Genomic DNA, 124,307 nt, shown 5'->3' on the forward strand with positions numbered 1-124,307 from the left:
ACTTCTTTGTAGACTCTGTGGGAAAGTATTGATTCTTAGATCCCCAGTTGCCTTTTCATTATCTCATTAATCTAATTATGGAATAGAGAGTGTAGCAGGTGCCTACATCTTCAGGTCTGTTCTCCACAGATTGGCCTGCATGAACCACACTAACAATACCTCTGGTCCCTGGCTTCCCTTTGGGTTTGCTCACCAGGGATTCCCCCCAGGAAATCAGTGAGAGGGAAGACAGTAAGGTCCTCTGATTCCCTAGTTAGAGTTTGTCTGCCTCTAATTCCCTCCCTGCAAGATTGTTTCTAGCTGCTTTGTCCCTCCACCTGAGGTCTCTTACTGAATCTGAATCTACGTGGCTCTGTCCTCATTTTCTGGTAACTGTTTCCTCCCTTTGTTAAGTTATGCTACATAAGTCCTCTTTAAATTATGCTATTACGAGTGCGCCATCTGTTCCTTTTTGGGATCCAGACTGATAGAGTAATTGGTACCAGAAGTGGCCCTGGGAAACAGACTCTTAAAATTAGATTCTGGGATTGGGTTGGTCATACTTGAAGAGCTCAATCACCACCTTAAGGGAGGTGGTGGAGGAGAGGCCGGGAGTGGGATGTGAGTGATCCATGGCATGGCATGATGTCACAATTCAAATTTTTACTGGTAGTACCATGGGATGAAGTGAGGTAAAGGGCAAGGCACGGGCCGGGCGCGGTGGCTCAAGCCTGTAATCCCAGCACTTTGGGAGGCCGAGACGGGCGGATCACGAGGTCAGGAGATCGAGACCATCCTGGCTAACACGGTGAAACCCCGTCTCTACTAAAAAATACAAAAAACTAGCCAGGCGAGGTGGCGGGCGCCTGTAGTCCCAGCTACTCGGGAGGCTGAGGCAGGAGAATGGCGTAAACCTGGGAGGCGGAGCTTGCAGTGAGCTGAGATCCAGCCACTGCACTCCAGCCTGGGCGACAGAGCGAGACTCCATCTCAAAAAAAAAAAAAAAAAAAGGGCAAGGCATGAGGAAAGGAACCTGTGACAGTTATAGCAACAATAGGCCCTCGAGTGCATACAGAAGAATAAGAGAAATAAAAATTAGGGACATGCCAGCTGGGTGTGGTGGCCCACGCCTGTAATCCACCTCCCTCCTTTTGGGAGGCCGAGGCAGGTGGATCACCTGAGGTCAGGAGTTCAAGAGCAACCTGGCCAACATGGTGAAACCCCTGTCTCTACTAAAAAGACAAAAATTAGCTGGGTGTGGTGATGGGTGCCTGTAATCCCAGCTACTCTGGAGGCTGAGGCAGGAGAATTGCCTGAACCCAGGAGATGGAGGTTACAGTAAGCCAAAATCGCACCATTGCACTCTAGCCTGGGCAACAAGAGCAAGACTCTGTCATAAAAAAATAATAAAATTTTTAAAAAAAGAACATGCAATTAACATTCAAAGAGAAAGAGAAGGCCTCCTTGGAAGTTTTGGTGAAAGGCCCTTATCTGTAGATATTTTTGGTGTTAGCTAATTGATTCCAGTGTCCCTAGAACTGAAATAGATGGCAGCCTTTGAAAGTTTTACTTGATTTGTATAAACAGAAAAGCTCTAGATCTGGTGAACAGAATTCTGACTTGAGCTAGTCTGTTGAACTCCCCTCAATAAGGCTTGAGCCAGTTCCTTGACACAGAGCTCCTTGAATAAAAGGGAATCTGAATCTGGGTCCCCCTTTTAGCCTTTCTTTTTTTAGACGGAGTCTTGCTCTGTCGCCAGGCTGGAGTGCAATGGTGCCATCTGGGCTCACTGCAATCTCCGCCTCCTGGGTTCAAGGGATTCTCCTGCCTCAGACTCCCAAGTAGCTGGGACCACAGGCGCGTGCCACCACGCCCGGCTCATTTTTTGTATTTTCAGTAGAGACGGGGTTTCACCACTTTGGCCAGGATGGTCTCGAACTCCAGACCTCGTGATCCACCCTCCTCGGCCTCTCAAAGTGCTGGGATTACAGCCACCGCGCCCGGCCTTCTAGCCTTTCTCAAAAGGGCTTGTGACTATTTACCAGGGTGACAAGGGAAGAGGAAATAAATACACGTTTGAGGACTACTGTAGACCCAAAATAATATGACTCAGAGTAAAGACTATGCTGGTCAAGTGATCCATGGAGTTTTGGCTTGGGTCCATCTCACGGTTGGCCTAGTGGGTCCCTGAACCCAGGTCCACACAGCATTGTGGGAATTGACAGCCTCAGCAACTAACAGAATCCCCAATTATTTCCCTGACCCATGAAATAAGGAATACTATGATAGAAAAGGTTAAATGGAAGACAGCAGAACTGCCTCTATCAAAATAGTAAACCAAAAACAATACCGCGTTCCTGAAAAGACTGAAGCGCTTAGTACCATCAACAAAGACTTAGAAAGTGCCGGATGGTGGTTCCTACCATTGCTCCATTCAACGCACATATTTTGTTTGTTCAGAAGATAAAGGGATCATCGAGAATGACAGTGGATTATTGTAAACTTAATCATGTGGTGACTTCAATGCAATCTGCTGTCCCAGATATTGTGTTTTGTTTGTCTTTTTACTGAAGCAAATCAACACCCCCTGCCACCTGGTATGTAGCTATCGATGTAGTGAACATGCTTTTTTTTTTTTTCCGGACCTGATAGTAAACACTGCCAAAAGCCATTGTCCTTCAGCTAGCAGGACCAGCAATACAACTTCGTTGTCCTATGTCGGGGCTCTATTATCCCTCTACGTAGTGTGCAGAGACCTTCATCACCTCTAAATTCTATGGGGTATCATGCTGATCCACAATATCATGGGCGTGGTGAGCAGGACGCAGCATCTACCCTGAATACTTTAGTGAAACTCAAGCCTGCCAGAGGATAGAAAATAAATCCAACAAAAAATCGTGGACCTGCCTCCTCAGTGAAATCTCTGGCGATCCAATGGGCTGGGTCATGTTGCAATAATTCCTTTCTAGGTAAAGGACAAATTGTTGAATTGGCCCCTCCTGCCACTCAGAAAGAGGCACAATGCTTAGTAGGCCCCTTTGGATTCTGGAGGCAATATGTACTTTATTTGGCTGTGGTACTTCAACCTATCTGTTGAGAAATCTGAATTGCTGCCATTTTTAAGGGTGGCCCAGAACAAGAGAAGGCTCTGAAACAGGTCCAGGCTGCATTACAGGGGGCTCTGCCACTTGTGTCTTATGGTCTGGCCGAAGTGTCTATGGATGATAGAAATGCTTATATGGAGCCTTTGAAAGGCTTTTTTAGATGCATGGTAGCACAGACCTTTAGGAATTTAAAGAAAAGCTATGCCACCTTCTACAGGTAACATTCTCCTTTTTTTCCCCCCTTTTAAATATATAATTATTCTTTAACAGTGATGGGGGCTTGCTATGTTGCTCAGGTTGGTCTTGAACTCCTGGGCTCAAGCGATCCTCCCGTCTCAGCCTCCCAAAGTGCTGGGATTACAGGCATGGGCCACTGCACCCAGCCTTTTGAGAAGCAACTTCTGGTTGGCTATCAGGCCTTATTAGAGCCTGGACTCTTGACTGAGAGTTACCAAGTTACCATATAACTGGAGCTGCCTATCATGAACTGGATGTTGCTTGGCCCATCAGGTTATAGGGCAACTTTGGGTTCTGCTGATCCAGAGGTCTGAGCTCCTAAAGGAGGAATACCTTTGTCAGGGAACTCAACAGTGGTTCCATTACACTGAAAATTGAGACAGCCATGTGCCTATTTTGGGCTTTTGATGCTAATGAACCAACAAACAAAGCACTGTTGTGATGATTGATGCTGATTTGGAAGGTGAAATTGTGTCATGACCACATAAAGAAAATAAGGAAGAATATATCTGGAATGCAGTAGATCCCTCAGGGCTACCATAAATGTGATAAATGTTGATGGAAAATGACAACAACTAGGTAGGCTGTACTACTAACAGATCCTTCAGGAATGAAGTTTCGGATCTTATCACCAGGCAAGGAATCAGGACTAGCCAAGATATTTGCAGAAAGCAAAGGAAATGCAGAATGAGTGGTGGAAGAAGGCAGTTATAAATACCATTTATGGCCACATGACCACTTGCAGAAATGAGGATTATTATACTTATGAGTATTTCTTCCTTATTTTATTATAAATCTTGTAAGTATATATGAACCAATTCTTTCCTTTACCTCCCCTCCAATTCTCCTACTATCTAAGATAAGATGTATTAGCAAAGTTTAACTGCGGCCAGGCACAGTGGCTCACACCTGAAATCCCAGCACTTTGGGAGGCCAAGGCGGGTGCATCACTTGAGGTCAGGAGTTCGAGACCAGCCTGGCCAACATGACAAAACCCCATCTCTACTAAAAATACAAAAATTAGGCAGGTGTAGTGGCGTGCACCTGCAGTCCCAGCTATTTGGGAGGCTGAGGCAGGAGAATTGCTTGAACCTGGAAGGTGGAGGTTGCAGTGAGCCAAGATTGCACCACTGCACTCCAGCCTGGGTGACAGAGTAAGACTCTGTCTCAAAAAAAAAAAAAAAAAAAGAAAAAGAAAAAGGATTATCTTAAGCTGGAGGCAAATGGGAATGAACAGGGGCAGGAAAAAAAAAGCCTTCCCCTGGAGCTTCCCTCTTCAACTTAAAGCAGAAACTTCTGGGAAACTCCCTCGCCCACGGAAGTTTCATAATCATGAAGAAGAGGGAAAGTCAGTTGAGTTGGACCTGTATAAATAATCCTTATCTTCCATTAGTTTCCCCCATACATTTATCTTCCCATAGTTTTCTGCCCGTTCAAGCCTAAAGCCCTTTTTCTTTGTCTTAACTCTTATCTATAAATGTATTGTTCTTTGCTAAGATGTGATACAAGTCCAAGTTCTAACCATCCCTTTGGGTTGTTCACCACTGAGTTTTCTGCCTTGCGACGTGCGCTGCATGCATTGACAAACTGTTTTTCTCTTGTTAATCTGTTTTTGTCAGTCTAATTTGCTACACCCTAGCCAATAAACCTAAGACAGGTAAAGGAAAAAGAAGATTTTGTCTCCCCTACGAAGTGAAGCAGCAGGCACCACAATCTGAAGCTCATCATCGTTAGTGGTGATGAGCGACAGATGTAGATGAGGCAGAAGGTTCTGGTTTCTCCTTGCTCTTTTCCCTGCTCCATGTCCTCATACTTGCCTTGTGTCCAGCTCTTGCCCCTTTTTGCAACACCAGACCTACTGCCAGACATTTGGCTGTGAATTCACAGAGACTGTAGATATAAAGAGATAAGCTCTCATGGTCTTCTGCCCCAGTACCCTGTGTGATCCCAACACAGCAGCTGGATGTGTCCCACTTGCAGATTTCCCTGAAAGCATTAACTTGTGCACCCAAGCCACTGTTTCACGAGAGCCAGTTCGTGATTTTCCCTTGGCTTCCTAGCATCCTCATTGGGCCATGACTTCTCCAGGCTGTCTTCCATTAGTTATTTCATTTTGGCAGGAAGTGGAAGGCAGAAGTCTTTCTCTCCACTTCCCCCTACAACTGGATATTCTTTTTTTTTTTTTTGAGAGACGGAGTCTTTCTCTGTCACCCAGGCTGGAGTGCAGTAGTGCAATCTTGGCTCACTGCAACTTCTACCTCCTGGGTTCAAGGGATGCTCCTGCCTCAGCTTCCCAAGTAGCCAGGACTACAGGCGTGTGCCACAATGCCCAGCTAATCTTTGTATTTTTTTAGTAGAGACGGGGTTTCACTATGTGTTGGCCAGGCTTGTCTCGAACTCCTGATTGTAGGTGATCCACCTGCCTCAGCCTCCTAAAGTGCTGGGACTAACTACAGACGTGAGCTACCTTGCCCAGCCTTTACGGGTATTTTGTTTTGTTTTGTTTGAGACAGGGTTCTCGCTCTGTCACTCAGGCCAGAGTACAGTGGTAAGATCTCAACCCACTGCAACCTCCACCTCCCAGGTTCAAATGATTCTCTTGCCTCAGCCTCCCAAGTAGCTGGGACTACAGGTGCGCACCACCACGCCTGGCTAATTTCTCTATTTTTAGTAGAGATGAGGTTTCACCATGTTGGCCAGGCTGGTCTAGAGCTCCTGACCTCAGGTGATCTGCCCACCTCAGCCTCCCAAAGTGCTGGGATTACAGGCATGAGCCACTGCAACCTGCCTCAACTCAATGCTTTTTTTTTTTTCTTTTTGAGATGGAGTCTCACTCTGTCACCAGGTGGGAGTACAGTGGTTCTACCTTGGCTCACTGCAACCTCCACCTCCCAGGTTCAAGCAATTCTCCTGCCTCAGCCTCCCGAGTAGCTGGGATTACAGGTGTGCACCACCACGCCCAGCTAATTTTTGCATTTTTAGTAGAGATGGAGTTTCACCATGTTGCCCAGGATGGTCTCGATCCTCACTGCACCCAGCCTAACTGAATGCTTTTAAGAGCACACATGTCACCTCTTCAACACTCTGCTGCTTAGAAATTTCTTCCACCAGATACCCTAAATCATCTCTCTCAAGTTCAAAGTTCCACAGATGTCTAGGGCAGGGACAGAATGCCATCAGTCTCTTTGCTAAAGGAAAGTAAGAGTCACCTTTATTCTACTTCCCAACAAGTTCCTCATCTCCATCTGAGACCATCTCAGCCTGGACTTCATTGTCCACATCACTATTAGCATTTTGGTCAAAGCCATTCAACAAGTCTCTAGGAAGTTCCAAACTTTCCCACATCTTCCTGCCTTCTTCTGACCCCTCCAAACTGTTCCAACCTCTGCCTGATACCCAGTTCCAAAGTTGCTTCCATATTTTTGGGTATCTTTATAGCAGCACCCACTCCCAGTACCAATTTATTGTATTAGTCTGTTCTCATGCTGCTTTGAAGAATTACCTGAGACTGGGTAATTTATAAAGAAAAGAGGTTTAATTGACTCACAGTTCCACATGGCTGGGGAGGCCTTAGGAAACCTACAATCATGGCAGAAGACACCTCTTCACAGGGCAGCAGGAGAGAGAATAAGTGCCAAGTGAACGGGAAAGCCCCTTATAAAACTATCAGACCTCTTGAGAACTCACTCACTGTTACGAGAACAGCATGAGGGAAACCAGCCCATGATTCAATTATCTCCACCTGGTCTCGCCCCTGACACGTGGGGATTATTACAATTCAAGTTGAGATTTGGATGGGAACACAGAGCCAAACCATATCACCAATCAAGCAAGAAGAGCGCTAAGTGAAATATTCAATGTGTTCAGAGAGAAAAAGCACCAAACTAGAATTCTGTACCTTGTGCAATTATCCTTCAAAAGTAGACTTTTTCAGACAAAGAGAACTTGAGGGAATTTATTGCCAATAGACCTGCCTTGAAAGAAGTGTTTTAAAAAGTTCTTTAGAGAGAAGGAAAATAATATAGGTCAAAAATTTGTATCTACATAAAGAAATGGGCTGGGCGTGCTGGTTCACGCTTGTAATCCCAGCACTTTGGGAGGCCGAGGTGGGCAGATCACTAGGTCAGAAGTTCAAGACCAGCCTGAGCAACATGGTAAAACCCCGTCTCTACTAAAAATACAAAAATTAGCTGGGTGTGGTGGTGTGCGCCTGTAATCCCAGCTACTCGGGAGGCTGAGGCAGGAGAATTGCTCGAAACCAGGAGGCAGAGTCTGCAGCGGGCCAAGACTGTGCCACTGTACTCCAGCCCAGGTGACAGAGCAAGACTCAGTCTCAAAAAAAAAAAAAAAAAAAAAAAGGCCGGGCGCGGTGGCTCAACCCTGTAATCCCAGCACTTTGGGAGGCCGAGGCGGGTGGATCACGAGGTCAGGAGATCGAGACCATCCTGGCTAACATGGTGAAACCCCGTCTCTACTAAAAATACAAAAAACTAGCCGGACGTGGTGGCGGGCGCCTGTAGTCCCAGCTACTCGGAGGCTGAGGCAGGAGAATGGCGTAAACCCGGGAGGTGGAGCTTGCAGTGAGCCGAGATCGTGCCACTGCACTCCAGCCTGGGTGACACAGGGAGACCCCGTCTCAAAAAAAAAAAAAAAAAAAAAGGAAGAGTATTGAAGAAGGAATAAGTGAAGGTAAATTTTATTTTATTTTTTAATTAATTAATTAATTTTTTTAGATGGAGTCACTCTGTCACCCAGGCTGGAGTGCAATGGTGTGATCTCGGCTCACTGCAACCTCCGCCTCCCGGGTTCAAGCGATTCTCCTGCCTCAGCCTCCTGAGTAGCTACCATTACAGGCATGCACCACCACACCTGGCTAATTTTGTATTTTCAGGTGATGTTATGCACACTAAAGTTTGAGAACCAGTGGCCTACAATTGACACAGTCGAAATGCCAGATCCGGCTGGGCACAGTGGCTCACGCCTGTGATCCCATTACTTTGGGAGGCCGAATCGGACAGATCTCCTGAGGCCAGGAGTTTGAGACCAGCCTGAGCAACATGGCGAAACCCCATCTCTACTAAAAATACAAAAATCAGGCCTGACACGGTGGCTCACGCCTGTAATCCCAACACTTTGGGAGGCATCATGGGGTCATGATGGGAGGGGTCATTTGGGAGGATCATTGAGGGGTCATTTGGGAGGATCATTGAGGGGTCATTTGAGGGGTCATTTGGGAGGATCATTGAGGGGTCATTTGGGAGGATCATGAGGTCAGGAGATCGAGACCATCCTGGCTAACATAGGGAAACCCTGTCTCTACTAAAAATACAAAAAATTAGCTGAGCCTGGTGGCAGGTACCTGTAATCCCAGCTACTCAGGAGGCTGAAGCCGGAGAATCCCTTGAACCCAGGAGGTAGAGGTTGGAGTAAGGCAAGATTGAACCAGTGCACTCCAGCGTGGGTGAAAGAGTAAGACTCCATCTTAAAATAATAATAATATAATAACATAAAATAAAAAGAGATCAGCCTCGGGTGCTTCAGTCAAAACATTAAATTCTGGCCAGGCACGGTGGCTCACACCTGTAATCCCAGCACTTTGGGAGGCTGAGGCAGGTGGATCACCTGAGGTCAGGAGTTCAAGACCAGCTGGCCAACACAGTGAAACCCTGTCTCTACTAAAAATACAAAAGTTAGCCAGGTGTGGTGGTGGGCGCCTGTAATCCCAGCTACTCGTGAGGCTGAGGCAGGAGAATCACTTAAACCCAGGAGGCAGAGGTTGCAGTGAGCCCTGATGACACCATTGCACTCCAGCCTGGATGACAAAGTGAAGCGCGTATAACGCCAACCGCTTAACAACAAAAACAAGCAAAAAACAAAACATTAAATTCTGAATTGCAGGCGACTGCACTCATGTTATTGAATTTGGCCCCATCAAGTCTTATATTCCATCGCTCATCTAACACTGAATTCACTCCCACATGTTTCTTTTTTTTTTTTTTTTTTTTTTTTTTTGAGGCCAGATCGCTCATTGCCCAACTGGGTGCGATGGCGATCTCAGGCTCACCGCCAGCTCCATGCCTCCCAGGTTGCCATTCTCACCTCAGCCTCTGAGCGGCTGGGACTGACCCGTACTAATGCCAATAATTTTTGTATTTTTAATGAAACGAGGGTTTCACGTCAGTCTCGATCTCTGACAGCGCGATCCGTAGCCTGCGACCCGTCGCCGAGGTCACTGGATTACAGTGAACGCAGTGCCGGCACTCCCATGTTTCACTCCCAGATTGTGGCCTCTTTGCTGTATAAACCATACAAAAAGAAGAAAGAAGAAAAAAGGGTCGAACCTGGTTCCGCATATGAAATCCCAGCGTTGGGGAGGCCAAGGTGGGTGGATCACTAGGTCAGGAGTTCGAGACCAGCCTGGCCAACATGCTGAAAACCCGTCTCTACTAAAAATACAAAAATTAGCCAGGCCTAGTGGTGTGTGCCTGGGCTACTCAGGAGGCTGAGGGAAGAGAATTGCTTGAACCTAGGAGGCGGAGGTTGCATTGAGTCGAGATTGCGTCACTGCACTCCGGCCTAGGTGACAGAGCAAGACTTCATCTCAAAATAAAAGGCCAGGCATGGTGGCTCACGCCTGTAATCCCAGCACTTTGGGAGGGCGAGGTGGGTGGATCATGAGGTCAAGAGATCGAGACCATACTGCCCAACATGGTGAAACCGTGTCTCTACTGAAAACACAAAAACTTAGCCAGGCGTGGTGGCAGGCACCTGTAGTCCCAGCTACTCGGGAGGCTGAGGCAGGAGAATCACTTGAAACCTGGGAGATGGAGGGAGGTTTTGGTGAGCCGCGATTTTTTTTTCAAAAAAAAAAAAAAAAGAATTAACTGGGCATGGTGGTGCATGCCTGTAGTCCTAGCTACTCAGGAGGCTGAGGTGAGACGATTGCTTGAGCCTGGACGTCAAGACTACAGTGAGCCATGATTGCGCCACTGTACTCCAGCCTGGGTGACAGAGCAAAAGCCTGGCTCAAAAAGAAATGCCAGATCTTCCCTGGTATAAGATTGTCAGGAAAGGATTCCTAAGGCCCCAGAAAATGGGTTTGGTAAGATGGCTTCATTATACTCTACCTGCTGTTACTGGAAAGGGGTCCCAATCCAGGCCCCAAGAGAAGGTCCTCTGATTTTGCACAAGAAAGAATTAAAGGTTTTCCGGGCGCAGTGGCTCGCACTTGCAATCCCAGCACTCTGGGAGGCCGAGGCAGGCGGATCACAAGGTCAGGAGTTCGAGACTAGCCTGGCCAATATGGTGAAACCCCGTCCCTACTAAAAATACAAAAAAATTAGCCGGGCGTGGTGGCACACGCTTGTAATCCCAGCTACTCAGGAGGCTGAGGCAGGAGAATTGCTTCAACCTGCGAGGCGGAGGTTGTGGTGAGCCGAGATCGTGGCACTGCGCCTCCAGCCTGGGTGACACAGCGAGACTCCATCTCAAAAAAAAAAAAAAAGAAAGAAAAGAATTCAAGATGAATTCATAAAGTGAAAGTAAGTTTATTAAGAAAGTAAAGGAATAAATGAATAGCTATGCCACAGGCAGATCAGTGGCATGGGCTGCTCAGCTCTTTATACTTATTGTTACTTCTTCATTATATGCTAAACAAGGAGTCCATTATTCATGACTTTTCTGGGAAAGGGGTGGGCAATTCCCAAAACTGAGGATTTTTCCCCTTTTAGACCATATAGGGTAACTTCCTGATGTTGCCATGGCGTTTGTAAACTGTCAAGGTGCTAGTGAGAGTGTCTTTTAGAACACTAATTATAATGCTAATGCATTATAATTAGCATATAATTAGCAGTGAGGACGACCAGAGGTCACGTTCATCACCTTCTTGGTTTGGGTGGGTTTTGGCCAGCTTCTTTACTGAAACCTGTTTCTGATGGCGAAGCTCCTGGCCTTTGCCACTCAGCATCTCCATGATTCCTGCTGAAATTAGAGAACCCAGTCCCAACTTCCCTGTTGTCATCTCCAACGGCTACCCTGGCTATCACAGATCTCTTTTAGGATGCTGGTGCTGGCCTCACCAGTGGCTTCTTAGTGCCTCAGGGAAGGGTTTTTCATTTTTATTTTTTTTAGCCCTCCAGAAAGTACAGGTGTCAGAGGCATTTGAACCAGAGTGACCCCATCTTGAATGGGTCTGGGTAAAATGAGGCTGAGACCTACTGGGCTGCATTCCCAGGAAGTTCAGGCATTGTAAATCACAGGATGGGATGGGAGGTGGGCACAAGATGCAGTTCACAAAGACCTTGCTGATAAAACAGGTTGCAGTAAAGAAGGATTACAGGCGTAAGCCACCATACCCAGCCCATCTTTTTTCTGATACACATCTTGCAAATGTGTTTTTTGTTTGTTTGTTTTTTGTTCTTTTTTGTTTGTTTGTTTTTGTTTTTTTTGCTTTGAGACAGAATCTTGCTCTGTTGCCTAGGCTGGAGTGCAGTGGTGCGATCTCGGCTCACTGCAACCTCTGCCTCCCATGTTCAAGCAATTCTCTTGCCTCAGCCTCCCAAGTAGCTGGGACTACAGGTGCACATCACCACGCCCGAAATTCCCAGGAATGCAGCCCAGTAGGTCTCAGCCTCATTTTACCCAGAGTAAACAAGGTGAATGCAATGATCACAACAAGCACAGTGCTTCAGTTTTCAGTGTTTTGAACCACATGGATCTATGATTGAGGCAGTTGATCATGTTCTTGAACCAAACTGTGTTCTGCTCACCCACAGTAGCGGAGCCAAACAGTGGCATTGGGATAACAGTGAGAGAAAGTGAGGCATTTGTTGCAGGGCACCAAGCAAGGAGAATTCGGCAGCTCATGCTAAAGATCCAAACTCCTGGATGGCTTACAGGTAAGGGTTTTTGTTTGTTTGTTTGTTTGTTTTTGAGATAGAGTATTGCTCTTGTTGCCCAGGCTGGAGTGCAGTGGCATGGTCTCAGCTCCCTGCAACCTCTGCCTCCCGGGTTCAAGCGATTCTCCTGCCTCAGCCTCCCTAGTAGCTGAGATTATAGGTATGTACCACCATGCCTGGCTAATTTTGTATGTTTAGTAGAGACGGGGTTTCTCCATGTTGGTCAGGCTGGTCTCGAACTCCCGACCTCAGGTGATCCACCCGCCTTGGCCTCCCAAACTGCTGGAATTACAGGCCCGAACCATCACGCACGGCCCAGGCAAGGGTTTTCAAAGACAGAGAGGCAGAGGTTGCAGGCAAAGCCATAAACCAATATATGACGGCTATACATTGGTGTTCATTGTGAGACCCCATCTCTACAAAAAAAAAAAAAAATTAATTAGTAGGGTATGGTGGCTTGTGCCTGTGGTTCCAGCTACTTGGGAGCCTGAGGTAGGAAGATCACCTGAGCCTAAAAGGTCGAGCCTGCAGTGAGCTGAGATTGTGCCACTGTACTCCAGCCTGGGCTACAGAGCAAGACTCTGTCTCAAAAAAAAAAAAAAATAGGAAAGTTAGCCCTGGCATGTGGGAATGACCTCCTCCAGGCCCCTCAGGAAGAAATGTAGAACGAAGAACTGTGGTCAGAGTTCAGCCTCAGTTTCCCCTTATATGAGGCTTACAAGCCAGTGGGATCTGCTTGGTGGGTTTCTGTTTGGTCCGGGTTTCTAAAAAACAACTCAGGGACGTACGTTAAGATATTATATTTAGTTTCTGTAGGGAACAAAACATTTCCTGACCATAATTTCCTTAGCTATTATTTTAAGTTACTATTACTTTTATAAAACCAAAGAAAATGGTCCAGGCGCAGTGGCTCATGCCTACAGTCCCAGCACTTCGGGAGGCCGAGGCGGGCAGATCACCTGAGGTTGGGAGTTCAAGACCAACCTGACAAATATGGAGAAACTCCGTCTCTGTTAAAAACACAAAATTAGCCAGGTGTGGTGGCGCATGCCTGTAATCCCTGCTACTCGGGAGGCTGAGGCAGGAGAATAGTTTGAACCAGAGAGGCAGAGGTTGTGGTGAGCTGAGATCATGCACTCCAGCCTGGGCAACAAGAACAAAACTCCGTCTCAAAAAAAACAAAAACAAAAAAACAAACAAACAAAGAAAATGACTGAGGCAATTCTCAATCAATTTAGAGGTTTCTTTTGCCAAGGTTGAGGATGCACGTGGGAAAAAAAGACACAAGCCACAGTAGAATCTGTGGCCCATACTTTTTCCAGACAGAACTTTGAGGGCTTTAGTATTTAAAGCGGAAAAAGCAGCCAGGCACAGTGACTCGGGCCTGTAATCCCAGCACTTTGGGAGGCCAAGGCAGGTGGATCACAAGGTCAGGAGTTTGAGACCAGCCTGACCAACATGGTGAAACTCCATCTCTATTAAAAATACGAAAATTAGCTGGGTGTGGTGGTGGGCACCTGTAATCCCAGCTACTCAGGAGGCTGAGGCAGGCAAATTACTTGAACCTGGGAGGCAGAGGTTGCAGTGAGCTGAGATCACACTATTGCATTCCAGCCTGGGCAACATAGCAAGACTCCATATCAAAAAATAAAAATAAAAAATAAAGGGGAAAAAGCAGGCAGGAGGGGAAAGGGAAAACTTGAAAAAAAAAAGAGGGAGGATATGGTCACTTTCTTTTGCGGCTTTGATTAGGCTCACTGAATCCACATGTTGCGCAGGATAAAAAGGGGGTAGAAGGCGGGCCGTGGTGGCTCATGCCTGTAATACTAGCACTTTGGAAGGCCGAGGCAGAAGGATCACCTGAGATCAGGAGTTTGAGACCAGCCTGGCCAACAAGGCGAAACCCCATCTATACTAAAAATACAAAAATTATCTGGGCGTGGTGATGAATGCCTGTAATCCCAGCTACTGGGGAGGCTAAGGCAGTAGAATTGCTTGAACTCGGGAGGCAGAGGTTGCAGTGAGCCAAGATCGTACCACTGCACCCCAGCCTGGGTGACAGAGCAAGACTCTGTCTCAAAAAAAAAAAAAAAAAGGGGGTGGGTGGGTAGAAGGAACAGTCAATTCTGTATTCATCTCATGTGGTAAATTGGCACTTTACATAAGACAAAATAAACAGAGTACAGGAAACAGTCAAGTATGCATTTACCTTGGAGTGGGTGGGGACGATGACTTCTAGTCTCCTCTTGTCCCTTACCCACCCTCATCCCCCACCTGCAAAGACAAGCAGTTAATTTACATTGTCAGGGTGAGGGAGGCCACCTGTGGCCTTCTAGCTGCAGCTATCAGTTTAGAAACAAGAAGAAAAGCACTTGTTCCCGCCCCCTCCCGTGACTCAGCTTCCAAACTTAACTTTTCCCTTTTGGCATAGTGAATTTGGGCGCCCAAGATTTTATTTTTCCTTTCACACTTTCTTGCTTATCAAGTTGCTCATTTACTTCTCAAGGTCAGCTAAGTGCCTGGAATTTCCCTTGAAGGAAGGAACTCAAGGCTTTTTTAAATTTCCATGCTGGGGTGGTCGGGGGAGCGGCCACAGGCCTCTGAGGAGAAATTCTTCTCTGTCTCAACCACAGGGTCTCTGCTAAGATAATGCAGCCTTCTAACATGCTGCTAGACATAGGCAGGATGAAATACTCCAGTCTGATGCAACAAAACCTAAATCAAGCGTGTCCAACCCACAGCCCGCAGGGCGCATGTGGCCCGAGAAGGCCTTGAATGCGGCCCACCACAAATTCTCAAACTTTCTTAACACATTATGAGATTTTTTTGAGATTTCTTTTTTTTTTTTAGCTCATCAGCTATCATTAGTGTTTCACGTGTCCGTGTGAAGAGACCACCAAACAGGCTTTGTGTGAGCAACAAGGCTGTTTATTTCACCTGGGTGCAGGCGGGCTAAGTCCGAAAAGAGAGTCAGCAAAGGGTGGTGGATTATCATTAGTTCTTACAGATTTTGGGATAGGCGGTGGAGTTAAGAGCAATGTTTTGGGGGCAGGGGGTGGATCTCACAAAGTACATTCTCAAGGCTGGGGAGAATAAAGAACCTTCTTTAGGGTGGGGGAGATGACAAAATGCGTTGATCAGTTAGGATGGGGCAGAAACAAATCACAATGGTGGAATGGCATCAGTTAAGGCTGTTTTCACTTCTGTGATCGTCAGTGCTTCAGGCCGTCTGGATGTGTCCCTGCAGGTCACTGGGGATATGACTGCTTAGCTTGGGCTCAGAGGCCTGGCAATGAGTGTTAGTGTATTTTATGTGTAGCCCAAGACAATTCTTCTTCCAATGCAGCCCAGGGAAGCGAAAAGATTGGGCAACTCTGAAAATCAAGTCACTGCAGTGGGTTTCACATCCTTTTACGCAGGCCTCGGAGCTAAACCAGTGCAGGGCCCAGGGCCTGTGGCCTGAGACAGGCCAGGCCCTTAGGGAAGGACCCTGCAATGTGCCACAGGTAACCTGTGACTCTTCCCCACGCCCTCACCCCCCCGCCCCATGTGCACAGAGGGATCTGCAGCCATTCCCCAGGGTGACGGGGACAGTCACTGTGTGCAGGGGAAGATGCGGGTTTGGGGGCTGTAAATAAAAAATAAAATTCTGCTGGGTGCGGTGGCTCAAGCCTGTAATCCCAGCACTTTGGGAGGCCGAGACGGGCGGATCACGAGGTCAGGAGATCGAGACCATCCTGGCTAACACGGTGAAACCCCGTCTCTACTAAAAAATACAAAAAACTAGCCAGGCGTGGTGGCGGGCGCCTGTAGTCCCAGCTACTGGGGAGGCTGAGGCAGGAGAATGGCGGGAACCCGGGAGGCGGAGCTTGCAGTGAGCTGAGATCCGGCCACTGCACTCCAGTCTGGGCGACAGAGCGAGACTCCGTCTCAAAAACAAAAAAACAAACAAACAAAAAAAGAAGCCAGCCAAAACCCACCAAAACCAAGATGGCGATGGAACTGACCTTTGGTCATCCTCATGCTCATTATATGCTGATTATATTAGCATGCCAAAAGACACTCCCACCAGCGCCATGGCAGTTTACAAACGCCATAGCAATGTGAGGAATTTACCCTATATGGTTTAAAAAGAGGGAGGAACCCTCAGTTCTGGGAATTGCCCACCCCTTTCCCAGAAAACTCATGAATAATCCATTCCTTGTCTAGCATATAATCAAGAAGTAATAAGTTCATGCTGCTTGCTGCTCTGCCTATGGAATAGTCGTTTTTTATTCCTTTACTTTCTTAATAAACTTGCTCTCAATTTACTCTATGGATTTACCTTGAATTCTTTCTTGCTCTTGATCCAAGGACCCTCTCTTGGGGTCTGGATCAGGACCCCTTTTTGGTAACAGGATCACTTGAGCCTGGGAGTTGGAAGTTGCAGTGAGCCGAGATCACACCACTACATTCTAGCCTGGGAAACAGAGAGAGACCCTGTCTCAAAAAAAAAAAAAAAAGAAAGAAAGAAAGAAAAATTTCTGGGCTTAGTGGCTCACTTTGGGTGGCTGAGGCAGGAAGATTGCTCAGGAGTTGGAGACCAGCCTGAGCAACATTGTGAAACCCCATCTCTATTGGCTGGGTGTGGTGGTGTACACCTGCTGGGGAGGCTGAGGTGGGAGGATCCCTTGAGCCAGGGAGGGCTAGGCTGCAGTGAGGTGTAATTGCACCATTGCACTCCATCCTGGGTGACAGAGTGAGGCCTTGTTTCAAAAAAATTTTTTTTATTAAAAAAAATTGCTGTTGTTTTAAACTTACAGTTTAAAAAATTTCAGCTTCTAACACATTATTGGAAAAGTGCAATTTTAGGGTTGTTGTCAATGTTGGGGAAATCTTGACCAGGTTTTTTTCACATATGAGCTGTAAGATTTTTGTTTTGTTTTGTTTTAATTTTTAAATTTATTTATTTATTTAATTAGAGATGGAGTTTCGCTCTTATTGCCCAGGCTGGAGTGCAACGGTGCAATCTTGGCTCACAGCAACCTCTGCCTCCTGGGTTCAAGTGATTCTCCTGCCTCAGCCTCCCAAGTAGCTGGGATTACAGGCATACAGCACCATGCCTGGCTAATTGTGTATTTTTAGTAGAGACAAGGTTTCTCCATGCTGGTCAGGCTGGTCTCAAACTCCTGACCTCAGGCGATCCACCCGCCTTGACCTCCCAAAGTGCTGGGATTATGGGCATAAGCCACCATGCCCAGCTTTAAATGTATTTTTTTAATATAGAGACAGGTTCTTGCCATGTTGCTCAAGCTGGTCTTGAACCCTGGGCTCAAGTGATCCTCCTGTCTCAGCCTCCCAAAGTGCTGGGATTACAGGTGTGAACCCCATAATATTTGGAAGCATCTTCTATAGTTTAATTTATGGCTCCATACGTTTCAAAGCTTGATTCCTTTCCATTACCTGTACTTCCAGTGCCGGGACTGTAAGCCAGGTTCACATTTGAAGACTACTTAAAACCTGCATTCATGCTGCAGTACTGGATGAGAGGCACAGTAGATGGTAGAGTATTTTTGGAAGCCATTTCTATACCAGAATTGTTACCAATTACTTAACTACACACAGCAGTGACTGTGAACTTCATACAAATATCTACATAAAAATATCTCGGCCGGGTGCAGTGGCTCAAGCCTGTAATCCTAGCACTTTGGGAGGCTGAGGTGGGCGAATTGCCTGAGGTCAGAGTTCGAGACAAGCCTAGGCAACATGGTGAAACCCGTCTCTACTGAAATACAAAAAATGTACTACATGGGAGACTGAGGCAGGAGAATTGCTTGAATCCAGGAGGCAGACGTTGCAGTGAGCCGAGATCGCACCATTGCACTCCAGCCTGGGCGATTCCATCTCCAAACAAAGAAACAAACAAACAAAACTCAATAAACCCAAACAGATGTATCTCCACCTCAATTTTCCTTTAGATGGTCCCCCAAAACAACTACAACCATTCTAGTGCCTTAAGGGAAGATGAGAGAGAAGGTAATAGAGAGTGGAAAGAGGCAGGGATTGCCATTAATATACCTCAATCTTGTGCAATTTATTTTGTGTAACATTATATTTAAATAAAGTCCAACTAACCCAGCATAGTAGTTCATGCCTATGATCCCAGCAACATGGGAGGCTGAAGCAGAAGGATCACTTGAGGCCAGGAGTTGGAGACCAGCCTGCCTGAGCAACATAGTGAGACTCTGTTGCTAATAAAAAAGATTTCTTTTTAATTAGCAGGATATGGTGGTGTGCATCTGTAGCCCCAGCTACTCAGGAGGCTGAGATGAAAGAATCATGTGAGCCCAGGAAGTCGAGGCCGCAGTGAACTACGATCATGCCACTGCATTCTAGCCTGGACAACAAGGTGAGATACCATCTCTAAAAAAAAAAAAAAATTGAAAAATAAAGTCTGGTCAGACGCTGTGTCTCACGCCTATAATCCCAGCACTTTGGGAGGCTGAGACAGGTGGATCACTTGAGGCCAGGAGTTTCAGGCCAACCTAGCCAACACAGGGAAACCCTGTCTCTGCCAAAAAATACAAAAAAATTAGCCCGGCATGGTAGTCCCAGCTACTGGGGAGGCTGAGGCAGAAGAATTGCTTGAAATGGGAGGTGGAGGTTGTAGTGAGCCAAGATCACACCACTGCACTCCAGCCTGGGCTACAGAGTGAGACCCTGTCTCAAAAATAAATAAAGTCGGGGGGCTGGGTCGGGTAGTTTACACCTGTAATCCCAGCACTTTGGGAGGCCGAGGTGGGCAGATCACCTGAGGTTAGGAGTCCAAGACCAGCCTGACCAACACGGAGAAACCCCATCTCTACTAAAAATACAAAATTAGCCAGGCATGGTGGTGCATGCCTCTAATCTCAGCTACTTGGGAGGCTGAGGCAGGAGAATCACTTGAACCCAGGAGGCAGAGGTTGTAGTGAGCCAAGATCACGCCACTGCATTCCAGCCTGGGCAACGAGAGCAAAACTCCATCTTGAAAAATAAAAAAATAAAAAAGTCCAACTAAAAAAATATATCTTGCCGGGCGCGGTGGCTCAAGCCTGTAATCCCAGCACTTTGGGAGGCCGAGGCGGGTGGATCACGAGGTCAGGAGATCGAGACCATCCTGGCTAACATGGTGAAACCCCGTCTCTACTAAAAATACAAAAAACTAGCCGGGCGTGGTGGCGGGCGCCTGTAGTCCCAGCTACTCGGAGGCTGAGGCAGGAGAATGGCGTGAACCTGGGAGGCGGAGCTTGCAGTGAGCCGAGATCGCGCCACTGCACTCCAGCCTGGGTGACACAGCGTGAGACTCCGTCTCAAAAAAAAAAAAAAAATATATATATCTTATGTTTGCGAATTTTATAAAAGCATATAACCATGTTAACACCAGGACCTTAGTAAATGAGCAGCCTTGAAGGTTAAGCATCATTAGCTTTATGGTAAATATGCTTCTGACCCTGAGGAAATAGAAATATTCATACCTTCCAGGAGTTATTCAATCTTGCTCTAAGCTTGACTGATCCTCAGAGACCTAAACTACCCACAAGGTTCCCAGTCAGAGCAGGGACATGTGGAGGTCAGGCAATGGATGGAGTTTTGGCTATAGGATGTCTACCACTGGGACTGGAGAGACATCTTGTACATTAAACCAGTGGCCAATATATATATGGTTCTGTCTTCCCCACAGGCAAGATGTGTGGGTCCAAGCAGAAAAGCCTGGAGAATAGAAGTATGCTTTTCACTATTATTCCTAATAACCCACTAAAAAAGTTTGCTTCATCGTAAGAGTTAAAGAAAGAGGGAAGAAACACGAACTGTGGCTCAACTTAATGACAGATTTTAGAGAAAATAAGCCTGAGAGGGGCTTCTGGCCAATTTTGGTAAGGAGCACTTTCTCTTACAGACTAAGAGTACATATTGGTTTTAGGAGAGGGGGCTTATTACAAGCTCGGAATGTTTCTGTGTCAGGGAGAAGTTTATGGCAGGGTTGGGATGTCTCTGGTCGGAGGGGAGGTTATCTCGGGGCTGGCATCTTTCCGGCTGGTGGGGAAGTTAACTCTGGGCTGGCATGTCTCTCGTCGGGGAGAGGTTTGGAATGTTCCTGGTCAGAGATGTTATTTGTGGTTTATGGTCATGCTGACCTTAACCATCAGGCTAATGCCCTTTGGGTTTAGACAGTTTTTGATCAAGGGGAACTTGAGGATGACAGCGCTTGTCCAAGATGGCGATGCTCCGGCTCTGTCACCCATCATCCCACAACATTGACACTGGAGGTCCTGGGGCTTAGAAAAGAAATGCTGTTACAGGAAACAGTCATGTTTCTGATGAATCGGAAGTTGAAGCTACTCCCTGCTCATTTGGGGTTCTGCATGCCATAGACCAAGAAGCAAAGGAGGGGTTATGGTAGTGGGTAGAAGATGGATCCTGATCACAGGATGAAACTGGATTGCTGCTGTTGAAAAGGTGCAAGAAAGACAGTGTCTGAAATCAGAGACATCACTGGAGCACTCCTAGTCCAACAATCCTAGTCAATGGAAAACTGTGGTGACCCCCAAACACAATGCACCTGTCTTAGTCTATTTCCCATTGCTATAACAAAACACCTGTCTTAGTCTAACTGGGTAAATTATAAAGGAAAGAGGCTTATTTAGCCCATGGTTCTGGAGGCTGAGAAGTCCAAAATGGATGGTCACATTTGGTGAGGGCCTTGTGCTGCTTCAACCATGGCAGAAAAGAGGAAGGAGAAGAGGGCACGAGGCCAGAGGCAGCCTTGCTTTGTAACAACTGGCGCCTGCAGTAATTAATCAAGTCCCACAAGAAGAACTCCCATACTCTTGCGCTAATCCCTTCATGAAGCTGGATCCCTTACGATTCAAACACCCCTTAAATGTCCTACCACCTCTCAACATTACACTGGGGACCAAGCCTCAAGATGAGTTTCGGTGGGGACAAACAATGTTCAAACAATTGCAGCAGCCGAGGACTCAGAGCCTGCAGGAATGAAGATTTGGGTCACCTTGCCAGGTAGAGGACCCTGTCCAAAAAGGTGCCATCAGAGCTAAGGTGAGCACAGAATGGAAGTTATGATTAGCTGCTTAGGTTTGGGGGCCAGCTAAGGAGGTGGGGACTGTAGCAGCTACTTTTCATGAACTTGGGGCTTTTTTTCTTTCCCATCTCAATTGATTCCCCATCTTAATCCATTTGGGCTGCTGTAACAGAATACTATAGACTGGGTGTAGTATAAATCACAGAGATTTATTTCCCACAGATCTGGAGGCTGGGAAGCCTCAGGTCGAGGGGCCAGCGGATTTGGTGTCTGGTGAAGGCTTGCTTCGTGGCTTATAAACAGCATCTTCTTCATGTGACCTCATACGGCAGAAGGGGCAAGGGACTCCTCTGGGGCCTCTTTTATAAGAACTTAATCCCACTCATGAGGGCCCCATCCTTGTGCCCTAATCACCTACCAAAGGTCCCATCTCACAACATCCCCTTGAGGGTCAGGATTTCAACGCAGGGATTGCGAGGAGACGTAAACATTCACTCTGTTGGGCCGGGCACAGTGGCTCACACTTGTAATCCCAATACTTTCAGAGGCCAAGGTGGGCAGATCACTTGAGATCAGGAGTTCAAGACTAGCCTGGCCAACATGGCAAAACACCGTCTCTGCTAAAAATACAAACATTAGCCAGGTGTGGTGGTGTGTACCTGTAATCACAGATACTTGGGAGGCTGAGGCAGGAGAGTCACTTGAGCTTGAGAGGCAGAGGTTGCAGTGAGCAGAGATCATGCCAATGCACTCCAGCCTAGGGGACAAAGCAAGACTCCATCTCAAAAAAATAAAAAAGAAAAAAAAAGAAAAAAAGAAAAAAAACTCACTCTGTTTCACTCCCTTTTACTCATTACCTTAACTGAGGAATACAGGCAATTTCAGCTGGGAGTATGACCAGTTGACATCAGTCCACAATGATATGGTAGTTACTATGACTTACAGATCCCCTGTGTTAGGCGAACAAGCTCTTCACCTGGAAAAAAGTCTAGAGTGGGTGCTGAGGGGCCAAAGGCCTGGGCTGGGCTATTTACCTTTTCTTTGCCCCTCTGTATGCACCCCCTCGCCGTCTCCACCCCGCCCTCTGAGGCTGACCTGTGTGGTCCACATCCACAAACTCCCGTGGGAGGTGGCCACAGGGAGAGAAGAGACGGAGGTCAGGGTGTTTATTTCCCTGGCTGGCTGTATCCCTCAAGGGACAATGACATCTTCTCTTCCTGGGGCCTCGCAGCTCAACTCTCTCCCTGTGGATGCCAGGAACTGTTCTCCCCTTTCTCCCTTCAAGCTTCGTGGGGGCACCACCTGGCTGCTGCTAAACTCTGGGTTACTGCACCATCCTTTGTGGTTCCCCGACACCCACACTTTGCAAATAAACTCTCCTCCAATGATCCTATTTTGAATGTGCCATCTGGTTCCTGCTGGGAGACCAACTAATACAGTGGGTTTTACGCCAAAATGACTCTGCTAACAGTTTCGTATTTGAACTGCAACTTGTGTCCTGGCATTTCCTCTTAAAATCAGAGCTGTTTTGAGGAGAGCCTGGGAGTGCCTGCCCGTAACACTGACAAAAGGCAAAAGGGCTAAGGAACACAATGTAATCATCTAACATGGTGCCTGGGGCAGATTCAACGGCTAGACTATTCCTTCCAACTCCCCACTTCCCTGTTACCCCGTTTAGGGCCCCAGGCTCCGTACTGCAAAGGAAGCTGCTGGAGGGAGTCGGCATCCTTTGTGTGCCTATAATGTAAGTTTGGGTTTTGAAGTAGGGAGGGGTTAGAGTAATTTTGGCCAAAAAAAAAAGAGAGAGAGAGAGAGACAAGCTATGTTATTGAAGGCCTGCTCAATTCTTAAATGTTAATACACTTGCAAAAGGAAAGAAGAAAAGACATCTAATTTAGTAAGTTTGGAAACAAACAAAACCAGACTCCAAGCAGGACAAACCCAGTCCACTGGCAAGCAGGCACAGACTGACTGCGAAGTTAATGAAGCTGAAGTCCCAGGCACTGCACTTGCCTGAGGCCCTTCAAACACTCTCATCCTAATTTTGTATTCATAATTTGATTCTTTTTCTTAAAGAGGCCCCGGCAAATTATTTAAGCTTCAGGCCCCACAAAACGAAGCTCCGCCCTCTGGCAAGTGATTATTTTGCCTCCTCTCCAAGACACAATGAGATTCTGTTTGGGAGACATCAGCGACCTTTTTGTCTGCCAACTTACCCCATCAGAATTTACATGCATTCTGGATTAATACAAACAAAATAACGGCTGGGAGGAGATGTGTGCTGTGCTCCGTGACAGCGGCAAGGCTGCAGCCTTGGCCACAAGGAGAGCTCTCACTCTCTGGGCTTCCCCTGTAATGAGGACACGTGAATGGGTGGGACGATAGACAGGAAACACTTCCCCAGCTTCCACCGGGGCAGGGTGTGCAACCACAGCAACCACAGGGCACTTGGCGATCATTTGACTTCCAAATCCAAATTAGAACATCACAACTGGCTGGGCATGGTGGCTCACGCCTGTAATCCCAGCACTTTGGGAGGCCAAGGCAGGTGGATCACCTGAGGTCAGGAGTTCGAGACAAGTCTGGCCAACATGGTGAAACCTCGTCTCTACTAAAAATACAAAAATTAGCCAGGCGTGGTGGCGGGCGCCTGTCCCAGCTACTCGGGAGGCTGAGGCAGGAGAATTGCTTGAACCTGGGAGGCGGAGGTTGCGGTGAGCCAAGGTTGTGCCACTGTACTCCCAGCCTGGGTGACAGAGACTCCGTCTCAAAAACAAAAACCAAAAGAATCACAACCACCATTAACCACTACCTCGAAACCCTGTGGCTTCACATCGTGGAGTGGCAGTTGTCCTCAGCTCCTTATGCCAGGGGTAAAGACTCTTAATTAGTCAAAAAAAAGGTGCCATCTGATTTGCATCAGAAGTCCAACATTTTGCGAATCCTTTGACCCTGTCGTTCCATGTCTAGGAGTCTGTTGTAAGGAAATAATACTACAGTGCATAAAGACGTGAGTACTCAGGTGTTTATTCCCCCCAGTACTGTTTGTAAGAAAAAAAGGAATAAACTGAAATATTTATGTTTATTCAGTGTTTAGTGATAAATAATTAAATAAATGTTGGCACATCCACATAGTAGAATGTTGTGAGGCCATTAACATTAGAAGGTGGTAGAAAACATAATGATGGCTGCGCACAGTGGCTCGTGCCTGTAATCCCAGCACTTTGGGAGGCCTAGGTGGGCGGATCACCTGAGGTCAGGAGTTCAAGACCAGCCTAGCCAACGTGGCGAAACTCCATCTCTATTAAAAATACAAAAAGTAGCCAGGTGTGGTGGCACGTGCCTGTAGTCCCAGCTACTCAGGAGGCTGAGGTAGGAAAATCACTTCAACCTGGGAGGCAGAGGTTGCAGTGAGCCAAGGTCAGGCCACGGCACTCCAGCCTGGCCAGCAGAGCGAGACTCCATCTGAAAAAAAAAGAAAGAAAAGAAAAGATAATGACATGGAAAGATAAACATGGTATGAACAGACCTGGGGCTGGGCCCTGTGGTCTCACTCCCTGGTGTTCACACCCAGTGTAACTTCCTCCCCTGGAGTGCCGGTAGGACCTGCAACTTCCTTCCAGCTAATAGACTGAAAAAGGTGAGGGAGTTTGCCAGACTTAATTAAGGTCCTAAGTCAGTTGATTTTGAAGTCAAGGGGGCATTTTCATGGGTGGGCCTGACTAAATCAGGTGGAAGTCTTTGAAAGAGTATCTGGGCCCTCTCAGAGGGTCTCTCAGAGACTCTCCGTCTATTGCTGGCTTTGAAGAAGGAAGCTTCTATGTGGTGACAGGGTCACTTGGCAAGGAACTACTGTAGTCTCTAGTTGCTAAGGACTATCCCTGGCTGACAGCCAACAAGAAAACAGGAACCACAGTTCTAGTCCTACAACAACGAGGGGAAGAATTCTGCCAACAGTCTGAGGAGCTTGCGGGCCAATGTTAAGCCTTAGATGAGACCAGTTGAGCCTCCGATGAGACCACAGACCCAGCCGACACCTGGACAGCAGCCTGGTAAAGCTCTGAAGCAGAGAACCTAGGTGAGCTGGGCCCAAATTTCTGCCCTCAGAAAAAGATATGTGTTGTTTTAAGTTCCTTATTTTGTGGGGGGGGGGGGGAAGGCAGGTTATGAAATAATGTGCAGGCCGGGCACGGTGGCTCAAGCCTGTAATCCCAGCACTTTGGGAGGCCGAGATGGGCGGATCACGAGGTCAGGAGATCGAGACCATCCTGGCTAACCCGGTGAAACCCTGTCTCTACTAAAAAATACAAAAAAAAACTAGCCGGGCGAGGTGGCGGGCGCCTGTAGTCCCAGCTACTCGGGAGACTGAGGTAGAAGAATGGTGTAAACCCAGGAGGCGGAGCTTGCAGTGAGCTGAGATCCGGCCACTGCACTCCAGCCTGGGCCACAGAGCGAGACTCTGCCTCAAAAAAAAAGAAAAAAAGAAAAAAAAAAGAAAAAAGAAATAATGTGTAGCACAATCCCATTTTTGACTTAGAAAATGGGGTCTTGACACAAACTTAGAAAAAAACCTGAAACAAGTGCTAAAACACAGATGTTATATAAGGACTACAAAGGTATTATAAAATAGATATGATTAAAATGTCTAGATGCATGTCAGGAATTAAAAGCATAAGAAAAGAATAAAACACTATGACTGGGTACCATGGTTTGAATGTTGTCCCCTCTGCAATTTATGTTGAAACTTCATTCCCACTGTGTGAGTATTAAGATGTGAGGCCTGGCTGGGCACAGTGGGTTCACGCCTGTAATCCCAGCACTTTGGGAGGCTGAGGTGGGTGGATCACGAGGTCAAGAGATCGAGACCAACCTGGCCAACATGGTGAAACCACAACCACATCTCTACTAAAAATACAAAAATTAGCTGAGGGTGGTGGTGGGCACCTGTAGTCCCAGCTATTCGGGAGGCTGATGCAGGAGAATCACTTGAACCCAGGAGGTGGGGATTGCAGTGAGTTGAGATTGTGCCACTGCACTCCAACCTGGTGACAGAGTGAGACTCCGTCTCAATAAAATAAAATTAAATTAAAAGGTGGGGGGTCCTTTAAGAGGGGATTGGGTCATTGGGTCATGAGGGCTCTTCCCTCATGAATGGATCAATCAGTTCATGGATTAATGGGTTATCATGGGAATGAGTTAGTTATCATCAGAGTGATTCTCTTATAAGAAGCCAGTTTGGCTGGGTGTGGTGGCTCACACCTGTAATCCCAGCACTCTGGGAGGCTGAGGAATGAGGATCACTTGTGCCCATGAGTTTGAGACCAATCTGGACAACACAGGGAAACTCTGTTTCTACAAATAATCAAAAGAAATTAGCTGGGCATGGTGGCACACACCTCTGGTCCAGCTACCCAAGAGGCTGAGGTGGGAGGATCAATTGAGCCTGGGAGGTCGAGGCTGTGGTGAGCTGTGGTTGTGCCACTGCACTCTAGCCTGGGCGACAGAGGGAGACCTTGTCTCAAAAAAAAAGAAGCCAGTTTGGCCATCTCTCATAAATTCCTCTCCATGTGATGCCCTTGCTGCCTTGGGACTCTGTAGAGAGTCCCCACCCACAATATGACATCATCAGATGTGGGGTCTAGCCCTTAAGACTTCCCAGACTTGGCCGGGCGTGGTGGCTCACACCTGTAATCCTAGCACTCTGGGAGGCTGAGGCAGGCAGATCATGAGTTCAGGAGATCAAGACCATCCTGGCTAACATGGTGAAACCCCGTCTCTACTAAAAATACAAAAAATTAGCCAGGCGTGGTGGCGGGCGCCTGTAGTCTCAGCAACTCCGGAGGCTGAGGCAGGAGAATGGTAAGAACCCAGGAGGCGGAGCTTGCAGTGAGCCGAGGTGGCACCACTGAACTCTAGCCTGGGTGACAGAGTGAGATTCTGGCTCAGGAAAAAAAAAAAAAGAGGTGCCGGGCGCGGTAGCTCACGCCTCTAATCCCAGCACTTTGGGAGGCCAAGGCGGGTGGATCGCGAGGTCAGGAGCTCAAGACCATCCTGGCTAACACGGTGAAACCCTGTCTCTACTAAAAATACAAAAAATTAGCCAGGCGTGGTGGTGGACGCCTGTAGTTCCAGCTATTCGGTAGGCTGAGGCAGGAGAATGGCATGAACCCAGGAGGCGGAGCTTGCAGTGAGCTGAGATGATGTCACTGCACTCCAGCCTGGGCTACGGAGCAAGACTCTGTCTTTAAAAAAAAAGAAATAAAAGAAAGAGACATGTTGAGACTTTTTCAGAATTAATTTCTGCCGCCTTGGCCTCCCAAAGGGCTGGGATTACAGGTGTGAGCCACCACGCCCGGCCAAGTGAACGTTCTTAATGTCCCTGAAATGTACACTTAAAAGTGGTTAAGATCGAAAATTTTATGCCATGTATATTTTACCTCAACAAAAAACATGCCAAGCAACCCTAGCAGATCCACGCATGAACAGCAGAGGTATAAAAGCATGCAGGGGACTGATACACCATACATGACAGGAGAGCAGTCATGCCTGGGTGGGTGAGGAACCCAGGTAGGAAAGAGAACACAAAACACAGGATGCTTTTGGTGGATCTGTTTTGCTTCCATTCTAAAAACAGAATCTAACACCCTTACATTTCTTACCATTATATTCTAAACTTTTCTTTTTTCTTTTTCTTTTCTTTTTCTTTTTTTTTTGAGATGGAGTTTCGCTCTTGTTCCCCAGGCTGGAGTGCAATGGCGCAACCTCTGCTCACCGCAAGCTCCACCTCCTGGGTTCAAGCAATTCTCCTGCCTTAGCCTCCCGAGTAGCTGGGATTACAGGCATGCGCCACCACGCCCAGCTAATTTTGTATTTTTAGTAGAGACAGGATTTCTCCATGTTGGTCAGGCTGGTCTTGAACTCCCGACCTCAGATGATCTGCCCGCCTTGGCCTCCCAAAGTGCTGGGATTACAGGCGTGAGCCATGGTGCCTGGCTCTTTTTTCTTTTCTTTCTTTCTTTCTTTTTTTTTTTTTTTTGAGACGGAGTTTCACTCTCATTGCCCAGGCTGGAGTGCAGTGGCACCATATCGGGTCACTGCAACCTCCACCTCCTGGATTCAAGTGATTCTCCTGCCCAGAGTAGCTGGGATTACAGGCACCTGCCACTATGCCCAGCTAATTTTTTGTATTTTTAGTAGGGATGGGATTTCTCCATGTTGGGCAGGCTGGTCTCAAACTCCTGACCTTAGGTGATTTGCCCACCTCAGCCTCCCAAAGTGCTGGGATTACAGGCGTGAGCCACTGTACCTGGCCGGCTGACCCCCTCTTTATCCTGGGAACAAACTCCTCTGTTCCCTGGGTCCCTGCAGCCGCCTCGGCGTATTTGGCATCATCCTTGCCAAGTCTGGAGCAGGGGCTCGTGTGTGGTGTTGTCTCCCCTGGTAGTCTCCAAGTCAGAAGATCCTTCCTGACCCACCCTCTCCAGGTCGACCCACCACATCGTCATTGCAAGAATCCCAGCAGTGGAGGGTGGAGAAACTGCCTGGGGAATCTGAGCTATTAAACAAGCTGTCATCCACAGGGGCTGCAGCAGCGAAGGCTGCCTTTTCTGGGGAAACCTGGAAGGGTCTTTTTGAGTCAACAGCAGGTGCCCTGCTGGCCTTGCTGCACTTGCTGGAAGTTGTCTGCAGAGGTCTGGGTGTCTGGAATTCACTTCCAAGACTGTGAGGAAGGTGGTCGGCATTCCAGCACAGCGTCACCTGCCACAGCCTCCTCCTTCCCCAGCAGGTGACCCCTTCCCCCTTGAACCTGAGATGAAGGTGTTTGCTATGATCTCACCTCCATGTTACTGACAAGGTCTCCATTCCCCTGGCTGTGCTGAGCCTCTGTGGCCATGGGTGTCCTCTGAGCTCTCATGCAAATGGTGAAGCCAAGCCTGGACTGCACGTGGACCATGGTAAGGCCCCAGAGGACACAGTCCTATTTGCTGCTTTGAGGCTGATCTTTGCTTATTTGACCACCAGGGTTACCCTGAGGCTGCAAGTGTGGAAGTAATGTCCAGGTGGGTCCCTGCCACCCTCCCTCCAGCCACAGACTTGTGTTACGTGAGGCTCAGAGTGAGAAGGGTCCTGAAGGAGCAGCTTTGTGGTGATTGGCTGACAATACTCTCAACATGCCTCCTCTGAGCCTTCTGGAATATTTGCCAGCAACATGACTGAGGCCTACACAGTGTGGCGGAGGGCACGGTCCTCTGGGCCCCTCAGCTGCTGAAATGGAGTCAACTGTGGTGTTTCTACCCATAAGCGAAACAGGTGCATGGCTGACTATCTGCGCGGCTAAAATACATCATTTCCAACTTTTTTTTTTTTTTTTGAGATGGAGTTTCCCTCTTATTCCCCAGGCTGGAGTGCAATGGCACAGTCTCAGCTCACTACAACCTCTGCCTCCCAGGTCCAAGCAATTCTCCTGCCTCAGCCTCCCAAATAGCTGGGATTACAAGCATGCACCACCACGCCCAGCTAATTTTGTATTTTTAGTAGAGACGGGGTTTCACCGTGCTGGTCAGGCTGGTCTCGAAACTCCTGAGGTCAGGTGATCCACCCGCCTCAGCCTCCCAAACTGCTGGGATTACAGGTATTAGGCACCCCACCCGGCTTATCATTTCCAACTCTTACAATGGCTTTTGAAGAGAGCTGTTATTATCCCCACTTTGCCAAGGAAGAAACTGAGGCTCAGAGAAGTCATATGACTTGCCTGCATGCAAGCTAAATGTGGTTTCAGAAGTCAAAGGCAGGTGGTCCTAGGGGGTGGGGGTGGGCAGGCCTGAGCTCTGTGCTAGGGCAGGTGCTCTTTTGGCCCCAAGTTCTTGCCGTTGCAGGCAGCACTGATTGAGGAAAGTGAGTGGGAGGTAATAGACCATAGTAGTTTCACAGCAGCAAATGACTGTCACGGTAAGGAAAAGCTTGTTCCTTGCCTGCTTATTTATTTATTTATTTAACTACCACTCACCACAACAGAAACTGGTTATCTGCAGGTGCACAGCTATTCTAAGAGAGTGAACGGGTGTGCAGCTTCCTATTAGAGCTCCGAGGATCAGTCAGAGCCCTCCCGGCCTGGCCCGCCCTGCCCTGCCCTGCCAGCTTTGCTACCCCATGAGGCCACCTCACGTGCCGGCTGCTTCACTGCTGGCCTGACCCCAAGGCCAACCTACGGCCTTCCAGGGCCCTTTCCCTTCCTGTCCAAATGGGGCCAAACCAAGCAGGTGGTGCACTTTTTTTTTTTTTTTTTAAAAGACAGAGTCTCACTCTGTTGCCTCAACCTCCCCAGTAGCTGAGACTACAGGCACCCACCACCACACCCGGCTAATTTTCGTATTTTTAGTAGAGATGGGGTTTCACCATGTTGGCCAAGCTGGTCTCAAACTCCTGACCTCAGATGATCCACCCACCTGGGCCTCCCAAAGTGCTGAGATTAAAGGTATGAGCCATCGAGCCCGGCTCTGATAGACTCTTTTTTAAAATTCTCAAAAATGTCTGGGCATGGTGGCTCACACCCGTAATCCCAGCACTTTGGGAGGCTGAGGTGGGTGAATCACCTGTGGTCAGGAGTTCAAGACCAGCCAGGCCAACATGGTGAAACCCCGTCTTTACTAAAAATACAGAAATTTGCTGGGTGTCATGGCACATGCCTATAGTCCCAGCTACTTGGGAGGCTGAGGCAGGAGAATCGCTTGAACCAGGGAGGCAGAGGTTGCAGTGAGCCGAGATCACACCACTGCACTCTAGCCTGGGCAACAGGGGAAGACTCTGCTTCAAAAAACAACAAAAAAAATTATCAAATGATTTTATTATCAGCTGTAGCACAACCCAGGAAGGGGCATACAACACATATGGCAGTTTAACAGATCACTGTGAAGCAGACACCTGGAAATCGAGTGGTGACAGGGCCTTGCCAACATCCCAGAAGCCGGAAGTGTGCAGTTCCACACCATCCCGGCCTCGCTGCCCACCACTGAGGATGTCAGGAAGCATTTGCCCCAGAGCTCAGGTGAGAGGTCTGGGGATCCAGAGCTGGTGTCTACAAGACAAGGCAGGTGTGAGAAGCTGTGGGTGCACATGCTCAGTGTCACCTGATATTTGGGTCCATATATATGGATATTAGTCCTTGGTTCCTTATGCATTAACTGACACCCTTCCTTCACCCTCTTCCTACAGTGAGGTCTATCTCTCACATCCAGAGGGAGGTTGAAGTTAGGCCAGGCAGAGGCGTGCTACAATATACCTTGTAAGGACATTAGAACCTGGATGGAAATGTAATGGGAATGAAGGAAAGTGTGTGACCGGAAGGCCCTTGGAGAAGAGAGCAGATGCTCAGAGGAAGGATCTGCTTGAGTTTCCCTTCAGCTGTGACAGAAATCTGAAAACCAGTGCCTTCAACAACTAAGAGGGTTGTTTTTTCATGTCACAGAAGTCTACGCCTGTTGTGACTCAAAGTTGCCATCGAGAACCCAGTCTCTTTCTGCCTTCCTGGGCTGCTGTCTGAAGCAGGTGGCTGTCGGCCGAGGTTTACTGCCTTGTGGATGCAAGGTGGTTGCTGCAGTGCCAGCCTTTCATCTGCATCAAGGCAGGAAGAGGGAGGGCAAAGGACTCAATGCAGAGCCGGTTGGGTTGAGTCTCTCCCCTTTTAGGAGCCTGCCTCGGATCCTCTTGCAGTGATGTCCACTTACGTGTCATTTGCCAGAACTGGGTCCCTGGCCACCCTGCACTGTAGGGGAGCCTGGAAAATCACCTTAAACAAAGCTGGTCACACCAATACCCTGAGAACAGACATTGAGAAGGAAACTAGTAGCTTTTCCTCAAAGAAATAATTTGCAGTGGGGACAATGAGACATCCCTCCCCCAAGCTGCTTTCTAAGGATGGTGGGCCCAGGAGGGTTCAGAGCCCTTACTGCATGGGGTGAAACTTGGGGTCAGAGCTGAGTTGCTGAGGACTAAGAAGAGGCTGAGCTGCGTCTCCTGTGGTGCCCTTCCCAGCCCTTCACACAGCTTGCAGCTTCTCCTTGAAATCAAAGCTGAACCCATATTTTAAAGTGTTCTGTTTTTCCCATCAATGATGTATCTGCTTGTAAATATGTTAAGAAAAGCTGGGCAGACAAGCTAAGTGGTGAGATGTTGGTGGGGACTCAGGTGCACACAACCCTGAGGGCAGCCCAGAGCTGTGTCCTTATGGGCTAGGGCTTCATCGTATTGGTCAGGCTGGTCTTAAATTGCTGACCTCAGGTGATCCGCCTGCCTCGGCCTCCCAAAGTGCTGGGATTGCAGGCGTGAGCCACTGCGCCTAGCCCTATCTTCCTTTTAGACTTTTAAGAGATCTCTACATATTACAGATATCAATATGTACCTAATATAGCAACTGAAAGGGGCACCAAATGATTGTGTCAACATTCCAGGTTGAGGTTTCATTCAGGGGTGGGGTCCTGTGCTCTGCAGGAGGACGAAGTCCCAGCCCAAAAGCCCCTCTGGTGGAGGTCAGACTCCTCCTAACCACACACACATAGGAATCACTCTTAGATTTACAGTCAGAATTAGAGATGTTGAGACATTTTAAAAACAGGAGCGTGTGAGTTGAAATATAAATTTCCACCTTCCTTCAACAAATCAGGATCCCCCAGTACCACAGCAGCTGCCCTCTGCAGCAACGGCCTCCCTTACACAGGAATACGCTTCCAGTTCAGCCCAGTTCCCATCACCCCAAGACTAGGTCCCCAACACTCACTTCCCCCTTGCACTGTTGGCTCTCTTATCCCCAACATATTTTGCACGTTCCTGTTCCTGGAATTTGAGTTTGCAACACTGATCTAGAGCAAAGCCTTCCATTTATATACCGGCAACGGGGAATGGTAGAGGTTCTTGCCCAAGGGCACACAGCCTATGATGGTACAGCCAGGCCTTTAGTGGGTCTCCTCGGACCTAGTCTCTCCTGGAGATGAACTAACACTGCAGATCCCAGGGACTGCAGAGCCTGGGGGAGAAAGGGGACGTAACTTGAGTTGGGGTCACTTGGTTGCATCTGAATTTGCTGGTATTGGGCTGTAGCAGTGGAACTCCTGGCCTGGCAGGGAGATGCCTAGTTGTCTCGGCATGGTGGCCCCCTCACCCCATGCCCTGTTCCCACGGGGAGAGAGGAAGCCACAGTGGTTGAGGTGAAAACCAGAGGTTGTGCAGCCCTGGCAGACAGAAGCAACCACGGGCAGCTGCAGCAGGCTGGTGCCTGGCCCACAGGCACCCTCCACACCCTTTCTGCAAACATTGCTGCCATGTGCAGAATTTCGGAAACGTGCAAAGCCTGAGAGTGGGTGCTCAGGAGCCCTCCCTAGTGTGTGCAGGCGGCCCTCGGCGACCCAACCCAAACCCCAACCATGGACATCAGGCAGCTGAGGGTTAAAAAAAAAAAGTTATTGATGCACAGATGGCTGTGGTTTGAGTAGAGGAGTAGGAGGAGGGAAATGGAGCCTTCCTTGTCTTGCTCCAGGCTTTGGTTGAGACATAGGCCCTGCCCTGGGAGGAAGGGGCGGCAATGAGGCACACAGGCTGGTGGCCAGGCTGCAAAGCAGCAAGCCTGCCCCTTGGTGGTCTGCCTGCTGCCCTACCTGTGTCCTCCCCGCCGGCTCCTCCTCTCCTCTTGTTTCAGGGAGTTCTCTCCTCCTCTGTCTCCCCTCACTGCAGGCTCATGTCCTATTTACCCTGTGGGATCTCTCCTGTCCAGGGATGACCAAGAGATGGGTCTGGAATGTCAGGAGAGCCAGAATGCAAACAGAGACGAGTTCAGACCTGCCCCCACGATCAACCCACCAACGTTGGGCAAATCTCCCCTGCAACCATCATGTGGTTCTCCGTAGAATGAGGGGCTTGGCCTAAATGAACTTGAGGCCCCTCATCCAGGCATAATAGGCCCCATAATAGGCACTGGACCTGCAGGCCTGATACTAGATGCGGCTGCCTGAGCCTGGCCTGAGGTCTAAGAGCCTTCTGGCCAGAGCCCACCTCCCTCCGTCTCCTCTTCTAAGCTGCCCCTTGAACTATGCAGACTTCTTCCCAGGATAGTTCTAGCAAACTTTCTGCTCCAGCTTCCTAGCCTGGGTGTGAGAGGCGGCCTAAGGGCCTGACCACAGCACCCGGGCTCAAGGGCTGACCCTAATACTCTCTTTGTGACCCAGGCCAGGTCAAGGCTCTTTCCTGACCCTGAGTTTCCATCACCAGGGACAGAGATGAGCGACCCTGTCCTGCCTCCTGGACTCAGGCAATATCCACCCTTCATTCCTCATGGATTTATGGAGCAGTGGCCACATCAGCCACTTTACCAGCTCCTGCAAGAACAATAATAATAGAAGCAAAACAGTAACAGAAGCACAGTTTGAAGTAGAGTGAAGTTAGGACCCGCTGCTGTGGGTGAGCGGAGGGTGTGTTAGAGAGGACGGGGAGGAAAGGTGTCTCTGAGGAGGTGATGTGTGAGCAGAACTGTGGCAGGAACCATTGCTGAGCTGACCTGGGAGAGGACAGTCCAGGCACGAAAAGGACCGTGCAGAGGCCCTGAGGCACTGTTCAGGGATTGGGAAGAAGGCCTGTGTGATTAGGGCAAAGTGGGAACAGGTCCAGGGAGAGCGGGGCTCCAAGCAAGAGGGTCTGGGCTTGGGCTCCAGTGGTAGGACTAGGGACGGGATAAAACCCCAAACCCTTTCCCCAGGTGAGGGGATGTGGATGAACAAAGTGGCTCAGGACGGAGCTGAGCAAGCAGTAGCACTGATTCCTCCTGAGACGGAGGCCTGGCTCAGGAGCTCAGGGAAAGAGAGAGCCCAGCAGGCAGTGAACATCTACCCGATGGTGCCAGAGGTAGTGCTGGCAGCCCAGAGGAGACAGGACAGGCTGGAGTTTCCTGGGGAGGCTGGGGAGCCTTCCTGGAGGAGGCCAGGCGTTAGAAGTAGATGCTGCCCTTCTGACCTCAGAAGTTCTTTCTAGAGGGCTCCCTCCGGTAGGGCCCAAAGGCAGCACTGCCCCAGGGAACGACTCCCAGGCCACGAAGTACAGAATCCTGCAGGCACAGCGCTTGGCCGCCCTGAACGCAGTCCTGTGGGATGAGACCGGTGCCTGGTTTGACTACAACCTTGAGAACAAGAAGAACTGGGACTTTTACCCATCCAACCTCACTCCACTCTGGGCCGGGTGTTTCTCTGACCCTGGCGTGGCGGACAAGGCTCTGAAATACCTGGAGGTGAGGGCACAGCAGGTGGTTCGGGTCCACTGCAGGCAGCACCGCCCCCTCCCGACCCTGAGCAGGACCTGCAGGGAAGGCCGCTTCCTCCGGCTGTGCCCCTTGTCCCAGCCTGCGGGTCCCGCGGAGCCACCGGGGGGCAGCTGTGAGCCGAGAAGAGAAGGGCCAGGAAGGGGACATCTGGCTTCCCGCCGGGCCCAGCGTCCTGGCTTCCAGTCCAGCCCCACCCACAGTCACGGGAATGTCTGGAACCTTCTAGGGCAGCCGGATCCTGATCTACCAATATGCCCCAGAATTGAATCCGAACCAACTTTGATGTCTACTCGCAAAAGTCAGCCATGTATGAGAAGGTGAGCTGGCCTGAGCCCTCCCCGCACCCCAGGGCGTCCCCGTGGTGAGGCAGGACGGTCAGGCTTGGCAGGGCCCAGGGCCAGCGCAGCTGGGATGGTGGCGGCGCCCAGTGGCCACTCCTGGGCACTGCAGGGGCTGCTGGGCAGGCAGAGCGACTTCTCCCCACAAGGATCCCATTGTTTGTTGTCCCTGTGGCTGGGGGTGGGGTGGGGTGGGGTAGGGCAGTGCCTGACCTACGGCCCGCCCTCTTAGTCCCAGTATGACATTAGCAATGGTGGACAGCCCGGTGGCAGAGGGGAGTATGAAGTTCAATTGAGCAGGCCAGGGGCGGGCTGGCCATCGCCCTGCAGGGAACTCCTGGGCTCTGCTGCCCACGACCCCCACCCCAGGCCTCAGTGTGCTCACCTGCATGTCGGCCCAGGGGACGAGCTGACTGGTGCTTCCTGTACCGCTAGGGTTAGGCAGGGCCAGTGCCCCTGGGGAGAGAGCCCACAGCCCCCACCAAGGGTCTGGGGCTTCCCCAGAAACCGGGCCCCACTGCCCCGCCTCTCCCAGGAGGGCTTTGGCTGGACGAATGGCGTGGTCCTGATGCTGCTGGACCGCTATGGTGACCGGCTGACCTCAGGGGCCCAGCTGGCTTTCCTGGAGCCCCACTGCCTGGTGGCCACCCTTCTGCCCAGCCTCCTGTTCAGCCTCCTGCCGTAGTGACAGCCCTCCCCTCCTCACCTGGCCCCAGCTCCTGTCCCATTAAACCTCTGAGCCAGCTCCTGTCCCTTTAAATCTCTGCACCAGTTCCTGTCTTCCCCTGCCTCTTCATGCCCTCCTACCTCCCAGCCTGTCCTCTGATCAGAGTGAAGTGGGGGGCAGGTTCATGACCTGGAGGTCATGGGTTGGGGCCTAGCTCCCTTCTGGAACCTTGAATAGGGTGGAAATCCTGCTCCAGGGGGAAGACCTATCCCTCCTACCTCAAGTACCCCAGCGCCAAGTCCCACACCTCCGGCCTTCCACTCACTTCTGTATTCCAAAGGCTTTATTGTTCTGCTGAAATTCTTACAAATACTGAAAACCCCCAGCCTGGGCCCACGCAACCAAGGGCTCAATGCTAGGAAGGAGAGCAGGGGAGGTGGGGCCCAAATAAATATATATAATTTATTTCTGCCCCTGATATTATTCCTTCAAAAGAGTCTGAATTTGAATGGATTGTCTCTAGATCTATTTATCCCCCAGGGCATCGTTAAAACAATTGTAAAATCAGCTGGCAATTAGTGGCTTTTAACTGCTGGATGTGCTCAGGGAAAGAGAGGAAGGGAGCCCTGCCAAGACCACTGTCACCCCAGAGTGGCTGTAGTCATCCCGAAAGCTGTGTCTCCCTGAGGAGCAACCTCATGGGCTTGACAGAGAGGGTGGGAAATAGACCGGGAACATAATTCAGCCAGTCGCTCCCCAAATACACAAATGAACAATAATAGCACGCTCTGGGTAGAGTGGGGTGAGGTAGCCAGTACCCAGCATTGCCACAATATGTTATCTAAAATGTTTGTTTTCCTACAAAAAGTTACGACACACACACACACACAAACAGGAAAGTATGACACACACACACAAGCAGGCAAGAGAAATTGTCTTAGGAGTGACCATTAGGCTGGGCACGGTGGCTCACACCTGTAATCCCAGCACTTTGGGAGGCTGAAGTGGCTGGATCGCCTGAGGTCAGGAGTTCGAGACCAGCCTGGCCAACATGGTGAAACCCTGTCTTCTACTAAAAATACAGAAATTAGGCGGGTGTGGTGGTGGGCACCTGTAATCCCAGCTACTTGGGAGGCTAAGGCAGGAGAATCGCTTGAACCCAGGAGGCGGAGGTTGCAGTGACCTGAGATTACAACACTGCACTCCAGCCTGGGCAACAGAGCGATACGCCATCTCAAAAAAAAAAAAAAAAAAAAAAAGTGACCACTATATACTAAAAAAAGAATATCAATAAACAGATGGAAAATATTAAAAAGGGCCAGGGGGTGTAGTGGCTCACCCCTGTGGTCCCAACATTTGTTAGGCTGAGGCGGGAGAATCACTTGAGCCCAGGAGTTCAAAACCAACCAAGGCAACATGGTGAGAACCCATCTCTACAAAAATAAAAAAATTAGCCAGATGTGGTGGTGCACACCTGTAGTCCCAGCTACTCAGGATCCTGAGGTGAGATTGCTTAAGCCCAGGAGGTGGAGGCTGCAGTGAGCCATGATTGTGCCACTGCCTTCCAGCCTGGGCAACAGAGCAAGACCCTGTCTCAAAAATGGTAATAATAAAAAAATAAAAATTAAGAAAGGGCTGGGTGTGATGTCTCACACCTGCAATCCCAGTGCGTTGAGAGGCCAAGGCAAGAGGATCACTTGAGGACAGGATTTCAGGGCCAGCCTGGGCAACATGGTGAGCTGTGATTTTTAAAATTAGCCAGGCATTATGGCACATGCCTGTAGTCCCAGCTATTTGGGAGGACAAGGTGGAAGGATTGTTTGAGCCCAGAAGTTCAAGGTTACAACAGCTGTCATTGAGCTACTGCACTCCTGCATGGGTGACAGAGGAAAACTCTGTCTCTAGAAAATAAAATGAAAAGAAAATACAAAGAGAACCAGCCAGGCACGGTGGCTCATGCCTATAATCTCAGCACTTTGGGAGGCCAAAGTGGGAGGATGACCTGAAGTCAGGAGTTCGAGACCAGCCTGACCAACATGGTGAAACCCTGTCTGTACTAAAAATACAAAAATTAGCCGGGCATGGTGGAGCATGCCTGTAATCCTAGCTACTGGGGAGGCTGAGGCAGGAGAATCACTTGAACCCAGGAGGCAGAGGTTGCAGTGAGCCGAGACTGTGCCATTGCACTCCAGCCTGGGCGACAGACTGAGACTCAGTCTCAAAAACAAACGAAAAAAAAGAACTAAATGGGGTTTCTTGTTTCTGGCCTAGGGTGTAAGGAGTGTGGCAATTGTCACTCCATCTTAACAACAAGTAAAAAGCTGAATAAACAACACCAACAACTCTTCTTAGATATGTCAGAGAATTAAGGTCACAGAGCTGCCTCCAAAACTGGAGACAGACAGGCAGATACAGAGAGTCACAACTTAACAGAATAGACACCTCCACACTGGGTTTCTTTTACCCAATACTGGTTTGGTTTCAAGAAAAAACTAGAAGTCATACTAAAAGGCAGAAAATACCATTTGAAGAGATAGAGCAAGTATCAGAACCAGACTCAACTATAGTGGGGATGTTGGATTTCCAGGCCGGAAATTTGAAACAACTATGATTAACATGCCAAGGGTGCTCACGGAAAAAGTAGACAACATACATGCAAGAGCAGGTAAGTAATTTAAGCAGAGTGATGAAAATTCTAAGAAAAAACAAAGAGGAATTACAACGAGAAAAAAACACCAACGAAATGCCTTTGATCAGCTCTTTAGTAGACTGGACGCAGCTGAGGAAAGAATCCATGAACTTCAGGATATGTCAGTAGAAACTTCGAAAACTCAAAAGCAAAAAGAGACAAGACTGAAACAGACAGAAGAGAATATCCAAAACTGTGGGACCATGACAAAAGGCATCACATATGCATTAATGGGAATACAGAGGAAGAAAGAGGGAACCAAAGAGATATTCGAAACAATAATGATGGAGAATTTCCCCAAATTTATGTCAGACACCAAACCACAGACCCAGGAAGCTCAGAAAATACTAAGACAGATGCCCCCCAAAAAGAAGAAAAAATCAACACCTAGGCATATTATATTCAAATTGCAGAAATTCAAAGATAAAAAGTCTTGAAAGAGGCCAGAGGAGTAAAAAAAAGCTTACCTATAGAGGACCAAGGATAAAAATGACATCAGACTTCTTAGAAACCATGCAAGGAAGAAGAGAACCTTGTGAGATATTTAAAGCATTGACAGAGAAAAAGATCCCACCAACCCATAATCCCCAGAATCTGTATCCTGCAAAACCATCCTTCAAAAGTGATGGAGAGGCCAGCACAGTGGCTTATGCTTGTAATTCCAGCACTTTGGGAGGCTGAGGCAGGCAGTTTGCTTTGAGCTCAGGAATTTGAGACCAGCCTAGGCAACATAGTGAAACCTTGTCTCTACAAAAAAATACAAACTTTAGTGGTGGCACACACCTGTGGTCCCAGCTACTTGGGGGGCTGAGGCTGGAGGATCACTGGAACCTGAGAGGCAGAGATTACAGTGAGCCGAGATCGCACCACTGCACTCCAGCCTGGGTGACAGAGCAAGACTCTGTCTTAAAAAAAAAGAAAGAAAGAAAGAAAAGAAAAGAAAAATAAAAAAGAAAAAAAAAGTGATGGAGAAACGAGAACTTTCACAAGCCAACAAAAATTGAGAGACTCTGTAGTCCTGAAGACGCAAGAAGTATCCAAAAAAAAAAACTTCTTCAGAGAAAAGAAAGATGACATGTTAGAAACTTTGAACTACATAAACAAGGGAAGAGTTTTAGAGAAGGAATATGTAAAGGTAAAATAAAAGCTTCTACTTTTCTTATCCTTAGTTAATCTAACAGATAATGGTTTGTTCAAAATAAAACAGGGCATTTATCCAAAATGCTTGATACCAGAAGTATTTTGGATTTCGGATTTTTTTTTTTAATTTTGAAATATTTGCAATATACTTACTGGTTCAAAATCCCAAATCTGATCATCCAAAATCTGAAATGCTTCAGTGAGCACTTCCTTTGATCATTATGTCTGTACTCAAAAAGTTTTGGATTTTGGAGCATTTCAGATCTTGGGCTATCAGATTTTGGGTGCTCAATCTGTAATAGCAACTGTGTATTCAATAATTATAGTTTATGGATAAGGGAACTGAATGACAGCAATGATAAAAGGGACAGGAGGAGGAAGTTAAGACTACTTTGTTGTCATAAGGTACTCGCACTACCGTGAAACAGTGTTATTTGAGTAGACTTGGTTAGTTGTAAATGTATACTAAAAAAAGAACTGCTGGAGGCCGGGTGCGGTGGCTCACACCTGTAATCCCAGCACTTTGGGAGGCCGAGGTGGGTGGATCACGAGGTCAGGAGTTTGAGAACAGCCTGGCTAATATGGTGAAACCCCATCTCTACTAAAATTACAAAAATGAGCTGGGTGTGGTGGCATGCGCCTGTAGTCCCAGCTACTCAGGGGACTGAAGCAGGAGAATCACTTGAACCCAGGAGGCAGAGGTTGCAGTGAGCTGGAATCATGCCACTGCACTCCTGGTGTGACAGAGTGAGATTTCGTCTCAAAACAAAACAAAACAAAACAAAAAACACTACTGGCCGGGTATGGTGGCTCACACCTGTAATCCCAGTGCTTTGGGAGGCTTAGGCGGGAAGATTAATTGAGCCCAGGAGTTTGAGACCAGCCTGGGCAACACAGTGAGGAGTTCCCCCAGAACAAAGCCAGTTTGCATATTGGGCAGAAGATGTGAATCACTCTAAACATTGCTGAAAAGAAGACATACAAATGGCAAACAGGTATATGAAAAGGTGGGCTACATAACCGATCATCAGAGACATGCAGATCAAAACTACAATGAGATATTATCTCAGTCCAGTTAAAATGGCTTTTATTCAAAAGACAGGCAATAACAAATACTGGTGAGGATGTGGAGAAAAGTAACCCTCGTATACTGTTGGTGAGAATGTAAATTAGTACAATCACTGTAGAGTTGTGTGTTTTTTTAAAAAGAACATTGGCTGGGCACGTTGGCTCATGCCTGTAATCCTAGCACTTTGGGAGGACAAGGTGGGTGGATTGCCTGAGCTCAGGAGTTCAAGACCACCCTGGGTAACATGGTGAAACCCCGTCTCCACTAAAATATGAAAAATTAGCCTGGTGTGATGGCAGGCACGTGTAAGACCAGCTACTCAGGAGGCAAAGGTTGCAGTGAGCTGAGTGACCAAAAAGTTGGTCCTATGAAAAGATCATTAAAATTGACAGAGAAGACACACAAAAAATCAGAACGAGTGCAGAGGCATTACTATTGACCTTACAAAATTGGAAATAGAATACTATAAACAAGTATATACCAACAAATTAGATAACCTAGATGAAACAGAAAAATTCCTAGAAACAGAAATTATACAAACTGATGCAAGAAGTAGAAAGTCTCAATAGGCGTAACAAGTAAAGAGATGGCAATAAAAAACCTTGCAATAAAAAAAGATGTTTAGGCCAGGCGCAGTGACTCCTGCCTGTAATCCTAGCACTTTAGGAAGACCAAGGCAGGTGGATCACCTGAGGCCAGGAGTTCAAGACTAGCCTGGCCAACATGGTGAAACCCCGTCTCTACTAAAAATACAAAAAGTAACTGGGTGTGGTGGTGGGCACCTATAATCCCAGCTGCTTAGGAGGCTGAGGCAGGAGAACCGCTTGAACCTGGGAGGCAGAGGTTGCAGTGAGCTGGAATCATGCCACTGCACCCCAGCCTGGGCAACAGAGTGAGGCTCCATCTCAAAAAAAAAAAAAGAATGTTGCCGGGCGCGGTGGCTCACGCCTGTAATCCCAGCACTTTGGGAGGCCGAGGCGGGCGGATCACAAGGTCAGGAGATCGAGACCACGGTGAAACCTCGTCTCTACTAAAAATACAAAAAATTAGCCGGGCGCGGTTGTGGGCGCCTGTAGTCCCAGCTACTCGGGAGGCTGAGGCAGGAGAATGGCAGGAACCCGGGAGGCGGAGCTTGCAGTGAGCTGAGATCCGGCCACTGCACTCCAGCCTGGGCGACAGAGCAAGACTCCGTCTCAAAAAAAAAAAAAAAAAAAAAGAATGTTTAATTTTATGTGTCAACATGGCTAGGCAAAGGTATCCAGATAGTTGAGCAAGCATTATTCTAGATGTTTCTGTGAAGATATGTTTTAGATGAAAATAACATTTAAATCTGTAGACTATGAGTAAAGCAGACTACCCTCCCTAACGTGGATGGGCGTTATCCAATCAGTTGAAGACTAATTTGAAAAAGACTGACCTCTCCAGAAGAAGAGGGAATTCTCCCAGCATGCTGCCTTCGGACTTGAACTGCAGCTTCTTCCCTGTTTCTCCAGCCTGCCGGCCTACCCTAGAGATTTTGGACTTGCCAGCTACCTCTCAAACTCTCTCTCTCTGCTGCCATCCCCCACATATATATTGTTTCTGCCTAATATGGTCCAGGACCAGATGGCTTCATTGGTACATTCTACCAAACATTTAAAGAAGAATTAACAGCCGGGCGCGGTGGCTCAAGCCTGTAATCCCAGCACTTTGGGAGGCCGAGACGGGCGGATCACGAGGTCAGGAGATCGAGACCATCCTGGCTAACATGGTGAAACCCCGTCTCTACTAAAAAATACAAAAAACTAGCCGGGCGCGGTGGCGGGCGCTTGTAGTCCCAGCTACTCGGGAAGGCTGAGGCAGGAGAATGGCGTAAACCCGGGAGGCGGAGCTTGCAGTGAGCTGAGATCCGGCCACTGCACTCCAGCCTGGGCTACAGAGCGAGACTCCGTCTCAAAAAAAAAAAAAAAAAAAAAAGAAGAATTAACATTAATCTTTCTCAAACACTTCTACAAATAGAAGAGGGGTATACTTCCTAACTCATGCTATGAGGCTAACATTACCCTGATATCAAAGCCAGATAAAGACATCACAAGAGGGCTGGGCATGGTGGCTCACACTTGGGGAGGAACACTTGGGGAGGCCAAGGTGGGAGGATCAGTTGAGGCCAGGAGTTCAAGACCAGCCTGGGCGACGCAGTCAGATGTGGTCTCTAAGAAAACATTTAAAAGTTACGCAGGCGCGGTGGCGTGCACCTGTAGTCCTGGCCACGCAGAAGGTTGAGGCCAGATGATCACTTGAGCCCCAGGAGGTCGAGGTTGCGGTGAGCTGTGTTCATGCCACTGTCTTCCAGCCTGGGTGATGGAGCAAGACTGTGTGTCCAAAAAAAAGAAAAAATCACAAGAAAAGCAAATTACAGTCAATTATCCTATATACATATTGATGCAAAATTCCTCAAAAAAATACTCTCAAACCAAAACCAACAGTTTATTAAAAGGATTAGACATCATGACCAAGTGAGATTTATCCAAAGAATCCAAGGGTGGTGGTTGCACAGCGTTGTGAATGTAATAAAAGGAAATTGAATTGTACACTTAAAAATTGTTGGCTGGGTGCGGTGGTTCACGCCTGTAATCCCAGCACTTTGGGAGGCCAAGGCAGGTGGATCATGAGGTCAGGAGCTTGAGACCATCCTGGCTAACATGGTGAAACCCTGTCTTTACTAAAAATACAAAAAAAAAAAAAAAAAAAAGCTGGGCATGGTGGCGGGGCCTGTAGTCCCAGATGCCCGGGAGGCTGAGGCAGGAGAATGGCGTGAACCCGGGAGGCGGAGCTTGCAGTGAGCAGAGCTTGCACCACTGCACTCCAGCCTGGGTGACAGAGCGAGACTCCATCTCAGGAAAAAAAAAAAAAATTGTTGACCAGGCATGGTGGCTCACATCTATAATCCCAATACATTGGGAGGATGAGGCAGGAGGATTGCTCTGGCTCAGGAGTTCCAGACTAGCCTGGACAACATAGGGAGACCCAATTTCTACAAAAAAAAAAGTATTTTTAATTAAAAAATTAGTTGGGTGTGGTGACATGTGCCTGTGGTCCCAGCTACTCAGGAGTCTGAGGTGGGAGAATCCCTTGAACCTGAGAGATCAAGGCTGCAGTGAGCTGTGATGGAACCACTGCACTCCAGCCTGGGCGACAGAGCGAGACCCTGTCTCAAAAAACAAACAAAAAACCAATGCCAGCTGCCCACATTACTGGGTGGAGCTATCTGAACCTTTACTAGTTCAGAGCGGTGCCTGATTCATGAGTCATTTCTTTGCTTGAATAAATGGTTAAATTTAATTTGTCTAAGGTTTTTCTTTTTAACAGTGGCAAACACTGCTCAGGTGCCACAACTGACATCCTTAACAGCAAACCTAAGTCCTTCAGGAGAGGTCACGCCAATCACTAAACTCCATGTGCCTTGCCCACCCCCGTCCCCTGTCCCTTCAGCTCACCTTCCATATGTTGAGGGAATGAGCCTCTAAAGCAACCGAATCTGCTTTTTTTTTTTTTTTTTTTTTGACAGAGTCTTTCTCTGTCACCCAGGCTGGAGTGCAGTGGCACAATCTTAGCTCACTACAACCTCCGCCTCCTGGGTTCAAGCGATTCTCCCGCCTCAGCCTCCTGAGGAGCTGGGATTACAGGTGCCCGCCAACAAGCCCAGATAATTTTTGTATTTTTGTAGAGACGGGATTTCACCATGTTGACCTCAGGTGATCTGCCCACCTCAGCCTCCCAAAGTGCTGGGATTACAGGCGTGAGCCACTGCTCCCTCCCGGCGAGAATCTGCTTCTTAAGCTCACAAACTTCTCTTCTAGCTCCACTTTGGGGAATTACAAGGAATTACATTCCTTGGCTTGGCAAAGACATTTCCAGACTGGTGCCAACATGTTCCTGCAGCTTATCTCAAAACCCTTCCCTGCATGAACACCAAGTTCTCTGCAGCTAGGCTGAGGGGTTTGCTGTTCTCTTTGTATGCTCTGCGTACATTGTAGTGGTCTCCAGCCCATTCCCTTGGCAAACTCCTATGTGATCATCAAGACTCATTAGGACAGGCGTGGTAGCTCAGGCCTGTAATCCCAGCACTTTGGGAGGACAAGGCGAGTGGATCATGAGGTCAAGAGATTGAGACAATGCTGGCCAACATGGTGAAACCCTGTCTCTACTAAAAATACAAAAATTAAATGGACGTGATGGCATTAGCCTGTAGTCCCAGCTATTTGGGAGGCTGAGGCAGGAGAATCGCTCGAACCCGGCAGGCAGAGGTGGCAGTGAGCCGAGATCATGCCACTGTACTCCAGCCTGACGACAGAGTGAGACTTAGTCTCAAAAAAAAAAAAAAAAAAGACTCATTACAAATGTCACACTATGGTGGGTCTCCCTTAGTTCTCCCCAGACAGAATGGCTCTACTGTCCTGTGCTCCTGCCATATCTCTTATAGACAACAGTGAGAGTCCTTGAATTTCATACCACACCAGGGACAGGATCTTGAGCCATTCTATTTGAAATGTTAAGGGAAATGGTAACTCTCTGAAGTGGGTGGTCTTGGGGCCACCCAAGGAACTTGCATCCAGGTTACAGGTGTGTGGCCTCGACTGTGTCTCTGGTCTTCGGGTGCCCATTCCCCACCGCCATCCCCATACTCTGAGGGAAGGGCCTGAGCCATTGGCAGCAGCTGAGACAGTTAAATAGAAGAAGCAAAGTAGAAGCAGGGGAGGTGACCACTGTGCCCTGAGAGCAGGAGGGGCGAGCAGGCTGCACACAGACCAAGCACACGTCCCTCAGGTGGCCACGCCTCGAAGGCTGGACTTCGGCCGACTTGGACAGGCAGGCGAGTCAGGCTGTGCCCAGCAAGCCGAGGGTGCCTGGGCTTGCTCATTCAGTCACATTCACAGCCACCATGCCAGGGAGGACCTGGAAGCTGTGCCTGCTACTGCTGCTGGGGCTGGGACTGGGGTCCCAGGAGGCCCTACCCCCACCCTGTGAGAGGTAGGGTGTGGGGAAGGCAGCGGGAGAGGATGGCAATAAGAGGGAGGCTGGGATGAGATCTCAAGCTCTGGGGTCAGTACTTCAGAAGGAAAAGAAGAGATTATAAAGGAAGGAAAGAGTAGGGAAGAGAAGAAAATCAGGATTCCTGTGTAGCAGGCTCTATGCTGGGCACTGCACCTGCAGTCCTTTTTTTTGTTTTTGTTTGTTTGGGTTTTTTGTTAGAGTCTTGTTCTGTCGTCCAGGTGAAGTACAGTGGCACCATTCCACTCACTGCAGCCTAGACCTCCCAGGTTTGAGATTCTTTTTTTTGTTTTGTTTTTTTGGTTTTTTTGTTGAGACAGAGTCTCGCTCTGTCGCCCAGGCTGGAGTGCAGTGGCCGGATCTCAGCTCACTGCAAGCTCCGCCTCCTGGGTTTATGCCATTCTCCTGCCTCAGCCTCCCAAGTAGCTGGGACTACAGGCACCCGCCACCTCGCCCGGCTAGTTTTGGTATTTTTTTTTTTTAGTAGAGACGGGGTTTCACCGTGTTAGCCAGGATGGTCTCGATCTCCTGACCTCGTGATCCGCCCGTCTCGGCCTCCCAAAGTGCTGGGATTACAGGCTTGAGCCACTGCACCCGGCCAGGTTTGAGATTCTTGTGCCTCAGCCTCCTGAGTAGCTGGGATCACAGGCATGCACCACCACGTCTGGCCTGTCATTGACTTTTACCAAAATTTTCCACCTTTGGAAGGGAATTAGTCTTGGTGACTGTGCTGGGAATACAAGCGTGAGCCACTGCCCCCTGCCAGGACCTGCAGTCCTGATACCAGCTGCAGCTGCCAGAGCCTGGCCTGAGGTCTAACACCCTGTTGGCCTGACCCACCCTCCCTCCCTCTCCTCCTGCAAGCTGCCCCTTGAACTGTGCAGGCCTCTTCCCAGGATTGTTCTAGCAAACTTTCTGCTCCAGCTTCCTAGCCTGGGTGTGAGAGGCGGCCTAAGGGCCTGACCACAGCACCCGGGCTTAAGCCCTGACCCTAATACTCTCCTTGTGACCCAGGGCAGGTCAAAGCTCTTTCCTAACCCTGAGTTTCCATCACCAGGGACAGAGATGAGTGACCCTGTCCTGCCTCCTGGACTCAGGCAAAGTCTACCCTTCATTACTCATGGATTTATGGAGCTGTGGCCACATCAACCACTTTACCAGCTCCTGCAAGAACAATAATAATAGAAGCAAAACAGCTGGGCATGCTGACTCACGCCTGTAATCCCAGCACTTTGGGAGGCTGAGGTAGCGGGGGGATCATCTGAGGTCAGGAGTTCGAGACCAGCCTGACCAACATGGTGAAACCCCATCTCTACTAAAAATACAAAATTAGCCGGGCGTGGTGGCACACACCTGTAATCCCAGCTACTCAGGAGGCTGAGGCAGGAGAATCACTTGAACTTGGGAAGTGGAGGTTGCAGTGAGCCAAGATCGTGCCATTATACTCCAGTCTGGGCAACGAGAGTGAAACTCTGTCTCTAATAATAATAATAATAATAATAATAATAATAAAAGCAAAACAGTAACAGAAGCACAGTTTGAAGTAGAGCGAAGTTAGGACCCGCTGGTGCGGGTGAGCAGAGGGTGTGTTAGAGAGGACGGGGAGGAAAAGTGTCTCTGAGGAGGTGATGTGTGAGCAGAACTGTGGTAGGAACCATCGTTGAGCTGACCTGGGAGAAGACAGTCTATGCGTGGAAAGGGCCGTGCAGAGGCCCTGAGGTGCTCTTCAGGGATTGGGAAGAAGGCCTGTGTGATTGGGGCAGAGTGGGAACAGGTCTGGGGAGAGCGGGGATCCAGGCAACAAAGTTTGGGCTTGGGCTCCAGTGGTAGGACTACAGTCAGAGACAAGGGATTCAACAGGGGGTGCGTGTTAAGGGCGAGTTGACGGTGCTTGCCCATGACAATTGTGGAGTATAAAGGGGAAAAGTGTACCTGGGAGAGTTAATAGGTTTTGTCCTGTGCGATTGTAATGACGACTTCAGAGAGACTGGGTGGTCCAGTGTTTTGTCAAGCATTAGTCTGTTTGCCAAACGTAGGGGAAGATGACTTTATTGGTGATCCCTAAGACCAACCTCAGGCCGGTGATTCACTAATACTTCCAAACGGTTATACCATGATTATGGTTTCGTTCTTTTTTCTTTTTTTGAGATGGACTCTCGCTCTGTCTCCAGGTTGGAGTGCAGTGGCGCAATCTCGGCTCACTGCAATCTCCACCTTCTGGGTTCAAGCAATTCTCCTGCCTCAGCCTCCCCAGTCGCTGGGATTACAGGTGCCTGCCACCAGGCCTGGCTAATTTTTGTATTTTTAGTAGAGACAGGGGTGTTGCCATGTTGGCGTGATCTGCCTGCCTCGGCCTCCCAAAGTGCTGGGATTACAGGAGTGAGCCACTGCGCCCGGCCTTGATTATGGTTTCTTACAGTGAAAGGATACATGTTAAAAGCCATCGGAGGTGAAATATTCTAGGGCCGAGTCCAGGAGAAAATAAGCTCAATCTTCCAGTTTTTCCTCTCCCAATGGATTTATATGGACAGTACTTGATTTTTCCAGCAATAACATGGGACAGCACGCATGAAGTATTGCCAACCACAAAATCTCACCTGAGTCTTGGTGTCCAGTGTTTTTATTGGAGGTCAGTGATGAAAGCATGGACTACTTGTGTGGCTGACCTCAGTTACTCACTCCCCAGGTCTTCAGAGGTCAAACTGATACTGGGTGGCCAAAGGCCCCTGCCAGAAATCACATTATTAGTATCATATATCTGGCATGGCCCAAGGTCCCAGAAAAACAAAGACTTATCAGGCAGCATATTTCAGTAATTTAAATCTTATCTCTCAGGGCTGGTCACAGGCCAGAACTTTCTCTGAAACATGCAGGGTTTGAACACAGCAGACCTGCTGAGTCAATCCTTTCATGCACAAGCCACTTCTTGCATAATGAAGAATTTGTTTCGTCTTTGTCTTGGGTTCCTCCAAGGTCACCTCTAAGCTCTTGGAATCTCCCAAGTGATAGGAATATCTGTTATTCCTAGTGGTCCCTGATTACTGTTTTTTGTTTTTGTTTTGTTTTGTTTTGAGATGGAATCTAGCTCTGTTGCCCAGGCTGGAGTGCAGTGGCAAGATGTTGGCTCACTGCAATCTCTGCCCTCAGGGTTCAAGCGATTCTTCTGCCTCAGCCTCCCAAGTAGCTGGGACTATAGGCATGCACCACTATGCCTGGCTAATTTTTGTATTTTTAGTAGAGACTGGGTTTCACCATGTTGGCCAGGCTGGTCTTAAACTCCTGACCTCAAGCGGTCCACCCACCTCAGCCTCCCAAAGTGCTGGGATTACAGGCATGAGCCACTGCACCTGGCCTGATTTTTTGCCTGTCTCAACAAACAAAAAAATAAAACAAATAAATACCAAGTCCTGGTTGGTGAACACATTGATGAGCCAGGAGGGGAAACGTCCTGGTTCCATGGGGAAAGGACACAGAAGCTGTTCATTCAGGGCGCCCCTAGACCTTGCCCCATGTGTCTCTTCATTTGGCTGATCCTGGCTTATATTCTTGTAATAAAACTACAGCCCTAAGCATAACTGTAAGCTTTTCTGAGTCCTGTGAGTTCTACCAAATTATCAAATCTGAAAGGGTTATGGGAACCCCTACATTTGTAGCCTTTTGGTAAGAAGTGCAGGTGGCCTGGGGACCCCTGAACTTGTGGCTGGTGTCAGACGTGAGGCCGTCTCACTCAGGACTGTGCCCTTAACCTGAGTGTGGATTCCGCACTAACTCCCGATGGTTAGCACCAGGATTAAATTGCAGTATTGCAGTTGGTGTCAGAAAATGTGGATTTACTAGAATGACCCTGACTCACTGAAACATGTGGGTTGGGAAAAGAAAAGATGAAAGGGCAGGGGATGAGAAATCTTTCATTCTTGAGTGTCTACATGGTCACTCATGGTGTGAAGAACAGTCATGCTGCAATCAGTTACTGGAGGTAAAAGTTACCAGTGGAACTTAGAGATGATTGATCTCTAACTTTTGGGGAGTTGGCCCATGTGCATAGGAAAATGTATACCACTAAGAAGAAAAGCATATATACAATCCCTATAGATTTTTATCTGTAATAGTCAAACTGAAAGTAAAAGATGGGCCATGCTTAGATTCTGGTCGGTGGAATTACAACCTCCAGTCCTGCACTGTGGTACCAAAAGCACCTGCTGAAGCCCTGATGGGCACTGCAATGAGATTGAGAGAATATAAAAATGTGGCCAGGTGCAGTGGCTCACACCTATAATCCCAGCACTTTCGGAGGCAGAGGTGGGCAGATCATCTGAGATCAGGAGTTCAAGACCAGCCTGACCAACATGGAGAAATCCTGTCTCTACTAAAAATACAAAATTAGCCGGGCATGGTGGTGTGCACCTGTAATCCCAGCTACTCGGGAGGCTGAGGCAGGAGAATCACTTGAACCCAGGAGGAGGAGGTTGCAGTGAGCTGAGATCGCACCATTACACTCCAGCTTGGGCAACAAGAGCGAAACTCCATTTCAAAACCAAAACCAAACAAAACAAAAAACTGGTATGGGCTTGAACAGGTTTTATGTGGAGTGTTGCATCTCTTCTACCTGAATGTATTACAGGGATGGATATTGTATCTGACCAGGAAACATTTCGACTACCTAGTATTGTAAAACAGAAGGCATGGACATCCACTCATCAAGCAATATTGATTAGACATTCCAAATGGGAACCAATAAGATTGCCCAGCTCCACAGAGATTGTTAGCCTTCTCTGGAGCATAGACTGGACTTTATAGCAAAGGTCTTAGAGCACCTCCTGGCACGAGTGCTGGGACTTTGGACTAGAGAATTTCCGTGTGAGAGGTAATTATTGGCTCGCTATCAGACATTATTTGAAATTGCCCCTATGACTGAAGGATGTAACATAATCTTGAAACCTGAAATACCTATAATATCTTAGGTGATGTTGGAGAAATGCTCTCAGAGAGTGGGCAGGGCCCAGAAGAGTTCCATAATGAAGTGGAAATGACTGGATCAGGAATAAGCTCATGGGGGAATGCAGAGTTATTCAGTGTATTCAAGAGCAGAGAGATTCTCTTCCCCTAGGACTGACTTTGGACCCACTCATTAGATTCTATTGCCAATTGGACAGTGCCCTATTGACAGCTCTCAATTGACCAACAAAGAGCTATTTGGCTTATGGATGGCAGTCCCAAGGTGAATGAACAGCCTACTGTTTGGAAGGTTGTCACTCTGATCAAAGAAGGCAAGAACAAATCAGCTCTGTGGGCTGAATTGCATACTGTTTAGGTTTTTACTAACTCTTGGACAGTGGCCAATGGCCCGGCCATATGGTCAGGCAGAAGGACAATGGGAACCTTGTCTATATGGAAATCACAACAGGAATTTTAGGAGTGCATTAAAGCAGGTTATGTTGATGTCCATCAGAATAACCCCTTTCCAGGATCAAAAGGGAACTGGGGCAACAAGCAGGCATCCCTGTGTGCTCGCTTGAGGTGGCCACCTGTGTTCATGAGATAAATGGACATTGCAGGGCAGCAGCCATGCAGAGAAGGGCTGAATTTAGACTTAGTCCTCTTGTTCCCGCCGAGGCACAAAATGCCAGTAAGTACTTTTCTGTCTGCCAAAAAGAGAAAGACTGCACACGGCTGTGGGAAGATGACCTTGGAGGGAAGGCCCTGCACATACCTGGCAAGATGGACTGATTCTGGTAGGCCTGGAGGGCTACAAATGGGTCCTGACAAGAGTAGACACTGATTCTGGACTGGAGTTTGCATGGCCAGTGGTAGATGCAAATGCTCAAAATACTGACACTGTAAAAGGGTCAGAACAAAAGATACTCCACCAATTTGAACCATTGAGTTATATTTCTTCAGATCAAGAAACACTTTCATCTTCAGAGGAGTGGTTCCATAGAGAATTGGGATGGGCAGTTGAAGCATGTGCTATCTAAAACAGCAGGGAATAAGGGTATGAAAGGCTGGCTTACGTGCCTTCACAAGTATGTGCTCACACTCAGCATAAGGGGGCTCAAGGGTTTGTCCCTATTAGATAGATTCTTCTGCTTTTCTGGAAGTTAAAGGGAAGAGAGACTGGGGGACGATGACTAGCAATTCTTCCCATGTGGTATGACTATACCGTTTTCTTTCTTCCCCACATTAACTAAACTTTCTGTTTCCAGATGATTCAGTGGTTCCAGTAAATCCCAGTGGTCCCAGGACTGCAGATACATAGGATAAGAGTGGTTTACACACCACAGTTCTAGTGTTACGATATTCTGTGTTTTTTCTGTGTGCTTACTATTACCAGTGAGTTTTGTATCTTCAGGTGATTTCTTTTTTTTTTGAGATGGAATCTCACTCTGTCACCCAGGCTGGAGTGCAGTGGTGCGATCTCAGCTTACTGCAACATCTATTTCCTGGGTTCAAGCAATTCTCATGCCTCAGTCTCCCAAGTAGCTGGGATTACAGGCATGCGCCACCATGCCCAGCTAATTTTTTGTATTTTTAGTAGAGATGGGGTTTCACCATGTTGGCCACGCTGGTCTCGAACACCTGACCTCAAGTGACCTGCCTGCCTCAGCCTCCCAAAGTGCTGGGATTACAGCCCTGATCCACTGAATCCAGCGATCATTAACTTTTTTTTTTTTTTTTTTTTTTTTCCTGAGACAGTGTCTCACTCTGTTGCCCAGGCTGGAGTGCAGTGGTGAGATCTCAGCTCACTGCAACCTCCACCTCCCTGGTTCAAGCGATTCTCCCACTTCAGCCTCCTGAGTACCTGGGACTACAGGTGTGTGCCACCACACCTGGCTAATTTTTTTGTATTTTGTGGTAGAGACAGGATTTCACCATGTTGGTCAGGCTGGTCTCAGACTCCTCAAGTGATCTTTCTACGTCGGCCTCCCAAAGTGCTGGGATTACAGGCATGAGCCATTGTGCCCGGCCCAGGTGATTTCTTTTTTTTTTTTTTTTTTTTTTTTTTTTGAGACAGAGTCTCGCTCTGTCACCCAGGCTGGAGTACAGTGGCCAGATCTCTGCTCACTGCAAGCTCCGCCTCCCGGGTTTACGCCATTCTCCTGGCTCAGCCTCCCGAGTAGCTGGGACTACAGGCGCTCGCCACCTCGCCCGGCTAGTTTTTTGTACTTTTTAGTAGAGACGGGGTTTCACCGTGTTAGCCAGGATGGTCTCGATCTCCTGACCTCGTGATCCGCCCGTCTCGGCCTCCCAAAGTGCTAGGATTACAGGCTTGAGCCACCGCGCCCGGCCTAGGTGATTTCTTACTGCGTGTTAACATCCTATTCTTTCTGACCAAAGTACACTCTTTAGCATTTCTTGTAGGACAGGTCTGGTATTGATGAAATCCTTCAGCTTTTGCTTGTCTGGGAAAGTCTTTATTTCTCCTTCATGGTTGAAGGACATTTTCACCAGATATACTATTCAAGGGTAAAAGTTTTTTTTTTTCCTTCAGCACTTTAAATATGTCATGACATTCTCTCCTGGATTGTAAGCTTTCCACTGAGAAGTCTGCTGCCAGACATATTGGAGCTCCATTGTATATTATTTGTTTCGTTTCTCTTGCTGCTTTTAGTATCCTTACTTTGTCCTTGACCTTTAGTTTGATTATTAAATGCCCTGAGGTAGCCTTTAGGTTAAATCTGCTTGGTGTTCTATAACCTTCTTTTTTTTTTTTTTTTTTTTTTTTTTTTTTTTTTTTTTTTTTTTTTTTTTGTTTTTTTTTTTTTTCTTCTTTTTTTTGTTTTTTTTTCCCCTTTTTTTTTTTTTTTTTTTTTTTTTTTTTCTTTTTTTTTTTTTTTTGAGACGGAGTCTCGCTCTGTCACCCAGGCTGGAGTGCAGTGGCCGGATCTCAGCTCACTGCAAGCTCCACCTCCCGGGTTCACGCCATTCTCCTGCCTCAGCCTCCCGAGTAGCTGGGACTATAGGCGCCTGCCACCTCGCCCGGCTAAGTTTTTGTATTTTTAGTAGAGACGGGGTTTCACTGTGTTAGCCAGGATGGTCTCGATCTCCTGACCTCGTGATCCGCCCGCCTCGGCCTCCCAAAGTGCTGGGATTACAGGCTTGAGCCACCGCGCCCGGCCTCTATAACCTTCTTGTTCGTGGATATTGATATCTTTCTCTAGGTTTGGGAAGTTCTCTGTTATTACCCCTTTGAATAAATTTTCTGTCCCTATCTCTTTCTCTACCTCCTCTTTAAGTCCAATAACTCTTAGATTTGCCATTTTGAGGCATTTTGATTGTATTTTCTAGATCCTGTAGGTGTGCTTCTTTGTTGTTTATTCTTTTTTCTCTTGTCTCCTCTGATAGTGTATTTTCAAATAGCCTGTCTTCAAGCTCACTAATTCTTTCTTCTGCTTGATCAATTCTGCTATTAAAGGACTCTGATGCATTCTTCAGTATGCCAATTGCATTTTTCAGCTCTAGGGTTTCTGCTTGATTCTTTTCAATTATTTTAATCTCTTTGTTACATTTATCTGCTAGAATTTTGAATTAGGACTGCAGATACAAATGCAAGAGGCAGGAATTACTCCTAAGCAAGAAAGTATAACTATATTCTTCAACTTTTATGTGAGAATTCCTAAGGGTCTGATGGGGCAGGTTGTGCCTTCACCTTATCTAGCAAAAATGGGGCTAACAATAAATACAAATATACTGCCTACTGCTCAAGATAGCTTACTAGTTCTGTACCTATGTAAGCCTGCCCTGTATGAATGGGAGTGGACCGAAGGAGAAGCATTTACAAGACAAGTGTTTCTACCTACAATCTGGATAAACACAGTGGCCTAACCCAATGTTCTTTCCAAAGGTGGAAAAGTTTGGGTATAAATGGAGAACAAGAGGTGTAGTAGCTGGGAATAAATGAGTAAATCCATGCATTAATAAGAAATGCAATGAGGGAAGTCCACTATTACATTAATGCTTAGAAAGAAGATCAGAGAAAAAGATGCTATCGCCTCTTCATTCAACTATACTTGACGCCTGAAAGGGTAAAGCCATATTTTGCCAAGACCACTCCTGCTCTGGAAACTGACAAGATCAAAGGGGAGCCTGCCAGCCTGAGTGGCCTTATCCTGGGAGACATTTTGTCATATGATCTGGTGATGAACAGGACTAATTATTAATGACAATAGGACTCTAGTAATGTGTGAACATCTTTTGACTCTTAATTTTCAGGTTACATCTACCATAGTGCAATATGATAAAGCACTGGCGTTGTTGGCAAGATTATAATACTAATATTGAGGGTCACATGTATTGGGAAATTGAGCTAAACGCTTCCCATCTCTACTTCCACACTAGCTCCTCTAAATTTTCAATATATTCATGTTGATACTATCCCTTTGTCGTTACAAAAATGCTATTCCAAATGCAGTTGCTCAGGAAAGTATGACTGTTTTGCTACAAGGGATCTATGGGTAAAGGCTAGGGACTGGACTGTTGTATAACAGAGTTTGTCCGTTCTTTGACCCAGGTTGCTGGGAAGTAACTTCTAAGCTCTTGCAATTTCCCAAATGATAGGTGTGTCTTCAGTATTCATGATGAGGCTCTAGATGGATTATACTAATTAGCTGACTCAGGATGAGGACTGGACATGCCAGAAAGACCAACCTGTGTGTTTGGAGAGGTGGGGCTTTGATCCAAGTGATATCAGCCTGACCTCCCAATCTCTGAGTAGGGGAGTGGAACTGGAAATTGATTTTTTTAAAATAAAAAAACCTTACATTTATTTAATATTTAAGACACTTGAAGCCCCTCACTTAATCTTTTGTTTTGTTTTGTTCTTTTTTCTAATTTTTAAATTTTGGAGGTACATAGTAGGTGAATAGATTTATTAATTACATGAGATATTTTGATACAGGCATGCGATGGGTAATAATGACACCAGGGTACATGAGGTGTCCACCACCTCAAGCATTTATCCTTCATGTTACAAACAATCTGATTATACTCTTTTAGTTATTTTTAAATGTACAATTAAATTATTTTCGGCTACAGTCACCTGTCGTGCTAGCAAATACTAGGTCTTATTCATTATTTCTGTTTCTGTGTACCATTAACCATCCCCACGTCCCCCCGATGCCTGCCACTATACCACTACCCTTTCCAGCCTCTCCTAATTGTCATTCTACTCTCTATCTCCATGAGTTCAATTATTTTAATTTTAAGCTCCCACAAATAAGTGAGAACATATGAAGTTTGTCTTTCTGCCCCTGGCTTATTTCACTTAATATAATGACCTCCAGTTCCATCTATGTTCTTGCAAATGGCAGGATCTCATTCTTTTATATGGCTGAATAGTACTCCATTGTGGATATATACCACATTTTCTTTATCCATTCATCAGTCGATGGACACTTAGGTTGCTTCCAAATCTTGGCTATTGTCAATAGTGCTTCAATATATTGATTCTTTTCTTTCGGTCATATATCTAGCAATGGGATTGCTGGATCATATGGTAGCTCTATTTTTAGTTTTTTGAGGAACCTTCAAACTGTTCTCCATAGTGGTTGTACTAATTTACATTCCCACCAACAGGGTATGAGAATTTCCTTTTCTCCACATCCTCACCAGCATTTGTTATTGCCTGGCTTTTGGATAAAAGCCATTTTAATAAGGATGAAATGCTATCTCATTGTAGTTTTGATTTGCATTTCTCTGATGATCAATTATATTGAGCACCTTTTCATATGCTTGCCATTTATATGTCTTTTTTTAAAATTTATTTTCTTACTTAAGGAAATGTATGTCTGCTTTTCAGTAATGTCTATTCAGGTCTTTTGCCCATTTTAAATTGGATTATTAGCTTTTTTAATAGAGTTGTATGAGTTCCTTATTTATTTATTTATTTATTTTTATTTTTTATTTTTTCCGAGATGGAGTCTTGCTGTGTCACTCAGGCTGGAGCGCAGTGGTGCAACCTCTGCCTCCTGGGTTCAAGCAATTCTCCTACCTCAGCCTCTCGAGTAGCTGGGATTATAGGCATGCACCACCACACCTGGCTAATTTTTGTATTTTTAGTAGAGACGGGGTTTCACCATGTTGGTCAGGCTGGTCTCGAACTCCTGACCTCAAGTGATTGGCCTGCCTTGGCCTCCCAAAGTGCTGGAATTACAGGCATGAGCCACTGCACCCAGCCCATATGAACATTTTAACAATATTGATTCTTCCAATCCATAAACAATGAACATGGAAAATCTTTCTTTCTTTTTTTTTTTGAGACATAGTCTTGCTCTGTTGCCGCCCAGGCTGGAGTACAGCAGCACAATCACAGCTCACTGCAACCTCTGCCTCCTGGGCTTAAGCAATCCTGCCACCTTAGCCTCCCAAGCAACTGGGACTACGAGTGCATGCCACCACACCCAGCTAATATTTTTGTTTTTTTGTAGAGACAGGGTTTTGCCACCACGCCCGGCCAAGGTTTACCAGTGTTTTGTTGAGGATTTTTGCATCAATATTCATTAGTGATACTGGCCTGTAGTTTTATTTTTTATTTTTTGATGTGTCTTCATCTGGTTTTGGGATCAGGGTAATACTGGCTTTGCAGAATGAGTTTAGAAGTATTCCCTCCTCCTCTAATACATCTTTTTCTCTAAATGCTTCTCCTTGTTAAAAGTAAATTTGTAGGCCAGGTGCCGTGGCTCATGCCTATAATCCCAACACTTTGGGAGGCCGAGGCAGCTGGATCGTCTGAGGTCAGAAGGTTCAAGACCAGCCTGACCAATATGGTGAAACCCTCTCTCTACTAAAATACGAAAATTAGCCGGGTGTGGTGGCACATGCCTGTACTCCTAGCAACTTGGGAGGCTGAGGCATGAGAATTGCTTGAACAAGGGAGGTAGAGGTTGCAGTGAGCCGAGATGGTGCCACTGCACTCCAGCCTGGGCAACAGAGTGAGACTCGGTCTCAAAAAAAAAAAAGTAAATGTGTTAGGGATAAAAGACTTTAAGGTGAAAAAATAGGATTAATAAATTCAGCATGTTCCATGATGGGGGAACCTATCTCCCTTAGAGTTTTTTCTATCTCATGGACAATATTTGTTCCACCATGTATGCTGTTGCCATTTTGCATTAAAGGCCTGAGTGCCTTTAGGATACATGTTTTGTACCCAGAATTTGTGAGTTCCCCATACTAGGGTTAGATGAGTGGTCATCACACCTGGGTGTAATTAGTTTGAGTATGCCATAAAGCCTCCCATAGCCTTCCTTGTCTCAGCATGGGGCTGTTCCCCAGGAGAATTTGGACATATCATGGGATGCCTACTGCTTTACTACTATAAGAAACCCATTTGGGCTGGGCATCCTGGCCCATGCCTGTAATCTCAACACTTTGGGAGGCCAAGCCAGGAGGATCACTTGAAGCCAGGAGTTCAAGACCAGCCTGGGCAACATATTAAGACCCGGTCTCTACAAAAAAACATAGAAAAAATTAGGTGGATACGCTGGCATATGCCTGTAGTCCCAGCTACTCAGGAGGCTGACATAGGAGGATCACTTGGGCCTGGGAGATTGAGGTTGCAATGAGCTGTGATTGCACCACTACATTCCAGCCTGGGTGACAGAGTGAGCCCTTATCTAAAAAAATAAAAACTAGGCCAGGTGCAGTGGCTCACACCTGTAATCCGAGCACTTTGGGAGGCTGAGACGGGTGGATCACCTGAAGCCGGAAGTTTGAGACCAGCCTGACCAAATAGAGAAATCCCATCTCTACTAAAAATACAAAATTAGCCGGGCGTGGCGGCGCATGCCTGTAATCCCAGCTACTGCTACTCAGGAGGCTGAGACAGGAGAATCACTTGAACCCGGGAGGCAGAGGTTGCAGTGAGCTGAGATCGCGCCATTGCACTCCAGCCTGGGCAACAAGAGCAAAACTCCGTCTTAAAAAAAATAAAAAAATAAAAAATAAAATAAAATTTTTTTCTATTCTGTTTAACAGCTTTTCATCCACAAAAACAAGGATGATCTGCATTTGTGCATGGAGCTCATTGGAATAGGCTGGCCATGCTGCTGCTATATTTCGTTCATTTTAACTGGAGACCTTTCTAAGCATTCAATGATCAAGGTTTACGGTTACACAGTGATTACTCTGCCAGGAGTTGTAAACCACATAATCCGAAGGCCCCAAAAAGAGTAGTTCCTGGAAATTCCTTCCCAAATGGTATCCTTCGTAGTAGACGTAACCTGAAAATTAAGAGTCAAAAATCTCTGGCACATTGCTAGAGTTACATTCTGTTGTCAGCAACTGGAGCAGCTCATCCTCATATCATATGACCAAGTCTCAGAGCAGTGCCACTCAGGTTTGCAGGCTGCCATTTGACCTTGTCAGGGCCCAAAAGCAGGAGTCGTCTTGGCAAATGCATGGCTTCCCCCTTTCAGGCATCCGGTATAATCATGCTAAGACACAATCTTACTCTCTTGTTTTGAGTCTCTCCAGGCACCTACATGATATTGCATTCCCCTCATTGCATAACCCATTTACTCTTTCCTTTACCCTCAGCTACTGCGTCTCTTCCTCACCATCTGTCATTGATCTTTTTTCATTTGTTTTTGTTTTGAGGTAGAGTCTTACTCTATTGCCCAGGCTGGAGTGCAGTGATGCAATATTGGCCCACTGCAACCTCCACCTCCCGGGTTCAAGCAACTCTCCTGCCTCAGACTCCCAAGTAGCTAGAATTACAGGCATCACCATACCCAGCTAATTTTTGCATTTTTAGTGGAGACGGGGGTGTTGCCATGTTGGCCAGGACGGTCTCGATCTCCTGACCTCCTGATCCACCTGCCTCAGACTTCCAAAGTGCTAGGACTACAGGCATGAGCCACCACGCCCAGCCTATCATTGATTTTTACCAAGTTTTTCCACTTCTGGAAGGGACATTAGGCTTGGCCACTGTGCTGATCCACATTGCCAGCACTAACAGTACTGTTGCAGGTGTCTTGCCCTCAGTCCGCTGCCAGTCATGTAAGGAAGAGTTACAAAGGTGCGGAACTAGTGGGCTATCTTGACCACTAGGCAACATGGCTTCATTCACTAAGAAGCCAAATTTAGCCAGATACTGTGAAGGCACAACACATCCTATCAGACCCTTAGTAAATCTGGCATAAAGGTTTAAAGGTACAGTTGCAGTTTTTTCCTTGAGAATCGTCCCTTCTTCTGACACTCACATTTGCAGTTCTAGTCCTGGGGCCACTGTATTGGGCAGGAAAATGTAGTTGAGATGATTTGGGAACAAATCATATAGTTATACCAACAACTTCGCCCTCCCTCTTCCCAGATCTCCCAGAAAAATTAGGGGAATCCATCCAATGGAGACCTCCCTTTGCTCCTCTCAAGTTGAATGTGAGCACACACTTTTTTTTTTTTTTTTTTTTTTTAAAGACAGAGTCTTGCTCTTGTTGGCCAGGCTGGAGTGCAGTGGTGTGATCTTGGCTCATTGCAACCTCCACCTCCCAGGTTTAAGTGACTCTCCTGCCTCAGCCTCCCAAGTAGCTGGGATCACAGGCGCCTGCCACCACACCTGGCTACTTTTTGTATTTTTGGTAGAGATGGGGTTTCACCATATTGCCCAGACTGGTCTTGAACTCCTGACCTCAACTGATCCACCGGCCTCGGCCTCCCAAAGTGCTGGGATTACAGGTGTGAGCCACCGTGCCCAGCCAGAGCACACATTTTTGAAGGTATGTAAGCCACCCCTTCATGCTTTTATCTCCCTCCCCCCACTATAGACAGCAAACGTTTCAACTATCTGTTCCAATTTTCTATCAAAGCGCTACTCTGAGGATGGTATGCAACACCATATGTCCATTTGCTGTGGTATTGCTTGCCCCGTTGCTGAACGCTAGATGCTGTCAATTGTGTTCTTTGATCTGAAGAAATATAACTTGGTGGTCCACACTGGTACAGCATCTTCTGTTCTAATATAGCATCTTGTAGTATTTTGCACATTTGCATCTACAACCTGATATGCAAAGCTACTTTAATGTGCCCTTTACATTTCCATAGGGTTATGCCCCAGGTGGGCAACACTTTAGTAGTTCAGTTTTTCACTGCCCATCTGCCAGGCCATTGGCTACGGCCCATGAGTCAGTAAAAACCCAAACACAGGGGCTTTTATCATTTGATTCTTCTATCACTGCAAGGAAAACAGCACGCAATTCAATCCACTGAGATGATTTGTTCTTACCTTCTTCAAAGATTTTCCATCCTCAGTCAGAGTGCAAAGGCCTTCCAAACAAGGTCTTTCTACCTATAAACCAAGCAGCTTTTGTCATTCAACCAAGAGCTGTTCAAAGGGCCCCTATGTGGCACTAGGATCCATCAGCTCCTCGGTGCTTCCAGAGTTGACCCAAGGGGGAAAGAGGCTTCCTGCTCCTGAATACCATGAGCACCTCCTTGCATTCCCTGAGCAGCACGCTCCTGAATAAACCGTTTCCATTTTATTCAGAAACTCTTCTGGGCACTGCCTTCATTACGGAGTGTTCCTCTGACATCACCCAAGACATTATGGCTATTTCAGGTTTCAGGATTATTTTGTATCCTGCAGTCATGGAAGCAGTTTCTGGAAACACTCAAGAGCCAGCTAGTAATTGTCTCTCAAATGACCTACACATACACTGCACCTGGAAATGTTCTGGCCCAATCTCAGCGATCACCACTGAGTGCACCTCCCAGGTTTCTGCCATAAGCCCTTCCGATTGAGTTTACACAGGGCCATTGTACAGAGAATTGGCCACACCAGTATGATTAAAGTGCTAACCTCCCTTTGTCTACCAGCTATTCTACACCATCTCAAATTAGCCACCAGTGTGGGCTCAGGCAGTCAGACAGGCACTTTATTGCCCGAAGACCCTACTTGTTCCCTCAGCCCTGTATGTCACTCCAACCCACAAACTCCTAACACACACACACACACACACACACACACACACACACAGCCCTTGTCCAGTCCCAGGGAACATGCCTTGACCAGTCTGCCACAGACTCTAGCCTTCTCTTCTGTCCCAGTGGGGTGCTGGTGGTGACCTGACCTGCTCCTATCCCTGTCTCTGCAGCGAGATTTACTGCCACGGGGAGCTCTTACACCAAGTTCAAATGGCCAAGCTCTACCAGGATGACAAGCAGTTTGTGGACATGCCACTGTCTATAGCTCCAGGTGAAGCACCTAGGGCTGAACCTCCTCTCCAAAGAACCTTCTCTCTAAAGAAGGCAGGGGGCAAGAACAAGCAGAGAGGCCCCTGTGATCAGGGAGTGGCTTGTGACACCCTGCTGACCCCTCCCTGCTGCCTGCTCTCCAGAACAAGTCCTGCAGACCTTCACTGAGCTGTCCAGGGACCACAATCACAGCATCCCCAGGGAGCAGCTGCAGGCGTTTGTCCAGGAACACTTCCAGGCCAAGGGGCAGGAGCTGCAGCCCTGGACCCCTGCAGACTGGAAAGACAGGTATGAACTCTGGACGGGGAACAAGAGAGGGTCCCTTCCAACCGAGCTGCCTCCCTGAACCCTGGGGGGCCTGTGTTCTTCCAGCCCCCAGTTCCTGCAGAAGATTTCAGATGCCAAACTACGTGTCTGGGCAGGGCAGCTGCACCAGCTCTGGAAGAAGCTGGGGAAGAAGGTATCAGCGTCCTGGGCCTGCCCAAGGCCTGGCCAAGGGAACTGGAGAGAGGAATGTGCCTGGGGCCCACAGTGTCTCTGGAGCACAGATCGGGCTTCTTTTTCTGAGAAACCAGTTCCTGACCCCTGGGTCCCCAAATAGAAGCCCTCTAGAAAGAACTTTTGAGATCAGAAGCGCAGCATCTACTTCTAATGCCTCGCCTCCTCCAGGAAGGCTCCCCAGCCTCCCTAGGAAACCCCAGCCTGCCCTGCCACCTCCAGGCTGCCCAGTACTGGGTAGATGTTCACTGCCTGCTGGGCTGTCTCCTTCCTTGAGCTCCTTCTCAGGAGGCCTCCGTCTCAGGAAGAGTCAGTGCTACTGCTGCTTGGGGCCAGGCCCTGTGCTCAGCCCTGTCCTGAGCTACTTTGCTCACCTATATCCCCTCACCTGGGGAAAGGGTTTGGGGTTTTACCCCTACCTGGCTCAGAGAATGGGGGTGATGGGACAATCCTCTGAACCTGGTTGGGTGGTGGCAGCAAGGATGGGGAGTAGAGGGGAAATGGGGGGCTGGCACCCCCTTACCCACCCAGCCCACCCTGGGTCTTTGTAATGGCCGCTGCTTGGTGGATACCTGCCCGGTGCCTGGCTGAGTGGTCGGGTCTTCTACCTGGCACCAAGTTGAGCCAGGACTCCCAAGGCCAGAAGGTGACAGATGAGGACCCCAGGGCTCCCAGCGGCCAGGCCTTTATCACATGGCTGAGCAGCAGGGGAGCCAGAGCTGAACCCAACTGCCTGGCTCCAAAGCCTGTGACTCCCGGAGCCTCAGATTCCCCAGCTGCCTGCGGCCTCTGCTTCCATGGGGATTCTAGGCTCCCCTTGCCCTCTCTCCTGATTCCAGATGAAGCCAGAGGTTCTCAGCCACCCTGAACGGTTCTCTCTCATCTACTCAGAACACCCCTTCATTGTGCCTGGCGGTCGCTTTGTGGAGTTCTACTACTGGTGAGCGCCCAGGCCTGAGAGACCAGGGGGCCTGCAGGACTGGCAGTGGTGCAGAAACCCAGGGCCAGCAGGGTGTCTTGAGCAGGGCAGAGTGCCCCACTGGCTGGTGTGCAGGGCAGAGGGAGACAGTAGGGTGGTGCCTAAGCTGCCCCTTCCCCAGGGACTCCTACTGGGTCATGGAGGGTCTGCTCCTCTCGGAGATGGCTGAGACGGTGAAGGGCATGCTGCAGAACTTCTTGGACCTGGTGAAAACGTGAGAGGGGGCCAGGCACTTCCAGCCTAGGTGGGGAGGATTGGCAGGTGTGCCATAGGCCTGGAGCTGGATTGCCTTGGTGCCAGTTGCTGGGGAGAAGGCATCTCAGCAGGCCTTCCTCTTGGCAGCTATGGGCATGTCCCCAATGGCGGGCGCGTGTACTACCTGCAGCGGAGCCAGCCCCCACTCTTGACCCTCATGATGGATTGCTACCTGACTCACACCAACGACACCACCTTCCTACAGTGGGTACCACCCTTCTTGTGCTGCTCTGCAGACCCACCCCCCACCTCAGACCTCTCAGGGCTGGGGATGGGCAGCGCGCCTGGGCTGAGGTGTTGTCTGCTTCACTCCAGGGAGAACATTGAGACGCTAGCCTTGGAATTGGACTTTTGGACCAAGAACAGGACTGTCTCTGTGAGCTTAGAGGGAAAGAACTACCTCCTGAATCGCTATTATGTCCCTTATGGGGGACCCAGGTGAGGAACTGCACAGCCCACCCCTCAATCTCTTACCTGCTCACTCTGGTTAGAGCATCACAATGCCCCGGGCAGGAGGAGGAGTGACTTAGCCTGACCTCTCAGATGGTGACACCGAGAGCCCTCTGCAATCCTGGGCTGTGGGGGCCCAAGGGCAGTTGGATCAAGATGGCTCAGCCTCCTCTTGACCACAGAGGGGCTTAGTAGCTACTAGTGCCGGGCTGCCCACCTCTCCTCTTTGCCAGGCCTGAGTCCTACAGCAAAGACACAGAGTTGGCTGACACCTTGCCGGAAGGTGAGCAGCAGCAGGGTGAGGGAGGGCTGGGGGCAGGGCGGCTGAGCACCTCTGTGTCAGGCTCTGGTCTCCGGTCATTGGCTGCCTATCCTGCAGGCGGGACTGGCTGGGTTCCCTGCTGTGTCCTCACAGGAGACCGGGAGGCTCTGTGGGCTGAGCTCAAGGCTGGGGCCGAGTCTGGCTGGGACTTCTCTTCACGCTGGCTCATCGGAGGCCCAAACCCCAACTCGCTTAGTGGCATCCGAACCAGCAAACTGGTGCCTGTTGACCTGAATGCCTTCCTATGCCAAGCAGAGGAGCTGATGAGCAAATTCTATTCCAGGCTGGGTGAGCACCCCAGGAGGGAAGGGTAAGCAGGGAGTCTGGTTTCCTGCCTCAGACTTGGCAATAGAACTGGAAGTAGGACCCTGGGGTGACAGGCCTTCAGCAACCCAGCCTGTCGAGCCCCGCCATAGTGGACGCCTGCACTCACATTTGTGTACCAGACAAGAGGACAAACGGAGCCCACCCTAATCCCCTCTTCCTCCCTTTCTTACTGTGAGGGTCTCTAGGGTCTGTGAGGGGAACCCTAGTCCACACATCCAAAATCCATCCACTCCCTCTCCTCAGACAGCTGTTCTTGACCCCCTCAGAGCTAGGGGAATCCACTCAGCCAATACCATTGGGAGGATAGACCCTGGGACAGATCAGCTCCAGTGGTTCCCTGGGAGCAGTGTGGGGCCATATGCTCAGGAAATTCCAGGACCTAGAGACCAGAAGTGTGCTCGGTTCCAGGTCGGCACATCCCCTTGGTCATCAGGGTGTCTTAGCCCTTGCAGAGAAACACAAAGGGTGGAGGCCAAAATAGAGCCACGAAGGGCTTGGGGCCCGCAGGCAGGGCGCTGGCTACTGGGTCTAAAGGCAGCACTACCCCAGGCAACGACTCCCAGGCCACAAAGTACAGAACCCTGCGGGCGCAGCGCTTGGCCGCCCTGAATGCAGTCCTGTGGGATGAGGAGACCGGTGCCTGGTTCGACTACGACCTTGAGAACAAGAAGAAGAACCAAGACTTTTACCCATCCAACCTCACTCCACTCTGGGCTGGGTGTTTCTCTGACCCTGGCGTGGCGGACAAGGCTCTGAAATACCTGGAGGTGAGGACACAGCAGGTGGCTCGGGTCCACTGCAGGCAGCACCGCCCCCTCCCGACCCTGAGCAGGACCTGCAGGGGAGGCCGCTTCCTCCGGCTGTGCCTCTTGTCCCAGCCTGCGGGTCCTGCGGAGCCACCGGGGGTCATCTGTGAGCCAAGAAGAAAAGAGTCAAGAAGGGGACATCTGGCTTCCTGTGGGGCCCAGTATCCTGTCCTGGCTCCCAGTCCAGCCCCACTCACAGTCATGGGAATGTCTGGGACCTTCTAGGACAGCCGGATCCTGACTTACCAGTATGGAATCCCGACCTCTCTCCAGAAGACAGGCCAGCAGTGGGATTTCCCCAATGCCTGGGCCCCCCTGCAGGACCTGGTCATCAGAGGTAAGGAGGCAGGGCTGGCACAGCCAAGGGCCCTCCCCAGGGTGTAGAGGTGGGCCTCCCTGGTGCTGGGGAGGCGTTAACAAAAGATGCAGGCCCCGTGTCCTTTCTCTCACTCCTCTGCTCTCCTGGCCTCCACTCGGCAAACATTTATGTCCACCCGACCTGTCCAGTGCAATCAGTCCTGTTTGCCCTTCAAACCAGCGCCCTCGATTAAGGGCAGTTTGGCCCGTGGTCTCAGAAAGGAAGTCTTAGGACCCAGGCCTCTTTCCCTCCTTGGGGAGAGTAGGGTGCAGCCTCTGCTCTGTCTGGGATGGGAGACCTGGAGGTTGAGTCCTGCCTGCGATGGGGTCTAGGCCTGGCCAAGGCACCTTTACCTCGGGCCCAGGAAGTGGCTTTCCAGCTGGCTCAGAATTGGATCCGAACCAACTTTGATGTCTACTCGCAAAAGTCAGCCATGTATGAGAAGGTGAGCAGGCCTGAGCCCTCCCGCCACCCCCAGGGCGTCCCAGTGTTGAGGTGGGTCAGGCTTGGCAGCAGGGCCCAGGGCCAGCACAGCTGGGATGGTGGCGGCACCCAGTGGCCGCTCCTGGGCACTGCAGGGGCTGCTGGGCAGGCAGAGCAGCTTCTCCCCAAGGGCTCCGGTTGTTTGTTGTTCCTGGAGCTGGGGGCAGTGCCTGACCTACACCCCACCCGCTTGTCCCCAGTATGACATCAGCAACGGTGGACAGCCTGGTGGGGGAGGAGAGTATGAAGTTCAGGTGAGCAGGCCAGGGGTGGGCTGGCCAATGCCCTACAGGGAACTCCTGGGCTCTGCTGCCCACGACCCCCACCCCAGGCCTCAGTGTGCTCACCTGCATGTCGGCCCAGGGGACGAGCTGACTGGTGCTTCCTATACTGCTGGGGTTAGGCAGGGCCAGTGCCCCTGGGGAGAGAGCCCACAGCCCCCACCAAGGGTCTGGGGCTTCCCCAGAAACCGGGCCCCACTGCCCCGCCTCTCCCAGGAGGGCTTTGGCTGGACGAATGGCGTGGTCCTGATGCTGCTGGACCGCTATGGTGACCGGCTGACCTCAGGGGCCCAGCTGGCTTTCCTGGACCCCCACTGCCTGGCGGCCACCCTTCTGCCCAGCCTCCTGTTCAGCCTCCTGTCACGGTGACAGCCCTCCCCTCTTCACCTGGCCCCAGCTCCTGTCCCATTAAACCTCTGCACCAGTTCCCATCTTCCCCTGCCTCTTCATGCCCTCCTACCTCCCAGCCTGTCCTCAGAGTGAAGTGGGGGGCAGGTTCATGACCTGGAGGTCATGGGTTAGGGCCTAGCTCCCTCCTGGAACCTTGAACAGGGTGGAAATCCTGCTCTAGGGGGAAGACCTATCCCTGCTACCCCAAGTGCCCCAGCGCCAAGTCCCACACCTCCGGCCTTCCACTCACTTCCGTAGTCCAAAGGCTTTATTGTTCTGCTGAAATGCTTACAAATACTGAAAACCCCCAGCCTGGGCCCACGCAACCAAGGGCTTAATGCTGGGAAGGAGAGAAGGGGAGGTGGGCTTTGTGTTAAGGCGTGAAGGGCGAGGCCGGACAGCTGGAGGCCTGGTCCTCCACTCTCCATTTCCATCGCCCTTCGGAGGCTGAAGGAAGGGCAGTGGCACCACAGGGCCCTTCCCCTCTGCTGCATCATCTCCTGCTCAGGCTTTCCCTCTAGGAGCATCAGAGGAATCCTCTTTCCCTGTCGGAAACTCGACCCTGTACAGAACTCAACTATAACCTTTCTAGCTTCCCCTCCCAACTGCATTGCTCCTCCTCTGTTCCCTAGATCCCCCGGCTTCATCCCTTCTGGCTCTAAGCAAGGCACCAGTGGAAGGGAGAGGGCTGGACTGGGGGGCTGGCAGGCTGTGCATAAGGGCTGAAGACACAGGCATGGGGCAGGGAACAGGTGTTCAGTCCCTTTCCCCCAGCATGAGATGCCCAGGGGCCTGGGCTGGAGAGATGATGGCACGTACCCTCAGATGGCCCATAGCTGAAGCAGTGGGCTGGGCCACAGAGCTGCAGCAATTAGTATGTAACCATGGCAATGAAGCAGTCGCTATGGTAACCATGGTGATGGGTCTGCAACTAGGGGATGGAGCTGGGACCTCAAGGATGACACTTGAGATCTCTGGCCCTTGAGCAAGGTGATACAAAGGATATGGGAAAGGAGAACAATGGGGCAGAGTGGGGTTTGAGAAGTGGGAAGTGGGCTGCCTGAGCTATTACCCCACTCTGGATGTGGTTCTGCTCAGCCCCCAAAGCCCCTGGCAAAGGGGTCTGAGGCAGGAGGGGATCTTTGGCAGCTTATGGTACCATAATTTGTCTTTTAGAAAAGAGAAAACAGGCTGGGGAGAGCAGGTGTCAGGTCGGAGCTGAGGCCCTCTCTGTAACAGCTCCTCAGCCCTGGCTGGGCCCGGGGCAGGACCCTAAACGGTTACTGCAAGTTCTGGGCTCCCAGGAGGCAGCAAAGCCACTTCCACTTTTCTTCTTCTGGCTGGTTCTTCAGGAGGCCAGAGCCCAGAAACTCACAGGACCAAGCTCTTTACAGAATATTAAAGTCTTCTTATACAAAAGCCTCAGTTGTGCTCTGCCAGGAGGCCCACAGCAGTTAGTTCATGAACTGAGTGTAGCCCTCAGCCCCTGTGACGATGACATCCATCCAGATGCGCATGGCCTCTGCAGATGGGGCCACCATGTAGTACAGCCGGTCATGGGTCTTCACGCAGAAGGTGAGGGCTGGGTTTGGGCTCTGCCAAGGGAAGAGAGGAAGGTCTAAGATGGGGCTCACCCATGCCCAGGAATAGTCTCACCTACCTCCCTATCTGCCCTTTCCCCTCCCAGCCCCCAGAAAGCCCTGGAGCTTAGGACTGAGTCCTAAATAGGCCCAGAGCCTAGTCCCCACCAGTCCATGTGAGCCCCAGGCTGAAATGTTCCCTTCTCACACCACAGCAGTCCTGGGCTCTCTAAACTCCCTGGACCCTGACAGAGCTATACCCTGACAAGGGGGGCTCTGGTCCTTGACACCCCAAGTTCAAAAGTGAGTATCAAGAGGATCAGACACAAAGGGCTATTCCAGTGAGGACCAGAGTTTCCTCTCAGCAAAACACGGGCAGACAGAAAAAGCTATAAGTAGGGTACTAGGCCCCGGGACCCCAGAGGAGCAGAGACCAGGACTGGGGTGGGCATCAGAGGGTTGGTGGCAGGGAGGCTGACTTGCATTAGGGAAGCAGGCCCCAGCCTCAGATATCTCCTGTGTATCAATTTCTCCTATCAAATCTAGTCTCTGAGGGTCCCCTCCACCCCTTCCAGCCATCCCTTCTGTATCAGCCCCCCATGGGGAGATATCCTGCTGTCATTTCCAGGAGAGGAGGGAGGCAGCAAGGAGAGGGAGGCACCCAAGCCCAGAGGAGCTTCTTGCTCTTTGCAACCTGCTTTCTGCTCCTCTCTTGGGCCTGGGGGAAGTGAGGGGGGATGAAGGGGAGAGTCAAGGGTCAGGGATGAGTGAGGTACAGGAGGTATTAATGTGCTGGTTACAGCTAAGTGGGGAGGGGTACCTCAGTCACCATAGTGAAGCGGAAAAACCTCTTCTGGGAAGGGGAGAGGGAGAAAGGAAGAGAAAGTTGACAAAGAGAACAAGGACTGGGTTGGAGCCTCTGTAGAGAGCAGGCTGGAGGCCTTTGCTCCCAGAGCCCCACCAGGCCACCCCTTCCCCATGGCTGTCCCTCTGGCCCCCCTCTGGTGCCCTCCACCCCTGACCTTGGCTGCACTGCGCAGGTGGTCGTAGTACACTTCCTCAATGGCCTGGAAATAGATGACTCCCTTCAGCTTCGTCTCATGCTTGTCTGCAAAGCAAGTAAGGGTGGGCTATGGAGCCAGTCACACTTCAGGTCTAGCTCCATTTATGTGGAGTTCCACGGCCTGAGCTTCCAAATCTGGGAAATGGGGTGAAGATCCCAGTCTCCCAAGACCCCCAAACAGAACCCAATACAGAATCCTAAAGATATGGATAATGCTCAGCCTCATTCATAATCACAGAGAAATACAAATCAGAGCTTCACTGAGAGACCACTTCTCGCCTAACCCAATGACGAAAACATACAATAAATATACAGCCCGCTTTTGGCAAGTCTATGGTGAAGGAGGTAGTCTAACGACAGGTGGGAGTATAAATTGGTAAAACCCTTATGAACGATTTGGCCATGTCTATCAAAATTAGAAAGGCATTTATCTTTTGATCCAACGCTTACATTTAGGAGAATTTCTCTTTCACATATACAAAGTAACATATACAAGATTATTAAGTATAGTATTGTCTATAGTCACAGAAGATTGGAAACAACCAAAATATCAATCAAGTGGAGACTGGTTAATAAGTTAGTGTGTGCCACATCACGGAAGACTAAATACAGCTGTTAAGTAAAATGATATAGGCCAGGTATGGTGACTCATGCCTGTAATCCTAGCATTTTGGAAGGCCGAGGAGGGTGGATCACCTGAGGTCAGGAGTTCGAGACCAGCCTGGCCAACATGGTGAAACCCCCGTCTCTACTCAAAATGCAAAAATAAGCCAAGTGTGGTGGTGCATGCCTATAATCCCAGCTATTCGGGAGGCTGAGGCAGGAGAATCACTTGAACCTGGGAGGCGTAGGTTGCAGTGAACCGAGATCACACCACTGAACTCCAGCCTGGGCAAAAAGAGCAAAACTCTGTCTCAAAAAAAAAAAAAAAAGAAAGAAAGAAATATCTGATACAGATACAGACTCAGAAATAAGCCTATAGTATATACCCAGATATAATATCTAGATATAGATAAATTTGATATAGAATGATCTCTAAGACACATTAGGAGGTGAAAAAGGAATGTACTGTATGCCACCTTTTGTGCAAGAAAAAGTATTTGTTTATATTCTCCTACAGAAACTCTACAAGGGGCCGGGTGCGGTGGCTCAAGCCTGTAATCCCAGCACTTTGGGAGGCCGCAGCTGGCTGATCACAGGTCAGAGATCGGTGACACTGGCTAACACGGTGGTGTCCCAGCCCCTACTAAAAATACAAGAAAATTAGCTGGGCTTAGGTGGCGGCTCATGCAGTCCCAGCTACTCAGGAGGCTGAGGCAGGAGAATGGCGCTAACCTCGGGGGCTGAGCTTGCAGTGAGCCGAGATCGCACCACTGCACTCCAGCCTAGGGCACAGAGCAAGACTCCGTCTCAAAAAACAAAAACAAAAAAACTCTACAAGGATACACAAGAGATTAATGAAAGTAGTTACCTGTACTGGGTTGGGCATAATTCTCAATTTAAACTCTTTTATATATTTTTTATTTTTGAACTATATGAATATTTCCCTTTACCTTTTTTGAGACGGAGTTCTCATTGCTCAGATTGGAGTGCAGTGGCACCCATCTCAGTTTCTCACTGTAACCTCGCCTTCCAGGTTCAAGCAGTTTCGACTCAGCTCCTGGATTAGAGCTTCACCACCATGCCTGGCTATTTTTTTGTATTTTAGGAGATTAATTCATCTTGGCCAGGCTGGCTTGAACTCCTGACTAGGGATTCACTGAAAGCTGGGATTACAGGCGGAGCCAATCAAGGCCCTGCTACTCATTTTTTAAAAAGAAAGGGAAGTAGTCAAGGCCGTGGCTCAGGCCTGTAATCCCAGCACTTTGGGAGGCCGAGGCGGGTGGATCACCTGAGGTCGGGAGTTTGAGACAAGCCTGACCAACATGGAGAAACCCTATCTCTACTAAAAATACAAAATTAGCCAGGCATGGTGGCGGGCGCCTGTAATCCCAGCTACTCGGAAGGCTGAGGCAGGAGAATCACTTGAACCTGGGAGGCGGAGGTTGTGGTAAGCCGAGATGGCGCCACTGCACTCCAGCCTGGGCAACAAGAACAAAACTCCGTCTCAAAATAATAAAATAATAAATAAATAAATAAATAAATAAATAAAATAAAATAAAATAAAAAGAAAGGAAGCACACTCCCTTGATGTGTACAGAGCATTTAGCATATACATATAGCATATAGCCTCTGGAAGTCAGAGGTGGCAGGAAAGGGGCAAACTACCTGAGCAGAGGTGACCATTCAGTGAGAAGGGGCAGGATTCCTGTCAAGGGAAAGCACAGGGCCTGGGCCACCTTGTCTGTGGCACTGCTCAGATGCTACAGCTGATATCCTTAACAGTGAGCCTGAGTCCTACAGGAGAGGTCACGCCAATCACTAAACTCAATGGTGCCGGCTGGAAGTAAGCTCCTCCCCGAGTGTTCCTCCTCTCCCCAACCTCCGTGGCTTGGTAAAGGCAACTTACAGACTGGTGCCAACATGTCCCTCCAGACTTGTATCACAACCTTCCCCTGCATGAGTCCCAAGTCCTATCTGAGCTTCTCACTGTTCCCTTAGTAATACACTTTGTATGCTGGAACTGTCTCCTCCAGCCCATTTCCTTGGCAAACTCCTAAACAATCTTCAAGACCTATCGCAAAATGTCACCATGACAGTGCACAGTTGTGCTCTCCTGTGTTCCCACAGCACAGATGCCCCTCTGTATAGAACTGACGCTGCATCGGAATCCTCCTTTATCCATTCATGGTCTACCTCCCCCAACACAAACAACTATGTGCCTGGCACACAGTAGGTACTCAATGCTGAATGAATGAATCCTAGACACTGGGATTCAGAGAGAAGTCAGAGACCCTTCTCTTAGGAAACTACAATCTCACAGGGAGGAAAATACAGACACTCAGCTATGTAAATAGCTAGTAAAGGCATGGCTAGGAACTCCATGAGACCACCTACGCATCACAGGTTTTCATGAGTATTAAATGAAAGAACACATTTAAGGTATTCAGCACAGTGTGTGGCACATAACATGACACTGTTATTATATCATTACACTCCTGGATTGATGTCACATGGAAAAACAGATGCTGGATAATGCAGGGGTTCAGAGGAGGATGGGAATCACTCCTAGTAAGGTGGGGTCAGGAAAGGCTTCCAAGAGATAATATGTAATCTGGACTCCATGCAATGAGGGGGTTTCTATCAAGTTGGCAGGAAGAGGGTCCAAGCGGAATAGGCACGGCACCCAGGGCCCTTATCCAGGCCCATTTCTGACATTTCCTCCTTGGAAAAGGACCAGCCCTGCCTGGCTCTGGGCCTGCTCAGCCCTCCAGCCCCTGTTCTCTTTCATCCCTTCCTTCACAGGAAATAGTAACACACTCCTGCCTCCGCTTCCTTACCACCCACCTATCCTCAATCTTGTGCAATCTGGCTCCTGGCCCCATGCACAGCAGAAAGCCTTCTCTTGACAAGCTCCCATCCCTGAGTCTAACAGCCTTTGGGCCACATCTTTCTTGGCCTTTCTGCAGCATCCATCATCGCTGGTGACACCTCCTGCTTGTGAATGTCTGCTCCTTTGGCTGGCTTCCTTCCCTGTTTCTGCTCCCATTTCTATTCCTGCCATCTGAACTTGGTCTCCTTTTGTTTCACAAACGCTAACTAAGGCCACATATGCCAAGCACCAGCCCAGCACCTGGCATGTGGTTAGTGCTGGCTTCCTGTCTCCTGCCCCTTCTCCCTCTGCTGGTCTCTCCTCTTTCTCCTTCCCCACACAGGTAGGCCTGTCCCAGGGTTTGGCCCTCTCCCTCCCCTCTTCTCTGCTCTGAAGTCTGACTGCCCAGGTTCAGACTTATCTCTGTCTTTTAGGAGCTGTGGGACCTTGGGCAATTTACTTAACCTCTCTGAGCATCATTTTCCTTATCTGTAAAATGGCATAAAAATAGTGTTTCCCTATAGGATTATTTCAAAGATTAATGAGATGATGCATTCAGAGTGCTTAGCATAGCACCTGGCTCATTCAAGTGCTTGATAAAGGTTATCTGCTATTACTATTATTCCACCTGATTCAACTATTACTCCACCTCTAATCCTGACCATCCTCCTAAACCTAGATGTCCCAGAGGCACCTCAATCTCAACATGCCTCAAATGGAACTCTTTTCCCCAGGCCTGTTTCTTCCTCTCCAAAGTCCCTAGTCCCTCTACCTTCCTGGCGCAGAGAGAAACATGGGACACCTGTGCTTCTGTCTCTCCTGCCTCCTCAAAACACCCAGGACCCAGGCTGGTCAGGGAAGGCTTCTTAGAGGAGCCAGCAGGTGATCAGGGACCAGGTTAGGGGGGAAATGGGTACTCCAGACCTGAGCATCTCTGGCACCAAACTCTGCAGCCCTTTCCCCTCTTCTGAGCTCCTAGCAGGATTGCTCTTCCCAGCTCTGTGGCTGGGTGAGGCTGTGTGACTGGCAGACAGCCCCACCTATGAATTGTGGACAAAAATGATGTGTGTCACTTCCCAGCTGAGACATTTAATACCAAGGCCAGGCTCACTTAAGCCTCTCTTTCCCTATGCCACTGTGGCCAGAAATGTTCCCAAAAGGCATGCTGAAGTAAAGACAACACTGATGCAGGGCAGAGCCCCCACCAACTCACGATGTGCAGTCCACATGTATCGGGCATAAGGAAACCTAGTACTTGTAAGCCACTAGGATTTTCCTTTTTAATATTTCTTTTTTTTTTTTTTTTTGAGATGGCGTCTTGCTCTATCACCAGGCTAGAGTGCAGTGGCATGATCTCAGCTCACTGCAACCTCTACCTCCCGGGTTTAAGTGATTCTCCTGCCTCAGCCTCCTGAGTAGCTGGGACTACAGGCATGTGCCACCATGTTCAGCTAATTTTTGTATTTTTAGTAGAGACGAGGTTTCACCATGTTGGCCAGGATGGTCTCGATCTCTTGAGCATGTGATCTGCCCACTTCGGCCTCTCAAAAGTGCGGGGATTACAGGCATAAGCCACCATGCCCGGCCTTTTAATTAATTTTTTTGAGACAGAGTCTCACTCTGTTGTCCAGGCTGGAGTGCAGTGGTGCAATCTCGGCTCACTGCAACCTCTGTCTCTTGGGTTCAAGCAATTCTCGTGCTCAGCCTCCTGAGTAGCTGGGACTACAGGCGCATGCCACCATGCCCAGCTAATTTTTGTACTTTTGGTAGAGACAAGGTTTCACCATGTTGCCCAGGCTGGTCTCAATCTCCTAGCTTCAAGCTATTTGTCCGCCTTGGTCTCCCAAAATGCTGGGATCACAGGTGTGAGCCACTGCACCTGTACAGCCACTGGGATTTTATGACTTCTTGTTACTGCGGCATACCTTACCTTCTCCTGACTAGGGTATAACACAGCATCCCACGCTCCAAGTGGGAAAAGTACAAAGGAAGTTCCAGGGATGGGAAACTAGGCTAGAGGCTCGAACGGAGAGAGCTGACGGCGCAAGAGGGTCTAGTCGGCCTGTTCCTGGGCTATCTTGAGCACTCCTTGGCACTGTTCAACTGCTTGTCTTGGAGTCTTTGATGGAATCTGTCCAAGGGGGAGTTCCCACCCAACTCTGACCATAAGACCCCATGCTCCTGCAGAGCCTGGATGTCTCCTATCAGCATACCCATTGTGCATTGTTATAATTCTTGTCTGCTTCCCCGACTATAAGCTCCATGAGAGAGCTGTGGCCATCTTACTTATCACCAGAGCCTAGAACAGTGCCTGGAACTTATTAGATGCTTAGTAACATTGCTGAATGAAGGAATGAATGAATGAACACTAAATGGAGGTGAACCAGGTACATTGTGTACATTTCAGGGAAGGAGGGCAAGGCCCAGTCCAAGCCTCTGGTCCCCTACTTGGAAGCTTGGCCTCCTTCTAGAAGGCCAGCCATCCTGGGTAACAGAGCCCAGGGGTCCTGGCTGGCCCCCGGGACGGCCTTGTTGGAACTCACCCACATAATAGGAAAGGGTGCGCTTGAGCCGGTCGAAGACAAACCAGCGCTTCTTCCATGATTTAATCTTGCCGCCCATCTTGACTAAGTAGCCACGGCAGACCTGGTGGGAAGCAGGAGTAAGGAAGGACCCAAATGTGCAGCCCTTAAGCCTTAAGTGTGTGCCATCGCCTGTGCCTGTATTCATGGGGGACTGTCCCCAACATCTCTTCAGGCCAGCACACCAGGTCCTGGGACAGAGATCTGGTTAGATAAGGGTAGAGACTGACGCCACTATTCCAACGACCCAGGAGGTGCCTCTCACCATGGGGTCCTCCCTCTCCCCAGCACCCCAGGGCCACACACGCCTTGTACCTTGCTGCTGAGCACCACGTGCAGGCAGGTATCAACACCATGGCCTGATGACTCAATATGTGTCTTCAAGTCAAAGTCCTCCTTCCGGATTGGCAGGTAGCGGGTCAGGGGTCGTGCCTGGGAGCAAGAGGGAGGGTCAGGAGAGTCTCCTCTCTTCCCTCATTATTTCCCTGTCCAGGCCCCTTGGCTTCACTTCTAAACCCCAACAGCCTGACATCACCCATCCCCAACCCATGGTGGTCACTCTGGCTCCATAGGGCTTATGGCAAAAGTGGGGACCTACCATGCCTACGTTGACTCTATCTAGGGCCAGGCAAACTGCGAAGTCACTCTGTGCCTCAGTTTTCCCACCTATGACCAAGACACGGCATCTTTGTCTTGCCCTGTCCCTCCTTTCCCTCCTGAGCCAAACAGAATAAAGCAAGAGGCCAGATAAGAACTTGCTCTGGGAAGAAAAGCCCAATAAGAAATCTGGTCTCTGACTTCCCATGGGACCTTGTTTGGGTCACATCCCTTCTCTGGGCCTCAGTTTCCTTCCATGTAAAACACAGGCTTTGAAGTAGGTAATTACTAAGGTTTACTCTACCTCTGATACTAACTAGAATTTTCAGTCAGCTGGAATATTTTTCTACTCTTCCTTTCCTAGAAGAACATTAAAATGGCCAGGAAACATCACACATTATTTAAAGAAAAAACAAAACACACAACCCCACAGATAGCTGATTCTACCCATCTCCCACACCAGACACCAGTGGCCACTGCTGCAATGCCTGAGCCCCAGGACAGGGGCTAGAAGACAGACTCCCAGAGCAGTCACTGACTGAAGCAGGAAAGGGAAACCAGGCATTTTACAAATATTCCAACCACAGGGGTAAAATTCACAGAGCTTCATTTTTTTTGTTGTTGTTTGTTTTTTTTTCCTGAGACAGAATTTCACTCCGTCATCCAGGCTGGAGTGCAGTGGCACGATCTCAGCTCACTGCAACCTTCATCTCCTGGATTCAAGCAATTCTCATGCCTCAGCCATCAGAGTAAGCTGGGATTACAGGTGTGTGATACCATGTCCAGCTAATTTTTGTATTTTTTGTAGTGATGGGGTTTCGCCATGTTGGCCAGGCTGGTCTCTGAACTCCTGGCCTCAAGTGATCTGTGTACCTTGGCCTCCCAAAGTGCTGGGATTACAGGTGTGAGCCACTGTGCCCAGCCCCTTCTCATTATTTCCCAAACCCAATCCAGTTGACCTATCCCTTAGAATTTATTTTGTTGCATTGTAGGAAATGAGGGAGCTGTGATCACTGCTTGGGAAAGATTCCACGGGACTCCCAACCTGGGGAAGCCTACAGAGACCTAATCAGAAGGGACAGCCTATCTAAGTCCTACAGATTCTCATGGGGGGTTGTAGGAGTCAGGATTTGGGACCAGAGACATGGGCAGATTTCCCAGCCCAAACCAATTTCTCCTTCTGCTTTCAATTGTTCTGCTCAAGTCTCCTGTTTAAGGAGAAAGGGTAGGGCTGGCTTTTGGGCAAGGAGGGATTTCTGTCCCGAAGAGAAACTAGTACAGTTCTGTCTTGGAGACGTAAACCAAAAGTCAGAGTGAGGTCATCCACTGATGATGGGGACTGGAGATGAAAGGTCCTGTAGGGTGTGGGGCAGCACACCCTGAAGTTCCACATGCAGGAAGGGCAGCAGGGGAAGCAGAAGGGAAGGTGCAATGCAGGCTCATGAAGCAGATCTGAAGCCCTGGAGAGGCCAAGGGGAGCCACTCTTGATTCTTGACTACCAGCTCCCATCTCTGGGACACCTATCCAGACCCTCTTCTCTGACCCTGGATGTCTGCAAGGTGGCCTGTCACATCCTTACAACCCACTACCCCAGCACACACACACACATTTGAACAGTCCTGGTAGGTCTATGTTTTGGGGTCAGTGAGTCCCAGGTAGAATTCTGCTTGTGTTAAGCCAACAGCAATCTTTTCTGGAGTAGAACAGGTCTTACAGCCCAACACAGAAACCCTGGGGTCTCCCCACTTCTCTACAGCCCTCACCGTCAAGCCAACCACCACTGTGCTCCACCGCCCATTCACCTGGGAAAATTGTTTCTCCCGCATCTTGACCTCCTTCTCCACCAGCTGCTGCCTCCGGGCACTCTCACTCTGTAGCCTCCGTTCTACCTGCTCACGCCTCCGCCGCTCCTCCTCCAGGGCCTGCCGCCGCAGCTCCATCTCCCGCTCCTGCCCCCAAAGCCAAGGGGTCAGCACCTATGGCCATCCTCTTCCCCCCACTGGCCCTCGTCACACCTGGGCAGGGCTGCAGGAGGCATCCACCTCAGGGTAGTCTGGCATGAGGAGGCATCATCTTCAAAGCCCACCCTCTCCAAGAGCCCTGGCTGGTTAAAGAGAAATGCTTTAAGCATGACTGTCCTGACTTCAAACCCTGGCCCTGCTACCACTATGGGCTCTGTGATCCTGATAAAATCATTTAAACTTTGTTTGTTTGTTTTTTTGTTTTGTTTTGTTTTGTTTTTTGAGACGGAGTCTTGCTCTGTCGCCCAGGCTGGAGTGCAGTGGCCGGATCTCAGCTCACTGCAAGCTCCGCCTCCCGGGTTCAGGCCATTCTCCTGCCTCAGCCTCCCGAGTAGCTGGGACTACAGGCGCCAGCCACCTCGCCTGGCTACTTTTTTTGTATTTTTTTTAGTAGAGACGGGGTTTCACCGTGTTAGCCAGGATGGTCTTGATCTCCCGACCTCGTGATCTGCCCGTCTCTCGGCCTCCCAAAGTGCTGGGATTACAGGCTTGAGCCACCGCGCCTGGCCTGTTTGTTTTTTTTTTGTTGGAGACTGAGTCTTACTCTGTCACCCAGGCTGGAGTGCAATGGCATGATCTCGGCTCACTGCAACCTCTGCCTCCCAGGTTCAAGTGATTCTCCTGCCTCAGCCTCCCAAGTAGCTGGGATTACAGGCACCTGCCACCACGCCTGGCTAACTTTTTTGTATTTTTAGTAGACAGTTTCACCAGGTTGGCCAGGCTAGTCTCGAACTCCTGACCTCAGGTGATCCGCCTGCCTTGGCCTCCCAAAGTGCTGGAATTACAGGCGTGAGCCACCGCACCCAGACATTTAAACTTTTTAAGCCTCAATTGCCTCATTTGTGAAATGAAGTTAAGAATACTCATTCAGCCGGGCGCGGTGGCTCACGCCTGTAATCCCAGCACTTTGGGAGGCCGAGGTGGGCGGATCACGAGGTCAGGAGATTGAGACCATTCTGGCTAACACGGTGAAACCCCGTCTCTACTAAAAATGCAAAAAATTAGCTGGGCGTGGCGGCGGGCGCCTGTAGTCCCAGCTACTTGGGAGGCTGAGGCAGGAGAATGGCGTGAACCCGGGTGGCGGAGCTTGCAGTGAGCCGAGATCGCGCCACTGCACTCCAGCCTGGGCACTGAGCGAGACTCCGTCTCAAAAAAAAAAGAAAAAAAAAAAAAAAAAAGAATACCCATTCCTGGAATTATAGTGAAAATGAAATTAGATCATGTATATAAATGCCCATTACTGATTCCAGTAGGAAAGCACTCGAAAAATAAATGGGGCTCTGACAATTGTATCTGAATTCTCGGAACATGGGTTATCTAGATAACTTTTTTTGACAGCTAATATATAGTCCTTTCCCAATCACTAACTGAAGGCCTTTTGAAACTCCAAATTAGAAACATCTGCTATCGAACTTCAAACTTTATGGGCACAAAGTGACTACAGACTAAGGTCAGAACTGAACTTATAAAAGCCACTATAAAAGGATTTTAGAAGTCATTAAAACAAATAATTAAATACAGAGCATGTCAGTGATGCTTTATATGTCTTAATTACTAATAAAGACCTCCTATACCATTAACTCCCATTTACTATTTCTTCCCAGCTCAAAACTCAGCAGAATCTCCTTTCCCCACATTTGCCAGGAGATGCTTACACATTTGCCATACTTAGACATAAATAAGATAGGAGGCATTCTTTTCTGGCTGGTCCTCCATTCAAACTGTCAGTATCTGTTTTTTATTAAATCCCTCAAACTGCTGACCTTACTCTCTGTGTCCCACTCACATCTCAAACATGCACAGTGCCTCGAATGGTGGACACAGAACAGCTTCTGCAGATCCTTTATTTATTCTCCTTCCTAGGCACACATTTCATCAGCCTGCCTATGCCCAGGATAAACCACGGGTCCCTCTTTGCTGAATCCCACCTCCATGCCCATGTGAAGGAGCTGTCAGCCCTCTCTGCTCCCAAGGCTCCCCAGCCAACACCTCTACTCTGACTTGGACATCTGCCTCCTCCTCTGGTCTATACTTCACCCACAGTTCCTGCCTTTCCTAACCAGTCCCAAGAGGAATGGCCTGCCATGCAGGTAGACAGGAATCAAAATTCCTGTAGTTGCCAAAAAGTCTACAGAAGTAAACATGCAAAAACTGGAAGTTTCCATACAAGAAATTATTGGTTGGAGAATGGTTACTGTGCTGTCTTCTCTGTTCCTAAGAGCCATGAAGTTGTAATCTCACCAAGGTTCCCTAAACCTGTTTGAGGAATACAACCTTTTAAAACATTTTCTACCCCAAGGGAATGTGGCAAGGCTAATATGGGTGGAAGGGCTTGAGGTGGAGCACAGGCCCTTGACAGGCAGCAGGCAGCTCTGTGCCCCATCACCTTCTGCCTCCCTGATCCAGGTCAGACTCACCCTCGACTCCATGAGCCGGTTCTTCTCTGCGTGAGCCTCTTTCAGCATCTTCTCCATCTCCTCGATCTTCCCCATGTCCAGACCACTCGCACTGGGGAGAGAAGGGGAAGAGGAGGTGCATCAGGGAGCTGAGGCGGTGGCTGAAGGAGGCTGTGGGCCCAGGCGTGGGGGGTACCTGGACATGTTGTCAGGGGAGCAGGCCGAGTTGCCCCCAGTGGAGATGCTGGTCTCCATGCTGTCAGAGCTCTCCAGACTCAGTGTATCGTAGGCGTGCTCACCCTCCTCCCCACGCTCCCGCCCCGCAGGCAGGTGGTGTAGGATAGAGTGGTGCATGAGAGTGGGGAAGCCCGAGGGGCCCGCTGGGAAGGGGGCTGCCCCGTGCAGGGCATCCCACTGGCACTGTGCCTCAGCTGCCGCTTTCTGCTTCAGCTCAGCCAGTCGCCGCCGTTGCTCTTCAATCACCTGTTGTCCTGCAGGAGAGACAGATGGGAGTCACAGTGGGCTCCCCACCCAGCTAAGGAGCAGGCCAGTGGCAGCACCACACACAGAAGGAGGGGCAAGCAGGGAGAGGTTAACACAGAGCAGCCCCCTCTCCCCGCAGCTTCCCTAAGGCCCCTGCAGCTCCAGGCCTGGCTGCTCTGCCAATGCTTCAGTCGCCTGCACAACCGGCCACAGATGCAGAGTCTGGCTTCAGTGCTCTTTCGCATCCTGAGTCCACATAGGACATCAAACCTACCCAAATAGTGCCCGGGCAGCATGACAGCCAGCTGGCTCCAGCTCACAACCAAGGCCTAAGTAGGTCTAGGCAGGATGCATGCACCCACCCTGCCTGCTGGAGAAGGAAGAAAGAAGAGATGGCGGAAACCCCATGAGCACCCAGGATGCCAATGCAGACCCCCCTGCGATGCAGAAGCAAAAGCAACAAACGCGGGAAAGAAGGCAGGGGAGACACGGTAGAGCACAGCTGAGGGCAGAAGAGAGGCCAGCTGGAGGGGTAAGGCCAGCAGACACCCCAACCCAGCTCAGCCTGGGACCCTGCCTGCAGGCAGTGGGGACCTGGGCAGGACACATCATGCTGATGCCAGGGCAGGGGCTGCCTGGCCAAAGCAATGCCCTCTGTGACCAACGTTCTACCTGCTGGGTCGTCGGTTGGGAGGGGCTCGGCGGGAAGCGACTCGACTGGCGTGGGGGACCCCGGGCAGAGGGTACGGTAGAGACACAGAGCGGGTAAGAGGAGAGAGAGGCACAGACATGGGCTTTCAAAACAACCAAATTGCACACAAGCAACAAGGACTCCTGGGTCCCCAGAGCCAATATCTCAGGCAACCATTTCTAGAAGTAATCAAATTCATCCCCTGCCTCCAGAGAGGGCAATGTCTAACCCGACTCAGGTCAACAAGCAGTTCCCTTATTGGCTAGGCTCTCTAGGAAAGATGTCACAGTCCCCTAGGCCCTTAGTCTCCGGCCCTGAAGGCTTTAGATAAATATCCAGGAAGCTCTTCTTTAGGTACCCACTCCTCTAAATCCTTTCTGCTCTGGCCTAGATCCCAATGAAAGGAAAAACATCCTGTGAAACGTATGAACATAGAGGAAGCATGGCAACTATCCAGGGTCCCCTCAGAAGAGCAGGTGGGCTGGCGGGGCAGTCACTCACCCTTCTGTTGCAGAGCTAGTTGGCGCTTGGTCTCGATGTCCTGCAGCGTGGCTGCCAGGTTGCGAGGAAGGCTGCCCGTGCCATTCTGGGTGAGTAGAGCGCTCTGCAGAGGAATGGAGAGTTTGGACCTGGGCTCAGAAGGCCCTCACCCCCATTCCCAAGGCTTTTATGGGTGGTCTTGGCCTCTCCCCAGCATGGCAGTCTCCATCCCCTGCCACATGTGCAGCCCCACCCACTGTCCTCAGACCTTTGGGGAGGGGCTACGCCCCAGGGTAGCCACGCTGAGCTGGGAGGAGGAGGAGGAAGAGCCAGAGGAGGAGGGGAGGGGGCCGCTGCGGGTCCGGGGAAGGGGGCTAGTGGCCTCGCCATCCATCTTGGAGCGGTAAACCTGGAAAGAAAAGATAGTGCCCAGTGACTTCTGGCTCCCCCATTGGCCACCTCCCCCATGTCACCTAGTCTGGCTGTGATCTGACGTATTACTCTGGCACTAGGCCTTAGGCCTTCTGGTTCTGACAACAAGCCTCCTGAGCCAGCCCAATGGCCAGATGCTATTGGCAGCTGCCAATTCTCCTTTCCATGCTGTTCCTCCCTGGGCCAATCCCTAGCCCAACCCTGGGTCTAAGAAAAGACCTGTAAACAGACCCATGCAAGGATTTAATGTCAGGCAGGGTTGTGCAGGAGACCAACTAGAAACTGGGTTCCCTCTGGTCCTAGCTCGGTCACACACCTCCCTACTCTGGGCCTTGGCTTCCTTCTCTGCAAAAGAAGGGGGTAGGACTAGACTAAATAATGGCCAAGCTCCCCTACAGCACTAGCATGTGGTAAATATGGCCCTTAGCGTCACAAACCCTGACTTGGCATAAGCTCTGCTACTTCTTAGCTGTGTGGCCTTGGAAAGATTACTTATCTTCTCCATGCTCCAGTGTTTCACCTATAAAATGAGTTAACTTCATCTACCTCAAAGGCCTATGGTGATGATTAAGAGAATCAAAACATGTTAAAGTCTCTAACCAGCTGGGTACACAGTGGAAGTCTTATATGATCAAACTCCTCCCCAAGGAAACATGAAATTTTAGCTGAGGTCACAGTCTTACAGATGCAGTGCCTTCACTCAACGGATGATCTTAAATGGTCAATGTCAGGCACTGCAGCAGGTCAGTGGAGGAAACCTAAGGAGAAGACTAGCCCAGCTCCCTTTCCCACCCCATGGTCAGTTGCTTGCTGCAGGTTCAGGTAGGCCCACGCCCTCCATGGCAACTCTGAGGAGGCTTGGGCTCTCACTTCAGAGTCTTTGCCCCTTGTTTTCTGCTTCCAAGTGTCACTGCTGGAGAAACCAGGAGAACAAGCAGAAAAACCAGGAGAACAGCAGTTCTCCCAGGACACACTAGTTCCAGTTGCCACAGGCCCAAGAGCCTGTCAGGCCCCCAGACTGGGTGAGAAGCTCTGGGTGTTGGGAGCTGCCAAGCATAGGCCAGACCCACAGCCTAGCTCAGCACAGGGCACTGAACAGATCTCAACCTGACCACAGCTCCAGAATCCCCTTCCACCAGACACTCAATCAGACAGTTTTAGACTATGGAGGCTGGCCCTCTGGTTGCCCAAATGCTAGGATAGCTGCCCAAGGAGTGACTTTCTCAGGGCCCAGAGGTGCCCTCATTGCCCTGACTGGGCTGACACCTCCACTCAAGGTGGTACGGTGTGGCTGATGGATTGGCAGGAGGTATCAGAGTGGACAGGTGCAAAGGCTGGGGAGGATGGGCAGTGAAGGAGGGGTTACCTGCAGCTGACGGGAAGCTTTGGCGGGCAGAGGCGGGGGAGAAGAGTGAGGGGAGGCTGCAGTGGGGCCAGTCCCCAGCCCGGCCATCAGCTCCTGGTACCACTGCTCTAAGTCTACAGCAGGGAGCAGCAGCTTCTCCATCTGGAGGTGGGAATGGGGAGGGGAAAAGGGGACAGGAGGGGAAGGATGGAGAGGAAAGGCCAGGAAATAAAGGGAAAGGAAAAGGCAGGAGAAGGGAGAAAGAAGAAAGAAGAGGAAGAAGGAGGGGAAAGGTTAAAGGAAGGCCATATCAGGGAAATGGACAGGAAGGTGAAGGAAGAAGGGGAGGAAGGAAGGGAGAAAGGAGAGCATCAAGAAAAAGAAGAGAAAAACAGTGAGACAACAGTTGCCCTGAATGTACTAAGGGCAAAGAGAAACAGTCAGGGTACAACTTCCAGACCACAGACATGTGCTACACCAGCCATGAAACCAGCCACCAGACAGAGCCTGCAGGCACTGGGCACTCCCCTTGGGCTGGCCCAGAGCCAGGAGGCCAGGTGAGCAGGAGCAAAACACACACGGAGCACACCAGTCGTGGGTGGGGGTAGCAAGAACTCACAGACCACCAACCTTGGGTGAAGGCGTGATGGAAGCAAACGAGGAGGAGGGCAGCATGGGAGGAAGGCAGGTGGTGGGAACCAGGTCCCGGGAGGCGGAGGCCCAGGGAGAAAGGCCTGGCACAGGGGCTGGGGGCATGGGCGAGGTGTCCCGCATCACCTTTAGCTGCTCAAGCATCACGTACTTGGGGCAAGGCCAGATGCAGGAGGGAATATAAGAGGTTAATGGAACTAGAATACATAAGATGGCCCTACCCACAGGGGAAGAGAGGGAAAGGACAGGAAGTACGGAGCCTGCAGCCTAGGAAAACCAGAGTCCTCTCAACTCGATGCCCTCATCCTAGAGCAGAAGGCCTGCCCCTTCCCAGGCCATAGGAGCTGAAGAAAGCTCCCAAGGCCCTAGGGAAGAAAAGAAACCACTCCCAACCTCCCCTTATACAGGCTGCCCTTCTCCCTCTCTGTCGAACACAGATCCTTCTGTCCCCCCAGCTCCACCCAGGCCCAAGGGGGAATCTAGGCCATCCATAAAGAGGTCCTTGGGCATTGGTGGGCACCCTCAGTGGCTGGTACCTCACTGTCAGGCAGGGGCTGGGCGAGCACACTGAGGGGGGTGGCAGAAGCATAGGGGTCCAAGCGGGAACACAGCTGGAAAACTTCTGCCAGGGTCACATATTCCTGGGGTGCCCAGTGGAAGGGGTAGGGGTGGGCAAAGAAAGGGGTTAACAGGGTTCAACAAGGTGCCCAACACCCCAAACTCCATGCCAGGCCACAGGGCCATCACTCCAGGTCAATACAAACTCCAAGGCAGGGGTAGGGTGCCTGCTATGCCCATAGATGGCTGCAAGGAGTGACAGAGACCAGAAAAGGGCAGCAGAACCAACAGTCTGAAGGCTCCTCCTGCCCCTCCACTCTTGGAGCCACCTTGGCATCCAGTCCTGCCCCAAGCAGACCCTGAAGGCCCATACCTGAATTCGCCCTGGGCTGGGGACAGGTAAAAAAGCCCACAGAAGGCCTTCTAAGAGTACACTGAGGATCAGAACCCAGCTCCCAGAGAACCCCCATCCCCAACAACCTGGCAGTCCCCAGTGGAGCACACACATGCAGCATTGGGCACCAGTCACACCATTCCCCAGGGTCCCCTCACACCCCATCAGCCCGGGCAGGAGCTAGAAACAGGTGGGGAAAGGTAGAGACATCACCAGGGCCTGAGCAAGATGGGCTGTGAGAAAGAGGCCTTAGCAAGGAACAGCTAAAAGCCTAGCAGAAAAATGGGCCTACTGCCCAAGGTGAGTCCTTGGAAAGATGCCAACACATTCAACTGTGGATTGGCAGAACAGGGACTGTCGTATTCATCACCTGCCCTTAGAAACTGAGCTTATCTGGGTGCTGGGAGCATGGTAGACTTCCACAATGCATGCTGAATCAAAGCACAGGATCATAAGCCTGCCCTACCCAAGGCCCACCCAGGCCTAGCTCTAGAACCAGGTTGTCCTCTGGGGTCATGGAAAAGAAAAATGAGCCAGAGGGTCCAGCATGTTGTGAGAACTGATGAATGGCAAGCAGAATATAGGCAAATTAATATGCAATTCAATGGGTTGCCCAGGCACTCTATGGAATGGCGGCATGGCACACTCACACACACTCTCCCAAACTCTGGCCAGCCAAGAAACTATCACCACATGCCCTTCACCTAAGCCCTGGGAGGAGCTGTAGGCAGGGGCTCAGCGGGCAGGCAGGCAGGCAGTGGGCAAAGCAGAGCACGCAGTTAGCTGTGATTACCTCTTGTGCTTTGGGGCAGAGAAGAGTGGAAGCAGGTGGGGTTAAAGAGACAGAGGAGGCCCCAGCCTGAGAAGACCCTGGGAAAAGGCCCAGAGCCTTAGTCCCCAGCCCCATCTCTGAGGACTCGGAGATGAGCAGCTCGGCCTACAGAAAGGGGACATGGTGAGGGGCTGCATCCCTCACACTTGGCCCAGTTCCCCACCCCAGGCCTAAATTGTTTGTGTAGTGAGGCAGGGAGGGAGGGAACGAAGTTGGTAAACCAGATATGTTCTATTTGGAACTCACACACCAGACATACAGACTTGGGAAGAACCACTTAAGGGGCCTCAATATCCTCTTCTGAGACAAACGCCTAACTCAGGACTGAAGCCCAGGAGCCCCAGGATCAGCACTCCTATATCCACATGCTCCCCTTCAAGGTGAGTCCATCCAGCCCAGCCCCTACTAAGCCTCTGAGCTGTCTACCCACCCAACCCAGGCCCCTGAGTCCCCCCACATATATTCAGCCACCAAAAACAGGGAAATCAGTGGGCTCCTGGGAACTCCAAAGGCAACTAAACAGAGGCAGCTGGTGGCCATGGAAGATCAAATCCCAGAGCTTGGGGCCATTCCTCCTCAAATCTCTCCCATTCAGGGAGATGCCCCCATACAACCTCAGCCACTGGGGTGAAAGTGCTGTGTGTTACTCAGAGCCTCCCAGGACACCCTCTGGGCCTGAACCTGGGGCTAACCCAATCATGATACCTCTTTGAGGGTCGATGTAGTCTTCGGGAAAGGCCTGCCCCCCGTGAGTGAGTGGTATCTCCTTTCCAGCACAGTCAGTTTCTCCTTCTCCTGCAAGCCCAGAATGGCAGAGAGTCAAAGAGGAGTGGGAGCCAGGAGATTGTGTGACAGGAGCCCTGTGCTCCACCCCAGCACGTTTGCACCCCAGCCCTTCTGCACTCCCCTCCCATTTACCCTACTCAAAATCCCCCAGCCCAACCTGAGGGACCCTACCTTTTGCAGCAGCTGTAAGGAGGCATTCTTGTCCCGGGCCAGGCGTTCTGACTCTTGCACGGCCTGAGCCCGGATCTGCCCAGCCTGACTGTCCAGGACGGCCAGGCGCTCCTAAAGGAGATGGGGTGGTTGATCAGGCCCTGGGGAGACAGGGCTGAGCTCAAGGTGAGAACTAGCTGGCTCTCCTGCCCAGAGACTCAAGGCTCAGGTGAAGGGGATCAACCAGCTCTTCTGCTTGGCCTCAACTCACCCTAAGAAAACACAGGCTGCCATGTGGGCTCCTTCCCTCAGGCCTTCCTCCCTCCCTAGACCAACGACCCCTGTGCCATTAGGCACACCACTCAGATCCTCTAACCTCCCTTCCCTTACCCCACAACCAATGGGTCCCAAAGCCTAGAGACACTCCATCTGCCTCATTCTCCCTGTCCCAACCCCACTTGCCACCACTCAAATCCAGGCCCTCTGCTTCCCTGGTCTGGACCTTCTCACTAGCCTCTGCTTCCACTCTCTCAACTTCCTGATTCACTCCACACTGTCACAAATGTCTTCCTAAGATGACTTTGAGGTTTGTTTGCTTATCTGAATTTTCTAATCTTTCTAAAAAGAAAAATTACTTTCTAAAAAGGAATATTACTTGAATAATTTTTAAAAAATCCACAAATAAGGTCAGATCATGCCTCTCCTCAAAATCTTTCAGTGGCTCCTCATTACACACAGAATAAAGCACAGACTCCTTACCAGGCATTCGGGGCTCCCAAACCCTTTGCAGCTCCCCTCCCTCCTACCGCCTCCATGTCCTCTCAGCTCAGTCACACTGTACACTCAGCTGTGTAGCTGTAAACTCTCAGGCCTTTCTTATGTCACTTCCTTAGGCCAGAAGAGCTGTCCCAATCTTCTCTACCTATCAAGAGCTTACTTATCATCTAAGATTAGACCAAATGCTACCTCCTCTCCAAAGCCTCCCTTGATTGCCACTCAATTTCTTTGCTCCTTCCTCTGTGCTCACATTCTTCTGTATCACCATCTGCCTCTATTATTGTTATTTGTGAATATATCTGTTACCACTTCCACCACCCTGCCCCAAACATAAGATCCACATTGTCTTTTCTGTCTTTATACCCTCAATAGGGCTTTTAGAACAGTACCTGGCTCAACAATCATGTGCTAAAAGGAAATGAAAAGATAATAAGGGGGAAGGATGAGGGATAGGAAAAATGGGCTGGGTTAATCCCAGGAGGGCTTCCTGAAGAAGGCAGCCTTAAACCACCACCCTTAGGAGCAAATCATGGGAAAGGAAGAGTTAAAGAAGGATGATGTCCTAAATCTGGGGTCAGTCCAAAAGAAGACCAAAGTAGGCTGGCTGGGTGTGGTGGCTCACGCCTGTCATCTTAGCACTTTGGGAGGCTGAGGAGGCTGGATCACCTGAGGTTAGGAGTTTGAGACCAGCCTGGCCAACATGGTGAAATCCCATCTCTACCAAAAATACAAAAATTAGCCAGGTGTGGTGGGGGGCACCTGTAATCCTGGCTACTTGAGAGGCTGAGGCAGGAGAATCGCTTGAGCCCGGGAGGTGGAGGTTGCAGTAAGCTGAGACCATACCATTGCACTCTGGCCTGGGTGACAACAGCGAGACTCTGTCTCAAAATCAACAACAACAACAAAGTAGGCTAGGCAGTAATCCTCACTGCAAGAGCCGCCATCTACTAAGAACCCATTAGGAGCCAGGAACTCTGCTAAATGTTTTGCATTTGTTATGTCATTTAATAAGCTCCCTTATGAGGCAGCTGCATTTATATCCATTTTATAGGTGAGAACACCAACATATTTAGAAGCTAAGATCTCTTAGCCAGCTAAGTGGTAGAGCAAGGACTAGAATCATCTATTGAACTCCCAGGCCAGTACTCTGAGCCACTCTGAATCAGAGTGGAAAGGGCAGGGGAGCACAGGGCACCAGGGTAGACAGAGCCTAGGGTGGGACACTAGGGTCTGAGAATGAAAGCTGGATAAGGTTCCTAAGGAGAAGCATGGGGAAGAATGTGATACCCCAGGTCCCAGGGGTTGAGCTCCGGTTTCCCAGGAGCCAGAGTGGGTGTGGGAAGAGGAATCCACTACTGCCAAGCCCTCCCAAACTTCCTGGAGCTTATACTCACCAGAATCCCAAAGGGATGAGATTAGCTGATCTACAGCTCCCTACCTCCAGGAAGAAGGAGGAAGAGGCTAGAGAAGTGCCCACCCCTAGCCTCAGTGCAGTACAGTAGAAGGAACATGGGATTTGGGCCAACAGGCCTGGGTTCCAATTCTGACTCTGAAGCTTATATTATGGGAGGCTTTGGGCAAAATGTGTAGCTTCTCCTACTCCTAGTTTCCTTGTCTATAAAATGGGGATAATAGCACTTCTCTTGTGATACCATCCTAAGGACAGCATGAGGTAATCCAAGGAAGGCTCCCAGCAAGGTGCCTGACACACACTCATGTGCTTAGGTGTGTCAATTTTCTTCCTTCCATTCATCAGTCAGTGCATTTGTAAGACAGCAGCTCAGGGAGAGAAGCATGGGATCTGGACTCAAGGAAAGTCCAGCAGCTCCCCACTTACCACCAACCCCAGGCTAGCCAGCAAATCTTCTAAGTCGCCAATTTTAGACACCCCTCCCCAATCTCACCATGCTCACTTCCTCCACACTAACTCCAGTCAGGCATAATGTACATGCATGTGTGCATGTGCCTGGCCACAAGCTTCAGCCATAATGGTGGAAGCTGCTTGAGCCATCCTCTCCAGTCCCTCTCTCACCTCTTCCCAACCCTTACTAACACATACCTCCTCCCAGCTTTACTCCCCACCCTCACACACAGGCACCTGCGCCACCATCCTGCGGTCTGGCTGAGATCAGGAACAGACAATCACAGTAGCTAGCGTGTCAGAGCCAACCAGGCCACAATACGCAATAACCCTTGTTTTACAGCTCGGCCAAGGCAGGACGGAGCCATGGCTGGAACCCAAATGAATGCTCTTTCTAGGGCCCCTAGCTGGCTCTAATATCCAGATCTCAAATCTTTCTGTGTGTCCCAGCACTTCCATCAGACAAGAGCTCTGCACGCACGGGGCAAACCTCCTCCTCCTTCATCTTTCACCTTCCTGACAGGCCAGTGCCAAGCTCTGAATGGGAGCAGAATCCACTTTCCACTGGAAGACCGAGGGGAGTCACAGCTTAATAATAATAGCTATTCTTCACCGAGTGCTTACTACAATCACATCTTATTCTGTCTTTACATCTTGTTTAATTCTCATAACAACCTGTTATAATTCTCATTTTACAGACAAGGAAACCCAGGCACAACAGGGGAAGTTAACTTTTGTGAAGTCACTGGGATTCAAACCCAGGTCACAGGCCTCCAACAGCACGCAGCAGGGAACGGGGTGGGGCACACCTTCCTCTTGGTGATGCTGCGGAGCAGCTCAGCCTTGCTCCGGAGCAGCCCCTGACCGGCCAGCTCACGCTCCTCCTCCACGCGGCTCTCCCGCTCCAACTGCTGGAACTCCAAGTCCTCAAAGAGCTTTGTCTCAGTCTCCAGGGCCTCTGCCTCCTTCAACGACAGTGACAAAGGGGGTTGGGTGGTGCTTGCAATGCCACTCTGCACCTGGAAGGCCAGGCCACAGGGGCATGCGTTGTATGGGGCTGGACCCGGGGAAATTGGGTAGGAAACCTGCCTTCACCCAGCTCCCGCTGTACTTGGCCTTGCCCTTTCGCGGGCATCATGGCCTGGAGCGCTGACCCCCCAACCTTCCCGGTTCCCTCCAAGCCACAGCACCGACCCTGGTGTCCGGCAGGTACTGCAGGGGCCAGGTGGTCCCGTCCCACCGCTCTCCTCTCTTCCTTCTGGGACGTGGCCCGCGGGGGCCAGGGGAGGGGGGGCGGTGGAACTGACCCTTCTCAGCTGCTCCTGTAACTGTTCCCGCACTGACTCGGGGCAGTTATCGAGCTGCGTCTGGAGCTCGGCGTAGAGCGCCTGGCGGGCCTCCAGGTGCCTCCGTCCCGCGGCCAGCTCCGCCCTCTCCTGGTCGGCGGGAGGGCAAGGGAGAGGGCGGGGCACAGGGGAGAAACAGAACACACACTCCTCAACTCCGGCCCGGCAGCGGCGGGAGGGGAGCGCGGGAGGGAGGCCAGGGCGGGACAGATTGGAGGTCGGCAATGGGGGTTGAGAGAAGAAAAAAGGCTGAAATCAAAGAGGAGAATAACCAGGTGAGGAGAAGAAAAGAGTAGAAAGGGAAAGTGAGGAGGGAAAGAGGTGAAGAGGCAGAGGGCCCGAGGCCAGGAGCTGAAGGGTAACACAGCAGTCAGAGGTGCAGGGGGTGGGGTAACACAGGCAGAGGTGTGGGGGCAGGGCACAGATTTTGGTCTCCTGGGGTCCCTTAAACTGAAATTGTTGGGTAGGTCCTGAGAAAAGGCCCTCTGTTTTCTCTCCAAACCAGTCAAGGCTGGTTCCGCATCACAGAATCGGAGCCTCCAGTTCTCATCCCTCCCCTTCTACCACAGCCCAGAGACCAAAATTTAACCCAGGGTAAAAAGTGATGGTGAAGGTTAAATCCAGGGTTGGGCGTGAATCAGGAGCTGAGGATGTTAAAGCAGTGTGGCAGAGGGGACCCCAGCCCAACACCCTTGGCCTCCCTCCCCTCCTGCCCAGGGTCAGGGTGGGGTGTTGGCCCTGCAGGCTGAACTTCAGGGATAAGGGTTGCAATTAGTTCGGGCCGTTGTCATGGTAGTAAGAGTCCCAGGAGTGGGTACAGAGGGGGTGGACTGTTCTGTCTGGGGTGAGATGACACCTCTGAGGGCGGGAAGGGGGATGAGGGGAGGGTTTGGTGAGTCACCCCTCAAAGGACAGGCAGAGGAGAAACTGTGATTACTGATTCCAAAGTCAGAGTGGAGCCATGGGCTGGGGGCAGGGGAGGGAAGCTGAGTGAACCCTCCACACCACTGCCATCACTACCACCATCACCACCACCACCGTCACTACCACAGCCTCAAATAACTTCTTTCTTTCCCACAGAGAAAGTGAAATCCAGGCCTCCAAAACACTCCAGGTCAGCGGGAAACGAGATTAGGCAGGTTCCTTCTGAAATGCTGAGCTTTATCCCTGGGAGTGAGGCCCTGTGCTGAACCCAGTCACTCCCACCCCTCTACCCAACTCATCTACCCATCCCCAGAGAGGAGGACCTGATCAGGCCAGTTGCTGAGGTTTAGGTGCTTCCTCAGCCTTGGACTCAGGCTGTAAAATACCCTGTGTTATAGGTGGCTCGGGGTGAGGGGAAGAGTAGGGGCTACCCATTACCAACCTCTGATGGGTATCTGAATTTAGGAAGCCCCAGGGGAAAGCTAGGAAGGGTAGCCACTGTGTTGGCAGAGAAGTCCTGTTCAAGCCCTCCAAGACCATGCCCACAACTGGGCCTCCTTGCTCCTTGGCTCCAGAAGGCAGGCAAGGGAATAGGTGGAAGACAGCCTGGTCTGCTGTACAGGAAGCTGCCAGGAAGCTTCCTTGAGTTATCTCATGCTGTCCTCAGACAGTAGCCTAAGACAGCAGCCTAGGCTTTCCAATGGGAAGAACTTCAGTCTGAGCAGCTCCACAGCCAAGCATTTCCCCCACCCTTATACCCCTCCTGCCAATGCCCCCTTGAGTAAAGTTGAGCTACCAGTCCTCCTGCCAATTCCTTTCATATCAAAACTCTGGGGTCCCACACCAAGAAAAGAAGGAGGCAGCATTAGAGGGGAGAGGCCAGGGGCACGGAGGCACCCATTGAGTTAGTGCAAAAGCGGGCATGGCTCAGCCCTACCTGGGTGGCACTGGCAGTTAGGGGCATGCGGAAAGCCCAGGTCAGTGATTAGAAGGGGCGTTAGTGTAGGCCTAGTTGGCAAGCATGAAGTTAATTTGGCACAGAATTTGGGAGTGTGGTTTTGGGGGCCAGAGCCAAAGCTCCAAAAAAACCAAAAAAAAACCAACGGGTCAAAGAATTTTTAAGATCCTCAAAATTGAGGGCAAGAGGAAGAAACTCAAAAAATCCAGAAGGAAAATTAAATTATTGGAAAAATACTGTCAGATCCAGAAATAGATGACCCCTCTCCACTTCAGAGCTTTTGGCACGGTGTTGGCCATCCGGGAGTGGCCCCTGCAGGCTGGCACGAAATCTGAAAGGGGCAGGGGCAGGCGCTAAGGTCACCTGGGACAGGAGGCTGCAGATCCTGAAGGCTCAAGGGAAGCAGAGGCCCGAGGGTCATCTCCCAAAGATCACAATGTAAGCACTTGTGGCATGCTTGGAGGGAGATGTTCTCCAGATGGTGGGACCCAAACTTGAATCACTCCCCAGTGTCAGTCCCTCGGGCTGTGCTCACTGCCCAAGAAGGGGCTTTGGCACTTCCTAGAAGGGCCTTAAAGGGCCTAGGATGGCAGGCACCCAGAGGTAGCACACAGACCCAAACAGAGAAGACCCCAGACAGCAGCCCAGCCCCTGGCAGTGCCCTCCAAGCTGGTACCTTCCACAGAGGAGGACAAGTCACCCTGTCCCTGGAAGGCCACAGAGACCACTTGTACTGCAGAATGGATGATGAGGTGAGGGGTGCAGGGCCCCAGAGAAGACGTTTCTCCTCTCCCAGGCCACTGGTACCCAGCACTAAGCCGGGCCAGGTGTGGGTTACCTTGTCCCTCTCCTTCTGGATGCCTGTCTCCAAGGCCACCAGCTTCTCCTGCAGTTGATCCACTGCCTTCTGCTCCTTCTGCAGCAGTGCCCGCTCTGCCTCCCTCTCTCCCTGCAGCAGTGCTCGCTCCATTTCGGCCTGGGGGCAGACACCAGGGTCCCCATCAAAGCAGATGACTGTGGCCCCTCTCTGGGGCCTTCAGTTGGCCTAGGGAAGAGTCTAGCTAGGGCCTTCATGGCTCACCTCTCGGGCTGACTCCTGCAGCTGCTGCTCTAGCTCCTTCACACGGACCTTGAGCTGCTCCACGCGCCCCAGCACCTGAGCCCGCTCCTCTTCCAGGGCTAGCACCTCTCCCTGGAGCTTGGTGCTAGGTGTGTCTTCATGCTGGAGGGGAGGGAAGCTATCAACTGAGGAAGCCTAGAGCCTTTTGGAGTCAGACCAAGAAAATGGATCACCTGTTCCTCCACGCACTTGCTGAGGAATAGCTGGACTGAGACAGGAGGCTAATTCCCTGCCCCCCCAACCCCTACCTTTGAGGGGAGCAATAAGGGCTCTGCTGAAGATAATAAAGATTTACCACTGAGTGCCAGGCCTGGGTGGAGCCCCATGGAAAGGCAGGTCATAAAGCATATTTATAGCTTGGGAAGCTCATCAACACCTCCCTTCTCTTCCTTGTCTCATTTCTGCACCTCTGCTCTCGAATCTCTTCCCAAACTTGATCCTTCTCCTCACTGGACCTTGGCATTCAATATACTAGCCTCTTCTGCCCCCAGCAGGTCCAACCTCAGCCTCTTTGTCTTGCCTACCCCTCCATCTCACCTCCTGCTGGGTGCTCTCAGTGCTGCTGCACTCCTCCTTGAGATTTTCCTCATCTGAGCGCTCCATACTCTCCCACAGGCGTTGGGTGGCAATTCCAGGCTCCTCGCTGCTCCGCCCAGAGGCCCCTGCAAGGCCTCGTGAGGGCCTCCGGCCTGCCAGTGCCAATGCTACGGTGGCCTCCCCAATGCTGGGGAGCTCCCCGGCCTCAGATCCCCCATCAGCCCGGCTGTATTCGGCACACAGGTTCAGGATGGTCTCCAGGCGCTGGCGTTCCTGGGGAGGATGGACAGAGCAGGACATGAAGGGGAGGAAGCTGAGCCCTGGTGGGGACAGCGCCAGGTTCAGTATCCTGTCAGGAGGGAGAGCAAGGTTACTGGTGGCTAGGTCATCAGTGTCAAGTCAGGAGATGCCTGACTCCAAGACCTGGGGGAGGCAGAGGGAAATAGGGTGCCCCAGAAGTGGGCAGGAAGAACCAGGCTGTTGTGCCACCTGTCCACATGGCACAACAGCCTGGTTCTTCCTGCCCACTTCTGGGGCAGCCCCTTCTGTCTTCCTGTTCCTTTCTTTTTTCAATCTACCCCAGGACAGGGCTTCCTCATGGACACAAAGGAACACACCAAACACATACGGAAACATACTGTTAAGTAGACTACAGACCACAATGAGACACAGATAAACTCGGGTGCTCGTCCTAACGCAGGTACACACAGAACTACAGACACGAGGACACACACTGACACACCAGCATTGATGCACAGGCACACCAGGACACAATATGTGCCCTGGACTTGCATTAATAAGCAGGTACAAAGACACCAGCCCTGACATGCACAAATGCACACTGATGCACACTCACAGATAAACACAGTCTAGCATACAGACAGGTGGGCACGTATGCAGACAGACAGGGCTGGAAAACAGACCCACAAGCCCACAGGGACCAGACACCCAACCACAGACACACATGGAGAAGAGGTAAACCAAGGACATGGCCCTCTGTCCCCACCTCAGCTCCAAGTTACCTTCAGGCAGCCCTTGGCTGTTTATCAGCAGGATGGGCTGCTACCAGTCCTTGAATGCCCAGGCCCATGAGTGAGTACTCCCATGGCCCTACCACTTCATCCACCCCTCTCCACACACACACCCACCCAGATACAGTCACCTCTCAGGGACCTAGGAAGTAAAGGAGGGATGATACAATCGCATTCCTGGTCTTTGTCGCCTTCTCCTGCAGGCCTATCTATAGGCCTGAAGCCTGGCTTGTGAGGCTCCCATGGCTCTCTAGGGTCCCTAGATCTCCTCAAGTGTCTCTCACCACTTACAGTTTGGCCATGAACCCAAACCGCAGGAAGTGGAGAGAAGGCTGGAGAGGCGTTCTCATACACTTACCCAGCTTCCCTCCTGTTGCTTGCCCAGTTCCATGGCAAAAAAAAAAAAAAAAAAGGAACAGAGCCTCGGCACCTGGGAGGCTGGGCCAGTGCCTCCGCCCCTGCCCCAGGACCCAGATAAGCAGCCTGGTTGCAGTGGGAGGGGCAGGGCGGGCAGCCTCCAAGACTTAAAGTGGCAGGTGAGGCAGGTCAGGACTAGTGGTAAGATGTGTGCTTATGTGTGGGAATAGGGTTGGGGAGACTGATGGAGTTGGGGGAGACTGTGCCTGCCACTCTGCCTGTGCCAGGCTTACTGCCCCTTCTCCAGGATGAGACCCCAGCTTAGAATGGCCATGCATTCCCATCTAGACCAATGCAAAAACAGTGAAGAGAAGATGCAGCAGGCCGGGCACGGTGGCTCAAGCCTGTAATCCCAGCACTTTGGGAGGCCGAGATGGGCGGATCACGAGGTCAGATCGAGACCATCCTGGCCAACACGGTGAAACCCCGTCTCTACTAAAAAAATACAAAAAGACTAGCCAGGCGTGGTGGCGGGCGCCTGTAGTCCCAGCTACTCAGGAGGCTGAGGCAGGAGAATGGCGTAAACCCGGGAGGCGGAGCTTGCAGTGAGCTGAGATCTGGCCACTGCACTCCAGCCTGGGTGACAGAGCAAGACTCCGTCTCAAAAAAAAAAAAAAAAAAAAAAAAAGAGAAGATGCAGCAAAGGAAAAGACGGAATCTGCCTCATCTCACCCCCATCCAACACAAACACACAATCCTATACCCTCATCCAAAACTGTCCCAACCTCTTCCAAAAGCATCTCCAGATGCTTCAGTTCTGGTTCTCATCAGTTCTGATTCTCCTCCTCAAACCAGTCCCAGGGTTCCTGCTCACCTCCCAAAGAACCCTGTTCTGCTTGCAAGGACAGAGGGCAGAATCCATTCTTCTGTACATGGGCTCGACTGTGTACACACCAGCCAGAGCCCCTTAAGCTCCCTGAGTTATCTGGGGAATCCTGGCCCCGACCCAGCTCAGATGCCATCTCCAGGACAGCTGCCTAGAGCCACACCCGGCCCCTGCACACACCCACACGCATGCACACGGACACACACAGTCACAATTACAGAGGCTGGCTAACGGTCAGGCCAGGGTTGCCTATCCTGCTCTGTCCTTCTTCCCTGCCACCCACACTCCTAGATGATACTGCCTGGGCCAGGGTGAGCAGCTCCCACCCACTTGTAGACGCCAAAGAGAAGCAAAAAAGGACAAGGTACTTTTCTAAAAAAAAGTCTTAGAGTCAGGAGACTTGGGTTCCAATTCCAGCTCTGCCAGAACTTGCTGTGTGACCTTGGACAAAGCCATTCCCCTCTCTGAGCTTCAGCCTACTCAACCTACTTCAACTTGCTTCTCAAACTGGGAGGTTCAAGGTCTTACCATACCTGTGGTATGTTTTCCTAGAGCTTCACTGTGCTTGAGTAAACAATGTGAAATTTAATTTATACATTAAAACAAATGCTATGTTGAATAAATGCAAAATTAGCACGAATTTAAAATAAAGCCTTAGAAATTTCAAAAGAATTTCTTCTTCAGGGCACCAGAACCATAAGATATTGATCACTAAAGTGTATCCTGGAGGTGGGGAACCTTGAGAAGCCCAAGCCCTGTTTGAGGGCCCCTCCCGCTCTGCCAGCTGGCCTGCTCGAGCCCTGGCAGAGACTCTGCCATGGACAGTGGCAAGCCTCCCTGGCACCTGCTCACCAGCCTCTCCATCTCCTGCTCCCGGAGCCGCTCTTGGCGCTGTCGCCGGTGGTACTCCAGGAGGTCGTCCTCATTGTCACTGATCTCTGTGATGCTATTTTTCCGCTCCCTTGTGACAGGCACCCGCAAGTCCCCGCTGGAGAGCTTCCTCTGGACACAGGGACTTTGGCAGGGTGAAGCCCCAGTAAGAGAGCCCAGACTGTAGGCTGGGCTCAGCCTGCCACTGAAGCTGCCCTTGCGGGGTGCCAGAGACTCACCCAGTGTGGGTGAGGGGCTCCGTGTCCTACGGCCCCGTGCCCCCAGCGTCAGGGAGAAGTCCTCTGGTGAAGCCCCATGGGCTGCCCAGCGCCGGGGCCGAGGACTCTCTGCCACTTCCCTGCTTAGCTTGGGATCTGGGGTGGTCCGGGTGGGCAGTGGGGAGAGGGCTCGCCGGGACAGAGATGGACTTAAGGGGGGTAGTTCTCGCATACTGTCCAGGCCCCGCCGGCCCAGGCGGGGACTCTCAGGAGGCTGCAGGGTACGGGTGGCTAACCCATCTGAAAATGTTCGGCCCACCAGTTGGCGTGAGGGGCTAGTTGTTAGCACCCGCTCACTGCCTGGAGGCTCACGGAAAGGGCTGGGAGGGCGGTCCTGGAGTGTGCCAATCTTGTTTCGGGGAGCAGGGACTGGAGGCTGGAACTTAGGGCTGCCAGGAATGCTGGTGGGTTGACTGAGAGCACCAGAAGCTGGGTATTCACTCAGGCTGATGGCCACCACAGGCAGCTGCCCACCCAGCCGGGGGCTCTCAGTGGCTCTCCGGGCCTCCGCCAACACAGTAGCTGCAGGGCTGTCTGTTAGCAGACCCCGGAGGCCAGGGCTGGGAGGCCTCTCATGGCCCCCTTTCCTGCTCAGCCGAGGACTCTCAGAGCGAGCACCACTTGGGCGGGACTGTGGGGGCTGCAGGGCCAGATGGTAGCTGGAGGAACGGGCAGGTACCAGTGGGGGCACAGAAGGTCCTGGCTCTTGCCCACTGGGTGAGTGACTGGCACAGCTTCCACTGCTGGCTGGTGAAGAGAGTGGAGAGAAGGCTGGAGAGGTGTTCTCATAGCTGGAGCCCACAGACATGGCACCAGGGCTGGTTGGGGGAGACAGCAGGTAGCGCCCACCATTAGCCATCGGCGACAGTGGAGAGGTTGTGGCAGGCTTCTTGCCAGCAGCTCCAGGCTCCTCTAGCACCAGTGAGTCCATGATCTCTTGCAGGTCCTTCTCAATAGAGCTCACCAGGGAACTGTGGCTGGCACAGGCCGAGGGTCCCCGTGTTGCAGGCTGTGGGGTGTGGTTCCCATTTACCAGACTTTCTGATTCTGCTGGAGGGAAATGCAAAGGTCTTTGACTTTGGGGAGCTGCATATGCATAAGAGCCAGAGCACTAGCCTACTTCCTCCTAGCACAGTGAGACTAACAGAGCTCTGGAGAAGAAGCCAGGAGATCTGGTTCTGGTACCACCTAGCTCTGCCACTGACCTGCTATGCAACCTTAGCCAAGTCACTTGTCTTCAGTTTCTCCTTCTGTAAAGGAAGGGAATTGGCAGGGCCTTCCTGCCTGTGACTTAAAACAGTTAATAGTGATAGGCACTCTAAGCCTATTGTTGTCAATTCACCCCAAGACTAGACTCCTCCAATCTATATCCTATATCCCTCCTCAAGAAGGGCAGGTAAGCCAGGCACAGTGGCTCACACCTGTAATCCCAACACTTGGGGAGGCCGAGGTGGGCAGATCACTTGAGGACAGGAGTTCAAGATCAGCCTGGCCAACATGGTGAAACCCCACCGCTACTAAAAATACAAAAAATTAGCTGGGTATGGTAGCACACGTCTGTAATTCCAACTACTCAGGAGGCTGAGGTACGAGAATCACTTGAACCCAGGAGGTTGCATTGAGCTGAGATCACTCCTGCCTCCTGGGTGACACAGCAAACTGTCTCAAAAAAAAAAAAAAAAAAAAAAAAGAGAAGAGGCCAGGCATGGTGGCTCACCTGTAATCCCAGCACTTTGTGAGGCTGAAGTGGATGTATCACCTGAGGTCAGGAGTTCGAGACCAGCCTTGCCAATATGGTGAAACCCCATCTCTACTAAAAATAAAAAATTAGCCAGGTGTGGTGAAACGCACCTGTAGTCTCAGCTACTTGGGAGGCTGAGGCAGGAGAATCACTTGAACCCAGGAGGTGGAGGTTGCAGTGAGCCGAGATCGCGTCACTGCACTCTAGCCTCGGCGACAGAGTGAGGCTCCATCTCAAAACAAAAAAAAAAGAAAAGGCTGGGCGCGGTGGCTCAAGCCTGTAATCCCAGCACTTTGGGAGGCCGAGATGGGCGGATCACGAGGTCAGGAGATCGAGACCATCCTGGCTAACACGGTGAAACGCCGTCTCTACTAAAACATACAAAAAACTAGCCGGGCGAGGTGGCGGGCGCCTGTAGTCCCAGCTACGCGGGAGGCTGAGGCAGGAGAATGGCGTGAACCTGGGAGGCAGAGCTTGCAGTGAGCTGAGATCCGGCCACTGCACTCTAGCCTGGGTGACAAAGCGAGACTCCGTCTCAAAAAAAAAAAAAAAAAAAAAAAAGAAAAAAGAAGGGCATTATAAAAAGAAGATGGGCACCTGCTGCAGAGCTGGCCAGAAGTTCCAGGGGCTCCTAGTCTAATAGTACGTCAGGGCCTCCCACCATAGGAACCAGAGGCCCAGGATTAAAAAAAAAAAAAGAAAAAGAAAAAGAAAAAGCCTCCAAGGCTGGGCGAAGGGTGTGTCTTCATCCAATCAGAGGTAGGGGAGGGAGCTGGTGCTAATGGCTGGTTCCTGGAAGCCAGGCTGCCAGCAAGGAGGTGAAGCTCAGTGCCTCCAATTATCCCATTAAGCCATGCCAGCAAGAGCCTGCTTTTGCCATGCCTCAGCCCTAGTCAACCATACAGGAGTCCCTGGAACCACTGCCCCAAACAGCTAAGGGAGTGACATGACAAGGCTGGGGTGAGGGCAGGGTAAAATTAACTAGGGAGTAGACTGGGAAACCAGGCTTCTGAGCCCCCAGAGGACTGGAAAAGATTGAGGGTGGGGAGAAGAGAAGAGAAAGACTTTGCAAGACTGAGTCTGGGTCCAAAATTATGGGGACTGTGTGGGATATAGTCAGAGGGGTTGCCATGGATACTGGTAATCCCAGTGACCACTCACCTTTCTTCAGGTCCCCAGGCTATCCACTTAGGCTGCTGATACCACCCCCCTAGGTGTACCTGACATCCATGTCCATCTGCCCCAGCATCTGTCACCCCATAGCCATCTAAATGCCAGCGCAAAGTCTGAGATGGTAGACCCAATAATAGCCTCCTGGTCTGCACCCCATCCCCTATGCAGCTGGGCTGAGGGGGCCTGTGTTGGTTCCCCAGAACAATCACCAATTCTTTTCTGGGGATCAATAATTCACACACAAAATACAGCTGCTCCACTGAGTCATCAGCGGGCAGGGCATAGAGTGAGGGTTGGGCGAGGCCCAAGGACATGATCCCCACCACAGCTTACAGGGAGTTCAACCTAATGCTTCCTTCTGCCCCTCAGGACACCCTAGAGGGTGAGGCTCCCTGTGGTGACACAAGTGGGCCAGAGTTCCAGACACTGAGTGGCAACCTCCAGGGCAGTGGGGTACAAGCTGGCAGAGCCCGCCATCCCTTAAGACACATAATTTCCCAGTTTTACCTAAGCAGCACTGCCTTGGTTAGCTCTCGATGGTCCCACTGCCTGGCATTCTCCACCAGCCCATGGCCGGTGGCAGTGAGCCCAGACCTTAGGTATTGTCTTGCCCTAACACTCCAAGTGTGGCTGAAATGAGCAAGGAGGACTGCTGAAGGAACACCACCAACCCAGCCCCCTGCGCCCCCCCCACTCTGGTACCTACCAGGAACAGGGCTGTAGGGGGGCCCAGGAGCTCGGCCCCCTGCTGGAATCATGCTTTTCATCCACTTGGCTTCAGCCGGGTGGTTAAAGCGAAGGAAGGTGGACTGACCCAGGCACAACATGCAGCCTGCAGAGAAAGCAAACACTTGAATACCGGGTGTGGTGGCTCACACCTGTAATCCCAACACTTTCAGAGGCAGAGGCAAGTGGATCACCTGAGGTCAGGAGTTCGAGACCAGCCTGGCCAATGTGGTGAAATCCCATCTCTACTAAAGATACAAAAAATACAAAAATTAGCCAGGTGTGGTGGTGGGTGCCTGTAGTCTCAGCTACTCAGGAGGCTGAGGCCAGAGAATTGCTTGAACCCAGGAGGCAGAGGCTGCAGTGAGCCGAGATCATGCCACTGCACTCCAGCCTGGGTGACAAGAGCAAAACTCCGTCACACACAGACACACACACACACACAAAAATGTTCAGCGAACACCGACACCCCTGTCCCCCAACCCCAACCTGTATGCATGATCCATCTATCTGCCCCTTGGGGAGAAGGGTAGAAGAGTCAGTCTGAGAGGCAGCAACTTCCAGGGTCACACAAAAAAGCTCTGAGATAGGGAACAAGGGGAGAAACCATAGACCAGTCCGATGACCTGGGGGAGTCCTGAATTTGCTCCCACTCTTTATTGTTTTGTGACCTTAGGAGAGCTGTGTGCTGCAAGTCTAGGGAGCGATCACCACCTTTCTTTCTGACTAAGCACCTTCTGCATGCTCCCTGGTCTCCCCTGGCATCAGGCCAAGACTAGGCCACTGGGCCCGGCCTCAGCCAAGCACATTCCCGGGCAGTAGACACAAGCCCAGTCCTGCCCAGGAAGTGTGAGCACCTGGAGGGGGAGGGCATGTGGGAGCTGGAAAATGTAGCCAGGGGCACCAGGAGTGTGCACAGTGGCAGGTGTGCCCACAGGCATCTAAGTGTAGCTGGCAGAACTCCACCTCCCAGCCACACCAGGTGCTGTCGGGCTCCCGCAGAAGATACTATATTGGGAGAAGCCAGAGCCCTGTTGCTTTCTACCACCAATCCTTCCAATTTGTCCACACCCCTGGCCCCCGGTCTCAGCCTCCTGTCTACCCAATCTGGTGCCACTTGGCACCCCAAGCTTCACGTCAGTCTAAGACTGGCAGAGGAGTCTACATTCCTGGATGCTGAGACAGTTCAGCTCAGGCAGGCCACAAGGGCAAGGGGCATCCCAGGCCACGTGGGTACCTTGGCAGGTCCCTAACTAAGAAGCTCAGGAGCCTGTTCCTGGGATCCTGGGCATTGCTTGGGTTGGGGGTTTAGTAGGCTGAGAAGCCCATGGCAGATAACCATAGTGGATAAAGCCACTCACTATCCTGGCATACACAAAGGCCCTACCAGGTAGTTAGACACCAACAATTCTAAAGGATAGAGAGGGAGCCTTCCCTGCCAAGTCACCAGTCAGAGAAGAGGATCCCACAGTATTCATAACTGGAATAAATGATAGCCAACCACACTGTCCACATAATTACAACCACAGCTGTTTCAGAAAGAGCCCTGTCAAGCCCCTCCCCCTCCTTTTAGCCATTTAACAAGCTTATTAGTGATGAGTTCACAGGGTCTAGACAGACCCACTCAACCCAGGGTCATGGGTGGTGGGGATCAAGAGCCTGACCACAGAATCCAGGCCGGGAAGGAGGTGGGGAGTCTGAGTGGATTCCAGTCCAGCAGTGCCAGGCCCACCCAAGTAGGATGTAGGCATCTAGGGATCCTTCGGTTGGGCCCCTATAGCTGTGTGTTTTCTGCCCCCTCCTCAGCCCTTCACCCTCCCCCACATAAGGGGGTGTGGCCGTGCTGCCTCTGGGCTATAAATAGTGATGCCAGGCACCAGAGCTGGATCCGTATTAATAGAGCAGGCAGGAGGGCAGCAGGACTGAGAGCAACCCAGCTCCTGCCCAAATTAACTTTCTATTTGCATGCAGAAGCTTCAGGCATTGCCCCAGTGCTGGCCCCTACAGCCCCTAGGGGTCTGGCCGGCCTGTTTCTGGGAAGAAGCCTCCTCTCTGCCCACTCCCACCCCACACCCCCAAAGGCCAGCCCTTTCAGGGAGCCCAGGAACCCCTGCCCATCCTGCCAAAGTCACGGTCAGTGTCCCCCATGCCCAGAGGGGATCAAGGTCCAGCTGTGTGCAGGTGGGTGGAGGAGCTGCACATCTGGAGGGGAAAAACTAGGCGAAGGAGAGGGTGAATCCTATCTGTGAGAGATGCAGAGGAGAAACACCAACACAAACAGGCTCACACTCATACACACTCATAGTAACACAACAGACTCATGGGCGTACATGCTCACACACTCTCAGAGCTACTGTCACTGCCCTCCTGGTCACACAAATAGAGTGGACTGGCCAAAGGGAGACCAAGTGAAGGGAATATGGGAGGAAGGGCCTTGGTCCTTCCTATCAGAGACCCTCCTTGGCCATAAGGTAGACTCCCCTCATTCTGACCAAGACCCTTTAACCTCATCTGAGGGAGGTGAGTCCTAAGGAGGGGACTGCCGGAGCGCTGGGGAAGATAAGGTCTACCGACTGAGAAGTGCCCCCAAGCCCAGAATCCCCATTTAGAAATGTTCAGGGAACACACACAATCGAGTCTCTCCGCCTCAAGCTCCCAAAGAAGGTCAGAGGACCCCATGCCCCTCCTCCCGCCCACCCTCCTCAAGACGCCCCTCCCAGCCCGAGCTTCTCCAAGCTTGGCGGCTTGGGGTCTGTGGCTGGCCCGGGGCTGAGGACTCACCGCCGAAACCGGACCTCCAGACCGCTCGCCCCCGCTAGCTCGGGCCCGCCCGGGGCCTTTGAGGGGGCGGGCCGACCTCCTGAGCCGCCGGCTCCAGGCTCGGAGCGAGCAGCGAGGCAGCGAGCAGCCGCCAATGCCCGGGGAGGGGCGGGCCGGCCACCAGCGGCGGGGGAAGGGAGCCAGGGAGGGAGGGACAAAGGAGAGGAGGAGGGGAAGAGGAAGTGATGGAGGAGACGAGTGGAGAGCTGGATGGAGAGGGCGGGGCGGGAGGATGCAGAAAGGCAGCCGGCTTGGGATCCTGGACCCGGGGCAGGAAGAAAAGTGGGCGGGAAGGAAAGGTTCAAGGGAGGTGACTGAGTGAAGGAAAGGTGAGAGGTAAGTACAGAGGCCAGAGAGTGAAGAGCCAGGAGCCAGGAGTGAGGCCAAGCAAAAGACAGGGTCTCATTCCCAGCCCCCTGTGGTAAGAGGGCAGCGGTAGCCGGGCTGGCCGGCTCTAACTGGCTGTAGTACCTTGGGCCAGTCACACCCTCTGGCCTTGGCTTCCTTATCTACCGAAAGTCAGCTCTGACATTCCATGTCCATATCTGAGGGAGAGAAGGAGAGGAAAGCAGGGGCTCTACAGGTCCAGCTAGGTCACTAGGTCCTGCTCTGGCCCTTAGGCTGTCACTGTAACAAGGTCACCCTGGGCTAGGAGTTCAGGCCAAAGCAGTGCTCTGTACAATGCAAGCACTCAGCCCACCTCCTGTCTCCACCCTAAACACCTCCTCTTCCGGCCCCACTCCCGGTAGCCCAACCCATGACCCAGAGTGGACCAAGGCACTGCCCTTTCCAGCCAGCCAACTTCCTGGGCCCTTGGAAGCCAGCCCGCACCCCAGCCACAGCCTCCAGTTGTGCTAGACCCAGCAAAGAGCCCTCCGACCCCAATAAGGTACCCATCCTACTTGGGAAACAGATATCTGGAGCCCCCAAAGTCAGGCTGAGATTCTGAGTCAGGCAGGTGTTTTGTTTTGTTTTGTTCTGTTTTTTTGAGACGGAGTTTTGTTCTTGTTGCCCAGGCTGGAGTGCAATGGCGCAATCTCGGCTCACTGCAACCTCCACCTCCCGGGTTCCAGCGATTTCTCCTGCCTCAGCCTCCCATAGCTGGGACTACAGGCATGCGCCACCACACCCAGCAAATTTTGTATTTTTAGTAGAGATGGGGTTTCTCCATGTTGGTCAGGCTGGTCTCGAACTCCCGATCTCAGATGATCCGCCCGCCTCAGCCTCCCAAAGTGTTGGGATTACAGGCATGAGCCACCGCACCCAGCCCAGGCAGGTATTAATACCTACCATCCAGCCAGGTCCCCCAGTTCCTCTTGTTCCAGGGACCTGGCCCCTGCACACCAGAGCCTTACGGGACACAATGTTGTATGCTCTCAGCAGGCAGCTCACACAGCCTGACACAGTGTCTCTCAGATACACACCAACACTTGCTCAGTCACGCTGACACTACTTCATCTCTGCATGCTCTGAGTCACACAGACACCCTCATTAAACACACTGTCTGTCTCTCACACACCTTTATTCTCATGCACACATCCCCCAGACAACTCCTTTTAGTTACACACTCACCCAGGCATAGCTTTCCTTTCACTCAGTCCCTGGAGAAACTCTGAAATAAAATCAACCTCTTAGATGAATAATCAGGCAAGTTTTCCATTCTTGCTGAACAGCCCACTAGCTCACTCACCCATGCTGCCGACTATGTGCATACACATGCACACGTGTGCACACGTATCTTATTCCCTTCTGAGGAAAAAGGAAGAACCATATAGGGTCAAATGCAAAATGAAGGGAGGCTTAAAAAAAAATCTCAGGAAGAGTGATTCATCGGTCTGGAAACTGTGATGGCCAGCTGGATAGACCTAGGCAGACACAGAGGATGCCCGCCAATGAGAAATAGGGCAGGAGGCAGACACAAAGAAGTGGGAAGCTGGGAGCCTTCGCTCTGCCCTCCTTCCTTTGAGCTTTATTAGTCAAGATTGTTATCAGTCTCATAACAGAAAAAGGTTGAAGGCTTCACTCCCAATTTACAGATGGAATAACTGGGTGGGAAAAAAAGAGGTTCAATATCCTGGATCCCAGAGAGAGGCAGCTGGATAACCCAGAGATCCGGCTCCCCAGTCACACTCCTCTGCCGGCCCCTACATAAGCCCCTACCCACCAATGAGAGGCTTAGGGAATGAAGGAGACTGGAGACCAGTGCTCGGAGGAAATGCTAGGAGTAGATGGGGACCTACTGTCTAGACAGCCTGGGCCCTGAGCTGGTGGCTTTCTGGGTCCTCCCCTGCTTGGTTCCCTCCCAGATCTTTCATGTGGTCTGGCGCTGTGGTCTCAGGGTGGGGCAGCCTAGACCCAGATTGAGATTCCTCCTCATTCCCTTGGTCCTATTCCGAGCTCCACCCCTTGCTCTGTAGAGAAGAGGGCAATGTGGGATGTGCCAGGATGCCTGGGTACAGGGGGTGGAATCAGGACCTTCCTGGCTCCCTCACTTCATGCTCCTATGTTCACAGCTCTGTGCTAAAGGTTGGCATCTGTTTTCTGCCCGCCTCCCCCTTTCCCTGGCCCAAGCATATTCCTGCTGGAAGAGCCTGTCACTGCCATCTCTGCTTGTCATGAAGTGTGTCTCTCCAAGTTGCCTATGGCTGGGCACAGTGCCCAGAATGATGCATCTAAGGCCAAAGTAGGCTCCTTGTTATTCCCAGGGTAGCCCTTGTTTTTCAAAGAGGAGGGTCGCCTCTACAAGGCCAGATTAGGGGAACAAGGAAGGGAAAATGATCCTCTTGTATATATGCCAACAGATAGGCATATGACCAGTGAGGTCTCATATACACATAGGAGTACATACACAGACATTTTGGTACCATCAGTCCTGAGTTCACCCCTACCGCCCACTTGAACACACTGATCCATAAATACAAAGAAAGACACAAACACAGAGATTCGTAAGCCCAGAGTCACAAACACATCCGGAGCTACATAAACACACTCCAGTTACACAGACACACAGAGATAGCACATGCACCCCCGAACCACCCAGTTTCCAGGGAAACACTCCCAAGAATGTCCGGAGTGGGGCCAGGCAGGGCTGGGCTTGGTGCCTTGCTCCAGAGATGAGACAAGGAAACCCTCAGCTCCTGGAGCCCAGGGGAGGGGGAGGACTGGGGAGAAGAACACCCATTCCTTTGTGCCTCTGCCTACCCCTCCATAGGCTGCCAAGCTTTGGAGACAGGCAAGCCCAGACAAGAAGGCTATGGGGGATGGGGAGAGAAAATGGGAAGGGGTTTAGGGTCAGAAGAGAGTGGGAGGGTACATACTTGGCTGGGTAGGCTTCTGGCTGGAGAAGAGTCGGGAGGGGTCACTGGGGCCACAGGAAATGCCTCAGAATTCCATCTTGGCCCCAGGCTCTCCCTCTTCTCAGGGAGCTAAATGATGCACCGGAAAGAATGAACAACACAAGCATACCCTGCTCGCAACATGCAACATGCAGGGGAAACAACGTTCTTACCGAGGAATGTGATGGGTTTGGGGCAGGGGTAGTAAGTGCTGAGCCTTCTTTGAATTTTGTCCTGCCTCTCCTTGCTGCTCTACTGTCTCATCTCCATGCTCCCAAATCTTAGAGAAGATGCTGTCTCTGAGACTGAACAGAACTGTTAGGAACCTGCTGCCATCATAGCCAAGCTCCAATTTTGGGGGATTCCTTCTCTCATCCAAAGTCAGAGACCGTGAAGTCCTGGAGAAGGCAAGGGCCTGCATGCTGCTACTGGTGGACCTGCCTCCCTGAAGTCAATTTTTGCATGCCCTGCCCCCTACCCGAGGGCAGGAAGAAAAGACTGGGGTTGAAAAAAAAAAAAAAAAATTAGCCGGGTGTGGTGGCAGATGCCTAATCCCAGCTACTTGGGAGGCTGAGGCAGGAGAATCACTTGAGCCTAGGAGGTGGAGGTTGTAGTTAGCCGAGATCGTGCCACTGAACTCCAGCCTGGGCAACAGTGCGAGACTCCGTATCAAAAAAAAAAAAAAAAGATGGGGGAAAGGTCAGGTCTCCTGAATCAGCTGTGAAGGAAGTGACATTGAACGGCCTTAAGGAGGATGAAGAGAGAAGGAGACAGTGGAGTGAGTAGGATGGCCACTTCCAAGGGGCTTCTAGGCAGTAAGAGCCCCCAGAAAACAATGGCCATCAGAACCTGCTCAGAGCCAGGCTTAACCCAAAGTTCCTGTCCTCCTGTTAGCCTTTAACCTCACCTCTAACCTCCACCCAAATCTGTTTTTCTCATTCTCCTAATCTGACAACTCACTGTATGAACTGATGCCCAGAACCCTGTTTCCAGGGTGAGCACACCTGGTCTGTCGAAGTGCCACCTGGGCCAACCGCTTACCTGCCTGCTAACCATAGTAATCAGGGGCCTAGATTTTATTTATTTATTTATTTATTTATTGAGACGGAGTCTTGCTCTGTTGCCCAGGCTGGGGTGCAGTGGCGCCATCTCATCTCACTACAACCTCTACCTCCCAGGTTCAAGCAATTCTCCAATCTCAGCTTCCCGAGTAGCTAGGACTATAGGTGCGCGCCACCACACGTGTCTAATTTTTGTATTTTGGGTAGAGACAGGGTTTCACCATGTTGGCCAGGCTTATCTTGAACTCCTGTCCTCAAGTGATCCACCCGCCTTGGCCTCCCAAATTGCTGGGATTACAGGCGTGAGCCACCATGCCCAGCCAGGGGCCTAGTTTTTAGAGCCACCTCACACAACAGAATGGCCTATTGCTTTGGGTTATATTCGTGACCCAAAAGCTACTGTCAGCAGTCTCATAACAGGAGCAGGCATGTCCTCAGATTTCACCCTTGCCCCATCCCCATCAGGAAGTATTGTCCTCCTCTTCAGCTTCTCAAAACAACTTCCTCTTGGCATCATGGAACAATGCCATTGATACCCTCTCACTGCTGCTCCAATTGCTCTTCCCCAACAACCACTAACAATCCCATCATGCCCCAGGCCCTCTGATGGCGGGAATCAGAACCTCTTCTCTCCCTATAGTATGTGGAGGCAGGTTGGGGGTGACCAGAGAAGAAAAGCAGGTTGAAAACATGTCTGGATGCTGAGACGGTTTAGTATGTTGTTTAGGCACATCCAGATGCACCTGAGTACTCCATTCCCAGTATGGGCACTCAGGCAGTTGCCATGGCAACCACTACAGCCAGTCTCCCCTGTGCCTAACACATACAAGCCTTTAAACAGAGGCCCCCTCCATCTGGAGGTGTCCAGCCTTACCCTGAGTGAGCCGGGTAGGCTGCCGGACAGGGAGACCATCAATAGTGCAGGCATTGCCACAGGGGTAGAGGGTGAGGGTGCCCCGCAGGTTCTCGATGTAGCAGTGCTCTGGAGCCAGGCCTGGGCCCTGTAGTGAGATGTCTCTGGCTGCAGAGCCAATCACCGTCCTCCCTGGAGACAAGAGGCAAACTGAATCAGAAGGGTTGTCCAGGCTGAGGAGGCAGTGACAGGGCAAGGAGGGCCACAGTGGAAACATATTCCACCTCCTACTCCAGGGAGAATCTCTGCCCACCACTGGCCACCCCTACTGGGCCCCTGAGCCTGGTCTATACAGTAAGTGATAGAAGCTCTTCTCAGAGAAAACTCTGCCTGAGAATGGGAGGCCCAGAGATGGGAAGACCCAGACTCCACAGATGGAGAAGGAAGATTGCTTTTCTGCAGATCCTCCCTTATTCCCCCAACTGCCTCTCCCTATTGTCCTTTTTCTTTTTCCCCTTCAGCCTACTCCTCCTTTCTTCTAAATCTCCCTTTCTCTCCTTCTTCTCTCCCCCACTTCTGCTACCTGCAACACTTCATCTCCCTCGCTAACCTCTCTGTTCAGTGCAACCTCTCTCCAGTGCAGGCTCTCCCCTAACTGCAGCAAGAACAGCCCCTCCCACTGACAGAGCCCCTGGGACTGGTATTTGGAGAATGTGGAGAATGTAGTATCACCCAGGCAACAAGTGCAGCCAGGAGAGGAGAGAGGGCGGGCAGAAGCTGAAAGGTGAAGGGGGCCGTGCCAGGGCCTTATCTTGGGAGATCTTGCCCCCAACTCCCATCTCTCCATTCTCTACCTACGGTATAGCCTCCTGTGCAAGCCAATGCCCTGGAGTGGGGCCCTTTTTCTTCTTGGCCACATTGGTTTTTAAGAGCAATGTGTTCTCCTGTTTCTCTCAGTGCTCTCTTCATGGTTTCTTTTCTTCTTCTTCTTTTTTTTTTTTTGTGTGATGGAGTCTCGCTCTGTTGCCCAGGCTGGAGTGCAATGGCACGATCTCGGCTCACTGCAACCTCCGTCTCCTGGCTTCAAGTGATTCTTCTGCCTCAGCCTGCTAAGTAGCTGGGACTACAGGCCCGTGCCACCACCAGCTAATTTTTGTATTTTTAGTGGAGACGGGATTTCACCATATTGGCCAGGCTGGTCTAGAACTCCTGACCTCGTGATCCGCCCACCTCAGCCTCCCAAAGTGCTGGGATAACAGGCGTGAGCCACCACACCCGGCCTCTCCTCCTTGTTTCTAAGCTGATCTTTTTTTTTTTTTTTTTTTTTTGAGACGGAGTCTCGCTCTGTCGCCCAGGCTGGAGTGCAGTGGCCAGATCTCAGCTCACTGCAAGCTCCGCCTCCCAGGTTCCCGCTATTCTCCTGCCTCAGCCTCCCGAGTAGCTGGGACCACAGGCGCCGCCACCTCGCCCGGCTAATTTTTTGTGTTTTTAGTAGAGACGGGGTTTCGCCGTGTTAGCCAGGATGGTCTCGATCTCCTGACCTTGTGATCCGCCCGTCTCGGCCTCCCAAAGTGCTGGGATTACAGGCTTGAGCCACCGCGCCCGGCCCTAAGCTGATCTTTAAGCCCACTCATGGAACCAGATTATGTACCAAGGAAGGCAGGCAGTCTGGGGAGGCAGAGAGAAGGGAAGCAAGCTGGTGGGGTGGGGAGGCGAGCATTGCCAGCAGACAGTATAAGGGCCCCAACACATGCAGGAGCTGGGCCTCCAGGGCAGGAATGCCTACAAGGATAGAGGGGTGACGAGTGAGATGCCCTGTTCACACTTACCTTCCTCCAGCGGCAGGAGGGTGATGGCTGTGCTGAGTCGCCCACTGCCCAGGCTCACCAGGTGGGGTTTGTCCGTTTGCACTTTCAGCCCTTTGCCTGTCTCGATCAGGTCCAAGGGTCCTTTCTGTAGGTAGCAGGGGTGGAGGACAAGCATCATTAGACTCAGCACCTTACCACCCTAAACCAGTCACACCAGTACTCTCTCCAGCCCTTGCACCTCTCCAAAGGGCTCTGAGGGTGCTGAAAGGCTTAGCACAAAATCTTACACAGAGCATTATTCCACTACATTGTAATTAGATCTGAATCTAGGCCACTAACTCGTCCCACTGGATTTATCTCAAGTCTTGGCTTAACTGTCCCTTTTGTCTATTAAAACAGAAGCAAGGAGAAAGCGGTGGGGGGTGGGGGTGGCATTGGATAAGCAGCAGGGGTACTGTAGAGGAAGGCCAGTCGAGCTCCCTGCAGACTTGTCCATGGCTACCCACTTGGCCATTGCTTGCCCCTGCTAATCTCAAGTACAGGGAAGGTAGAGGCATGGATCAAGGAGAGTGATACAGCCTAGGGTCAATCTGTAAACTGCTTTCTGACTTTCGACGGGTACTTTCTGGGTGAACCAATTAACCTGATTCAGATAAAGACTGAGCTGTTAATAGGCTTGGGACCTGGGGAAGGGCAGAGAGGAACAGAATTGCTCCTTTCATCCTTGGGCTGGGACCACAAGGGGGTAGAAGAGCTGATCCCATCCCTACCATATCTCTCTTGCCTCACAGCCCTGATCCCACTCACCTGCACCATGGTCTGGGTCTTGCATCCAGGGCCTATTTGGTTCCTGTTGAGAGTGTCCATGGTCCTAAGGCTCCAGAGCTCCTAGGGACACAGCAGAAAGCTGGTGAGTGGGGAGGCCAGGGCAGAAGAGGGAAAGAAGTAGGTTCCGTGGCAGAGTTCTCAGGGCAGAGGTAGCACCAGTCACCAACATTCCCCAAATGCTCATGCTGAAGGGAAGTAGAGGCAGCTAAAGAGCTTGGGTGGGAGTTGTCTGGGAGCAGTGCCAAGTCTCCAGCCAGCCACAGCATGGATACTACACCATACCAGTCCTGCCTCTTGCCACTGTAAGCACAAACAGTCCTATAGGGCTCAATCTATACCTCTGTGCTTTCTTGCCCTATGCTACTCAGAACCCAGATTTTGACAGCTGAAGACCCTTGGCCATTGTGGAGCCTTAAGCAGGGTGGGGAAAATCTACCTTAGTGGGAGAAGCAGCAAGGAGGCCCTCCAAGGACACTGGTAGCCAGAGGGCCCCCAGGTAGGTGGCAGGGCTAAAACAGGAGCTCCCTCCTGAAATCTTTCATTCTCCTCTTCACCGTTTGTCTCTTTTCCCAGGGCTTTAGTAGGATGTTTTCTTAAAGGAGACACAAAAGAAAAACTCAGCCATTCCTGCTATCTCCAGATGTCTCAACTCCTACACCTTTTCTTCCCCAGAAAGCCACCTCAACCCAACACAATCAGTTAAAAAAAATTTTTTTTAATTAAAAACAAAAAACTTTAGTGATAACTAATACTGGGAATATTGGGCTCTTAACTCTTGGGTTCTTAATTGGCTAGGTGCTATAGGAAGCTTAGACCATTAGAACCAGGAGTAAGACAGATTCCAGAGCCAGAACTTGAATCCTCCCCACCACCACCCCACTGCCTCTCACCCACCACCCATCCCTCTCTCCCTGGCTCATGTTTTTGGTATCTGGGATGTGAGGACATTTGTGTACTAATGTGTGCCCCCATGCCCATCCCTTGGCCAACTAGCTAAGCTGAGAAACTTCCCACTTGCTGCTGAAATGTTACTGGGGAAAGCTAAGAGTGTGACTGAGGGGTAAGGAAGCAGACCCAGGGAAGCAGGGTTTCCCTCCACTCTCTCTTCAAGCCATCTACAAGGAGACTTGGAAAGGAAGTAGGGGCAGCAGCCAGCATTCCAAGGAGTGTCTGACCCTGGCAGTGGGTCCCGAGGACCTTAGCTATGGTGTTACTAAATTTACCCTCCCAGCTTCCACCCTTCCGGACCTGGACTGCATCATCTCCGTCACCATTTCCACCCAAGCTGGCGGAAGAGAGGCCGGAACCCAGGCTGGGGCCCACCCCAAGACTGCCAGGGAAGAGAGGAGGAAAACGCCATTAACCTATGCAAAGCCCCAAGCTGGTCTGGCACCTTCCCAGAATTCCTTGCCATGGAGAAGAATTTCCAAGGACAAAGATTGCTGTACTGCTTCCTTAGACTCAGGGAAATCCCTCAGCATTTTCTGAGTGAGGAGGGGCAAGAGAGTGGGTTAGGAATGGGGAGTTTATGTAAAAGAGGGGTTAAGAAAAACAGAATAATAAATAATGGTGAAGGAGAAATATCATCCTTTGGTAGAAAGAACTTTAGACTGGGATATATAAAGCCTCAAATTCTACCCTGACTTTATTTATTTATTTATTAGTTATAAGATCCTAGACAAGTTATTTAACTTCCCTGATTGTCGAGTCATTCTTCTATAAAACTAGAGTAACCAAAAAAAAAAAAAAAAGACTGTCTGGATCAGTGCTTGCCTGGGGCTAGGGGTGGAATGAGAAGTGACTGTAAAAGGGCACAAGTTTGGTGGGGGTGGGGCGGGGGGAATGTTTTCAAATTAAATTGTGATGATGATTGCATGGCTCTGTAAATATACTAAAAGTCTTTGAATTGCATACTTAAATTGGGTGGATGTTATAGTATATAAATTATACCTCAATAAAGCTGTCAGTTTTTTAAAAAGGACTGTCTGAACATTCAGGTATTACATTAAATGGCATTCTATGAAAGCAAAGCACAACAAAAATGCCGTTTATTATTATTATTATTATTAGACGGACTTTCACTCTTGTTGCCCAGGCTGGAGTGCAGTGGCGCTATCTCGGCTCACCACAACCTCCACCTCCCGGGTTCAAGCGATTCTCCTGCCTCAGCCTCCGAGTAGCTGGGATTACAGGCGCACGTCACCACGCCCAGCTAATTTTGTATTTTTAGTAGAGACGGGGTTTCTTCATGTTGGTCAGGCTGGTCTCGAACTCCCGACTTCAGGTGATCCGCCCGCCTCGGCCTTCCAAAGTGCTGGGATTACAGACGTAAGCCACCGCGCCTGGCCCCGTTTATTGTTATGAGCTGTGTGACCTGGAGCAAGGCACTTCACCTGTCTGGGCCTTAGTTTAATTCATCTGTCAGATTGGAGTATTTGTCACTATCGCCATGTGGGGCAGCTGTGGTGTGCTCATTTATTTACACCGAAGAATTTCAAGTGGAAATAAAGATTGTAAAGGAGTAAGTCCGAAGGAGAACCAGAGTGATTAGAGGAGAGAAGAGAAGAGAATAAGGAGGCGAAAGTAGAGGGAGAGATAAGGAGAGAGGTGTAGGGAGAAGATAAGAAAAGATGGAGAGATTGGGAGGTACGAGGCTGTGGCCTCAGCACAGTAACCTGATCCAAGAGAAGTGGAAACAGACACCAGGCCAACCTGCCCTGCACTCAGGCGGTGCTTTCCCCAAAGGGCGATCGCCGCAGCCGAGAGCGGCCACCTGGGGGCGCCCTCATCTTGACCCCCGCCCTGGCCGGGGCGGCGGAGTGGCGCTGCGCGAGGGACGCCCCTCACCTGCGGCCCCGCTTCCCCCGGCCCGCGGCTCCCCAGCACCCCGGCTGTCATTACCCGCCCGCCCGGCCCCGCGGCCAAAAAAAGGCCCCTGCGGTGCGCGTCCGGCCCTGGGTGTCCTCGCGCACGCTGGGTACAGACGCCGCAGCGCCGCCCCGGGAGCCGAGTGGCGGAGGCCCAGGTGTCTGGATTTGACGAGCGACGCGCAAGGCCCTCCGTGCGCGAGGCCGCCCGGCACCTCGGCCTCCTCCCCCGCGGGAACGCGCCGACACCCCAGCCACGCGGGACACCAGTCCGAAGCCCTCTCCGCCGAGGGGAGCACCCAGAGTCAACTCTCGGGGGTCTCGGCCCGCGCCTGAAGGAGGCCGGGGAAGGACCGACCGGCTCCGGCACCAACGGGCACTGACACAGCTCCCGGGCTCCCACGGGGTCCTAGGACAAGGTCCAAAGCCAGCCCCAGAGCACCAGACCCGGCCCTTCGCGAGGCCACTGCTCGGGCGCTCCCGGGAGCCCCGCGGGTCGTCCGGCCTCACCTGTGTCCCTGGGGGTCGGCCTCGGCCTCGGCCTCGGCCCGAGCGGTGCATGGCTGTGGCCAGAGACCTGCCAGGCCGAGCTGGGGTCCTCTCGGCCGCCGCCTTTGCCCTCCAGGCGCACATCCGCCTTCGAGAAAGGGCCGCCGGCAGAGGAAGGAGTCAGGAAGGGAAGGAAACTGAGGCGGGGAGCCCAGCGGGGCACGCCCGAGTGGGGAGGGGGACGAGAGAACTTAAGGATGAGAAAAACCTGGCAGAGATGAATGGGGGCGTGCAGAGGGACGGGGCGGGGAAGGAGAGCCACCGGGATGTGAAGGGGAAAATGAAAGGCCGACTAAGGGATGCAAAAAAACGCAAGTTGGGGAGGGGAAGACCGAGGGCAGAGGATGCGGCGGGGAGACTGAGGAACACAGAGGTGGAGGGGTCGGGGGAGACAGGACAGGCGGGTCCTCAAGTGGAAGGGACAACAGACGGGAGGACTGGGGATGCGCGAGGAGGTATTGAGGGCAGCGGAGGGGAGACTGACGGGCGGGGAGATGGGGCGAAGGAGAGGGAGGCTGGGGCCGACCGGGACCCCAAAGGCGGGAGAGAGGAGAGATGGGCGGCCCGAGGAGAGGGGGAGCTGGGAGAGCGCGGATGGAGCCGGGGCTGTTGAGTGGGTGTCCGGTGGTGGAAACGTGCCTCTCCGCGGTCCGCAGGGTCGAGGGAGGGAGGTTTCCGCAAGGGAGCGGCCCCTTGCACCCCTCGGCCTGCTCCTGCCCAGGCCGCCCGCGTGGGACAAGGCCGCAGTGTTGGGCGCCTGCCGTGGCCGCCCGCCCGCCCCTGACAAGAGGCCTTTCTTTGGCGGGGCAAGGAGAAGGAGCCGCTTGTTTGCGCGGCCGGGAAACGGGGCGGCCCCACAGACATCTCCCGTTCCCAGCCTGGCAGCTGCGGGAAGGGCGGCTGAATGTGTGTGAGGGGCCGCGTGTGTGAGCTGGGCTGTGTGTGTGACTGGGGCTGCATGTGTGAGGGGGCTGCATGTGTGAGCTGGGCTGCGTGTGTGAGGGGCTGTGTGTGTGATGGGCTGTGTGTGTGACTGGGGCTGCGTGTGTGAGTTGGGCTGTGTGTGACTTGGGCGTGTGTATGAGGGCTGCAATATTAATGAGGGCGCGTTATTAATGAGGGCTACGTAATGAGGGAGCTGCGTGTATGAGTTCACGTATGTAAAGGCTAATAATGTGTCGACTGTGTAATGTAAACTGAACTAATGTGTGTAATAAACTGTAATATGTAAAACTAAGTGTATGTAAAAACTGGAAACTTCTGTCATGTAAACTGGAAAACTGTAAACTAAACTATGTGTGTAAACTGTAATGTAAACTAAGAGTATAATGTGTAAAACTAGGCACTAGGCACAATGTGTGTGACAGGCACATGTAAACTACATGTAATGTAACAAAATGCTTGTAAGATAAACTGTAATATGGCAACAAATATTTAATATGAAACTTCGACTGTAAACTAAGGCTTCGTGTAAACTGGCTGTGTGTGTAACTGGGGCTGTGTGTGTAAGCTGGGCTTCGTGTGTGAGCTGGGTTGTGTGTGTGACTGGGGTGCGTGTGAGCTGGGCTATGTGACTGGGGTGCATGTGTGAGCTGGGGTGCATGTGTGAGCTGGGGTGCGTGTAAGCGGGGTTGCGGGTGTGAGGGGCTGCATGAGGGCGGGGCGGTTTCCTGTGAGGCGCAGCACATGGAGTGCGTGGGCAGGCCTCGGCGTGTGGGCGGGTCCGGGTGTGTCTGGGTGGCGTGACGCAGGGACGTAGGTATGCGAAGTGTCGCGGAGGCGTGCGTGTGTGCCGCGTGGGAGCTCGGCGTGGTGGGGCGCCTGCGTTTGCGTGTGGCGGCTGTGGGGTGAGCCCGCCGTCCAATGAGTCAGCCTCCAGAGGCTCCAGGACCGCTGAGCTAACGGCCCAGAATGCAGCCCCGCCCCGGAGCCGTGGGTCCCCGGCCGGGCTGTGCGGTCGCCGGGCCAAGTCCCCACTTGAGCCTGCCTCGGCGGAAGCGCCCGCGGGCGACTCGGCCACCCTGCGCCGGCGCCCCCACCCAGCCGCCCGCCCGCACTTTCCTATCCCGGGGGAGCTCAGATGACTTGGGTCAGCCTCCGCTCGGGGGAACTCTAGAGATTCTAGTCCGGACGGCGCGGCGTGGCAAGGCGCCCCAGGCTGCCTCCCCGGCCCCCGAGGACGTGGGGCCTTGGGGAGTGCCTGAGAGGCCCCAGGCGGGCTTCCCATCTCCTGGACACCCCCAGGCATCCCTCCTAGACGCCCAAGACTCTGAGCCGGACTCCGAATCCCTTCCTGGTCCATCAAGGCGGCCGGCCTGGAGACAGGGGGAAGACGTCACAGGAGATACCCCCACGCCCCAAGGTCCTACTGTGGGTGGACAGGGGGAGGTGTGGGGCGCTGGAGGACGAAAACCCGCGCGCGCGCTCGCCACCCAACACCCCGCGAGTGTCCGCCCGGCCGCCTAGGTGCCCGCGGGAGAGAGTCTGGATGGGGCCAGGATCAGCGTTTCTCCAAGCGGGGGAGAGCGCCACGGCCCCCTCTGGCGGTGGCGTTGGCAGCGGCCGAGGAAGGCAAAAGCAAGCGGCTCACAGGAAAACTCCCCACAACGCCCCTTTCGCCTCTACGCACTCACCTGGGGTGCCCTCACTCCCCCACGGGTTTCTGCCGAGCTCCCTAGCCTAGAGCTGATTTCAGGGCTCTCGCCAGGCCCCAGGGACTTCCCCTTATCCAGTCCTAGCACCGCAGCGAATGGGACCCGCAAGTGTAGTGGGAGGGGGCACTCTTACCTAGAGGTGGGGGGGACAGGGAGACACTGGTCCCTTAGCCCGGCTCGGCTCGGTCGCGGTGGCCTCAGGCTTAGGAGGACACTGTTGCCTTTCCCCGGGAGCCCGCTGAGTAGGAGGAGAGCGAGCCTGTCCCGCCCCGCTCCCGCCAGTCCCCGCCCCCGTCCCCCATCCCGTCCGCCTGGCCAGCCAAAGAAGACGCCCTTGTGGGGCTGGAGCCCAAGGTCCCCCCACCCACCCTTTCCCACAGCAGCACCTCCCCCAGCCTGCACAGCACCCGCTTTGTTCATCTTTGCAGCTGGGCTCTCCACCACCACCACCACCACCACCACCACCACCGCCACCGCCACCACGGCCACCACCAAGACCACACACCCCCCTCTCCTCCCACCCTGCCCTCCCGACTCTCCTAGACCACCTTCCACTCCTAGGCTTTAACGCGCTTCTGAGAGGGTGTTTTTGACAATCCGTTTCCCCGCCCCCAAATTCTCCCCTCTTTCTTTTTGCCTTTGATGCCGGAAACCTCCACAGGCTCCTAGTGAACCTCCTAAATCGAAGCCCCTACAACATGCTCTCAATATCTCCAGAACATCTACTGAGGGTACGCAGGTCTTCTCCCTGTCACCCCCCTCCCCTCCTCGCCCCATTCTAAGCCCCACCATGAAGAGCTGTAAATGGGATTGATAACCACGCACATCAGGCTTCACAGACTTTCTCAAGGATAGGCACAAGAAGACACGTTAAAGTACCATGCAAACTCCAAAGCACAGGAAAGCGGAATGGAATTATCATCTTGCACCCATGGAGCTCCACACCCATCCACGCCGACAGACCTGCTGGTTACAGATTGGGATATGGAGGCAGGCTGTAGACTTACAGTTGAGCACACCAACCTGTAGTAGGAGTGGGAGTTAATAAGGAAGAGAAGGAAGCACTAAACACTTAAAAGCGGCCCCCAAATTGAGCTAGGTTGAAGTCATTCTCCGTCTCAACCTCCACCCCGAAATCCAATGCTGACAGTGGATCCTTACCTTGCAAAGCCAGCTCTTGGCCCAGGAGACTGGCTGGGGAGACCCTAGGGAGCTGAACTCAGCTAGACTTCTGGACTTCTTTGACCTGCACTAGAGGGACCCTGGAGACTCTTCTTCACTGAAGGAAGGAGCAGAAAGCCTGTAAGTCTGGTCTAAATTCCAGCTGGGGTGGATAGCAAAAAATAATATTTCCTCTTTGAGATGGACAAGTGCTGTTCTGATTCAATGAGTTTAGTTAGTGCTGTCTCTCCCTAACCCAGGAACAGCAGGAGGCTGAACTACAGGAATCTCTGGTCACTCATTGACAGGGCTGGCCTTAGCAGGGGGCCCCCCACGGCTGGAGACTGAAGCTGACCAGGGCCAAGCAGCAGACAAGGAGGGGGAGGGGAGAGGCCTCCCTTTGCTGCCACCTGCTATAGCTAATGGAGGTGGAACACTCAAGCTCCAGAATATGCTGTGGGTACCAGGAAGTCCTAGGATGTGAGGAGCGAGACTCTTAATTTTTCCTTTCTTCATATTGTTTGAAGTCATGAAAGTAATTGTGGTGAACCTTCATGAGGCAGATGACAAAGGTAATAGCCCATTCGGGTATGTAAAAAAACGAAGAAAGAAAAAACCCAAACTGTTGTATCCCATGTGCCAAGACCCAGCACTGAGGGGAGGGGTCCAGATTGTGGTATCTCAGAGGCTTTTCACTTCATTCTGTTTCACCACCCCCAGCTCCTCTTTACTGTACTGGGCAGGAGGAGTTCAGGGAATAATCAAGCCTGCCATGGAGGCAGCAGATGCTGAGGCAGAGGGTCGAAACAGCACCCAACTTCTCTCACTGTCCTCCCAACACAGGGACCAGCTGACCCCATGATAAAGGCGCTGTGCAATGTGTCCTCTCTCCTGTTGTGTCAGGCCTCTATGTTCCCACAGTTAGAGCACTCAGGGGACTAAAGACCTACCGCCCCCACTCTTCATCCCCGCCCCGCTCCACATCTGGAGCCCATCAAAAAACTCAGTGCTCTCTCATAGTTACGCAAGAGGTCGAGCAGCTGGGAGCTCAGGAAAGGAGGAGGAGGAGAGGGAAAGAAAGCAGAAAACAGCTTTCCAGGCTTGCTTCAGACTTTCCGAAGTGGAAGCAGGGGGAGAGGGCAAAGCCTGGGTGTGGAAGGAAGGGTGGATTTTTCTAAGGCCCTCTGCATTGGTTATGAATGTCAGGAGTGGATTTCCATACTCCTGCTTTTGCCTTGGCACATTCCCCACTTTGTCCCACCTCTCAAATTGTACTCCCTCTAGCCCCAGAGAGGCGATTATTGCTCATACAGCATGCAATCCTTGTAGATACACACCCTCTTCCAGAAAGCTATCCCTTTCTGGCCTCTGGATCCTGAAGTCACCATCATTGGTGTAGGCATGGTGGTAGCAATGACCCTGCAACAACTTGGGGAAAAGCTCAAAGCTGTCTTTTCAGCTTGCCTTAGAAATTGCAGTCTGCTTCTACCCAAGGCTAACACTCATTCAAGCTGAGTGGGAAATTTGGGGAGGACAGAAAACTGGTCTTGTGTACCTCCAAGGCTAAGGGCTTTCCTAATGAGCTGAAAAGAACAAGCATTCATTTGGGCAAAAGAATGGGAAACAAGACCTATTTCGATTTCTCTCATTGTCTTGAATTTCTAATGCTTCTTTCAAACAGCCCCTGTCCTGGTTTGGTAATCAATCTGATCACAGAGTACACCTAGGGCAGCTTTCCAGAATTGATTTAGACCCTAAATAACCACTTAGCCCCTTCCCTAAGAACAGCAGGTCAAATAACTTTGGTGGGGGGTGGGAGAAGTGGCCCAAGCTTCTGAAAACTCTAATAGCTTGACTTGTGATTGTGTGAGGGAAAACAGCCTGGTTTGGAAAGATAGTCTAATTTTCCTAAAGGCCTACCTCCGTATCAATCACCAACTCCCCAGGATAAGACGTTAAGACGTTTGTAGTGTTGCTGTCTGCCCTTGGGTAACAGCAATGCACAGCAACAAACCTACTTGTGGATCTTCTAAGACGAGGGAATTTGGGGTGAGGGGGTTGTAATAAGACAGATGTGCATAGCAAAAGAAAATCATTTGTGAGATTTTGCTTGTGATTTCTCTAAAGCCTACAAGACAGAAGCCATATTCACTACTCTCATATAGATCCATGTTTAGTACTAGCTGTGGTTAACACTTGTCTAACTTGAAAAAAAAAAAAGGCTTTGCAAGCAGGTATAGTCATTGCTTCTAGTTAGACTTTAATCTTCTTGAGGATGACTTTTTCCATTTTTCTCCTGTCTCCTTCCAATAAGCCCTGCCAGATGTGAAGTTTAATAAAAAGCTATTCTATGGCAACCCTGTAAATCTCAGACCCCACCTACAGTGTGAACAACTTTAAAACTGTTCACAATTTAAAAATTAATTGGAGGGCAAAGTTTCCCATCAGAGATGCATGGGTTGACAAATTTGAAGCTACAGTGAGTAAAGGAATGACAGACCTTAATCGTTTCATTCGAGTAAGGCTACAGTCTCACTCAGAGAGCTAAGCCACACTTGAGCAACATTAGACCAGATACTTTTTCACCAGGGAAAAATCAGAATCTTAGCTTTCAACGTTAAATTAAAAATTTCTCATCCCAGATACTTATTAATAAGTGAGAATAATTTGCCTTCCAATGTTTTGACACTCAACAGTTTTTCCAAGTTAAATTTTAAAAAGGCATAAGAAAGTAAGCAGCTCTGGCCAGGTGTGGTGGCTCACGCCTGTAATCCCAGCACTTTGGGAGGCCGAAGCGGGGAGATCACAAGGTCAGGAGTTCAAGACCAGCCTGGCCAACATGGTGAAACCCTGTCTCTACTAAAATACAAAAAAAATTAGCCAGGCATGATGGCGGTTGCCTATAATCCCAGCTACTTGGGAGGCTGACGCAGGAGAATCGCTTGAAGCTGGGCGATGGTGGTGGTTGCAGTGAGCCGAGATCGCGCCACTGCACTCCAGACTGGGCAGCTGAGCGAGACTGTCTCAAAAAAAAACCAAAAAAAAAAAAACAAACCAAAAAACAAACAAAAACAAAGTGGCTTTACCCAAGGGAATTATCAACAGTTCCCAAAAATTGTTCCCATTATCCCTCATCCCTGGAACACTTCTCATCACGGTCTAATGGGGAAGAGAAGACTCCAGGATTAAAGATGAAGCCTGACTTTTCTGACTCTCCAACTGCCATCTGACAAAATTAAGACTCCAATCCCCCAAAAGGCCAGAAGTAGCATCAGATTCAAAAGCTACACTGTCAGGAGTGTATGTATCAAATGTAGAAAAATACACAAGGAAGCAGAATACATATAATATGGAGAAAAGGCAATGAATACTCTCAGAGATTATTTTCTCTTATAAAAAACATGTCATTGGGCCGGGCGCGGTGGCTCAA

At 50.7% G+C, this 124,307-nt stretch overlaps 2 protein-coding genes and 2 long non-coding RNA genes across 41 annotated transcripts; 2 read left to right on the forward strand and 2 right to left on the reverse strand.

The window, feature by feature from the left end:
* The first annotated feature begins 24,701 nt into the window (after positions 1-24,701).
* On the forward strand, positions 24,702-32,386 carry LOC103877950. Its single transcript, XR_637872.4, has 3 exons — positions 24,702-25,356; positions 29,301-29,588; positions 31,131-32,386. It is a non-coding gene; the product is annotated as an uncharacterized LOC103877950 (long non-coding RNA).
* A 3,164-nt stretch (positions 32,387-35,550) lies between these two features.
* TREH (trehalase) lies at positions 35,551-81,343 on the forward strand. Of its 7 annotated transcripts, none has more exons than XM_031652905.1 (15): positions 35,551-35,894; positions 62,594-62,694; positions 62,837-62,981; positions 63,066-63,153; positions 64,031-64,131; positions 64,292-64,384; positions 64,513-64,629; positions 64,741-64,863; positions 65,109-65,158; positions 65,291-65,485; positions 66,074-66,291; positions 66,556-66,667; positions 67,021-67,133; positions 67,372-67,425; positions 67,669-67,885. In XM_031652905.1, exons 1-15 carry the CDS (start codon positions 35,860-35,862, stop codon positions 67,819-67,821), a joined length of 1,698 nt encoding a protein of 565 aa, XP_031508765.1. In that variant the 5' UTR covers positions 35,551-35,859; the 3' UTR covers positions 67,822-67,885. The 7 variants fall into 7 exon arrangements, with proteins under 7 accessions (XP_031508765.1, XP_031508766.1, XP_031508767.1 ...); XM_009187411.4 differs by lacking the exons at positions 35,551-35,894; positions 67,669-67,885 and adding exons at positions 45,850-46,490; positions 81,022-81,149; XM_003910792.5 differs by lacking the exon at positions 35,551-35,894 and adding an exon at positions 45,850-46,490.
* LOC108582060 lies at positions 43,625-65,292 on the reverse strand. Of its 3 annotated transcripts, XR_001895202.3 has the most exons (5): positions 65,208-65,292; positions 64,900-65,117; positions 61,726-61,788; positions 49,109-49,237; positions 43,625-43,831 (listed from the first exon to the last, which is right to left on the reverse strand). It is a non-coding gene; the product is annotated as an uncharacterized LOC108582060 (long non-coding RNA). The 3 variants fall into 3 exon arrangements; XR_004177333.1 differs by lacking the exon at positions 65,208-65,292 and having other exon boundaries at positions 64,900-65,198; XR_004177334.1 differs by lacking the exons at positions 61,726-61,788; positions 65,208-65,292 and having other exon boundaries at positions 64,900-65,198.
* Positions 68,093-119,970, reverse strand: PHLDB1 (pleckstrin homology like domain family B member 1). Of its 30 annotated transcripts, none has more exons than XM_031652898.1 (28): positions 119,850-119,970; positions 114,083-114,238; positions 113,626-113,706; positions 112,840-112,963; positions 111,032-111,202; positions 102,922-103,047; positions 99,006-100,351; positions 95,880-96,152; positions 95,304-95,444; positions 95,061-95,198; positions 92,302-92,430; positions 91,804-91,959; positions 88,378-88,488; positions 88,126-88,215; positions 87,382-87,525; positions 85,616-85,786; positions 85,007-85,147; positions 83,477-83,617; positions 83,230-83,332; positions 82,710-82,754; positions 81,751-82,045; positions 81,576-81,666; positions 78,940-79,086; positions 76,855-76,971; positions 76,501-76,603; positions 70,445-70,530; positions 70,243-70,275; positions 68,093-69,437 (listed from the first exon to the last, which is right to left on the reverse strand). In XM_031652898.1, the coding sequence occupies exons 3-28, from the start codon at positions 113,683-113,685 to the stop codon at positions 69,297-69,299; spliced, it is 4,623 nt and encodes a 1,540-aa protein (XP_031508758.1). In that variant the 5' UTR covers positions 113,686-113,706; positions 114,083-114,238; positions 119,850-119,970; the 3' UTR covers positions 68,093-69,296. The 30 variants fall into 30 exon arrangements, with proteins under 30 accessions (XP_031508758.1, XP_031508760.1, XP_031508761.1 ...); XM_031652900.1 differs by lacking the exon at positions 119,850-119,970 and adding an exon at positions 117,024-117,136; XM_031652901.1 differs by lacking the exon at positions 114,083-114,238 and having other exon boundaries at positions 99,006-100,348.
* Positions 119,971-124,307: the final 4,337 nt, after the last annotated feature.

The sequence above is a fragment of the Papio anubis genome, chromosome 12 (assembly GCF_008728515.1).
Source record: "Papio anubis isolate 15944 chromosome 12, Panubis1.0, whole genome shotgun sequence".
In the NCBI taxonomy this organism is placed as follows: domain Eukaryota; kingdom Metazoa; phylum Chordata; class Mammalia; order Primates; family Cercopithecidae; genus Papio; species Papio anubis.

What these genes read in the sequence shown, in the direction of transcription:
- TREH (XM_003910792.5), top strand. Translation starts at nt 46,402, where the DNA reads ATGCCAGGGAGGACCTGGAAGCTGTGCCTGCTACTGCTGCTGGGGCTG. An exon ending in GCCACTGTCTATAGCTCCAG is followed by an intron (nt 62,695 to 62,836) that starts GTGAAGCACCTA and finishes CCTGCTCTCCAG; the next exon opens with AACAAGTCCTGCAGACCTTC. An exon ending in GGAAGAAGCTGGGGAAGAAG is followed by an intron (nt 63,154 to 64,030) that starts GTATCAGCGTCC and finishes TCCTGATTCCAG; the next exon opens with ATGAAGCCAGAGGTTCTCAG.
- PHLDB1 (XM_031652892.1), bottom strand. Translation starts at nt 117,146, where the DNA reads ATGTGCGCCTGGAGGGCAAAGGCGGCGGCCGAGAGGACCCCAGCTCGG. An exon ending in CCCCTACAGCCCTGTTCCTG is followed by an intron (nt 100,352 to 102,921) that starts GTAGGTACCAGA and finishes ATTTCCCTCCAG; the next exon opens with CAGAATCAGAAAGTCTGGTA. An exon ending in TCCCCTGACAACATGTCCAG is followed by an intron (nt 81,667 to 81,750) that starts GTACCCCCCACG and finishes TTCTCTCCCCAG; the next exon opens with TGCGAGTGGTCTGGACATGG.